This window comes from Sturnus vulgaris, chromosome 14 (genome assembly GCF_052056855.1).
Source record: "Sturnus vulgaris isolate bStuVul1 chromosome 14, bStuVul1.hap1, whole genome shotgun sequence".
NCBI classification, from domain to species: domain Eukaryota; kingdom Metazoa; phylum Chordata; class Aves; order Passeriformes; family Sturnidae; genus Sturnus; species Sturnus vulgaris.
Window position 1 is genome coordinate 9,546,457 of NC_142256.1, and position 142,956 is coordinate 9,689,412.

General features: G+C 44.1%; 2 protein-coding genes and 2 long non-coding RNA genes across 53 annotated transcripts; 2 read left to right on the forward strand and 2 right to left on the reverse strand.

The window, feature by feature from the left end:
• Positions 1-24,431: 24,431 nt before the first annotated feature.
• On the forward strand, positions 24,432-26,646 carry LOC148222141 (uncharacterized). Its single transcript, XR_015806696.1, has 2 exons — positions 24,432-24,505; positions 26,337-26,646. It is a non-coding gene; the product is annotated as an uncharacterized LOC148222141 (long non-coding RNA).
• Positions 26,647-27,452: 806 nt separating this feature from the next.
• On the reverse strand, positions 27,453-30,575 carry POU3F4 (POU class 3 homeobox 4). The gene has a single exon (XM_014886199.2). The coding sequence runs from the start codon at positions 30,558-30,560 to the stop codon at positions 29,445-29,447; it is 1,116 nt and encodes a 371-aa protein (XP_014741685.2). The 5' UTR covers positions 30,561-30,575; the 3' UTR covers positions 27,453-29,444.
• Positions 30,576-31,472: 897 nt separating this feature from the next.
• On the forward strand, positions 31,473-118,216 carry LOC148222142 (uncharacterized). 50 transcript variants are annotated; one of them, XR_015806716.1, is made up of 12 exons: positions 31,528-31,807; positions 57,006-57,127; positions 61,228-61,395; positions 81,785-81,885; positions 83,587-83,686; positions 99,304-99,440; positions 102,002-102,116; positions 106,527-106,581; positions 108,223-108,519; positions 110,168-110,480; positions 110,586-112,781; positions 116,336-118,216. XR_015806716.1 is itself a non-coding variant. In XM_088173099.1 (9 exons), exons 4-7 carry the CDS (start codon positions 75,435-75,437, stop codon positions 108,297-108,299), a joined length of 297 nt encoding a protein of 98 aa, XP_088029225.1. In that variant the 5' UTR covers positions 31,476-31,807; positions 57,006-57,127; positions 61,228-61,395; positions 75,272-75,434; the 3' UTR covers positions 108,300-110,480; positions 110,586-112,781; positions 116,336-118,216. The 50 variants fall into 50 exon arrangements, 23 of the variants coding, with proteins under 23 accessions (XP_088029217.1, XP_088029226.1, XP_088029225.1 ...); XR_015806721.1 differs by lacking the exon at positions 31,528-31,807 and adding an exon at positions 34,225-34,472; XR_015806718.1 differs by lacking the exon at positions 106,527-106,581 and having other exon boundaries at positions 31,530-31,807; positions 83,605-83,686.
• Positions 90,226-101,874, reverse strand: LOC148222143 (uncharacterized). The gene is made up of 3 exons (XR_015806724.1): positions 101,686-101,874; positions 90,795-91,995; positions 90,226-90,563 (listed from the first exon to the last, which is right to left on the reverse strand). It is a non-coding gene; the product is annotated as an uncharacterized LOC148222143 (long non-coding RNA).
• Positions 118,217-142,956: the final 24,740 nt, after the last annotated feature.

Genomic DNA, 142,956 nt, shown 5'->3' on the forward strand with positions numbered 1-142,956 from the left:
TCTTGGAGGAGGGACGTGAAGCTGAATCCATGAGTTCATTTTAGGGTGGAGGAGGAGCTGGAGAGGGCGATGGTCCAGACACACTCAGTTATGGAAGCAGGTTGGAAGGGCAGGACTGTGCCTGGATTTCGGGCAGCTGGGGGAAATTCTGGAGTCTGTTCACCGAGGATCAGCCAGGGATGCTGGCAGCAGTGCTTGTTTTAGGATCGATCTCTGCTGCTTCTCCTGCACCTTCCCAGCAGAGGGAAGGGAGCCAGGGGGATGGAGGAAGGCTCCCTGTGGGAGGGATGTCAGGAAAACCTGCTCCCTGCCCACTGCCAGCCTGTGCCCAGCAATTATTCATGCTGGAGACCCAATGCTAGGAGACATGGGCTCGGGCACAGGGAATGTCTAGCACTGGTAGGACGAGATCATTGTGCTGCAAGCTGAATGAAAGGCGTTTTTTTTTTCATAACAAAGATAAGACAGGCAGTGAAAGACACTTTTTTCCACGAAGGAAGAAGGCGTTATCCCGCTTAAATGACTTGGACAGACTTTATTTTCTTGGAAAGCCATGAGTCTCCTCATGGATCATTGTCTCCAAGCTGAGACCTTTCCTCTATGGAAAAGAGACCCAGAGGGACTGAAGGGAGCCCGTGACCTTCCACCACTGCAAGTCTGGAGCCATAGAAATGTTTGTCAGCTTTGAAAAGAAATGGTTGCACTTGAGATCCTTTCCTTGGAAAAATCCCTCAATCTGGAGCCACAATGAGGAGTGATTTTAGCACAGATCTGCCAGGACACATGGGTTCCTTTTTCTTTTCAAATAAAATATGGAAGTCAGCTGAAGTCTGAGCTTCTGGGATATTACAAGGAAAACATTCAATCTTCTTATTTTTAATTCAGGCGAGGTGAGCTTTGTGTGTAATTGGTTTTCTGGAAGCAAAACAAATATGCTTTTAATTCTGGGAGAAAAAGAGGGTGACAAATCCTCCATATGAGCACTTGGTGTGGGGTCCTCTCCTCTGGGAGCAATACTCAGGTCCCAGCTCAACCAAAACACGAGGCCACCAGCCCCAAGGGCACTTCTGCACTAATGGAGATGAAATCTGGGCTGATGTGCACCATCACTTGTTCTGGGTGAGATGAAACTCTGGGGTTGATGCAAACCTAAGCATCTCTTAGTTTACTTCTGATTGTTGTGATCCCAAACTGGTCAAACCCAAATTCTCCCTCCTTGAGCTGGGAATTTTCCTTTTCTGATTCTCTCCCCTTCCTTCCCTCCTCTTGACACATTAAAAAAAAACCTGGCATCACCCTAGACTGAACTGTGGACTGACATTGTGTGGAGTTCGTGTGTCCAGTAAATGAAATTCAATCAATAATTCCTGGTTTCTCAACAACACCAAAAAAGTTGTTTTGGTGTTTAAAAAATTTCTCTCAAGCAGGACAGCATCTCAAACCCACACACCCTGGTGACCCTGCCCACAGTGGGGAGTTGGAACTTGATGATGTTTTAGGTTTCTTCCAACCCTTCCCGATGGTGTTAAGATGACAGGATTGACCTGCAAAGTTCCCTTCTCCATATCACAGGAGTACAGATAACAAACAAGGTGAGAAAACAGAGAATTTAATGCCAATCTTTGTGTTTCTGCCCATTAATTTGCTGGTTTTTGATGGGATTGATGCAGAGGGGCATTGCTTGGGTTCATTCTCACCCTGCTGCTGTCAAGAAAAACCCAGCAGGGATCTGGGGCTCCCTGCATTTCCAGGCAAGGCTGCATCCAGGGAAAACCCTGAACAGTTTGCCCAAGGGATGCCTGAGAAAGGTATTTTTAAAGAAAATCTGTATGAAAATGGAGGGCATACACTGCCCTGTAGAGGAGGGTTTTTTCTGTGGGGAATAAAGGGATTTTTTTTTTTTCTATTTGGAAATTGTTATGCCAGGTTTGAAATTGCCTTCTTTGGTAAGAGCATCTTTTACTCATGTGAATAATCCATAATGTGAATTCCTCCTAAATCATCACTTCGATATTAATAAATTGGTTAATAATGACTCAAAACCTGTGTGGTGATTCTTGACCTCTGTGTAAGGGAAAATTTGGAGGAAATTTCTCAGCCATCACCATTTGTTTGGAATCAGGCTGTGGGCTGACCACAGTGGGGGCTCCACTCAGGGCAGTCAGAGCAGTCCGAGTGTCACAAGGCAATGGAAAATAAGTTGATTCTAAACTTTGTTATGTTCAGCATTTTTGTGTAAGAGGGCTCAGAATTTTGCAGAGAAAGCAGACACAGGCTTTTGTTGCAAACTATAAAATAATGACGTTCTTTTCACTGCTGAGTCTTATTTAAACAATATTTACCTACTTAAGATATTAAAATTAATCACTGCTGTTTACATTAGAAAATCATCTGTAATACCTTTGGTTTTTTTTCCTCACTTGTTTCTTTCCTGGAGTTTGTTTTTCAAAGGCTGCACAAAGAATTGAGGCTCCAAAGAGCTGGGGAGTTTTCCTTCCTTCCAAGCCTTGCTGCTGTTTTGGGTTCCCCTTCCAAAAATCCCCAGCCAGTGGGAAATTGGGATGTCCCTTCTGGGGGAATGGCTCCTGCACAGAGTTTTGTGTTTGGCTGAGGAGGCTCCTTCTTCCAAGCAGCAATTTCCTTCCTTGGCTCTTGTTTATGAGGAAAACATAAAATCCCTTCCTGCACTTAAACTCATTCTGGTGATGCTCTAAATTCTACGCTTAAGGATGCATTTAATTAAAGATTGACTATGGCATAAAGTGGAGGTTAATTAAATACCAATCAATCCCTGTATAAAATATATATAAAGGGGCTTTGGCTCAGGCAGTAAAGGGAGCTCCAGGAGGAGATTTCCCTCTTGCTCACTGTGCAGCTGGAGAGTGGCTTCCCACACTCTTTTCCTTGCTGTGTTTGCCATTCAGGATGTGGAAGCCCTGCAGAAAATCTGTTTTTATGGAAACAAAGCCATGGTCTGACCCACTCCTGCTGTTCAGAAGAGATTTCACAGGGACTTTTCCATCACCACTTTGTTATGGTGATGTTGGTTGTAATTAGACAAAACTCTCATTGATGAAAGAATAACTTGATTTTTGTTCTCCTAAAAATTTTTGAGGCGGTCCTTCATAGGGGCATCAAATGAATCCAAAGTATCCAGAGTTAATAAAACAAGATGACTTTTCATGGAACAAGTTGTTGAGCTGTAAGTGCTTTGTTGTAGGATATTTCAGTGCATGCTGAAATTTAGGGGAGCTCCAGGGAGGAGAGAAATTTTGGAGGGTCTGGAAGAGGAGTCCAGCACAGGAAAAGCCTCGTGTAATTTTTATATTCCTTCCCCCTGTTCTGTGTTCCCATGGGGGAACATTTTGGGAATCAGTGGGACATTTCAGAGAGAAATCTGGAGTTTGTGCTCCTGCTCTGGAGGTTTTCAAGGTGAGGTCAAATGGACAGACTTGGAAGTTTAATCTCTCTTCTAACTAGAGCTAGTTTTTTAGAGGACCCTAAAACAATGACTTTAACATGCTCCCCATCCTCCATGCTCTGAAGTGCTTCAGGAACACTGAATGGTGAAAAGCAAAGTTTTTCTGTTTCAGAATAGGGCTTTCTTTAAAATCAAGGATGTTAAAATTATTTAAAAGTTGTTTAGTACTTTCTTATTGGACATTTTTATGTTTAAACTACCAAAACAAAACATATCAGCTTTAGTCAGGAGAAAAATAATACAATTTGGAAATATTTTAATTTTTAAATGCTCAGTTCTGTTAAAAACATTGTTTTTCTTTTATTTCTCGTAAACCCCCTGGAATCTGAGCTTTTCTCACTGGGTCATTTAGAGATTTCCACCTCCTTTAGAAATCTGCTTTACATGGCTGCAGTGATGTCCTTCCAAGGAGCTCAGGGCACTTGCTCAGCATGGCAAGGGCCTCTCAAAAGTATTTTTCCAGCCCTTGCAGAAGGAGAAAAGTGAACTCAAAACCTGTGAAGAAGCAGCCTGGGATCCAGCAGGCCCTGCCATGGGAGGTGCAGGTTGCAGAAATGAAGTTGGAAGTTAATTGTTCCTGCTGCTGAAGGGCCCAGGTTAGTTGCTGTCTTTACACTAATTTTTGTACAGTCTCAGTGACCTTCATATCATATTAACAGTTTTATATTATGTTAGCAAATTGCTCTGCCAGAGCTGCGAGTCTGATTGCATTCTGAAGGTCATTAATATGATATGAAAATATTATTGTATTCTCTCCTTTCATATTTTATTAGTGATATGGAAAGCAATAAAGGAGCTGATTTTTGCTGGGAGGTTCCCCAGGGAAAGATGCTCTACAGCAGTGGTGTCCCACATTGGCTCCTAATCCAATCTCAACGGGAAGTTCAATTTCCTCATCATTAATTATTTAGCTGTATTTAACTGCTGTAAATTCTCAGATTAATTTTTTTAACTGTTGAGTTTGATGACCTCCAAAGACACTGGTATTAACCAGTGCAATATGAAATACAGTAGCTTCATGCACGTGAAACCCACTCTTCCACGAGGATTTGTGTGAATAATGGCAAATTTCATTTTTCTGCTACAGGGGGGGAAAGTTTATTTTATTTCTACCTTTGGTGCAGTTCAGAATTGCAGCATGGAGGAGGAAGGTGGTGGCAGCTGGGACATTCCTTCAGGGTGAGCCTGGCACTGGAGCTGTCCCCAGGACATTTCCAGTGGTCACCAGGCCAGGGACAGCTGCTCTGACCCCACAGCTCAGCTGGCACCCAAAAATTTCATTTATCCAACAATGTAGGGTGGAAAAGTCGTGACACAAGTGAGCAATGGGTGAAACTCATCAGAGTTTTCACCCAGAGCCAAGGGTGAAGGCAGGAACCCTTGGGCAGGCTTTGGTTATTTATGAACAACGTGGACCTGGAGAAAAGTGAGTTAGAAACTTTAAAAGGGATTTTAATAGAAAAGAAAGGTCATTGCTTGCAAAGACAAATGATTTTTGAGGTAACAGTGCTGGTTTAGAGTGACTTCAGCCAGAAAGGTGACTTTGGTAAGCAGAAAGTTGAATTCTTTAATGCTTTAACAGCCCTTAACTCACCCTTAGAATGAAATCTAACAGGAGTTCATCAAATGTTACCCACAGCAACACTGGATTATGATACCACAGCACCCAGATATCGGGGGTTTAACATGATTTTACCAAGCAGGATGTTTTAATGTTTGAATTTATGCCTTTTCCCTGCCACAGTGTGAGGCTGCCTCGTGTTCATCAGCCTCAGATCCTGGGAAAACGCTTCCAGAGTAGGTTTGTCACCGGATTATTGGTGGTCAGGGCTGGCAGGAAGGTGAGTCTGGAGGTTCCCCCGGCCTGGGGAACATCCCAGAGGGTTCCTGTGCAGCACAGGAGGGAAGGGTGGAGCACAGGGGGGAAGTACGGATTTATAATTATAATAATAATAATTATATATATATATATATTTTTTTTTTTTAATTTATCGCACGGAAAGCGGCGGTGCAGTTCTCGGCAGTGCCTGCAGATGGCGCTGCTGCACCGAGGCCAGGGCGGCGCTTCCAGACACGGCACGTGACACCCCCCAAAAACTGCCCTGACCCCAAAAAACTGCCCTGACCCCCCCAAAAACTGACCTGACCCCCCAAAAACTGCCCTGACCCCCAAAAACTGACCTGACCCCCCCAAAAACTGACCTGACCCCCCCAAAAACTGCCCTGAGCCTACAACTGACCTGCACCCCCAAAACTGCCCTGACCCCCCAAAAACTGCCCTGACCCCAAAAAACTGCCCTGACCCCCCCAAAAACTGCCCTGACCCCCCAAAACTGCCCTGAGCCTACAACTGACCTGCACCCCAAAACTGACGTGAACACAGCCCCCCAAAAACTGCTCTGAGCCCCCAAAAACGCCCCTGACCCCCAAACTGCCCTGCACCCCAAAACTAACCTGCACCCCAAAACTGCCCTGACCCCAAAACTGACCTGCACCCCCAAAACTGCCCTGAACACAGCCCTCCTAAACTGACCTGCACCTGAAAAATTGCCCTGGACACAGAACCCAAAACTGCCCTGCACCCCAAAACTACCCTGAACAAATCATTGGACTATGCCTGGCACCCAAAAACTGCTCTGAACACAGCCCCCCAAAAACTGCCCTGCCCCCCAAAACTGCCCTGAACACATCTCTGATCCTGCACCCCAAAACCTTCTTGTACCCAACACCAATCCTGCACCCCAAAACTCCCTGAGCCTCAGCTCTGATCCTGCAGCCAGCACTGGTCCTGAACAGCTGACCAGCCTGCACCCCCTGCACCCCAACACTCCCGACCCCAAAGCACCCCCTGCACCCCAACACTGCCAACCCCAAAGCACCCCCTGCACCCCAACACTGCCGACCCCAAAGCACCCCCTGCACCCCAACACTGCCAACCCCAAAGCACCCCCTGCACCCCAACACTGCCGACCCCAAAGCAGCCCCTGCCCCTCGCCCAGCTCGGCTCCTCCTGGCTGATCCAGACACAGCAGTGGCCGTGACCAACCGAACCCAGCCCTGCCCTCTGCCAGTGGGATCCATTCCCCGTGTCCTGTCCCTCCATCCCGTGTCCCCAGTCCCTCTCCAGCTCTCCTGGAGCCCCTTCAGGCTCTGGAAGGGGCTCTGAGGTTTCCCTGGAGCCTTTTCCTCTCCAGGTGAGCACCCCCAGCTCTCCCTGCCTGGCTCTAGAGCAGAGCAGTTCCATGGTCTCTGCTGGACTCCCTCCAGCAGCTCCACATCCTTACACTGGGATTTCCAATTTTACATTGGGATTTCCAATTTTACATTGGGATTTCCAATTTTACATTGGGATCCCTGCTCAGGATCTCCCCTGGGCAGGGCAGAATCCCCTCCCTGACCCTCTGGGGTGAGCCCAGGCTGTGGCTGGCACTCCATGCCCAGGGATTGTTGCTGTCAGGGCCACCCTGGTGCTGCTGCTCCCCTCCAGCTCGTGTCCCTTCCTCACCTGAGCAGGGCAGGAGCCACCACGGGGCATTCCCAGGTCATGTCCACCCCGTGTCCACGGCACTGCCTGGCCTTAACCATGGGCTGTAAAACTCCAGGAGAGCTGAGGACAAACGGGCCAAGCCACGCTGAGCCGCAGTAGGAATTTTATTGCCAATAATAAAGTTCTTTGGTGTCTCTTACAGGAGAGAGGAGCATGTCAAGTGTGATGCTGCTTAACGTCGTCTGAGACAACAGTGGGGGAGTACTGAAGGTAAGACCCTGTGGACTGAGCCATATTTCATCACAAACAGAGCCCTTTAACCAACAAACTTGTTCTGGGAAAGTTTCCAACTCCGACAATCTCTGGCGTTGTGGGGTGGTGGGATCTCTCATGCTAGGAGCATCAAAGGAGTCTCTGGAGATGCTTCAACACAGGACAGGAGCCTGGGAGGGAGACTTCAAAATCCTGGCAGGGGTACAAATAAAATACACTTTGGTCTTAAATTAATGTAAAATTTTATGAAACTGTCTCTCGGAGATTATTCCCAATGTGGAGTTAAAAAACAAACAAGCAAACAAAAAGCAACAACAACAAAAAAATCCCTGGCTGGTGTCCACAAAGAACAAGTGCTGTGGTTTCCAACCTCTGAACGACATTATCCTCCAGGAACTGCCTCTTTGGGAAGATTCCACATGGCCAGGCTTTATCTGCATCCTCTGCTTAAAAAAAAAGGAGATACTCCAGGTCTCTGAAAAAAAAAAAAAAAGAGAATTTGTCCTTTGGCCTAAATGCTGATTTATGCAAAGGCTTTCGTAGGTCCTGCACGTGTCCTGCCAGGGCTGTGTCCCCTCTCTGGACATTCTGGGGCTCTGTTGAGTCCAGGCTCATCCTGAGCAGCCAAGCTCCCCATCCAGGGCCTCCCTGTGGCTGGGGAGCTGGGATGGGACGTGTCCATCCTGGGAAGCAAACTAGAAATACAAAGGAAAAGGAGGAAAAAAACCCCCAAAACAAAATAGAAAAAAAACCTCCCAAGCTCGAAAAGAGAAAGAATTAAAATAAAAGATAATAATAATATTAATGACAAATTTTAATTAATAAGTGGCTAATTAATTTCCTAAGCACCATAAAATTGCCATAGCAGCCTAATTGCTTTGCTACTCTTGCCATCAGGCAGGGAGGAGATGGGGAGTTCTAATCCCCTGGATTTCGACGTGGGAGGTGCTGAAGGGACAGGCTGGGGTCTGCAGGGGCAGTGCCACCACCACCAGGTGCCACTGTCACCTGAGCAGCAGGGCTGGGCCAGTGGCTCTGACCCCAACAGGGATACAGGGACCACAAATGGCTTGCAAGTGGATTTCCAGTTTGCCATGATTCTGGAAAAGCATGAAGACACCATGGGATTACTGCAGCTGCTTTCATCCTCTCTGTCAAACCCTCTTACCCTTTTGAAAATATTTTTTTGACTTAATGCCAGCACAGATTATTGGCTTTATGCTTCTTGCTCTGTAACAACCACGTGCTTATAGGAAATTACTTTGTAGGAACTCACTTATAGGAACTGGGGATGTGGAGACAGCAGCTTCCAAAGCCACAGGAGCTCCTCTTGATGCCCTTCAGAGAGTCCACAGCTCCTCAGACTCCTGGGATTTGTTTCTCTGGGCACAACATTTGAGGTAGTCATTCAATGAGGTGGATTTTTTTCTCCTGGGCTGTTTTATTCATCAGTTCTGTGAGGAGCAATTTGGATTTATCTGCCCCTCTCGTGCTGGGTGTGTTTTTAGCAATGAGTCCTTTCTTTTCCTAAAAGCGTGGTATCATTGATTACCATCATCATTTGCCATAATCTTATTACTAAATGAGATTTCATCTCATCCCACAATTCCTGAAGAAAAAAAGCAATGTCTGGTTGGGAGCTCTGGGTTCTGTGGGGTACAGCACAAATTCTATTATTTCACATAATTCGTGCTGCTGACTCTTCTGTCTCTGCATATTTATCTTCCTTCCATTCCTAACAAACTTGTTTTTTCAGCACTTCTTTGTCATAAGGATGATGAGGATTAGCTAAATGCATGTAAACATAACCATAAAAAGGGGGAAAATTACACTGCATGAGCAAACCTGATACTCTTCCCAGTTCATTAGAATTTAATGAAGAAATACTCAGTGCCCAACAGGGGAATCCTAATTCATTATGTCTTTTGAATTCTCATTAAGCATATGCATGGTGACTACTGGAAACCTGCACCCTTTCAACTCTGTTGTCCATTACCCTGACTAATAAATAGTCATTATACTTAAATACTGATGAGGAGACTCGAGGAAGTTTTATTCCTGTAATTAATTTCCCCTGGTTAACTCCTCATGATTTTCCAGTGCTTCTGGTGGTGGCTGAATCAAAATCCTTGCACAGGTGAGGTCAGAGAGAAGCTGCTCTAAAAGTGGTTGGAAGGTGGAGAAGGGGATGGACCACACCAAAACCTCCCCACACCCACACAGGGCCCCTCTCTCCCCACCTCGGGGATGTTGCCTTAGGTTTGAGGGGCTCTGCTGCTTTTTTATAGAGGGAAAAGCTTTTTATCCATTTAAATCCATGGGAGTGTCCAAGGCCAGGTTGGATGGGGCTTGGAGCAGCCTGGGATAATGGGAGATGTCCCTGCCCATGGCAGGGGTGGCACTGGATGGGCTTTAAGGTCCTTCCAAGCCAAACCAACCTGGGATTTTAAGTGGTGTGAACTGGTTTGAGCCCAGTACCTGAATGATAATGGATGTTGGCTGAAGTTTTCCCAGAGCTGATGCTTTGCACAGTTTCCCACACTCTTGGGTGAAAGCTTTCAAACAAAGGCTGTGTCAGGGAACATGGAATTACTAAATCCTTCTGACTTCTTATGTAGCTTAAGGCAATGTTTAAAAACTTTAAAATGTTTAAAACGTTTAATGGCTTGGAGCTATGTTTTACTCCATAAGTGGCAAAGGGTTTGTTCATTCCTGTATCCCTTCCCAGTTATTAATACTTTTTGTCTTTTACCTTTATTACTAAAGCTGGCTGATTTCTGTGGAAGGAATCTCTGGGGTGCTGGAGCCAAGAAATGACTGCTCCTATCACAGCTGCTTTCTTCCACTGCTCCCTGCAGTTCAGCTTTGGGGCTGGGTGAGGAATGTTTAAGGGGCTCTGGGGTGTGCCAGACCCCAAAAAATCCCCACACAGGTCGTGATGGGAGAGGAGAGGAGAGGAGAGGAGAGGAGAGGAGAGGAGAGGAGAGGAGAGGAGAGGAGAGGAGAGGAGAGGAGAGGAGAGGAGAGGAGAGGAGAGGAGAGGAGAGGAGAGGAGAGGAGAGGAGAGGAGAGGAGAGGAGAGGAGAGGAGAGGAGAGGAGAGGAGAGGAGAGGAGAGGAGAGGAGAGGAGAGGAGAGGAGAGGAGAGGAGAGGAGAGGAGAGGAGAGGAGAGGAGAGGAGAGGAGAGGAGAGGAGAGGAGAGGAGAGGAGAGGAGAGGAGAGGAGAGGAGAGGAGAGGAGAGGAGAGGAGAGGAGAGGAACACTCGCGTTGTTGTTTACAGAGCTCGGGCTGCCTGTTTGCCATGGGTTGGTGGCTGGCGCTGGATCAAAGCAGCTCCTGAAAGGAGCCCAGCAGGAATGACAGCCCCGGCTGCTGCAGGGGAGGGCTCCAAGCAGGCGGGGACGGATCCGGGTCCAGCGAAGGGGGGGAGCTCAGGACAGGGATGGGGACAGGAGCATCCCAGCTCCCCCCAGAATGTTACAACCCCTGTGTTCATCCATGGAATTATACCTGAATCAGACCTTGGAGCCCTCCCAGTGCCTAGGGGGACTCCAGGAGAGCTGGGGAGGGACTCTGGACAAGGGGTGGACAGACAGGACACAGGGAATGGTTTCCCACTGCCAGAGGGCAGGGAGAGCTGGGATATTTGGGAAGGAATTTTGGTCTTGTCCTTTGCAGGATAACTTTGAATCATTCAGTGTTTTCACAGTGACGAAAGTTCTGTCAAACAAAGGGTTCTCAGTGCATGTAAAAATCATCAGTGTCTCCTGAAATCAATGGATTAATTAGGAAGCTGATCCAAAGCAAACTGGAGTTAATTGGGTGTGTTTTGACCAACCTCAGTGGCTTTCCCAAAGCTTCCCAGCAGCCCTGCAGAGGCTCAGGTGAGTTCCCTGGTGGAGATGGAGATGGAGCTCATGCCCACAGGTTCCTGTTGTCCAGATATTCTTCTTGGGAAGGGCTGGCCAGCCCTGGCACAGCTGCCCAGTACAGGGGTGGAGTCCCCATCCCTGGAGGGATTCAAAATCCACGTGCATGTGGCACTTGGGGACACGGCCAGTGGTGGCCCTGGCAGGGCTGGATTAATGATTTGACTGGGGGATCTCAGAGGGCTTTTCCAACCTGAACAATTCTGTCATTTCGTGTTGTCCTGGGCTGAGTTTCTTTCACAGCTCCAAATGATGGCCACTTTCCCAAGGCATGCGAATTCTTCTCAGATATTTATTGGTTTATATTAGATTTTATTTTGCTTATAAAGGTGCAAATGAAGGCAGTAAATCTGTATATAAAAATAAACCACATTTGTTGGTGTTTTCTAACCTATGGACTGCTCTTGTCATGCCCAAGGAGCCCAGGCTCCCTCTCTCCCAGGCTTTAGGAATCAGACATTATTTGTGTCACTCCAATGACAAATCACCACTATAATGAGGTTTTATCCTTTTAAAACAAAATAACTTTTATTAATTCCTTGATTTAATAATTGAAGCCTTGACTTTTAAAGGGGGGCAGGTGTTTGTTGTGATTAATAGGACACATTCCCTGCGTATCACAGAACTTTACTAAATCTTAGTAATGGTGTGGGGGTCAGTGTCACTGTTATTATAGAAATGATAATTATATCTTTGGGAAGCTGTCAGAAAAGTATCTTTTCTAGGAGTCAGAGCAGTGTAAACAGACTGTACAGGCAGGCACTACCCTTTCCATCAATAGGTAAACAATCTTTGTTAAGCTCATCTTGATAGTCTTATTTTGTTGCCACATTTTAATTACTCATCCTGTCTGTTTATATTCCGCTGCGTTTTGCTGAAGATACAAGCTTTAAAAATCATTGGTATTTAGGAAAATCCAAAGCTGGGGTGATGCATGCTCAGGTGCTAATTTATTTACATCAATTAATTTCAGGCCCCTGATGTAAACCAATTAGTATTCAACACTTAATGGAGTCATTATCTGTCAGATTAGCTTTTAGAAATGCTTGTCACTGCTACAGGACCAGGCAGCAGAACTTTGCTAATAAAACTAGCAGAATTAATGGAGTGAACAGCATAGATAATGACTTAATGTGGAACATACAGTATAGAAAAGAGACTGAACAACTGCCTTCAAGAAATTAAGATATCATTGAGCTGGCTACTTTATTCCAAAACTGAGCTCAGATGGGCTCTTTGGAAACATCAAAGGTGTCTGGCTAAGCCTTTGCAAAGTTTATTTCATAATAAATAACTTCCACCCTTTGTGCCCTCGCCTGCTCCAGCCCAGCTTGGTGTGGCACACAAAGAGAGGCTTCCTGTTGTCCCTCCCTGCTGTCACTCCAGGCTGCTCCTTCCCAATTCCTGGAATTCCTGGGAATTCCTGGGAGCATCCAGGCTATGGAGCTGCACCTGCAGGTGTCACCTGCAACTTCCCCAGGTGAGACCTCCTTTGGGGAGGCACTGATCACCTGCAGGGCTCTGTGGCACTGCAGAATGAGTTCTGTCTGGACAGCAATATTTGCCCATTGTTTTGTTCTTCCAGGTTAAATTTCCTTTTCTTGTGTGTGTGTGTATTTTGTAATTTTCTGTGTGCACTCTGAGGTCAGTCTGGTCATTCTGGTGCCTCGGGGAGAGATGACACCTGTGCTAAAGTCATCCCTGCATGGAGGAAAATCACAGAGCCTAATTCCTACTTAAGCTTTGAAAAAAAAAAATACAATTGCAACCTAAAAAATCATAATGGTGTATTTGTACAGCAATTCCTGTGATTTGTGCTTCACTGAGAACTGTCTGGTAAGGCTGATCTCACTGCAGGGACAATCCTGCACCTTCACCCTCTCTCGTGTCCTGATTCAGGGATTAGGGGCTGCTCTGGGGGCCATGGGGTCATCAATATATTCATAAGAGCATGAGAAATTCCTCTACATAATTATATCTGTGACTGCATTTGAAGAAAAGTCCCTAAAAGTGGCTAAACCACAGTGATGCTGCTCATGTTCAGGTGCTCTTTTCCTTGTCATGGCACCAAAACTTGAACTCTGCCACAAAATAAAGGAGAATGAAGCTATTGAAAAGCTGTGTTATTTACTGTTCTTAGAACACATTGTGATGTCCTGCCAGCTCTGTGCTGCTCACCTTGCAGCTGGGTAACCAGAGCAGTTAATACAGTTTTAGGTTATGCACCTTTTAGGAAACACTGTCTTCAACCTCAGGGATAATTTCAGATATTTTAAAACTCTTCCTTCTTTAAATATCTACCTTAACACCCTGTATATCTCCCCTATCCTTACAGAGATGATGTGCATTGATGGCCATTTATGCCTAGTTTACAATTATATTGGTTTTTGCATTGATTGTGGTTGTTCTCCTTGATATTTTTTCACCTTTCCAGAGGGAATCAGTTTATGGCACGAAATCAACACTTACATTTGATTTTCTGCATGGCAAGTGGCTGCTGAGAGTGACTGAGTGGGAAATGGGTGCCTGTGCACCTCCCTCCAGGAAAACCATCTTGTTTCAGCTTCACTGCCCAAGAAATTTCCACCTTCCCCAGCTCCTGAGGCTTCTTTCCAGGAGTATTCCAGAGGAGGAGGGAGACCAGATGTGACTCTCAGGATGTAGAGGAGGTGATGTTGCACTGCCCTGACTTCCAATATTGGAAAAAGCCCTTGATGACAGCTGGACATGAAGTGTCCTGTCCCTGTCATATCCATCCCTCATGGAACCACAAACAACTGCTGTCCCAACACCCCTGTGACAGAGGTTTTAGAAATACCAGTGACAGAGAGTATTTGCGGATTTGTTTTTCAGTAATTGCAGCAAAAAATCCTTGGCTGTGGGATTTTCTCCTCCAGCTGTTTGTCTGTGGGATCCCTGGAGTGGGAGAATTTGGACCATGAGGAAGGAGATGTTTGGAAGCAGCCTCAGGAAAGTCCAAGTGGTGACAGAGGGACACTTTCCATGTCTGGGTAAGCTGGGCATCACTTTGGAGGGGTGGAGAGCCAACAGCCAGAGCATCTCTGAGCAAGAGAAGCTGATTTCATGAACTTCTGGCTCAGCTGAACTTCATTTTAATATCTGTAAAGAAATTTCAACCTGGATTAACCTCCACTACACTCGGATTTCATTGTGAACATTTTTTACAGCTGTTCAGAGTTTTCTGCCGTTGCAAAGCAAAATTAATTTGGGGAACAATAATTTCTGGCTTCAAAGCCTCTATCCATATGGCTATCAAGGCAGTTTGTAATTCCATAATTGAAATCATAGATGACTGCTGCAGCATCCTCAAAGGGGCTGGGTTTTTTTGAATGTTTTTTTTTGTTTTCCTACCACTTACCCTTTCTCATCAACCCAAATATTTGCTGGTCTTACCTCAAAACTGGTGATGTGACCCCACTGTGTCCTTTGTAGGGCACAATGTGAGGTGTCATGATTCAGATGCTGCTTTGTGGTCCTACCTACTGGAGATGCCCCTTTGAAAGGAGAGGAAATTGCTGTTGGATAACATCACTCCCTCCATCACAGCTGGTGCTGGCTGGTGCAGATACATGTTTACATTGTGCTTGGAAAATGTAAACACTAATTAAGCATTAATGTTAATGGGGCCTGGGCCCCTGGCTCTGCTGCTGGCATTGCCCTGGCTGCTGTCCATCTCACCCCACTCACTATCTGTGTTTCCTGGCAGAAAATAAGGATAATTATTTATTCCTTTCCAAAGAGGGAGGGAAGGGACACCGGGAAGGGTCATGTAAGGACAAAATATTGTGTTACTGGGAATAAAACCAAATCCTATCAGCCTGAGAGAAAGGCAGGAGTGGTTGTTATCCCAGGTTCCACTGTGGATGTGATCACTCAATATCCTCTATATTTCCTGTTCTCACTTCCTGCATCCCCACTCAGGCAGTTTGCTGGGAAAAGCCTCTCCAGTTTGCCATAACACAGGGCTGGGATGGATCAGCAGTGAGTGCAGGGGATGGGAAGCAGCATCCAGCCCCTGTTGTGGTGCAGAAAATCTACCTTTCAGTTTTAATTCTCTGTAAAAAAGACTCTCCTGTTCCTGCTCCCCCTTTATGCACTGCTGTGGGATGAACTGGTCACTGAGGAGCCTCCACCACTGCCTGGTCCTGCCATGGTTGTGGCCGTGGCTGTTCCAGATCTTTGATGGCAGATTTTCCATTTTCCCTTTGCTCGGCCCCAGCGAGGCACTTCTAATTAGGGAGGGTAATTTCTCCCAAACGGGTCCTCTCCCTTTGTGAGCCCGTGGGTTTGCCAAGAGAATAAAAGCGCCCTGATTGTCCCCTCCTTTCAGCCCTTCCCCTGATGAGGAGTGTTGCTACACCTAATAAATTAAAGGACACAAAGTTAATGAATTTTTCATTTGAACTCACAGCTAGGTATGGATTAGCGAGGCTGACGTTGCTGAAGAGCTCAGAATTAGGAAGGGTCCTACAGGGACATTTTCCTCTTTGCTAAAATCTTTTCATTCACCTTTTCAAGCATTATCTTGCTGGGCAGAAAGAGTTCTTTTCACGCCATATAGCCCGTGGGGTCTGCTTTTTTTTCCACATAAATGTGATCATTCATTTTGTTTGTCTAATGGATAAAAATAAAGGGCAGTGTGAGTGACATTCAGACAGCTTTTCTCCTCAAAGAGAAGGGATTCATGCGATCCTGAGCAGCACTCTGGAGCACACTGAGCATTCAGAGTCCCAATTCCTTTAAATTCCAGTTGACACCAGCGGAAAGTTGGTTTTCCTCCCACTTGAGAGGGGCTGGGAGCTGCTGGCAGCTTGGCCTTGTAAATAAAACTACACTCAATTTACTTAAAAATTAATTGTAAGTTAATGTCAAAGGACCTGAACGATTCAGAATTATTTTCTGAATATGAATTTCAAAAGCTGCTTTTAGTGTGCAAAATGATTTCTGCTTCCTGGAGCCAAACCTGTACATGCTCCATTCCGAGAGAAACATTAATTTGTTATCCCTGTATTCCCTACCCAAATGAAACCTTTCCCTAAAAATTTCAGTTTGCCTTCACTTGCCTTTTGACATTCTGAAAGATTTATTAGAATAGATTCAGATTTTTGGTTAGAAGCAGAAGCTGTTTGAGTGCACAAGAGGCCGGGGAGGGTGGTGGGACTGGGCTCACTGCCCTCATGGAGTTCTTACTCTGGACCAACCTGAAACCCCATTCCCAGTGAGCTCTGGCTTTCCCACCCCCCAAATCCATGGCTAAATTAACTTAAGAGATCATTTCTAACCAGAACAGAACCAAGTGGGATCTCTTGTGATGCTTTGACAGGATGGGGAGGAGGGACAGAAATTACTGCAGAAATTAAAAGAAAAGAAAGAGAAAAACCCCACAATAAATCCCACCAGACTCTTGCAGAAGCCCTGGTGTGTGGCATGTAGATCCATGGGGAAAGGGGGAAATTGGAGCTGCTGGACAGCAGGATGGACAGCATGAGGATGCTCCCTGCAGCCCCTGGGTGTGGGAACTTTTCCCAGCAATCTGTTTCTGCCTCTGGGCTTTCACCACCCTTAACCATGAAACGTGGCAGTGGTTGTTTCCCATTGGAAGAGTGCTTGTCCAGATTCTCCTTTTGGGATCCCACTCAGTCTCAGTTTCACTGTTCAAACTGGAAGTGACGTTTTTATTCAATTTCTGCCCTAAATCTTTAAGTTTTATTGCTTACTGCTTTTGTAATAACTGTATGTTGCACCTATAAATGCATTTCAGCAGCAGATTATTTTATGCAGTAAAGGTGCAAAGGCCTTTGGGAAGAACCTATTGCCCATTTCCAGCAGAAACACCCCATGCAGGAGAGATTTCCCCACTTCATAAATAATTTGGGATCAAAGATCCAGGCACTGGGTTAAGCAAGGCTGAGCGTAAATCTGGCTTTAACTGAGATTCATGTTTCTATTAAAAAGTAATTGCAAGGAACAAATCCTGATTGTCTTAATAACTGATATTTATGTCCCTCAAGCAGCAGAACAGATACATCATTTTATACACAGCTCTGCAAAAAGGATTAGCATTGCTTGTATCCCTTTTTCCATCCTACCCCTATTCCCTTGTCTTGGAACTCCTAGAGCCCATACAAGTTACCTAGAATTCCCTTTCCTAACCTAGAAACTACTGCCACCTTCCAATTCAGGTAAGAAAGAGCTGGAAAATGATCCCAAGCAGGGAAAATTTCATTTCTGGTCTTGGTGACAAGTTTCAAAACCCCCAGCACGAGTGGTGATGAACAATTCCTGTTCCTGTGGACCTGCCTGTGTTTGCACCATCTGCCAGTGGGAGTATTTGGAAAACTTTTGGGGGTGGAGGAAGGTTGTTCTGGAGGGAAATGTTCCTCTAAGGATTGATTTTGTGCAAATCTCTCTGTCAAACACTCCAGAAGCTGATGCTTTGTTAATGGTGTCCTGACCAAGGTCTCTCCTGCTCTAATGGCCAAGGAGAAGGTTCCCCAACAGCTGCCAAGGGGATAATCAAAATTATTAGTGAAAACTAATTATAAATTATGTCTCAGGGATTCAGGTTTTTTGCTTATAGGTTTACTATATCCTTCTGACTTTTTTCCCCTAACATGAAAAGAAAATTATTGCAATCTGTTGATGGCATCAGCACAGAGTGGGAGCGACATTCCAATGATGGCTTCTCCAGTTAAAATATTTCCAACTGCTGCTCTTCCCTCTTTTTCAAGGATGGCTACTCTTGCTGAGCATCTCTGTGGGTTGTTTTCTGATTTATTTTTTTTTAAAGGAATGTAACTTCATGGATCAGAGAGACTTTCAGTGTATACATTTGCTTTGTGGCACTTCCTAATATGTCCAGGCTGATTTGCAACTCAAACACTAAAAAGATGTATTTCCAAAAGTACTTTTTAATGGAACCAAAAGATATTCCCGAGGAAATATTCAGAGACAGCCAACACTTCTGAATCTTAAGTGTGCTGTGTTCCTTCCTATTTCCTCCATTCATTATTACACTCACAAACAATTCATCGTTGATAATTAATATTAATTCCATCTGCCTAATTGACAGAATTACCAGGGGGTGACGAGATCAGCTTCCCAGTATTAAATAATTTTTACCAATTTGTAGTGCTCAGCTTGCTGCTCTGCTGATTTCCCAGTTGCTCCATCTCCTGCACCTCCGGGCAGACGCGGGGGGAATCGCAGGTTTGGAATCCACAGCTCGATGCCTTCTTTGGGAGAACACCTGATTATCCAGCCATGGGATCCTCCTGCTGCTGCTGGAACACCTGAGATCTCCACAATCTATTGCTTGGGTACATCCCATGATGTTCAGTGCTGTTAAAAAACCACAGTTTTTGTCTAAGCAGGAGCTTTCCTGCTCAGCTCCACAGCACTGCTGTGCACCCTTCATCAACGTCATCCACAGTGGTGCTTGCTGTGGGGACACATTAAATTAATATTTTCATGTTCAAACACAGCAAAAATTACATGGGCAGCCTGAGTTCCTCTGTGCAACAGCTCAGAGACCCCCTCAAAAAATTAAAAAAAAATTAATTTATGTTTTCTGTTCTAGAACGCGGACCAAATATTTAGCACATGGAACGGAGCATAAAAATCCTGCTTGAGGAATTTAGTTTATTTTTTTTTCAATTAATTGAATTTGTAAAGGCTGTTTTCTTTTGTGTAGTACAAGAATGGTGACTCCTAAAAGGACCTTCAGTGATGATTTTACTGCACAGGCAGTTCTGGAGCAAAGAGCTGTGTTAGCACCACAGATGTTCAGGAACTGCAGCACTCAGCCCCAAAAATTTGCTGTCTGAACCCAGCACTGCCCTTACACACCAAAGCTCCCCCCACGCTTCAGCCCACACCCCAATTAATGGTTTTTCTCTTTTTAAATGTTCTTTCTCATTTTTACCTCCCCAAAGCACACCCAGCTGGGCACAGGTGGGGCTGAAACCCTCCCATCTCCTGGCTGACCCTTTTTGGCTCCCCTGTTCCCATCCCTCTCATTCCCCTTCCCTCCTCCCTTGTTTTGCAGAACAGGAGGAATTTCCCTTGCCCAGGAGGACAAAGGGAACCCATCACTGCAAGGCTGGGATGTCACCCAAGGAGCTGCCCCAGGGACATCTGGCCCTATTTGGGAATTTCAGTGTATTTCAACACAGGAGGTAAATGATGGATAAAACCCAAGAATTCCTGTGACCAGGTTTAAAAGGCTGTGAAACCTGCTGGAACTTTCATTTTTTAATTTTCTTTCCTTTCTTTCTTTAAGTTTTTTGGTTTTCATAAAGCACTTGGGATGTAAAGTTTGGGATAACTGATTTAACCATGCACCTTTTCTCACCTATCAGCCCAGTTCTTCCTGTCCTTTCTCCTGTGTCCAGGTGCCTCAGCCCTTGCTGGGTACCACATATTAGTTAACATTAAATCGTGTATTTCTATTTATGTGATACTAATCCTGGCTTGGTGCCTACCCTGTGTTCTTAATTCTTTTCAACTGATAACATTTTATGTATGTATATTTATTTTTTAATACTCTATTACAAAACAAATAAAAAAGGGTGTTAGTGATATAGCAGAAGATAAAACAAATATCAATGACATCATTATATTTGATGTTTTGGCTTTACTTTTCATACACTTGTAATAACTGCCATTTTAATGACCTGTTATTTTCATTACCAACTATCAGATCAGATGTGATTTTGAAAAAACAGTGTAATTTTCCAGAGTAATTTGTTTGGGGTAATAGTAGGAAATAATATACTTTATGTTTTTGCATATTTTACTTTCACAGCTCTTTTTAAACAGGAGTTTACCTCAAGCTCAGTCTTTGAGTAGCTCTCAGTGGCCTAAGGCTGCTGGTGGTTTGGGAGGTTTTGTCTCCAGACTGAATTTCTTCATCCTTTAGAATTGACAGAAAGTTTCTTTGCCTGCCAGGAAAATTCAGTGTAAATCCAGCGATTTGTGGTGACAAGCAGAGGTTTTACAGGGGTGTGATGAGACCTTTGAGGCTGGCTGGATGTTTGTAAATTGTCCCTGTTCATGGACACTCATTGATGTACCACGGGCATCTTAGGACACACAGTGAAATTAGGATATTTAGAAGAGATAAAAAGCAAAAATAAGTTTATTTTTTTTTTTAATTGAGCTGTACAGATGTGAGATGTGGAAGCCAAGTAAGGAGCTGGCAGTGGCTGAGCAGCCCCTGGAACAAGAGTGGTGTCCCAGCAGCAGAGCTCTGTGCTGGCAGCCTCCAAAATGGGGCATTTTTTGCATTTCAACTTAAAACCTCTGATGATGGGCACATCTAATCTCTGTTTGGGCTTCCCAATTTCTGCAGCTGGTCAGTGTTGGGGATGGGAGGTCTTGGTGCCTCTGGTTGGGTGATCTGCTGGGATGTCATTCAGGCTTGTGATGTCACCTCTTTATTTTTGGCTGTTTCCCAGCAGGGAGTGAATACTGTGAATATTGTGCTGGTTTTGTGCCCTCCCTGCAACAATCCTAACATAAATTCTTCCCAAAGGAAGCAATTCAGCAGTGGGAATTCTGTCCACGTCAAGCTTTTGCAAGCTTGGAATCCTTCTGTACAATCCTGCTTTTCACTAGAGTGAAAAAGATCTACTACAGATCTCTGTAGGTGATGCTACACAAACCCAACACAGCGCCTTGAAAACACAAAATCCTGCCCTGCTCAGCCCAAACTTCTCCCAGCTGCAGCAGAGAGAGGATGCAACACATTCCCTCACTGCCCTCAGTGCAGCACCTCAAACCAGCCTCACACTCTGCCATTTTCCCTTCTCATTCCAGTGTTTGTTATGGGAACGAGCTATCATAATTTTAATGCCTGGTATGGCCTGTGAAAGACCATAAACATTTAATAGACCCATAAACACTGACTTTAACCTTTTCACTGTGCTGTAGCTGGACTGGCATCCCCCAGGTCACCACTGTGGACAGGAGGGATCAAGCAGCACCAATCCCAAAAAGGTCAGAGCAGCCCAGTTTATTATTATCCTCTCCCTTGGAATATATGAGGCGTCACAATTCCCACAGTGCATTTTCCTGGCTTAGGTTGGGGCAAGAGAAAGAAATGGCATGGAATAAATCCCTTGGGAAGACACTTGTGGTGATGGGGATTGAAACAGGCACCACCTAACTCATCCCTTTTACCACTCCTGTGCCCACAAGAATTAGCAACAACTCAGGATGAGAGGTGGATGTGTTTTCTGTAGGAAATAAGGAAAAAAACCTCGAGTCTTTTCTGCTAAAAGAATTCTGGTATTCTTTCATTTGATGTGCTTTATATTGGACAAACCAGCAAAAAAGTATTTTATGGACAAAGATGAAGAATGTTACAGATAGGGAATGTTCACAGCGAGTTTTATATTTGGAGATCATCTAAACTGGTGTGCAGCACAGGAAATGGGCATAAAGCTGGGTAGAGTTTAGTTTTTAACCTGGATTTAGGATGGAGGTCCTGTAAGGGGTGCTCTCTCTCACTGGACTGGGTTGGAATTTGTCCAGCACTGTTTCTGTCCAAGGAGTGGCATTCAGGGAGATTCCACAGGGTTTGTTCCCAAGAAGGAAAAGTCCTGCACAGAGGGTTGAGAGCCAACATGGATGTGAGATGTGCAGCTTGCTGTGCCCTAAAATCCAACCCCGTGGAGTCAGAGGCAGGAGAGATCACAGGGAGGGGAGCCCAGGGCCTTTCCCAGCATCTGTTCTGCTCATCTGCATCCCATCCTGGGATGCCTGGGAAGGGGCCACGATTTTCCCAGGTCCAGCTGAGACAGCTCCAAGTGATGCTTTACCACAAAGGTTCTCCACCACAGAGAACTGGGAACTCAAAAAAAAAAAAATCTGAGTTTGTCATTTTCTCGTGCACCATCCTGAAAAATCTTTGAACTTGAGCTTTGTACTTGAAATCTAATCCTGTTATAAATATCTTACTATGCAACTGCATATTTTTCTGAGCAAACCACTGCCAGCCACATCACCATGTATTCATTTCTGCAGAGATCTTGTTACAAAGGCAGATTTTCTGAGGCTCTACTACAGCTTTACTACACTACGAAGAACAAACGAGAATAAACCCCACACCATTACATTTTCTACTAAAAACTCCTCACGGCTGAATAACTGGGAGTGTGTTGCATCCTCTCTCTGCTGCAGCTGGGAGAAGTTTGGGCTGAGCAAGGCAGGATTTTGTGGTTTTAAGGTGCTCTGTTGGATTGGTATAGCATCACCTACAGAGATCTGCCCACTCTAGTGAAAAGCAGGATTGTACAGAAGGATTCCAAGCTTGCAAAAGCTTGACGTGGACAGAATTCCCACTGCTGAATTGTTTCCTTTGTGAAGAATTTATATCAAAGATAATAAAGTTTTAAGTCAATAGTCTGAACGTATGCAGAGCTGTAATCTTTGTAGATTTGGTAATCCCCCGTGACATTTACAGGACAGTTTCTGCAAACTCAGAATTCCAGAGCTGAATTTGCATTTCTGAGGTGTAGGAGATCCCCTGTGTCCGTGTGATGTGTGTGGAGCAGCAAAGAATCATAAACTCACATCTGACAGTGTTTGTATTTAAGCATTAACAACTCAATTTCAAGATTTAGGGTGGAAAAAAGAGGCTGTGGCAGATTCTCCCTGTCTGGGAGTGTTTTCTGGCAGGATTTTGATTTTTTTCCCTGTCTCCCCCAGCCGTGTGGAGCCTTGGGAAGCCCGGCACAAGGCCAGCCCTGCTTTGCCCCTGTAACTCACAGAATTTGTGCCACGGAGTCGGACCCCCAGCACCTGCTGGGCGCCTTTCAAGCTGCTTTAACTGGATCACAAGTTCCCAACTGTAGATAGATGTAACAGAGACTAATCCCATAATCTGGACAGAAGTACAAGCCCTGGATGGGGAGCAGCTCGTGTTACCTCCAGTTGCCCTTCAGTGATGGCAGGGGAGCTCAGACACTCTCATCTCCCCCAGCCATTTTTTGGTGAGTAAGATCTGTGGGCTGATTTGATTTGATTTAATTTGATTTTTCCTTCCCGAAGTCTGAAGATGAATATGCAAAACAAAACTTCATGCTTTGGCCAAAAAGGAAAACAACTTGGGTTCAGAAATGGCGCTTCTATGCTGGGTAAATATTATTTGTACTCGAGGTGCAGAAGTCAAGGACTGGCATCATTTAAAAAAAAATAAAATCTGGTGATGGAATAATGGGGCAGCATTTTGGGTGTCTAAATAACACCAGGGGTGAGGAGAGCTGCTGCCCAGCTTTTCAGAGTCCCTGTTTGAAATATGCCCATTTTAGCAGCCCCCAGCTCCTCAGTGTGGTGCTCTGTGCCAGCAGAGCATCGATCAGGAGCCGCTGAGCCCGGAGCCGCCGGTCGATGGCTCTGCAAACCCAGAGCTCCCAGAAATGAGATTTACCATTGGACTTTTTAACTTCTTGTTGACAGGCTCTGGCCAGTGACAGCTCTTCCTCGCTCTCCTCTTTCTCCCCCATCCCAAGATTTAATACTGTTTTACCACTCTAATTAGGGACGTGATTCTACAAATATTTGCAAGCCACCGAGGCGCTCGCTGGGAATCGGGAGCCACGGATCCACCTACAGATCCCATGTCAGGCATGTGCAAACCATCCCTACTCCCATCCCCACCACAAAAACTGGAGTTTTAAATCCTTCTGCTTGTCCTGCTTTCCCAAGTCTTTCAAACTCAACCCCCAAACCCACTTGGGGTGAGATTTCCTATACTGCTCTTCAGCATAGAAGTCTGGCTTTCTTTCCATGACATTAAACCAAAAGTTCTTTACTTTGGCTCTTTCCATCTCTTACAGTGTTAACAAAAATAGATGCTTATTGCTTTAATAAAGGTTTTGATTTGGAAATTATTTACCATTTAGACTTAGTACTCTCTAATTGCTTTTGATTCTTTGGAATATCTCTAATGCAAAGCAGCTGAAAGACTGAGGTTTAAAAATGGGCTCTTGCACATTTGAAGTAAATTTTATCCTGCAATCAGTCGTAAAGATCTTAACTGCAGCTATCACATATCCTAAATATGTAATTGCTGTGGAGCCTTTCCAGTCTATTGGTTACAGGATGCTGGAAAAAGGGGAAAGTGAGTATGAATGCAGGTCCTGATGTCTGTGGGTATTTTGGGGGGATATTGAGCAGGATTGGTCACCTGCCTGAAATATTGTATATTTTTTTTTTTCTAGGATGGAACCTTGGAATTCAGTTGTGCAAATACTAATTAATAACTCCATTTGCATGGTGAGCTCACTGATTACAGGGAAGCTGCTCTGGTGAGTAAACAGTGAATTTTGTCTGGGTTTTGGGATCAGGGCATCCACCCCCAGCCCCACAAGCTCCTGGGGGAAGGACTGAGGTTTTAAACGTGCCTCTATCCACATGTGGATGTGCTCTAAAATCAGTGGTGGTTTTGGTACATGGATGCAGCCCAAGAGAACCAGGTTTCTCTCATCTGTTCTGCCTGAACCTAGGGAATCGATACCTAAAAATACAGAAAGAAAAACTCGAAATACTAGATTTTGAGAGATTTTAAAAACATCTTGGTCAAATGTAGTCTAGGCATGGATTGACTAGTCCATATTTTGAATGATCTATAATGACCAGCCTAAAGTGAAATGGCACCTCTGCTTACTTCTAGTAATTTTCTGCTTTCAAGAGAACTCTCTCCCATGTCCTGGCCATCTTTAAAGAGCACAGCTTACAAATATTTAAAACTTAACCCAAAGGAAGCCCCTGGTTGGTTTTTTTTTTAGTATAATATGAAAAGCATGGACGATTCAGCCTCAAAAATTGCTAAAGATATTTAACACTCACCATTAAAATCACAAAAACAGCGCAATTTATTGTTATTGGAGAAACACTTGCTTTCAGCCCCTTCTTTAAAGGACTGTGTAAGATATTTACATACTAAATTCATGTGAATGGCTGCTAAGTACACACCAAAATTCTTCCAGCTGGGAGACACGGGTGTGCAAAGGCCAGGCCACTTGGGTTCTTGAGGAGAGTGGAAAGAGAAGCTCCCCCAAACCCAGAGGCTGCTGAGATGGAGCTTGGGGGTGGGCAGCTTATATAAACTCTGGATGTGCTCGTTCTGCAGCTACTTTTTTATAACAAAACCCAAATTTGGAGTCTTTCATTCTTATGATTCTACCCCGTGCTTCTCTCCACCCCCTCCTGAGTTCTTTTTTAAAACAAAAAACCCTAAATTCAGAAGGTAACTGCGAAGCTGAAGTTTCTCTCTCCCTGTCCTTGGTTTGGTGGGACTTTGGGGTGCTGGGCTCCACCCTGATGGGCTCAGCACCCCGAGGCCTCCCCAGCTCACCATGGATGATGGGCAGCCAAGAAGACAACAGTGATCTGTACTTAACATTAGGTGGCACAAAAGAGTTTCCTTTTGCTCGCAGGAACACTGAAACCGATGGGCAATAACCAGCAGAGATTATTTCTTTCAACGAAATTCTCCTCTTTTCTCCGGCTTTCCAGCAGCCTTTTGAAGTGCTTCTGTTTATAAACTTACTTGATTCCGTCTTTCATTGCATCTCTTTTGTCTCAAGCTAATTTGTTTTAAAATAAGACATAACCCAGCCCTCGCTGTGGTTGTATTTACAGAGCAGCCAAAGGGCTCTAAAACGGGCTAATTTCAGTGAAACGCCTTCCGTCCCTCCTCCAAACCAAGGCTGTCTTTAAGAGCTTTGCCTTTCTGTGCCCTGCATGCTCAGAGCCACCGTGAGCACTCGGGGCTGGTTTTAACCTGCAGCCGGTTTTAACCTGCAGCTTTTCCTCCGCGTCCTCAGCTGGGGCTGTTTACAAACCACGGCTGTTTACTCCTGCTTTGGTCCCCACGCCACATTCATCCTGCTCCTGGAGCTGACACAAACCGGGCTTTTGGGGCTTGTATTTCCTTCTGCCGCTGCTGTAATCCTTCAGGACAGAGCTGCAGGTCGTGGTCCCTCAGCGGAGCCACCCGGGGCCAGCGCAGGCCCCGCTGCCCTCAAGGCCGCGGTGCTGCAGCTCACAGAGATTTACCAATGAAATAAATCACTTTTATGGTTCAGAAACAATGCATCGCCCACTGTTCACATCCCAAATCCCTCTCGCTCCCAGGTACGGGAGGCTTGGTGTGCTGGCAGTGCAGTGGGAAGGCTCCTGTCCACTCAAGTGCTGCTTATTGAAGACGAGAGCTCGCTCCCTGCTCGGGCCGCTCCTCACGATTATTCCTAAAGGTAATTTCTCCCCCCGCTACACTGCTGGCAGAAGGGTTGGGCATTGTTTTCTCCGAGGTTCGGCTTCAGAAAGGAGGAGAAAAAATAATAACAATAATAATAATAAAAGGCCGTTTCGCTGGCGATCCCTTGAAGTTTTTACCGCTTCCCTGCCTCCCTCTGCACCCGGGCGGCCGCCGCGGCCGGAGCTCGCCCGTTTCACGGCGCTCGATGTGATTAAAGCGGTATTGTTCCTCCCCCCGGGGCGGGGACGGGGCTCGGAGCTGCGGCCCCTCCGCTCCCGGCGGCCGCGGCCCGGGCAGGGTGGGCGGGGGCACGGCAGGAACAAAAGAAACTTGCCCGGTGCCCCCCGCTCGTTGCCGCTCCCCGGCGCCGGGACCCGCATGGCCGGGACGCGCACAAATATTGATACACAAGGAACGCACCGACACGCGGCTCTATACGGACACACGCTGCCCCGGCCCCGCAAAAACCGCACAGACCTTCTTCCACCCCAAAAAGAGCTTTTTTTTTTTTTTTTCCACCCCGAAGCCGCGGCAGGTGTCAGCGGCACTGCCGGCACCGGCCCCTTCAGCCCCCCCGGCCGTGCCCGGGGCTGGGGGGGTCGGAGGAGCCCCCGCACCCCGGCTCGGCCAGCGCACAAACCACGCACCCGCACTTTTCCAGCTATTTTCTTTTTCTTTCGTAAAAATGTTTATTTAAACCTTTTTTTTTTTTTTTGGTGTTTTTTTTTTTTTTTTCCTTTTACAACAATAAAATATTGCGTCGATATAAACCCCTTGACTAAAACTGGTCGACAACCAAACGTTACAGCCACTCGTGTGTTTCGTTATTATTTTTATCCGACACCCATTTAGGCTTCATTTTTTTTGTTGTTTCTTTCTGAAACGTTTTCTTTCTTTTTTTTTTTTAAACATAATGCGGAATTTATTGAAAATAAATAATTGTTGGCAACTGCAATAGGCAATTTTGGATAAAATAGTTGAAAAAAGCAACCTTTAATGAAAATAGCGTTTATTATACATCAGTTACTAAATGAATAAACTAAATGATCTTTCTTTAAATTAATAACTTCCAAAAAACGTTTAATATACAAAACTGTACAGTTATAAAGTTGGCAGAAATAGGCAGGTCCTCAGTGTCGAGATTTTTTTTTTCTTTTTTCTCTTAATTTCTATTTTTTTTTTCCTTTTTTTTGCTTCATTTTTTTTTTTCTTTTTTTTTAGCGCTTACTGAAAAATACTTGAAAAATATAAATGTCGAAAGGAAAAAATCTGGAGGAGGGGAAGGGGAGAGGAGAAGAAGGGTGGGAGGAGGAGGAGGAGGAGGAGGAGGAGGGGGGGGGATGCTGTGCGGGATCTGCGCGGAGCGGGGACCGGCCCGGCCCTCGGGGGGCCGCGGGTGCAGCCCCGGGAGCGGAGGGGATGGGATGGGATGGGATGGGATGGGATGGGATGGGGGGAGCCCGGCCCTGCCCGGCGGCCCCGGGGGTGCGGGAGCAGCGCGGGGCTCGGGGGGGGGGAAGCGAGCACACACACGGACAGACAGACAGACAGACACACAGACCCCCCCCCCCCCCCCGCCCTTGGGGACAACACGGGCTGGGAGGGACAGAGGGACAGGGGGACCAAGGGGGCGGGTGCAGCTCGGCACTTCCCTGCGCCCGAAAAAAACGGCGTTGGTAGCGTTTTAGTGACTTTGTTTTGGTGGTTGAGGGTTTGTTGTTGTTTGGTTTTTTTTTTGTTTTTTCTCCATGTTTTGTCGGTGATTATTATGATTTTTTTTTCCTTCCCCGCCACCCCCTTCCCCTCCCCATAGAAAAGCTTTTCCACAAATCCAGCATCTCCCTGCGACGCGGAAAGAAGCTCAGCGTGAACCAAATGCGGGCGTTTTCTGTCCCCTTCCCTCCCTCCCTGCCTCCCTCCCCGCCGACACCTCATTCCTCTTCACTATCGAAACAAAATACAGAGAAACCGATTTCCGAAGCGAAAGCGCAGAAGGATAAAGGTGTTTTACTACAGACCTCTCAGTCTGGCGCTGATCAAAAAGCCCAACTCATCTTCGGAAAGAAAAAGACTGGCAAATGCCACGGGTTTGGTTGTGATGCTTAATTTCGGGTAAATCTCTTAGAAATAATTATTTTATATATAAATAATTTTTTTTTTTCCTTGGGAGAAGAAGTGGAGGAGGGGAGTGGGGGGAAGGTCAGGCTTGTGACCCGACCGTTTTACGGTGTTGGGAAGTTCTTGAAAAGGAAGGAAAAAAAGCTGCAACAAATAAGCCTGTTCTTCACATCGGTGCGGGGCTCCGAGCCCCATCTCCTCGGGGGTGGGGGTGAGGAAGGGCCGCGGCCGCCCTGCCCCGGCCCCGCTCGGTGACACTGCCGGCGCTCGGGGAAAGGGAGCAACGTTTGGACTGCTCAATTCGATACAAATTAGGTCACAAATATTGTGTACAGTTTGTAGTAAAACACCTCAGGACATTTAAAAACGCTATATAAGTCTTTAAAAATGCAAAACTAGTCTATTGTAAAACAGATTCACCTGAAATACAGCTGATATAACCAAGGCGCTGGAAGGTTATTCATAGGCACACATCTGTCTTTCCTTTTCAGTCGGGTTTTTCGTTCTTTTTTTTTTAATTTTCTATTTTTCCACGGGTTTTCCCTTTTTTTTCTGGTTTTTTTTTTCTTCCTTTTTATTTGAGTTTTGTTTCTCGATGGGTTGGTTTATTTTTTTTTTTTTTTGTGTCTTTTTTTTTTTTTTTCCTTCGTCCTAGCGGAGACCGAAAACAAACCTTGTCTGCGAGTAAACAACCGTGTGTGATCAGCGGAAAGGTCGGAGAGAGGAAAAAAAAAAAAAATATTGCCGAGGCGGCGGCGGGCGGGGACCCCTCGCCGCGTCTCCCGAAACCATAAGTTAAAGCCCGGCGGGCAGTCCCGCGGCCGGGCAGTCCCGGGGCCGGGCAGTCCCGTGGCCGCAGCCCGCGGTCAGAGGTCGTGGCAGGCCGTGTCCGTTTTCACGCCGTGCGAGTACACGTCGTGCTGCGGCTGCTCGCCCGGCGGGGTCATGCGCTTCTCCTTCTGCCGCCGGTTGCAGAACCAGACCCGCACCACCTCCTTCTCCAGCTGCAGGCTGTCCGCCAGCGAGGAGATCTCCTGGGCGGCCGGCTTGGGGCACTTGAGGAAGTGCGTCTCCAGCACGCCCTTGACACTCACCTCGATGGAGGTCCGCTTCTTCCTCTTCCTCCCCTGCGCCGCGATCTTGTCGATGCTCGTGGGGCTGCCGGTGGAGGAGTCGGCCTCCTCCAGCCACTTGTTCAGCAGCGGCTTCAGCTTGCACATGTTCTTGAAGCTCAGCTGCAGGGCCTCGAAGCGGCAGATGGTGGTCTGCGAGAAGACGTTCCCGTACAGGGTGCCCAGCGCCAGCCCCACGTCGGCCTGGGTGAAGCCCAGCTTGATGCGGCGCTGCTTGAACTGCTTGGCGAACTGCTCCAGCTCGTCCGAGGTCGGCGTCTCCTCGTCCGAGTGGTCCTGGCAGTGGTGGCCGCCCAGCTCGCCGTGCTCGCCGCCGGCCTCGCCGCGCAGCCCCGGGTGCAAGCCCTGGCCGGCGGCGGCGGCGGGCGGCGGGGTGAGCCCGCCGTGCTCCAGCATGCCGCCCACCGCGAACCCGCCCTGCGAGTACACGCTCAGGGGCTGCCCGGCGGCGGCGGCGGCGGCGGCGGGGGGGGCGGCCAGCGAGGCGCTGTGCGCCGGGCTGGCGCCCCAGGCGCTGGGGTGGTTGGCGTGGGGCGAGTGATGGGAGACGTGGGGCGAGCGGTGGTGGATGATGGCGCCCAGCTGCAGGTCCTCGCGGCCCGGCTTCACGTCGGGCTGCTCCAGCGGGCCGCCCGCCAGCGCCGCGGGCCAGGGCGCGCCGTCGCTCAGGCTGGTCACCCAGTGATGCCCCAGCGGGTGCCCATTGCCGGGGACGCCCTGCAGGTACTCGCTCTGCAGCAGCTTCTGCGGGCTGCGGAACGGGCTGCCCTGCTGCATGCCCGCGCCCTCGGCGTGGGCGAGCGCGCCGGCGCCCAGCAGGCCGTAGGGGTTGGAGGCGGCTGTGGCCATGGCCGCGGCAGCCCCACGAGTTATACTGTGCCGCCGCCGCCGCGCCAGCCTTTGACATCCACCGGCACGGCGGCCCGGCGGCGGCCGCGCCATGACTGGCACCCGCGCCGGCCAATGGGAGCGCGCCGCCGGCAGAGCTCACCAATGGACGCGGTGCGTGGGCGGGGCGAGCCCCCGTGGGGCGGGGCGTCGTGGCCGCGCGGGCGCGAGGCAGGAAGTGAATCACTCCGCCGGCACCGGGGGCCGGGCGCGAGGCGGCCCCGCCGCTTAACTCCTTCCTCGCCGGGCGGGGAGCGGCGGGGCCCGAGGAGGGGAGGGGGGGGTACGGCTTAAATGGGGAGCGCCTGGGAACGGGGGGGCGCGGGGGGCACGGCTTAAATGGGGAGCGATTAGCGGCGGGCAGAGGTTAAACGGCGGCGCCCCGGCGGCAGCCCCGCGGGACCACCCCGGTGCGGCGCTGCCCCCGCCCGCCGGCCCGGCCGCGCTCCGGGTGCGCGGCGCCCGCTCCGCTCTTCCCCCGGTGCGCCTGTCCCGAGCCGCGCGTCCTCGCCTGGCCCGGGCCGTGCGGCGCTCGGTCGGCAGGGAAAAACAGAAAAAATCGAGAAAAGCCCCAAATAATAAAAAACAGCCTCAAAAGAATGAGCTTCCCGGCCTCACCGCCGGTAAACCCCCGGTGGATGCTCCCCAAAGTTCGCCGGTGCGCGCCTGGCGGGCGGGCTGCAGGGCAAAACCGGGGAGAAAAAAAAAAGGGAAAAAGAGAGGGGGAAAAAAAAAAACCGTGTGAAAAAGGGAAAAGAATGAGAGAAAAGGAGCGTGCGGTCCCCGGGACCCCCCCGCGGGAGGAGCGGGGGGAGCGCGGAGCCCCCCGGCTCGGCCGGGCCCGGCGGGCAGAGCCCCGCACCCGCGGAGCCCCGGCGGGGCGGGCACAGGCGCAGCCCCGGGACCCCCGACCCGCTCCCGAGTTCCAAAATGACCTTTCCCTGCATCGTTTTGGAGGTAACCGAGCTGCGTAATTATATTTGCACTTCCAGAAGACTGCATCAGAGTCCCCTTATTGGTTTGAAATTCCATTAAATATATTGCAAGAGCTCCTAGGTTAAGCTTGATTTAAATTTGCATACATTTTCATATATTTAGCAGAAATAAAAGAAGGCTTGCAGCTACCAGAAAGTCATTAAGGCATTAGTTTCTCTGAGAAGACAGATCTGAAGAAAATTCAAGAAAATGAGAAAATAGATCTAAATAAGGTGAGCGCTCCTCTGGTTCCTTCCGAGCCGGGTCCCATCGCTTTCCTCATTATAATAATAATAATCACAATAATTTCTCGCCGGGGCAGCGTGTGAGAGGGGTAAAGGCAGGGCTGGGTGGTGAGGAGCAGAGCGGGCTGGGGCAAATCGCGATATATCGGGGACTCTGCGTGTCCCCGCCGGTGCAGCGCTGCGCTGCGCACCCGCGGGGGTGCGGGGAGGGGAAGGGGGGGTGTGGTGCGACTCGGAAAATAAATCAAAAATAAGGAAAAAGTAAATAGAAAAAAATGAAGTTTGCGGGTAGAGGGGCGGCGGTGGGAGGTGTGCGGCGGGGGGGTCAGCGGGAGGGTCGGGACATGGGGACGTCCCCGCTGGAGCCGCGGTCCCGGCGCGGGGCTGTGCGGGCGGTGCGGGGCGCGCAGCTCCGCGGCCGAGCCCGCCCGAGCGCGGGGAGGGCAGGGAAGGAGTTATAGCAGCAGCAGCTTCTTCCTCGTTGTTTTTTTTAGCCTTTCCTTTTTATTTTTTCCCCTTTCCTTTTTTTTTTTTTTTTTTCCCTCTCCCCCCCTTCTTTCCTTCCCCCCCCCCCCCCCACACTCTCCGCCTTCACAACTCCTCGAAATAAACATCACCGCAGCCCGCGGGGAAAAAAAAAAACAGAAAAAAAAAAAAAACCACCAACCCCCCACAACATCAAATCCGCACTGTATGAAAACGTAACTAAATTATTTAAAATTAATTTGCACTTTAACTTCCGAAACAATTTTTCAAATCCCATTGCCCGTGAAAATAGATGTTCAGATCCGCCGTTTAATTAAGGCAGAGTCTCTGGCAGGGAAATAAAACCCCGAACGTCCCATTTTAATCTTTGCTGCAAATGTAGCTAAGGCAGAGCCCGGCTCTGCTCCTGCCGAGGCGGCTCTCACCTCGCCTATAGCAGAGTATGGTGGATTTTATAGTGTTTTATCTGCATATAGTTAAATCTTCTTGCTGTTCTAACTAATCTGCTGGAGAGGGTTTCTTTAGCTCTTTCCTGTCAGTCTAACTTCCCAAGTGTAACAGATGCCGCTCTCAAGCGGTCCTTTCTGCTGCTTTTCTTTATTCAGCCTCGCATTTTTCTCCCCATGATCTGGGTTTCCATAGAGAGAGGAATAAAAGGGGGACCATGGCCACAAATCCCCTGCCCCATGCAGAATAAAAGAGCCTTATTCAATAGCCGACCCCGTCTGGACATGGGAGAAAAATAAGTACATGCAAAGCTACTGTTGCAAGAATTTGTAACTTATTTTTCATAGACCGAAACCCAATAAAGTTTTTTTTTATTAAAAAAAAAAATTTAAAAAAACTTTTTGGGTTCGGACTGTGCGCTGGAGCCCTTTGGCTCTGGGTGCCCTCACCCCGGAGGGACCCGCGTTTCCTCCGCAAATAACTCGCTTTAATATCTATTTTTTCTGCTAAATCTTTGGCGTGAAAAAGCTCGCACAATAGCTGGAGGCAGCCACCGTCCTGGGGCAGCGAGAAGTCGCTATGGAGAGCGCCCCGCTTTGAAGTGCGGGAGCCGGGATTGTGTGGAGTCCCCCTGGCACAGGCGGCTCCGGGGCTTTCTGGGGTCACCCGGCTGCGTGGCTCGGCCGTCGCCGTCCCCTCGGTGGCACCGGCGGTGTCACCCACGCGTGGGGCAGGGCTGGCCCTCCCCGCTGCAGCCCCACACATTCCCCTTTAAGAGCTCCTGTCGGGATGCGCTCGCCTTCCCCACCGGCTCCACGGGCTGGAGGTTGGGACCTGAACCCACCAACGCGTTTATTATCGTGACAGAGCTGATTTTATTATATTTAAGAGATTTTTTTTTTCTCCCTTCCCCCCCCCCCCTCCTCTCATTGTTCACCCGCGGGAGGGGAAGGAGAGAGAAAGGGAAAAAAAAAAAAAAAAGGTCTAAAAGGGGTTCGTTTTGATTGTGTTTAATACAGCATGAAGCTCGGAGCGGTAAGCTGTGCCTCGGTGTCGTGACCTCTATATTGAAAACTTCACCTTCAACACAAGTTCACTTTAGAGACAGGACGAGTTAGATTGCGCTTGGTGGGAACAAGTGCAAATTTAAAAACAGAGTCAATCATAACGGGGGTGGGGGCTGGGAAAGGGCAATTTAACCGTTTCTGGAGCCAGGAGTTAAGGTTTGCATTGTGTACATCCAGGCGCTGGGGCTCCTGCTGGAGCCCAGCCGCCCATCAGTGCTGAGAAAGCGGCTCCTGGAGCTCCGGAGAGGCTTTGGGAACACCTAACCAGCGTGGGGGAAGCTTAGGAAGCAAAAAGGAATTTACAGAGTATTAGCAGAAATTAGCCAATACCGACACAAGCTCAATTAGTTCCTTTTTTTTTTTTTTTTTTTTTTTTTTTGGTCTCTGTTGGCTGCTCTTGAACGTGAGTAAATGCTGTGCAGGGAGAGAGGAGGGAGAGAGCCACACTGCCATCTCCGAGCCACAGCCAGGAGATGGACTGACAGATTGCAAATTAAACTAGTCCTAATATAAGAATGAATGCAGCCCCCCCCCCAAATCTCTCCCAGCACCAGCCCGGCAGCAAAGAGCCCGGCACGGAGGGAGCGTGGCTGCGGCTGGGCTGGTCCAGGGAGGGACAATAAAGCCAATCCCGGGCAGGAAAAAATCACAAGGTAAATAGTATTTGTATTCTAACTGCTGCGATTTCCGAAGCGGTTTGGGCGACTCTTTGCTCCTCTGTTCGAATCGCCTGTTATTGTTATTATTACTATTATTGTTATTAATATCCTTTTCTTTCCACGTTGTTGATATTTGAAAAATGTACTTGCTGCGGGGAAAAAAATGTCGTTCATTTGTTCACTACACCGTCATGTTCAGGTCACTGTTATTTTTGAGCTGGGTCGATTTTAGGAGGTCTTGTCTCGAACATTTGGTTGACGGAGCAAAAAAAAAAAAAAAAATCGTAAATATTGCGGGAAGTCTCTCCAAAGTGCACATTTTTGCTCCGGGACCGGTCTCGCCGTCTGTGAAATCCACGAATTGGGGGTTGTTGTGTTTGGAGGAGAAGTGTGGATGGGGAGAGGCGGCGGGGAAGGGGCTGCGGCCCCGCTCCCGTCTCCTGCTCGGGCGGTGCGTGGCAGCTCCTGAGGTCACGGCAGGAGTTAATAGACCCCACAACAATGCCGATCCCTTCCCTTTTACGTAGGCACTTTCCTCACCGTGCCATTCAAACAGGCGTGATGACAAGAACGCGCTGGTTTCATCGCGGACCGAAATCCCGTGGTTTTTTGGTTGTTGGTTGTGTTTTGTTGTTTTGTTTTGGTTCTTTTTTTTTTTTTTTTTCCTGTGAACCTTCTCCCAGCAAACGGGGGCATGAGGTCAGAGATGGGCACCCCCAGCTCCTGCCACCCCAGAGGCCATCCCGCCTGTTCTTTAGAAATAATCCAAATACAATCCCCGAACGGACAGATTTCTGCTCAGACATATTTAAAGGAGAATGGGTTGGATTTGAGCACGCACTAACTGGCTCGCTAGTTAACCTCTGTTGACTAATGAGACATTGAAGACAAATCGCTCTGTTCCTTGGATGACAAATACCTGCGCTGCTGTTTGGTAGCTTACCGAGCAATTTCCATGTGGGGTTTGGGTTCATGTGTTGTGTTTTCCCTTTCATTTATTTATTTATTATTTATTTAACTATACGCTTTTCCAGCTGTAGCAGTCGGCGTGCAAAGCATCCAGCGATGCTCCTGATCTCGCAGAGGGATTGAAACGCCTCCTGCATTTTGAAGCGCCTCGTCATCCCTAGATTTACGTTTATAAATACGTAGATGCTGCTGCTGCTAATTCTTGGTTTTCTCACAGACTTTCTTGTGTTTACGGCTCGGTGGAAAGTTTCCTCCCCGCTTCCTTCAGATCGCGCCAACCAAAGCTGTTATAAAAATGAACTTTCAGGCCAGGCTGCGTTGCTAAAAGATGTTTCCTTCGTGAATCGAGCTTGGGCAGTGCAGGATGGTGATGGTGATGGTGAGGCAGGCTGGGTGTCGTTCGGTCACGCGTGGCCGAGACTGCGAGCCCTCCGTGGGCCCCCCCCCAAAAAAACCCCCCAACAACTCCTGCCAAAGCTCCATCCGCTCCATCCCCAGCGTGTGCGGTTCCCTGGCACCTCCTGGCAGCTTTTTTCTTTTCCCCCCGCCCAGCAGAGCCCCGGTGAAAGGCTCTGGAGGCTGCAGCATCCTTTCCCCTCCGTGGCCTGCCCGGGGCGGGGGGTCCCGGGGGCTGCGGGGGAGAAGTTCAGGGGGAGGCGGGCGAGCGATAAATCACCGCGGGGCGCGGGGGAGCGCACACGGGGGAGTCGCCATCAAAGCGGGGGAGACAGCCCTGGGCTGCGAGAAATAAATGGGAATAAATCAAAGTAGGGGCTGCCCGGGGCAGGGGGTGCCCGGGGCCCGCCCCGCTCCACCCGGGAGCGCCGGAGCGGAGACGGGGAAAGGCGCTCTGCAAACTTTTAATGAAATCACCGGCGGTATCGATTTTTTTTTTTTTTTTTTTTTTTTTTTTCCCGTGCTTCAGACGTTGGAAAGTGTCCCTTTGGGGATGGGGGAGGGGGCAGAAGGCAGCGGTGCAACGCGAGCTGTATTGGATATTGAGTTATTTCATATTTTAGAAAATCAACGGCGTCTCCGAGGGTCCTCCAGAGAGGAAAGGAGTGCGGGGGAGGCTTGAGCCAACCTACAGAACTGGGGTTTAGCCATGCAGGTATCAGTTTGCAGTCCCTTCGTGGAGCTCTAGGGGCCCGTGTTATCCCCGCGCTCCCTGATGGAGAACCCCGGGAGAGCCGGCTCCCCCCTCGGACAACACGGTCTTGAAGTGCCACGTCCAAGTATTTCCTATTTGCCTCTTCTCCAAACTGTTTAGAAATTACTAGTAGCGGATAAGTAAATTGCAAGTAAACCTACTGAATTAGGATGATTCTCTATCAGTTTAATTTATGTTTTATAGTTAGTTTAGCCTTCTGATTTGATTGCCTTAGTAATGTGAATTGCCTACAGCTGCTGATGATACAGCTTTAATTCTGTTTTAAAGGTCATGTAAACATGTGCCTGTAGCATAAGGAATGCAAATTCAATTCCCTTTTAATGCTTCCTCACATTCACTTCACAGCCTTCACCTAGAAAATTAGCAGGATTTAATAGGGAACCGTGTGGCTGTTGTGATTCCATTAAAAGCCCCTCTGCCCCCCAGGCGTGGCTCTCCCGGGCCACCCCACGCCCGTGATGTGGACACGGAGGCGCTTCCCACGCCCGTTTTGGTGGAAATCGAGGCATTTTCCGCCCTGGGACCGACTCATCCCCTTCACCTGGGAGTTGTAGCCGCAGGTAACTATCCCAGAGCTGGAGAAGCCGGCGGCACCGGGAATTACCCCTCAAAGGAGCCAGAGCATCACTCAGGTGTACACCTATGCGTAAGGCTGTAGTACAGCCGCGTGTTCCTTACGTCACGGTGAAAGACGGTGCTGGGAAAGAGAAAAATGGGTAAAAATTCTTGTTTTGGGCCGAGGTGGGCTCTCCACATCAGCAGGAGGAGAAGCTGCGCCGCGATTCCAAGGTGATAGGTGTAAACGCGAGACGCCTGCGCCTTGAAGACAGGCATTTGCGAATTAATTTTTAAACGCAGCCAGCCCTGAGTTCATCAGAGATTGCTTCACCCTACTGCAGGGAAAAAGAAAAAAAAAGGTAGAGCCAGAAAAAAAAATTATAATACCACTGTCATCCCCCTGGTTCAAAGGGTTTTAGTGAAGTTGCTGGGAAGTTTCGCCTTTGAACGGGCGGGCTCTAACGAGCGGGGAAGAGCGTCAAAAAAAGCGACTCTGGAGTCGCTTTGAAAAGGGATCGATCTGTCTCTGCAAAGCAAGAGGCGATTCCGCGGCCCCTCCGGCCGCAGCGACCCGGGCGGCTCCGGGCGAGCGGGGCCGGCAGCGCCCGGAGACCCGCACCGGGACCGGGGCACCGGGGGGACCGGAGGGACCGGCCCCGCGCACCCTGCGGGCTCCTTCGCTGGGACAGCGGTGTCACAAGGGGTACCCCACACCCCCTTTGGTCACAGGATGTTTTCCTGCGTTACCCCAAACACTTCCCGTCCGCCCGCGGGATGCGGGCAGCATCTTCAAGGCCATCACCCCTGCCTTCATCCCCACCTTCATCCCCGTCACCTGTGCGTCCCCACCAGCATTCCCAGCGCTGTCTTCATCCCCATCACCCCCGTGTCCCTCTATCTTCATCCCCATCACCCCCGCGTCCCTCTATCTTCATCCCCATCACCCCTGCCTCTCTCTATCTTCACCCCCATCACCCCTGCCTCTCTCTATCTTCATCCCCATCACCCCTGCCTCTCTCCGTCTTCATCCCCACCCCTCTGCCTCCCCACCTCTGTCTGTGCCAAGCCCTGCTGGGCCACCCCACTCCCCTCTTGCTGTGAAAATAGTTCAGTTGCCCTCAGGTGCCCCCCCGGAGGCCCAAGGAGCCGCGGTGCTGAGGGTACCTGCTCCCTTTTCCTTGCAGTGGCAGCGAGGAGCCCATCCTGTGCCCGTCTCTCTCCTTGGCAAGAATGAGCATTTTTTAGCAAAATCTGAATATTTGCAGTAACAGCTCATTGGTGATTCTGCTAATGTTGCACACCTCATTAAATAGCCCCAAACACAAGGAGGTTTAAATGACTTTATTGAATTAAAAATAGCATAGGAAATCACCTATGGTACTTTCATCAAATAATTACTGTAAACTCTATACATACAGTGAGAGATCCCTTTTAACAAATCTATTCCTAAAACACGGGGGGGTTCTGCTTAATGGCTGAAATAACTTAGAGCAGCACAACTCGCTTGAAACATCGAGCCACACTCGGGCACTTCCTAATATGTTCCTGTGTGTTTCCCTGAGTGTTTTTCTTCCTTATCTTTTTTATATCTGAAGTTCTATTCCCCTCCTCTACTCCATGTATTTGATCATTTTTTCAAGTCCCTTGGCTGAACCAATCTCTTTTCATGCAGAGGATAAAAAGAGAAAAACTTCAAAGTAGGTTCAGGTAATTAACAGCTGAGGGGAATATAATCTAAACCATAGGCCCTGCTTTGCACCCAGGTCTGCTTTCAGAGCCAGCCGGCAAGGGAGTGCCTATTCCCTATAGCATCCAAATCTGCTTCCTCTGAACAGCTTTGCCAGGCCTCCAGTTATCACATCTGCATTTCAAACACCATGTCTCTGGCATTAATTATTAATTAGCCTACAGTCACCCCAGAGGATTTAAGTTCCAGCCTGCACATACTTATTCATTGACCTCTATCTTAGTTTTTGTTGGAAAAAAACCCACTAGAATGCTTAATAATTTCCTTTCTCTCAGACCCTCTGTTCCAGTTTCATGGCAGGGAAACAGTATATTTTGAGATGGAAAATCACAGGGCTGTCTAGAAATTTGTTTAGAGCAAAACGCTATGTCAAGAGTTTGAACAAACCATTTCAAAAGATTTAGAAGGAGTTTTGCTGGAGTATTTTTACCTTTGACAAATGAATTTATGGATTTCCCAGAACTGAGAGATGGTGGAGACAAATGCAAGGCAGTTTGGCTCTGTGTGGAACAGTGCTCCATGTGCACTTTAAAAATACAAACTGGATTTAATTACTGGGTAGCACATTTAGAGGATCAAACCAAGGCAAACGTTTATGTGAAAGCTCTGGCGTTACCCTGCTATTGACACTGGTAAGAAGGAAAATAAAAATGCTGTTGCAAGGCACAGGAGTCCTTGGGCATTAAATCTGAGCTCTGTCCTCAGGAATATGGAACTGAAGGAGCAGATTTTTGTATCAGTCCCAAGGCAGTTTGGACTCAGACACTGGAATAAATATATATCTCACTGCTGCTTTCTTTGCCATTTTGTGGCTTGAGATTAAGGTTCCAGAAGTAAAAACATCAGAATAATCAGGTAGAAACTGAGTTATATGATTCTCTTTTTTCTCAAAACTCCATGAAAACCAAAGTGCCTGTTAGAGTTTGGATGAGCTGTTTATTGAATATTCCCTTTTGTTAATGGACTTTAATGCTACAATATCCCACCCCTCTGTTGAGGCTTCTTTTAATTCCTCATGCAATTATCCCTAGATAAACTTTTAAAAATGTCGCCACGGTTTCTTGTTTTTATTTGTGGTGCTGCTATCTGAAATAATCATTGAAACATGAAATATTGCTCCACTTTGCTTCCTAAGGAAGTGTTTAGTCTGTAATCACGAGGTCAGACTGGTTGACTTCTATGCCAGCCTAGAATTGATTTTTGAAAGCATTTAATCTGCACCTAAGACTCTTTGAATTCCTATTTAGTGGAGGATATGGAAAAGAGCTCTGAGACACAAACATTTGGACTTAAACTGCTGGGCTATCTCGGGAAACAAAAATGCATTTTCCCAAAATTGCAGCTAAACCAGCCCTTTTGGAAAATCATAAGCCTGTGCTGAAATGAGCACCTGAAAATAGATGTAGAGACCAAAACTGTTGCCTTCCATGAGGGATCTCTCTCCTCAACCTCCTTGAGAGTTTTGAGGAGTTGGTTTGTTGCTGCTCTTTTATTATTTTCACATTTTATGAGTAGATCTGGGGAGCATTCAGAATTCAGTAATAACTATTCTTTCCTCTGCTTCGAATATTTAGAATATTTCTTACATTCAATTTTAACAGCAAAAAGTGCATATATTTCACAAGGAAAAGAGGAACAGGCAATACTTCAAATTTAATTTCCAGGAAGATGGTTCCCATTTATAAAACAACAGATTGTATCTTGGTGCTGAAGAGGGAAGTAGATCCAGACTATTTTAATGAGACATCCAGGACCTTTTAATCACTTCTGCAGTGATACTAATACCAGTAATAACAGTGATAATGGAAAAAAAAACCCTGGTGTGAAACCAGGGCTGGAATCTGTTCTCGGTAAATGTCAGAATGTTTCTGAAATTAAAACTTCGTGTTAATGTAGCTCTGTTCCATATGAATATTAAAGAGGAATGAGGACTAAATTTCTTCCACAGCAGAGTGAGATGTTGTTTTAGAAAACAACCACATGGCAGCTCGATCTGCAGGGATGGATCTGGGTGATTTTAGGGGGTGGCTGGGGGTAAGGGCAGCTGGGCTGGGTTTGAGCCCTCTGCTGCTGTCTCCTCCTTCTGCCTTTTGTTTACATTTATTGCCATTTATTAACCAGGTCCTTGGGATAGAGGTTCCATGCCCCAAGATTGGAAAACTGTTACCAGTGCTGTTAAATTACATTTCTGTGTGGTAGTAGAGCCAGGAGTGAGGAAAGCATGAATGTACAGATACAGTGGGTTTGACATGTTGTGAAATATTTGTACTGTTCATGTTAGGAGAGATGAATTTCTATAAGAAGCCTACTTTATGCTTCATTTTATATATATTTGCATTTATAGCTTTCTGTTAAAGCTTAAATATTTTACTCTGTTGGTAAGATCTAACCCTTGCAAGTCTGGAAATGCTTTGACCTCCATTCTTATTACACCCTTCACTTTTTTTCATTTAAAATAACACCTGCAATAGTTTTCCAGCCGTGCCTGACATCCACCAAGGACTGAGCTAGAACTGCACTTTGTATTTTGAATGTTTCACACGAACATGTTTGGAATTCAGATTTGGAGGTTGCAGATCACTTTTTATGTAGAGAAGCCACATGGGTAATTCTAATTTTCAATTACTTGTAGAGTGATTATGGTAGAAGGCTGTTGATTCTTTGTGTGTTTGGGGTCCATGGGCATCTCTTGAGGAAACCCGGGATGCAGTTTGAGGGAGACTCTGCCACCTGTGCACCTGTAGGTGGGAACAAAGCTCTTGTAGAAGGGATGGGTGAAGGTGGAGATGTCTCTGTGTCAGCAGAAATGGGGTTTGATTAGATGAGGGGAGAACGTGGAGCTGGACCTTGAGCTGACATCACTGATGCTGAAATCTGGGGAGCGAGGCTGGGTTAGAGGAGCAGAGGATGTGTGCAGTGTCACCAAAGGCTGCACGAGTGACACCAGAATGATTTTGGGTAATGTCTGAAACAACCGAAGCCTCTGGAAGATCCTTGTCCTCCTTGGAGGATTTGCCTGGCCATGACCGTGCCCTGGATGTGCAGGATTGATGTGATGAGGCTGTGAACAGGGAGGGTCCGTGAGCACCAGCAGATTCCTGTGCCCAGGAGGTGCCACAGATCCTCAGCTGGGGACTTTGGTGTGGTGACCATCACCCAGGTATCTCTGTACTCAGCCTGAGCCCATCCTGAACCAGACCATGCCTGTCCTCCTAAACTTTCCCTTTCAGCCACATCAGCCCTAAAACCCCCAAAATGTAACATCCTCAGAGCCTTGCTGACCCAGCCTGTCTTCACGTGCAGAACTCCTGGTGTGTTTTAGCTCTTCCAAGGCAGGGAAGGGCTCAGGCTGAGCCTGCAGGTGGCCAGCCCACAGCCCCTGCTCGTGGCCACAGCCCCTGCTCGTGGCCACCTGCAGAAGGTTTTGGGATGGCTCCTGCCAGGCAGCCCCTGGCACATCCTGCTCCTGACCTTCCACTTGGAGCACCCACGCTGGGCTGGGCACTGAGCTCCTGTGGAAAGTTTGGAAGATTTTTTAGAGTTCCCCATCCTCCCACTTATGTATTTTCCTTTGTTTTCCCTAATTTAATTTCGTTTTTCTTTCCCCCTCCATGCAAAAATCTCCAGGGCTCCATTTACTGCCCTTGCAGGGAGTTTGCAGTGGAATAAGTTAATGGGGCCAGGTTCAAGGTGAATTGTCACAGTTTGGGTGACTTCAATCAGCTGGCAGTCCAGCCTATTTGGTTGCAAATAATGTGCTTTCTAAAATATAACCTTTCATCACCAAAATCATGGAATATTGGAATGGTTTGGGTTGGAAAAGACCTTAAAGATCATCTTGTTCCAACCCTGCTGTCATGGCCAGGGGAAAAAATATGAACAGCATTTAAAAAACCATTTATACACACAATCTAAAGAATAAGGATGACATTTGGGAATTTTTGGCTTTTATTATCATTGCTGTAAGTTTTGAAATCACAAACCAGAGTGTATGTGTGTGCCATGTAACTGCTACCACCAAATCACATGTAACACTCCATGGTAATTGTGTTCATAATTATGGAGTTAATTGAATTTCTGCAATAGTTAAAAACGGGCACATAAAAGTCTCTCAAGATTAAATGTTTTAGTTAGAGAAGAACACGCTCTTTTGGAATATTGAATAAAACGAAAGTAGTTCTCACATGCAAGTGAGCTTAAGAGTGATAAAATAATCTCCCTGATAAAATAACCTCCCAAAATGAACTTTGTCCATAAATGCTGTTCCAAACTGGGGGATCCCACAGAAGCCAGGGATTTTTGCAATGCCCTAAGAAGGAAAAGCAGTGTGTGCCGAGGTGTTTGTGAGCTGGAGAGCCACGGTAGAGGAACTGCAGCCTCTGCATCTGCCAGCCTTGGGAGGTAGAAGAGTGCTCTAAAAATGCTCTGCTGCCAAATTAGCCCTGCTATTAGCAGGCTAATATTGGAACAACGTGTTAGAAAGTCACATTTTGCGTTAGCATTTGGAAAAGAGAGGTAGCTCTTTCTTTTTTAAAATTTTTATTTTTATTTTGTGATCTCGTTGGTGTTTTTGTGACACTTTGGGTTAACTTAACTCTGATTCCACAGAGGAGTCACAAGATGTGAAACCACAGAGAATGTGAACCTGTGGGTCTGTTGTCTTTGTCCTATATGTTACCAACTGATTTATCTTTGGAAAGAAAATAATAAAGGCAAGAATTCCCAATGTGTTTGATATTAAACCTGGATATCTCACCATGGGCAGAGTCATGCTCCTGAAAATGAGAAAGGATTGATAAAAATGTATTGGACTTCTCTTCTCTTCTCTTCTCTTCTCTTCTCTTCTCTTCTCTTCTCTTCTCTTCTCTTCTCTTCTCTTCTCTTCTCTTCTCTTCTCTTCTCTTCTCTTCTCTTCTCTTCTCTCACATCACTAAGAAACATAATCACTCCTTTTTTTTCCCCCAGGAAAATAATTTTTCAAGTTTGCTTATTGCAAGAACAGACAAACATTTTCAACAATGAAATTTGTTTTTAACAAATTTGTTAAAAACGGCCCCAAATATCAGCTAACACAGCAATGACCCAGCCCTGTAGGAAATCCAGCTTTAATACCTCTTTTCCAAAGGATCATGTATGGAGTTTCATTATTTTCTAGTAAGATTCACAGGAGACTGTTTCTTTTAATATCCTGTTTTTCCTACTGATGAGATTGGCTTGAGTGGGTAAAATATAAAATATTGATAATTAGACCTCAGGTCCATCTTTGGCAGCTGAGAGTTTCCATTCACTGCTCTTTTTGTTAAAAGTTGCTCGTTCCTTTCGACGACCGGGCTTTATTTTAAATATTGCTTGGTATGAGCTGCTGGAGTAAAAAAAGATGAAGTCTCCCCAAAGTCCCCCAAAAGTGCAGGGGCTTTATTTGTGTGATTTCTGCCTCAGCAGCCCCGTTCCCCTCCCCCAGCAGCACACTACAAAGCGTGTTGTACAGGGACTCCATTAATCCTACATTTCCTAGATGGTATCTGAGGCACAGTGGGTTTCCACAGAAATTAATTTGTCCTGACAACAGGCCTAAAGATTGGAGTCCAGGGATCACTTGGCAAATTCCCTTTAAACTGAGCACAATAATAAACAGAAAGCTGATAACGACAGTTCTGAAAGACCACACAGAGGCCGGAGCCCGAGCCGAGGCGCTCGGCGCGGATCCGCGGATGCTCCGATAACGGAGCCGCGAGCTTTAACGCCTGAGAGGAAAATGAGCCCCCTGATTTATGCACACTTTAATATCCCAGCACTGGGCAGGGCTTGCTCCAGCTCCGACAGAGATGGGTTTTAACTCTTTTCTGGAATGAAAGCCAAAGTTCGAGGCTGATGCGGTTCAGCCCATTCTTATTTAATTTTCATTTTAACAGCTGAGGGGCTGGTTTTGTTTGTTTTTTTTTTTGTGTCTTATTTTAATACAGCCCCAATTTCCTTAGTGCATCTTCCACGTCAAAACATTAGCAAAAGTTGGAGAGCGAGCAAGATTATATTTCAAGGAATGAACCAAAAAAGTTCTCCATCTAAATCTATTTTCTTTGAGATGTGGTAGTTTAGGGTTCAGTCATCTCCTCTGCGGTAATTCCTTCTTAAATATAGTAAAAAGCATTTTAGACAGAGTTATTGCCTGTTTGCTTGGTTTTATTTATCTTTGCCTTTGCTTGTTTAAATGCTGTTGTTTTCCCAGAGTTAAGGTCTGGAAATATATACTGATATATAAAGTGAATAAACAAACATTCAGTGGATATTTTAGAACTTGTCAAGATAAGAGCGTTTCAAGCCCTGATATTCATTAACATAGAATTTAGAGTTTTGATGATAATTAGGATTTGTGGCGTGTCAGGAAAGCTCTGCCAGTTGCATCTCTGAAAAAAAGTAATCATAATATTAAGAGTTAGGACTGATAGGGTGATGTTGAGTAAGAGAGATGTTGTGTAACTTTTCACTGTTCAAGCACATGGTATATAACGATTTAAGCAATGAGTTAGAAAAAGGAGGACAAGCTAAAAAGATGCGTGGAAAAATTGATTTTATTGTGGAAAAATACCTTGAAATTAAGGGCTAATTTTGTTCTCAATGTCCAAAGTATGAAATAACAGCCTGTGATGCAGAGGGGACTGTGTGACTACAAAAGGATGATCCTAAAGGTTTTTCCCAACCTCAGCCCCTCTGTGATTCTCCAAGGCAGCCTGTTCCCTTGACAGGTATGGCTGTGCACCTGAACAGCAGGAGTCCTGTTTGATCACTTTTAATGGGGCAGGTATTTCTCTGGAGATGAAAACCCAGCAGTTGAGAAATTCAAACTCAGTGATCCTTAAACACCATGCCTCCTCCACAAGCTTTCCCACCTATGGAATCACTGCTGGAGGTGAGCAGGGATGAGTTGCTGTGGATGGGTCATGCCCAGGAGGGCAGGAGCAGGTGGGTGCTCCATGCCCATCCCTCCATCCATGCTCCCAGAGGATGCACGTTGGAAATGCACCAAATTTAATCACTTTTAGTACTAGAAATTATCTATTTCTACATCAGATAGAAGGGTGGGGGGGGGATGGCTGCATGGTTACAGGCTTGGAATGTCCCTGCCCTCTCCATTTGCCAGGAAGAGGGTTTATAAATAAAAAAGTTCTGTCTCACGTGCTTTTCCAGCACAGCCAATGCCCAAACCACCCCTGATTTGATAAGAGCAGCACAGGATTCGTTAGGTAAGAGCTTAATGAGCTGAGAGGTGGGACTGCGTCATCCCGGCAGAGCGGGGTGTTTGCACCCCACCTCCCTGCTGAGAAATAAACCCTTTCACTTTCAGTATTGGCTTCAAATTAGTTTGTACACTACAAATTAATCAATTACCGCCACCGCATTTTGGAGATGAAATTCAGGCCGAGCAGGGCAATTTGTATTTGTCACACTTAAGGGACTCTATTGTACCGAAAGGCAGAGGGTTTGAGAACAACTGGGTTTAAAGCTGTCGAGCTCCTCTTTCCAGAGCCTGCTGCAGGAGCACATTGACTGGCTGTGCCTCTCAGTTCTGCAGGAGAACAAACCCAAAAACTCCCCTCCACTTTTTATATCAAAACTGCTCTGTGCATTTCAGTGTACGAGCTATTAGTTTTTTTGAATTTGGATCAAATCAGGCATTTTCCCCCCAGCAAATAGTCCTCCAGTGTGCTTTATACATTTGATTCAAAGGCCTGTGTATTATTTGATGTTCTTAGGAGATAAACAATAAACTTTTGAATATGTTTTTTCCATTTGAATACAAGCCTAGGGATGCTTCACCCTGCATCCTAAAGCCTGATTTCCCCTGGGACTCATTATCATGCAGCTCACATGTTCAGTCACCTACACTGTTGAACTTACTATCAAATAACCTTCGAAATGTTACTAGTTATTACGTGTCAGAGGGCAGATTTATGATAAACTAACTTTGAAACAAAATAATGAATTCTCAGCGTTCTGTTTCCAGCAGCATTTCTGGTAATTTGGCCGGATTTAAATTTTAAAACAGTAAGTTGCCTTTTTCTCTTATTCTGTCATATAAAACAGCTCCCTCCCCTCATGAAATTTCTCCCTCCTTAAATATGGTTTACGAGGATTTGAGCAGTGCCTATAAAGAATAAAAATGAGAACATTTGTCTGGGAGCTACCAAACTGCCCACTGGAGTTCATTTGTGATTAAACTTTCAGAGCTTTCTAACTTGGTGAAAGTTAAATTAGCTTAACCCTTAGCACAGTCCACCTGTATCCAAAACACAGCTGGGCAGTAGATGTTTGCAGACAGAAATATTTTCTCCTTGTGCCTTTTACTGCCAGTGTTTTAAGGTTTTGAGTGGTGTTCTTGTATTAGGGTGGCAAAAATCAGTAGTGTTGTCTTCTCAGAGAGCTGGTTTATGGCAGACCAGAAAGGTTTTCCAAGAGCATATTCTGAATTTCAGCCCCCAAAGTCCATATTTAGGGAACTAAATAATTGGCCAATTTTCATGAAGGCTGAGCATGACTTCAGGGGATCTGTGGGCACTTGGCCTCTTTCAAATGGCAGCCAGAGCCACCGACTTTTAATGAGATTATATCAGAGGGAGGAAATGCAGGTAGATAAATGCCATGCACCCATTTTGGAGGTGATTAGAGGAGCAAACATCTGCAGATGAAATTTAAAAGCACTCACTATGTAAAAAAAAAAAAAAAATTATAAAAAATCTGGCTAATTTGGGGAAAAATCGTCGCTGCTCTTCTTGGCGTTGGCGGGGTTTTTTGTGGCTGCATTTTGGATGAGCAAGGGGCAGATTAATGTCTGCAGGATTTTCATCTCCTACCAGACAAAGTCGAGGCTTTGAGATGGTGCTGATCTGTGAGAGTGCAGGGAAAGTGCCTGACCCGGGCTGGCTCTGTGAAGCTGGGGATAGAACCTCCGTCTGCAGGGCTCCCTCTCATCTCCTTTGCTCCCCTCGCCGTGATTATGGTTCTCCAAGGGCACCACGGGCAAAAGTTCCCTAGCAGGCTGTCTATTAATATTTATGCAGCAATTCAGGAGGTAATGCATTGTTAAAATACAAGTTGGAAATGCACCAAATTTAATCACTTTTAGTACTAGAAATTATCTATTTCTACGTCAGATAGAAGGCGGGGGGGGGGGGGGAGGCATCGTTGTGATATTTTATTTTTTAACCAAGTTGTTTGCCAGTTGAATTAAAGGGCAGTAAATGATCTCGTGCACATAAAGTTTTTCCTGAGGAATGCAAGATATCTCTGTGAAATTTAATGTGAGGAGTTAAAAAATATTTAAAGTGAGCCCTCAGTGAGTCAGGACATGCAGGGATCAGCCGTGCCACGTCAGCCAGGCCCTGTGTTCATGTGCTGGGTCTGGTGTGCACGGAGGCCACTGGGATTTGCCCTTTGCTTCCATGCAATTCCTCCTGCCTGCATGGAGAAAGAATATTTTTATCACTGATATCACTTCATTTTTGCAGCTGTCTGCTGGCATCAGGTTAGTAATATAAACTCTGTCAGAGAGCAATCTCTGCCTTCCACAGGCTGCAAAATCCACAATTATTATTTAGAGTTAACCTCCTCAGAAAGTGCTCCTTGCTGAAACTGTTCAACCCCAAAAAGAATTGTTAGTTATTGTTATCTGAGGACCTCCTACAGCCTTCCCTTGGTCAAATAAGGCTCTTTTTGTTTTCAATAGGACTTTTTTCTGAGACCAAGCTCCGAGCTTTCATGCAAGTAAGATAAATCCAGTGAAAGTAAAACATTAATTAAAATGTATTAAAAAAATAAAGAAAGAAAACGTTTGAGAAGAGCCTGGTGCTCAAATAGAGCACTTTTTTTTCAGGTCACTTGGCTTTCTGATGTCATTTCTGGCAGCTTCGTTAGCCTGGCTCCATCACGTTCTGCTCTGAACGATAACGTGATGGGAGATGATCAAAGTGAGAATGCAAAAGGCTCAGGACATTTAAAAAAATGTTCTATTCTGGAAATTGTTCTAAAACTATAAACAGATTACATTAAAAATCTGTCTTACCCAACATGGTTGCTCATCATCCATTTTTAGAAGGAGCTATTGAGAAGTTTGGGTAAACAGCCTTGAAGTCTTTATGATGGCAGGCTGGAAATTTCTCTGGAATTTTAGGCAACCCGAGCCTCTCTGAAATGGAATGTAACCCATTTCTGCTGCTAGGTGCCTTGTTTTAATCTTTATACTTAAAAGTGGCAAAGCATATGGGTCAGATCACCCACTCCTGCTAATGGACACAGTTCCCTTGGACTTGGGTGTCCAATTATGCCAGCTAAAGATCTGTCTGTTGCTGGGCTTTATTTCCTTATTTTTCTTCTCTTCCTGATCTCTGACCCTTTATCAAAGGAATGCCGTCTATAATATGATAATAATATGAAATTCTGAGCTCACTTTCTAACAATATACCCCCAAGAATTGTCAGGATGCTCACCTTTATGGGAAGAGCAGCTGATGAGCAGTTTCAGCCTCACAATTGTCTTTTCCTGGCACAGGGAGAAAGTTTGGTACCTGTTCCTGGCCTTGTGGTGGGATATTATCCATTTCTGCATTTCCAAGGGGCAATTGCTCTGTGGGCTGAGTGGGTAAATAAACTCCATGGCAAGTCAACAAAACGACAGGAGGCTCAATCCTGATTTTAGCTGCATTGTAGTGCTTGGGAAAGTGAGAAATTAGTGAGGTTTTCATGGGCTTCATCCTCTGGTGCTCTCAATCAGTGTGAGGATGTGGCTGAAGCAGGAGGCAGAAATCCACAGGCACTGTGACACCTTGGGTATGGAACAGAGCTACACGGGGGGATTTTGATCTCCAGGCAGGATTTGACTTTCTGTTTTGATTTATGGGCTGAATATAAATGTGTATTTTAAGGAGTCATTAGAGTTTGTGGTTTGAAATGTGCAGGTTTGTGTAGGAAAGGGTGACCAGGCTCCTTGTACAGCCCCACTCACTTCTTTATAGTAGAAAAAACTGGCAGAGAATTGTGTGTAGGAAGAAAACCCTTCACCTCAGGCTCTTTACACCAAATAAGTGATGGGATGGTCAGGAATGGCATGATCCGTGAGAAAGTAGGGAAGGAAAATAAATAGGGAATACCTGTGCTGTGCTTTATTGTGGAACATCTATTCCAGGTGTATTTTTATCTAAATCAGTTTTGGTGGTGCTGATAGGGAAGTGCTTGAGATGTATTGGGGCTTGTAGGTGCAAATAAAGAAAGGCAGAGCAGGAAGGAGCTCAGCCAGCTGGAACACCCTAAATGTTGGGAAAGACACATCAGGACAATCCCTTAATATCCACAGTGAGGGGTTCTGGTACCTGCCAGGCTCTCCTGTCCCCACCCTGCTGCAGACTGGAGCTCCTCTCCTTGGGTGGCAGCAGCACCTGCAGCTGGTGGCCCTCGTTTGGTGGCCTTTGGCTCTGTCTTTGCTCCAGCTCTCATCATTTGGGTAAATGCTGCTCTTGTTTACAGTCATGGCAATCTGCAGCAGCCCCTCTGCCGTTTCTGCAGTGCAAATATTGCACTCGGGGTAATTCCCATCTCCTGCTTGGTGCAGATGGAGCCTGGGAGGCGAGGGAGGCTCCTGCCCAACATCCCCACGTCCTCCTCCTGGTCTGTGAGCCCCAGGTGACTGCACCAGCCACACAATTAATCTGTGAGGATGGGGGAGCTGCCCTTGGTCTTTTCCCCTCTCTCATCTGACAGCACTTCCCTTCTCAGCTCCAAACCCAGCTGTGGCTCAGGACCCGTGGATGCAGCCCCCAGTTGTTTCCCTGCACCTCATGGCTGTGGATTCAGCTCTGGAAAAGGCTGCCTGGCCATGACAAACTGTGCATTGGCTCCGTGATTTGTGTAAGCTCGAATTTTCCACTAATTCACTTATATATCCTAGATGGAAAACACAGCCCCAGGGCTGCTATAAACCACAGTGCTGCTGGAGCCACAAAGGGCTGGGAATCGCTGGAGCATGCAGAGCGTGGGGGGCCAGGGCAGGATCAAATCCAGGGGATGCACTTGGCAGAGGGGCAGTGGTGCAGGAGCAGGTCCAGCCCTTCCCTGGGCTGGTTCAGCCCTGGCTCAGCCTGGTCGGTGCAGGGACAGAGCTGTGTCCTGGCCACCACCCCAGCTCTGGTCAGTGCCCACTGCCTAAAACCAGCCCCTGGTTGGGGCTGTTTGGTGGCAAACATCCTGCCTTGCTGTGCTTTGCTCTCCTGCAGCCTGTGTGCATCCCAGGGCTTTGTTTTGTGCCGTGGTGCAATTCCCCAGCATTAATTTTCTGTATAAGCCACCCATAGATAATTTGAGAGCGTTTTCTTTTAAGCACAGCAAGAGTGGCACATCGGCTGATTCCCCAAATGATTGCTTGTCTTGTGACAGAGAGCTGTTGACCTGCTCCTTTAATGTTACAAGTCTGCATCTAACTGCTCTCTTAATCCAACCTACTTCCTTCTTTTTAATGAAATTGTCCCTTTAGCCTTTTTCCTGGGCTGGCTTTTCAACACTAACATTAGAAACAGGCTGCTCAGTTCTTTCCTCTGCTAACATCTTGCCCAGAGCTAACTTGCAGCTTCACTCTGTCAGCTGTAAGATATAGATATACTGTTGTCTTAATTACTCATATTTCTCCTGCTGCTCATAATTCTGCTTGTTCCACCAAAGAGCTCTTCAGAGAGCTTTACCGCTTCCCTCTCCCTTTCTTTGGGGGTTTAAAGGTTGTCAGATATATAAACGATCCTTGCTGCAGAGCTTTGGTGGTGACAGTGTCCTTTGTGGAGAAGATTTAGGGGGATGGGAGGACTAAATACGGATGCTTTTAGGCTCCCTCTCTGAGGAAGGAGAGAACACACATCGTACTACCTTGCATAACAGAGCACCAGGGAGGGTGTTTGGCAAATCCCCTCTCTAATGAACAGCCAGGCAGCTGTTTCTTCTGCAGCTTAAAGTGCAGATGCTGATTGTCAGGAGAAGGGTTTTCTTTATCCACCACTGATTATCCGTGGCTGTATCTGGCTGACTGCTATTCCTCTAAAAATGCTGTTGAAAAGGGACTGGACACTTAAAAAAAAATCACTGCTGTGCCATAGGGAAGATGTAGTCCTTTGTGGTTTCAGCTCTCTCTTTTATGATTATATACTACTGTTTCTGTTATCTCTATTAATTAATCTGTCTGCCACAGCAAGTATTGCATGTTGAGTGATGTAGAGCAGACTGACAATGTGACATCCATGTTTTTTTGGCACAGGCTGGAACAAGTTTTGTCACCTCTGTGAGCTCTCTAGCGAGTTAAACCTTTGGCCAAAGTCCTTCTCTCGTGGCTACCTTGGGTCCACTCTCCATTTTAGCAGCCCTCAGCTCCAAGGTAGTTCAGTGGCAGAATAGATTTTAGTATTCAGCTGCTTGTCTCAGTTCAGCTGGCTGACAGGTTCAGGACGCAGTACTGTGAGTTTATTGTTAATTGAATAAATTAGGAGCCTGTCAAACTGCTGGGGTTGAGCCTGTTTCCCTCATAGAGCTTGTGCTGGTGGAGTGGCTGGAGGTGGGACTGTGCTTTCCATGAGTGGGGCTTAATCCCCTCACTCCAGGGATTGGAGTGGTTCCAGGTTTTGTTGTGGTTCTTTTCTATATTATTTTCTATATTTATATAAATTTTTCAAATAACTGTCTGGTTGAAAATGCTGTGCAAGAAATATTTGAACATTGGAGCGGTGAGAGGTGGTGACACCAAAGATAACACACAGGTTTCATCTGATCTAAAAGCAGCAACAGGCAAATAAACACCAGGCTGCAATAAGTCATGGCCAAACTCTTCCAGTAGCACAGACATGGCTGAAGAATCTGTTACAGGAAGCAAAAGGAAACAGATGAGAGAAACTGGTGAGAGAAATGAGAAAAAAAGAGTAATTCGGGTCTGTGCAGAGGAATAGCAGGGAAAATAGATCTTCAAGTCAGATAGATCTTCGAGTCAGTGCTCTGCTCCTGAAGAGCTGAAAGGGATCAGAGGAGCTGTCTCAGGCAAGCCAAGTTCCAGGCAAGGTCACAGGAGTGAGGACACGAGGGAAATCCTGGCAAGTTGTCTCAGTCCTGACCATTGCCTGTAGGAAACTCAGAGTCAGGGAGCACCACGTGGAAAACACACGGTGCAACCCCAGGTGAGGGTGGCCCTGTTAAAATCCAGGCTCCCTGGGGTTTGCCACAGGAGTGTGTTTGGTGCAGAGAAACCAGAGGCACAGTGTAGCTGTTGGTTAGGAATTTAACCCTTTGGAGTGAGGTAAATAAGACACAACAGCTACATGGTGATCCCTCAGGATAGGAAGGAGACATTTTATTGAGAGCACGATTGGTACTTACAGGGCCTTCCACAGAGCTAAGACAAGACAGTGGCTCATTGGATAATTGAGAAAACTCTTCTGGGACAGTACTTCAGAATGAGTTCTACAGTCAGTACCAGGTGTTAATCGAATGTTATTAATTCCATTCTATTTTGACCAAATTACCATCCTGGGAGAAAGTTTCCCTACTGGAGCTGAACAAGCTATCAGCTTGGGAACGGAGCTGAGAGAGTCAGGAGAAGCTCCAGCCTGGGAAGGATTTTCCTGGCTGTAATTCTCCTAGATCTCTAACAGTGTGTCCACAGCACAGGCTGTGATGCTCAGCGTGGGCATCCCCCTCTCTGTGTGCACGGTGAGCTCTGCCTGGGGCCAGGCTGCCCCAGCACCTCCCTGCTGGGCAGGGCAGGGCACCAGGGCTCCTCCACAGGGCTCTGGGGCCACCACTGAGCCTGGCACTGCTCTGAGGGCTGCTGGAGGCTGCAGGGTGCGTGTGCTGAGCTGGGGTTTGGCTCTGTTTACTCAAGGTCCCCTCTTGGAACCCCGGAGCTGCCTCCTGGGGCAGCCCTGAGGGCACAGGGTGAGCTGGTGGCCATGCAGCTGCTTTGGCACCCTGGCCACTCTGGGGCTGGGCGAAGGCACTGACCTGGTGCCTCAGCTCTCCAAATGTAGGGATGTTTCCCCATGAACTCCTCTCTGCAAACCCAAGGGCTGTTAAAAGAAGAAGGTCTCGTGACTGTGTGGTACTTGGATGCCATGGCAATGTAATTAGCTGCAGAGCAATCTTACTAAAAATGTCCTTGGTGGAGGAGAGGACGGGGTGGGAGAGGATGGATGTTAAAGGGGAGGAAGTTTCCAGACCTGTGGCTTCACCACAGCTTGGCTGCTTAAGCCAAGTCCTTCAGCTCAAATGTGAATCCAGAGGTTGAGAGCATAATGTTTACTACAGTGTCCATGTGGGAGACAAAGCAGCACAAACTCTTGGAGGTGTTAAGGGATTTATATAACAGCTTCCCACCCCCAAGCCTTTCCAAGCCTTTGGAAAATTTTATAAAGTATCTTAGGCTAAAAACCTTTTTGAGCTGCTGGATAACTTGAAGCAAACTTCAGAAAAGTATTCCCATTACTTTTCCCTTGTTCTCCTTTTTTTCTCTTCAATGTTATCTATGGATCCAGGAACTCCCAGGCTGCTTAATCCAAAGGAGGCAGACACGGGGTTCTGCATGGAACTGGGAAAGCCTCGGTGCAGGAAAGCTGTGCTGCTGATTGCTTTATCTCTGTTACTCTGCCAAACCCTCAGAATTTGGCAACCTGGCTCTTTTTATATCCGTTAGGCCTTTTTTCCTCCCTCCCTCATGACCCCCGTGACTGCTTTTGCCAAAAGTTCCCTGTGTTAGATACGAGGCTGTGTATCAGCATCCACAGGGCAGATGCTCCCAAGCTGCTGAAGTATCAAAGAATTCCAGAATGCTGGAATTGTGTGAAGCATTTGGAGTTCAACTTTAGCTCTGGTGAGCTGGAAGTCACAGTAGAAAATCATTTCACCAAGGTCTGTTCTCAGCTGTGTCCTCTAGAGAGGAGGAAATAAGTTTCTATTGTTTGTGGTTAATCCTACTGCACATTTATATAAACAATTATAGATTTTAGTTTGGGGTTAAATATGAAGACTAACCATAGTAATAAAAGTAAGGTTTCATAGGGATATTTTTTAAAACTTAAGTGAGTTAGTGCAGTGATCCAGTGCAGGGTGAGCCAGGATTTGGTGGCATTTTGGTGAATTTCTGTATTCAGACATTGTTCTCCTTTATTTGAATTTTCCTGCGTGTTAGGACAAGGCACAGGCAGCCGTGTTTTCCATCCTGATGAACGACACAGAGCTCAAGGAGTTGAGCTGGGATTGGCTTCCCCTGCAAGAAAAATTTCTCTCTGTCACCCAAATCATAATTTTAAAGCATGGCAACTTTTCATCAGGACAGCAGCATTTTAACTCCTTACATTTTGCAACCTGGTCTTTGCAGAGCTAAAAAAATAAAATAAAAAAATTCCTTGTTCACTGAAGTTGTTCAGAGTTTGCTCTGGATTGTAAAAGTCTGTAAGGTCACCTTGGTTGCTGCACATCAGTGTGGTCCCAACAGGGTGTTCCCGAGGAGAAAACCATTGCTGTGATTTAATCCAAATCTGTTTAATCACATATAATCCACAGAACTCAAATATGCTCGCCCAGGATCCAGTTTCAGAGCTGTAGGCAGGGAAATCTTGTGTTGTCACAAGTCCTGCTGACATCAGTGGGGTTTCTTATTGATGCAGGACTTAGTGCTGGCACATGCAATTACAGCAAAATTTGGGGTTTGGCATATTTGTAATTTACTGTATTTTTAGGAAGCTGTTGCTTGGAGGTGAGTGAGTAAATGAACTCTGAGCCACGTCCAGCAAAATCTTGGACTGAAGAGTTGTGCCAAGTGCCAGGGAAAATCATACAATAATCTGAAATAATTTGTGGTGTGATTAAAAAAGCTATAGAGGTTTGGTTTATATTTTTGTCTTAGAAATTTTGCTTGCTGTGAATGAAAAAAGTTCCTGTGCTTCCCTCAAGGTGTTCTGTATTGGGTCAGAAATGTTTCAGCAACAAAAACCATAGAATTTGTCAGCATAAATAGCACCCAGGTGTTATTGCAGTGTTCCTGGTTATGATTTTCATCTCCAAGATCCCAAAATCTATTCAGCCCCCATTAATGGGATGTGCAAACATCTCTGTGGCCTTGGAGCTCTGCATCCCAAACCTGCATCCCAAACCCTGCAGCCCAAAACCTTTATCAAAAAAACCTGCATCCCAAACCCTGGATCCCAAACCCTGCATCCCAAACCTGCATCCTAAAACCTGCATCCCAAACCCTGCATCCCAAACCTGCATCCCAAACCCTGCATCCCAAACCCTGCATCCCAAAACCTTTATCAAAAAAACCTGCATCCTAAAATCTGCATCCCAAAACCTGCATCTTAAAATCTGCATTCCAAACCCTGCATCCCAAACCCTGCATCCCCAAACCTTTTCAGAGCCTGGGGAGCTGTAAACAGCTGAGCAATCCTGGTGAGCAGAGCCCACACAACTGTGCAAAGTAATCCCTAAAAAAAATGATGGAAAAGGGCAAAAAGAAAACACCACAATTTCCAAACCACTGAGACCCCAGCCAGGCTTCAAGGTAAATAGTGGAGTAAATAAATTGTGCATGATCTGAGAGGCTGAACCCGTACCCATAACCACAGTTTGTTGTTCATCCAGTGAAATAATAAATACAAGGTGAACTTTTTTCAGCTTGCAAACTGTGTCACCTCTGGTGCATTTCTGACGTGACTATTTTTTCTTTCTTCGTGGCCATTTTGCAATTTTCTCTGGGTTTGTTTTGATTGTAAATAGGCACACACATTAGCTAAAGCCAGATAATTTTCTCCTGGCCAGCTTTGCCAGTAAATCACTGAGCTATGTAATTGGGTTTGTATAAAATTATGCACTGCAAACTTGGGAATAAGTAAAACAGAAACAAAAAGTTGATTTTTGTAAATAGTACCAATTTTTTTTTTTTTTTTACATTCGAAACTTCTGTTTGACTCCGTTTTTCTATTCCCTATCATGATCATTCTTTAAATGCTGAATGAAAATCCAGCTACAGGATAAATTCAAGCAGAACTGGTAATAATTTCTGGTTTGGCTTGTAGGTGGAGTTGAATACAGTGGTTAACTACAAGCAATATGTTCTGAAGATGATGGTGTTCAGACAAATACCCAATTTGATTCTGATAAATTGGATGCAAGACTTTGACCAGCATGAGAAGAACAGGTGAGAACCCTTGAGACTGATGCAGAAATAATCAGTATTTTGATGGTCAGGAAAAATATTGCTCCAGCAGCACAATAGATCTTCTATTAGAAACTCAAAATACTAATTACAATCTGCCTAAAGACTTATTATAAATGAAGTGGAGATAGAAACATGTTTATATTATGGGGAGGCTTATTTGCAGATAAGCAGGAAACCAGTCACACATCTTCACAAACATAATTTTAGCTGTTTTAATTAGCAGGTTTGCTTTGATTTAATTTAATTCAGCGATTCCTTCTATCTTTACTGACACATGTGCAAATAAAATGGGCTGACCTGACTCCTGACACGCCGTTTCCTTTCTCCTTTCTGGATTTGTTGTTGTTGATTCCGGCGGTGTTTACGGTGGAATGATGGGGTCAGCCCTTCCTCCCAGCACGGCCACAGATGGAGGGTGAGGATGACAACTCTGCATCTGAGGGGGCTTTTTTTTCCCCCAGCACTGCAGATTCCCGAGGTGCTGGATGTCAAAGGCCACCAGGAGTCCCAATAACCTCCAGTTCCAATTCTATTTAGGGTCGGAATGACAGAAAATATACTTTTTTTTTTTTTTTTTTTTTTTTTTTTTTTTTTTTTTTTTTTTTGTGTGTGTAGTAAAAGTGAAGCGACCTTTTCTTTGCTGTAGAGCCCCCGTGTGCATCAGCTTTGGGTGGAAAAACAAGCTTTAAAGCTGTCAGAATTCATATATTTAATGTTTGGAGATTTGGTGGGTTTATTTAACAGTGAAAGTTGTTATTGACAGAATAAGAACACGTAGTCCAGGATAAAATCACAACATTAATGCACTGACAAAACCCCAAACTGTGTTGACTTTGTTGAGCTTTTTGTTGGTCTGAGGGCTTGGAAAGTATTTTTTCTTCTTTATGTCAGAAAAAACGTTTGTTAATACGCCAGGTGTTGTTCTCCCTTCCCTCTGCACCCCTCCCTCTGCAGTCTCACAGCTCTATGATAGGTAATTAAAACAATCACTGAAATGTTTCAAAGCTACTGCAGCCTTTACTTGACTTTTAAAATTCCTATTTGAAGAAGAATGTTAAAATTAATTTGTATCTGGCTCAGTAAAGTGCTCTTTACTTGAGCAATGGACTTTACAACATTGCCAACAAAAAGAATGGAATTAATATTATATTTGCCTTTATCTAGGGTTATTCTGTTAACTGTTTTATACTGGAAATTAATTTCAATATCATACAGATGCCTAAAGTCTTGAATGCAGCAGTTTTAGCATGCAGCCACAGCTCTCCTAGTTCATAATCGTGGTAAAAATAAGAATTCAAAAAGAATAAACTTGCCAGGACAATTAAATGATTCTGCCCCCAGATAATGGAAGGACGAAGTTTATATTCTTGGACTGTAAAATCTGTAAGAGGGAAAAGTGTTATTAAAGAAGTATTGTGTGGTTATTTTGAAAAGAATGGTAATTTCACAAGTTTGTCTTTCTACTGAGGAAAAATACTTTGGAGACATTAGGATAGGAGCATTTTTGATGTGGAAAAGCTCCTCTGTTTTTCTTCCCTCTCTCTATTTTTCGTATTTCAGTTCCTTCTGCTTCTGTAGGGCTTTGGAAGCCTTGTAATTCATCCTTTGTGGAATTCCTGGTCTATGGGATTTTATTAGTAAAATAATCTTTCTTGTAATGCATTCTTTTTGATCCTTAAAAACCCCTTAATCTTTACAAATGAGTGTTTTATGTCCTTGTAAAGCAGATCCTTCTCCCCTCCTTTCCTGACTTGTCCCTCTTTGGGATTGGCACTTCCCTGGCATGGGCAGGAGTGGTGGCAACCACTGCAAGCAGAAAAGACAAGCTGAGGAATTTTTGGGGTGAATGGAATTGGTTCATGCTTTGAAATTAGTGATTAATAAAAGGAAAAAGCCAGGTAGGATGGGAGGTTTTGCATCTCCCTCACTGGTGTGTGGGGAATTCTTGCCTGGTGTGGAAGTCAATATGTGAATAAAACAAATGTTTTTACATGTTTACTTATGGAAATCTGAGAGATACCAGGGAACAGGGTGCAAACCCAAAATATCAATACTGACAAATTCAAATAAGGACTTCTCCCCATTTCCTTTCAAATACACGACTATTTGTGCAAACATTTCCCATTTATGAAAGAGAGCATAACCTCATCCTCTGTTTTTGCTCCTTTGTGGTCTTTTTTAACTCCTTCATGAATGTCTCTAAATCCTTTTCTTCTAACCACACACAGGTATGGCAAACAAATTCACAAATGTGGATAAAAATACAACTTTTTTTTAAATCCTCATCTGCGTCGTTGCGTCAACACAACTCAATCTGACTGTGTTCTTGCCAGGTGGAACAAAGAGCAATAAATTAGTTCTGAACATTTATGATCTTGCATTATAAAGACTCCAACAGACTGTGTTCAAAATCAATTGTCAGAGTGATGGGGATTAATAACTCTGGTTCTGTAACCTTTTCCATATCTGCAGCCTGGCTAAGGGCACGTTTCAAGATCTGCTGCCATATTTCATTATTGCAACCTCCATTTGAAAGACCTTTTTGATGCTTAAAAAAAAGAAACAGATTAGTTTTTAGTAGGGCTGGATGAATAACTCAGAATTAATAATTCACTCAGTGAATTTTGCTTCTCGTTCTGTAGGAAGAATGGAGAAAAAATAGTTGTCAAAATTTTTCTAGTGACTCTTTTTTTTTTTTTTATTAATCAAAAGTAGAAATCAGAATTCAGGCTGTGTTATGTATTTGTGACTGATCAGTCAGGTGGTATTGGTTTAATTCCCCAATTAATTGAGGACAAATACTAGAATAAATTTCATGATTAAATATTTGAGGAGACAGTATTTAAAAATCCCTTTCTACCTGCACACGAGCTTAAAATCAGGTTTGGAAAGAACTCTTGAAAGTAAAAATCTGAGTGCACAAAAATTGTTGGAAAGGAAACATAAATAAGGCAGGAATGTGGCCAAGCCAAGTTTATTACAAGACACAAATAAATTTGAGGCTTCCACAAAGTTTCCCTTCTTAACTCCAGCACCTGTTTTGGGAGAAGAGTAATAAATATTGGGATAAATATGGGAGCAAGGTAAATGAGAGGTTTATTGAATTTCCCTGCCTCCCAGCCACTGTGCTGTGTTTTTTGGGGGTGAAATGTTTGCTGGAAGTGAAACCACCAGCAGAACTGGCATCTTTTGCCTCTCTCTGCCTCCCAGCTGGAATCTGCATCCCACCCGTGCCAGGCTAAGAGGCATCTGTGTCCTCTCCTGTGTTTCCATGCGCTTTACTTTCCCCCTAAATAGAGATAAAACAGTTAAATATTTCCCAAGGAAGTGCCCACATGTGATCTCCAGGGCCGTGCATACCATCAAATTGTCATTTCCTTCGATTAACCTCCCCCTGACCTCCCTGCCCCGGGCGCTCCCCATGCCCTTGCTCCCCCTGAACCACAGCCTGCTGCTCTCCCAGGTGAGTGCCTCTGTCACCCAGGGGCTGGACACGTTCCTGAGAACCCGGTGGGGATGTTGGGATGGAAAACTGGGAGGAATTTGTCCCAGATTACACAACCCAGAGCTGGCCGTGTCCACAAGTGCAAAGGAAACGCAGCTGGGAGAAGAGCAGGTGAAGAAAATTGAATTTTTAAGAGAGTCTATTAAGTGTTTTGTGAATATTGTGACATATTTCAGATCATGAAAGGTTCGTGACTGAGATCTACAGGACTTTCCTGTTGTAAGTCCTTCGTGCTCTCAGGAAGGGCCAGTTTGTGGAGAATAAAATCACGAGCAGGAGAGGATCAGAGTTAATGAGTCACCCCCTTACAACAGCAGTTTGGATATTGCCAGGGACGTCCATTTTATCATTTTGAAACCAAACAGGTCTGTGTTTAATCTCAATTTGTATCTACAGGTAGCAAGAAAATGAAAATTAGTAAGGCCAGAAAAATTATGCATCCCTACAAACATTTCAGTTACTCCAAACTGAGCTTTTTTTTGCCTGGTGGTTTGCAAGAAATGCTGATGTTTGTGTCAGCTTGGGACAATTTTATTTTATTTTATTTTATTTTTTTGTCCTGAAATTCCTCTAGAGAGAACAACATGTTACTGAGATATTATGAATCCAGTCAGATCACCCTTTGGGCTGACAGCAGAGAACAGCAAAGCCTACATTGAATCCATAACTTCTGCTTATGGAATAAAATATATTTGGGATGATAACAAAGGCCATGTGTGGTGAGGAATCTCTTCATCCCAAGGTAAGCTGGTACAGTAGCACAAGCTGAAATTAAGCACTTTGGTTCTAGGCTTAATTTGAATGTTAAATCTCATATTTTTGCCAAGAAGCCTCAGCATCACATCAATTCCTATGGGTGAGGAGGTTATCCCTTAAATCAGTTTGTGACGTAGTAAATAGAAATAGAATCAGAAAAATCCTCAACATTTCATCACCAGGCATAATTTACAGATCTTACAGAATTTTTGTACATAGACAGTCCTGGAAACGTTCAGTTGGAAAAGACCTTTAAGACCATCAAGTCTTGGTTTTTTGCTGAATCCCAATTAGTCCTTTTTTTTATTATTCCATTAACACTTAAAGAACAGTCTAAGTATGCAGCATTCCATGATTTCCACTCAACCCCTGAGATCATGAAACTTGTTGGAAAATAGTTTTAAAGCGAGAAAAAAATTGCAGTGTAAGATTCCTGTTCAAACACTGAATGCATTCCTTCTGCCAAGAGTTGATAATCTATTTTTAAAAAGATTTTATTAATGCTGGCTTTTGTTTTTCCCCCATTCCAGTGGGAATGTTACATTTATAAATCAGGTGGAAGCAGAAATTGCAGATTTACACTGGGGATGTTGGTGACAATTTCCAGCATGACGTGGTTGGTGGGCCAGTAGCACCAAGTTCCTGCACTGGTGGGAACTGGTGTGACTGGTTCAACCCTGTTTTAATTAATACCTAAAAAATCATTTTATAATTCCCCAAGGAATTATAGAATTTAAAAAATCCCACTTTTGAAGTAAATGTGACCCGTTATTGTCCCTGTTAAGGTTTTTGCAAATGATTCTCCAGAAAAAAAAAAAAAACCAAAAACCCAATATTTTCTGTGCAATCCTCCCCCAAACCAATCTGCAGTGACGGGGCTGTACTCACCTGCTGGAGTGGGGAATTTAAATGGAAGAACAAAAAGAAACTGAAATTGCCTCAGGGATTGAGGTCAGGTGAAGGTTAATCAAAGGAAATGACAGTAAAATGGCATTCAGGGCTCTTGGTACATTTTTAATCATTCCTCTCTCTGTCGCTCATAAAAAGACACAAAAGATGTCCAACTTTTTTGCCATTGTGTTTAGTTAAGGATGACTTTTATTTTTGTCTTGATTGTTTTAAAATAGCCTTTCTTTTTGCTTTCTCTCGTAGATTTAGCTCCTGCAAACTTGCATTGCAGTGCCTTAAAGATGTGTGTGGGAAATTGGGAATGTGTGTGTGGGGGGAAAAAGAATGTTAAGAAAAGGGAGTAATTTTCCCCAGAATATCTCTCATTTTAGCTTCTCTTTCTCAACTGATAGATTTTGAAGGATTTCTAGAAGTCATGAGTTTAAGGAATAAATACTCAGAAAAGCTAAATATTCACATTATTACACAAGTGTCAGGCTAAGTGAAGTTCATGATTGCAACTACTGGAAACAAGAATAGTTTCTTTGACACTCTGCTATCTGCAAGTTATTGCTCTGGTTTTAAATCCAAGTATTTTTTTATATTTTTTGTTTAAAAAAATCAGAATAATTTCCACGATTGCTATGAAATTGTGAATTCGTGTCAGAATTTCCAGGCTGTTGGTTATATTCTGATTTTGTGTAAGTGAAAAGGCCCCGTTTGGGAATTTTTCTTTCCCAAGTTTGGAGTTGTCACTTTGTGCCCGTCACCTCAGATAACTTTGGCACAACTACAACAGGAACAGGAGCAACTTTATGTAACTTATAACTGCCCAAGGCGACTTTTAAAAAATGTGAGCAATGCATTTTTTTTTTCCAACTCTGTTTGTATAGAGTCCCTTCCCCCTGTAACACAAAGGGTCCTAAATGGGATGGATTAAACCCAAACAGCTTTTAACTGAGGTAACTTGGTGTAGCAAATGTGTTTTCCCTGCTCTTTTCATCAGTGTTGTGCACTGAGCCCCTTGAATGATGCAGCTGGAGCTGAGCTTAGGCAGGACCTTGAGCCAAGTTTAGGCAAGACCTTAAGCCTTTGGAGAGGTTTAAAAACACATCCCTGAAGCTCCATGCAAAGAGTGTCCCCACTGTGAGTTGCAGGAAAATGAGATTTTATGCATATGCTCCACACTTTGGGGGAAAAAAAAAAAAAATGAAATAGTCTGGAAGTGATTTCCTTGTGTGTCCTTGTGCTGGTGTGGCCGGGATTGCCACTGGGAATGTGGCACTTTTCCTCCAGATCCCACTTAGCAAGAGCTGCCACATGGATGCCAGATGGGCTCTTTGCCAGGGAGGAGGAGGAGGAGGGAAAGCCCTGCCCACCCTGCAAATGCTGCCGAGAAAAAGCCTGTCAGGGAATTAGTGTAAAAATCGGAGAAAATGGGAAATCTGTGTCAGAAGTGGTTGAGCAAAGGTTGAGTTGAGCTGAGCTTCCAGGGAAGGGGAGAGGGGCACGGTGGGCAAGGCTGGGCTCTGGTGCTCCCAGCAACAAGTGCCTGGTTTTGCACAGAGAGAGGAGGAACCGGGGAGTTCTGTGTTCGCAGGGTCTGACTGGGATTTTCTGGTGCTGTGACAATGCCAGTGTCAGGTTTGTGGAGGGCATTTTTCAACACAGCCTCAGCCTGAGCAGCCAGTTCTGCCCCTGTGACTCCCTGTCTGGTCAAACCTCTGTCCTGCTAACAGAAATCCAAATGATCTTTGGCAAAACAGGGATATCTGTTAAGGAAAAAAGAACAAAATGTGAGAGAGGTAATTTAAAGTGAAAATTGAGTACTTGAGTTGAAGGCAGCATTAGCCTCTGGCAGCTGGAAACCTCTTGGACTGAAGGAATGTGATTTTTCCACCTGGTCTAGTGGAAGATGCCCCTGCCCATGGCAGGAGAGCTGAAACTGGATGAGCTTTAATGTCCCTTCCAAACCAAACCTTTCTATGATTTCCAATTTAACAAACAACATGACCTCACAATTTTCCTGAAATAAATACTAACCAATCATGGCCAGATCATATCTCGATTTTTAAAACATCCAATAAAAATATTTAGTCTGTTATACCTCTGCATGCCCAGATTATTCAAGTATGGCAAAGATCAAGTTGTTTTGAGCATTGTTATTGCAATTACTGGGATCATCACTCCCTCTCCTGCCCATGGAGCTGATCCTGGACCACGGCTTCTTGTGAGGACAAGAAGTTATGGTCTGAAAGTAGCTGGATTAATGGGTTTGGGGGTTTGCCATGTTGCAAAATGACTGTAGGATAAAATAGGAGCATTTAGAGTTTCCCCATGGGTGGAAAGTGGGGTTTGTGGGCGGAAAGGGGGATCTTGTGTTCAGTCTCTGCTGAAGCTGAGGTGAGGGCAGTGAAGCAGCTGAGCTGAGGAGAAGCTCTGCTCAGTGTCTCACAGTTTTTCAGGCTGGTTTTAACATCTTGTACCGAATTACCAGCCTGAGAGGGGGTTCAGGGTGAAGAACCTCACTGGAGCATCAAAGGAATATGATGAAATATGATGGAGGAGCAGCAACAACTGATGGCTTCACATTTCCTTTCACTCCCTGTTTTTGGAGAGAAACCTTCCATGCGAGTATTCTCAGGTGATGCCTTGGTTTCTGTTGGAATAAATTGCTTGTCTCAGTTTGATCCCCGAGCCTTTTGATAAAAATAACGTGGTTTTGTGCCTTATTAGAAGCATGGTTGAGTGCAAACCCTGACAGGGCTGTGCTGGGTGCGAGGGATCAGGGAAGGTCAGGGATGTGCTGAGTACAGAGGCTCTGGTGGCTGCTGCCAAACACAGGGTTTGTCTCTGCTGCTCTCAGCTTGCCACCTTCATTTTCCACCCCTCCACCACCAAGATGCAGAGATGTTCATGAGAAAATTCCCTCTGTCTAATTTAAGATGTCCAATTTAGGTGGCTGCTGGCTGTAACAAAGCACCAGCTCTGCTTGCTGCAAGTCTCTGCAGTTGCAGAGGCAGATTCCCATTTGAGCCCAGCTCTGGGTGAGCAGAAAGCACAGTGGGAGCAGCTCCACATCTCAGCCAGGGCTGTTCCCCTGCCAGAGCTGTCACCAGGCCCCTGGGCTCTCACTGAGCACCCAAATCAGATCTCCTGTGGGGGCAGAACCTGTTATTGTACCACAATTTTATTGTGAAGGTTTCTGTGATAAACCCTCAATGTAAGCAAGGTTTGAAAAAGAGTCAAAGCCTTTGAAAACATTTCTAAGTGGGAAAGCTTCACAAGGAGCTTGGGGTGAAGCCCAGTTTTCAGCAGATTTCCAGTCAGGTGGGAAAAATCTCCATGATATTCATGGTCATCACTTCTGGTGCTTTGTCCCATTGGCTCTTGCAGCTGTGGAATCAGTGAGAAGCAGAAGGCAGCCAGCTCTATTTCCAGATTAGGGGAGGTAGACTCCCTTCCTGAGTTTATTTGTTGCACCATCTGAAGTGAATTTAATGCTTAAAATAGAGACAGACCAGCTCTGAGGGATGTAAACCTGAAGATGCCCTGGGAGCAGTCACTCCCTGCACTCTGTGCTGCAGCAGGATGGGATTCCAGAACCACCTGGACACCACCCTGTGCTCCAGGGAGATCTTGCCTGAGCAGCAGTGGTGCCTCCAACCTTTCCCATTATTCTGTGATGATCTGGAGGAGGACATTAACAACCAGGACATTTCTCTGTGGGGTTGGTTTGGAAACAGGAGCTGCCTGGAAGAAGATCTTTGCAATCAGGGAGGTTGTCCCTACTGAAATCATCAGAAATTTGGGAAGGTTGTGGCTGCCTGGGCAGCCCTGAGAAGATTTGGACCATTTGCTGAGACCACCTGTGGTTATGGGTTTAGAGAATGTGTCACTATTTTATTCTGGCATCCGTTCAAAGTCCTAATTCTGTGCATCAGTGTCTTTCAGATGAAGAAAGTGAAATCCTTTCTTGCCCCTGGTGTCTGAGTAAATTGATATCAAATTCTCTAATGAAAAGACAACTGTTGTCAGCAGAGGCAAGCAACAAGAAAATCTGGGACAGGAGGTAACTTCATGATGGATTCCACATCCTCAGGGGCTTTCTAAGCTCTGAGGATTAATTTTCTATTATATCTACGTGTGGGGCTTCCCTTAAATACACTTCCACTAACAACTTAATACTTTTTTCAATTACAGTATCATAAAATGCTACAACTTTTTTTGATATTCTGCCACTTGGAGGCCAAGGCTTTCATCATTGTGAGTGTTGTTGCCTCCTTTTGCTTTTCTTAAATGAAGCAGTTTTTTTGCTGCCCCGCTGAAGCCATGGTTTTGTGGAGAAAAAGGAAAAAAAACAGGAAAAAAACCTCTGGGGAACTGAACTTCTGCAGGGGTTTGCACTCCATGAGCTTGATCTGCTCTGATCATCTGATGGACTTGCAAAGTCTTCACAAGTGTTTGTTCTCAATATTTTAGCTCAGTTGCCTCAGTTTACTTTATTGCCTTTAATTTTTTCAGATTTATTTATATATACTTTATTTTACCATCTCTAGTTCCTGTACAGTAACTCTAAGAATTCTTTCAGACAAAAAAGGGGCATTTTTGCTTGTCCACATTCTTGACTGTGTGAGATGAAGCCAGAGCCCCAGAGATCCAGAAAAGTCCTGCAGTGCATCAGAATTTCATAGTGCATCTAAAAATGAATTGCTCAGGGGATGAGCCAATGGTTTATCAGGAAGTGGCCAGTAGCTCAAATAGTTTGGAGTTCTCCACATGGAAGTGTGGGGAGTTGGAGAAGGAAAAATAGTGTGAGGTGTCTGAAAATGCCCTGAGTGAGAGCCCTAAGGAGAAGCTCTAGTGCTGGTGGGGCTTTGCTCCCCTTTGGAACACTGATGGAGCAGTGCTGTGGTGTCAGTTCTGGTAGAACAAGGCTTGGGAGGACTTCTTCACCTGGGAACTCACAGGACCCTTTTGATTTTGTTGGCACTGAGGAGAAAGGATGCCTTGATTTCACAGGACAGCTCAGAGCTCTGTAATTTTAGGAATACTACCCCAGTTGCCCCCATGTAAATCAGTATTTTTTATGATTTTCTTACCGAAAATAGATATCTTTAATGTAGATATGTAATTTTATGTTACTAAACCAGGACAAGATGAATCGAGAAGTTGGAGGTGACTGTAGAAGGAGCTTGGGCAGATATGGAGATTCCCATGGGAGAGCAGAGCTCCTTGTGCAGGCACAGGGCAGGCACCAGGAGCTCTGTCTGTCCCCCAACCAGGATGGAATTATGGAATGCTTTGGGTTTGAAGGACCTAAAAGTTCATCCAGTGCCACCCCTGCCATGGCAGGGACACTTTCCATTGTCCCAGGTTACTCCAAGCCCTGTCCAACCTGGCCTGGGACACTGCCAGGGATGGGGAGTCCAGAGCCCCAAGGCTGGGTCAATAGAAATGTTGGAAAACAAGGCTGCCCAGCTGCTTTCCACGTTTTCTATCTCCTTCAGTGAGGAAAAGAGGCAAAAGCCTTCCTGACACAACGTTCACAAGGGACACGTCACCGAGTGTCAGTGCAGGGAACATGAACTGATCCCAGTTAATCTTCCCTGCTTCCTTCCACACCTCCATTTTATAAACTGAAATTGGCAGGGAATTATGGCCACAAAACCTGATTTCTGCCTCAGTTCTGCTCCTCGGCACAGAACTACCTGACAATTAATATTTGTGTATACCTTTTGAAATCTGTGACCTTTGGGGAGTTGACAGAGCTATAATATTGGTCTTTGTGTGCTCGCCTGGCTTTTAAAGTCCCTGCCTGGTGGATGTAAGTTCAGTGGATACAGATCTGAAACTTGATTTCCTCAGTATAGCTGCATTAGCATTCAGCTGTGGGTATGTAAGATAATAGTATTAAAAGCAACCTTCCATCCTGTTGTCATGGATGCAGCACAGCCCAATCCTGGGAGCACTACACCACCAGTCTTTGTACAATCTCATTTTTATCTACAAATTTTGATTTAATTATACCAGAAATTCTGCAGCCGTCTATAATATATGATTTTATTTTCCATTTCAAGCATAAAAATGTAAGAATTGAGCAGCTCGAGTTCTTTGTCCAGCGCTCTTTTTTTTTTTTTTTTTTTTTTGCATTCCAAGTATCTGTCAGTATTAGTTATGAGACTGTGTGAAATAAGTAGCCATGAAAGATGCCTGCTTTTATGACAGAATGAGTGGTTTCATGAATTTTAAAGGAGCACATTTGTATTTTCTGTTCTTGAACTACATGGGCTACTCGCAAATATGACAGAAGATAATTGTTTGAGGAATTATGATGCCTTTCAAGATTTTGCGGGATATTACTATTTTCATAATCTTTCATTTATCAGCTTCTGGGGCTTGATTTATTTATGGGTGTAATTTGGAAATTAAAGTACTCCCACTCTGGCAGCAAAGGTACATGTTTGCTTCGAGTGGCTCGTGCTCCCTCCCCTTGGCAGAAATAATGAATGTGCTAATTTTTGTGCCAGACACTGCAGGAAGGTGTCAGGGCTGGGGGCACTCAGGTGAGATCCTGGCCCACGTGAGCCACGAGGGAAGAGCCCAAAGCCTTGGGATGAGCGGGGATTTCAATCTCCAGCAGCACCCATGGCAGCAGGCAGAGCGTGTGCTCAGTTTGTTAGGATTTAAATGAGGGCATTGTTAGCAGGGATTTTGTGTGAGCGAGTAAAGGCTTCAAGCCTTTAATTGACTCGGGAAATCTTTTTAGTTGTGATTAGAGGGACAGATTCTCAGCTGGTGAGGACTGATGGTGCTCCATTGAATCAATTTTCATACCCTGTCTGGAGTCAATGGAGCAGGGCTCATTTATAACCCTGTACCTGGCCTGTTATTATAAAAAAAACATTCCAAGCCTGGTATCTGAGTGGTACAGTAACCTTTTATCAAGGAGCTGCTTGGCTCAATTTAAAAAAACTCATCAAAATCAGGGGCAAAATCCTTGGGCTAATAAATTCAGTGGCATGAGCTATTTCCATTTGGTTGGGAATTTAAGTGTGGAAACCTATGGCTGTGTCCTATTTGCTTGAAAGCTCGGTGATGGATCTGCCATACTTTCATATTTAGCATAAGGTTGTCTTCTTAAAAACTAAAATGAAGCATCTCTATATCTATATGAAGCATCTCTATATCTGAATGAAGCATCTCCATATGAAGCATCTTTTAAACACTAAATGAAGCATCTCTATAGTCTTTTCTGGTTTAGCCTTGAAGTATTTTTATTTTTTTCCCTTGGTAATATTATCTCACTTTCCATCCCTTGATAACTGCATAGAAGGATTTTATTTTATGGTTAAAAATAAAAAAAATCTGGCTATCTTTCTGTATTAAACTTGTCCCTAATATCTGAATATTATCACTGAAAATCCCCTCTCGAAATTCTGTGCACGCCCATAATTAAACTGCTCTGAAAGGTGCAGTCAGGAGAACCAGGCACCAACATTATGGAGTGAAAATTAAAGAGGCAAAACATCAGAGTGTCTACTGTATGTGCCTGCTGTTAGACACTCAAGCATGGAGAACAGGATACACCTCTATGGATGGATGGCTTTCCTTATTAAAAAAACACAGTAGGACTCACAGTAGGGGAACACACTAAAACAAGGCTTTGTAGTAATTTCCTTGAAAGAAATTTCCCAAGATAGCAACTTAAAAAAGCTTTTAATCTCACGACTCGCTCTACAGTGAGTTTTGCTGGGGCTGGGATAAAAAAGGCCGATAGATTGCAGCCGATCTGGTAGAGTTGGTCTGAAGCCTCTTCCCTCCCAAGAAAAGGATTAAACTTTCCTTGCACCAGAACAAGGGCTGAATAGATTGATGTGATTCTGGCATATTTAAGAACCTTAAATACATATCTCTCAAGTCTGAAATGATGTGGGAAAACAGAAACCTCCTTTCCCAGCTGGAGTCCCTGGCCAGCCACGCTGCCGTGCGACACCGAGCCGATGCGTTAGATCAAGGTTCCTTCTGCATGTCTAAATTTGAAACCACTGTCCCTCGTGATTTTGAGCTGATATTTTATTTTGGGTCTCTGAGCAGTGTCCTTTCCCACTTGGGAGGAGCAGAAAGTGTTTCTCATGAATTCCTGGAGAAGGATCTAACAGGACCCTGTCCTGCAGCAGCTCGTTGTGCTACGCTGGGCCAGTAACTCCCTCACTGGGATTTGCCTGACCTGTTGTCTATTCTACATGACTATTAAACACCAAAGTAAAGGAAAAAAAAACAACCCAAATCCGGCTAAATCCCCATGCAAGCCTGCTGGAATGGCCTGTGTGTTATAGTTAGCTGATAACCCTGAAAGTGCTGTGGCTGCAGCTTCGTGCTGCTCTTGGTGCCCATGCACATGTCCAGGGCGACTCTCTGAAATCCTGTGGCTTCTCCTCAACCTTCTCCTGGCCCGTTTTGGTGCTGTGGCTGTGGGGAGGTGGCCCCAGGGGTTTGGTAGAAGGGGCTGGAGGTGCAGCAGGAGCTGCCCACCAGGAGTGCCCAGCACTGTGTGTGAGCATCGGCGGAGGAGAGGGAACATCTTGTACCTATCTTGTGTCAGCGAGCTGAGAACAGGCAAGGAACATGTCTGATAATGTGTTTCACATTGAAATAATTAAAGAGAATTGTTGCTGGAGGGAAATGTGCCTTTAAAAATTAACCCTGACATCTCTCCGACAATTTGGCGTGTTACAAGAGATCTTTTTTTCCCCTCTTTTTTTTTTTTCCTTCTTTGGTTTTACTAAACTTGATATGCATTTTTCAGCACTTTGGAAAATGCAGAGCCTTTGAAAACTTCCCTCTACGAATAGTCTATACTTACAAGAGCAGCCCCATCTATTTTCCACTGAACTACTCGTAGGACTGATGTTTAAAGGAACGGGGCTGAAGTAAATGACACATTCTGCAATGCCCTGGAGCCTCTGCTAGTTATTATTGTTTGAATCTCTGTCTTGATTGCATATATTGCAGTCTTCTATCACACAGGGAGCCAGTTTTGAAATCTGAATGCTGTTCCTCAAATAAGCATCGAGCAGCTCGCTTTATTATTTCTTCTTATGCCGAAAAAAAAAATCCTTGGAAATTGAAAGTAGTCATTTCCATAAAGCACTCAAAGTTTAAAAATGTTCTTTTTGAAGGAGCTGGAGTATTTGAAAACAAATGTTAATGTCTATAAACGCAGCACTACTTATTTTTTTAAAATTCGAGCTGTGGCAACACCAATTACGTTCACATTTTTGTCATCCGTAGGAAGTTAAATATACAACCAGGTATCAAAGATAGGGAAGTTTGGCGTCACTTTATCATGGCTATTAAAGTTATTTACTAGTTGAAGAATTGTGCAACTTTTTATTGGGGTGAGTTTCTGTATTTTCTGTTCTCCATTCAATCATAATTTATTAGTCCAGGGGTAGGAAAGTTTGGGTTTCTGTCTCTTTGTTTATTTACTAATTTGAAGCTGCATTTCCAGCCTGGAAAAGAGCACAGAAGGTGGCAGGGTTGGTGAGGATGCTCAGGCTGCTTTTTCTCTCCAGTGTGGTCAGAGCTGCCTTGGACCATGTGAGTTTTCCAGGCTCTTTCCCTGTGCTGGTCACCAGGAGGAACCTGAGCTGTTATTCCAGACCTGCATGGAAATTGTCCTTCAGATGCTGCAAAGTCTTTTTGTTTTAAATACTTTTTTCTTTATTTTTTTTTTGCTTTTGAATAATATGTGGCCTGATGGAAGGCAAGCACAGTGCAATGTACAGGAGCAGAATCACATTTTTAATTTCTATCTGCAGCTCCCAGGCTGCAGGGCAGATTCCTGGGTGACACTGTCTGTCCTGGAGCACCTCAGTCTGGGGTTTACACTGACAGAATGACCTTGCAGCACACAAACCCTCCTGCATTCCTTAGTCAAGGAGAAGAGGTTCAGCCTCATCTTTCCTCTTCCCTTGAACTTTTGACAATTTGGTGATCTTGAGCACAATCCTCCAGGATGCTGAGTGCCCCCTTGGGCATTTAACCAGGACAGCTGATGGTTTGTGATGCTTCCTATGACTGAGTGCTTCCTTAGAAAAATTTAAAACCCAAAGTACTTTAAAAACACTCCTTAAAAACATTTTTCTTGGCTTGGGAAGGATTTTTTGCCCTTTTTATAAAACCAGCAGCTGAAGAAGTATCTGTGAGCTGCTGGGATATGTCCTATAAGCCTGGCTGTACACAATATTGCTGGGATGTACTTTTTGGCTATTAAAGGCTCATTAAAAAAATTAAAGTCCCCACAATTTACAATATTTTCCATTGAAATAGCGTGTTAACACATTTCTTTAATCAGTGTGTAACTGTCAGGGGAAAGAACAATTCATCTAGTATATGCATACATTAGGAAAAAAAATTATCAGATTTAATTTTATTTGTTTTATATTCAGGGCTTTTTTTGAAGGAATTCCTGCAGGGAAATGGTTAATCTATTTTTAACTAAAGCTTACTTTTGTAATCTATCCAGTGCTTAGAGTTCTGTCATTGATCTATGATTTATGTGATTTAAACCACCTCTTGGCTGTAACATTGGTTTCTATCCAAGATGCTGAGCTGAATACTAATTACGAGATCAAATTTATGCTGTTGGGCTAAGCAGCTGAAGGAGCTTTCCATGCAGGACTCCCTTAAACCACGCCACCGTTGAGCATTAGTGGAATATTTGGTGAGGGGGATGGGAAAAAAGCTGGAAAAGGGGGAAAAAAAATACAGCAGGAAAGCTGAAGTGTCCTTTGAAAGCTTTATTTTTAGTTCTCTTGAATGAGTGCACAGTGCTGGATGCAGAAATTCAGTGTGTGAATATGCACATGGGGCTGTTTTTCCAGCAGAATCTCACTAATTCCCCCTAACGACTGGGAAACCCACTGAGAAAAGCCAAATGGCACCAGCGAGCAAACAAATAAATATGATTGAGGAGATTTTATTCCAAGATGTATTTTATGCCTTTATTTTGACAAGTATCACGTTGTCAGAATGATTTATGGTATTTCAGAGCCTACCAGTAAATGCACTGTAGGATGGGTCCTTACAGGAAGAAAGTCTGGGTAACAATAGCTTTGCTTTACCTCTCCTTTAAAGCATTTTTGCTGAGAAATCAGCCAAGAGCACCAATTTTCTAGAAAACATAGGTTTCCCTCAGTAAGAATGAGTAACAATTCCATTCTCCTGCATCACCTTTGCTCAGGAGGTCGGGATGGCAGCAATTCTCTTTGGGGAAAAAGGAGTCAAAGCCTGTTCCAACAGCTCAGAATCCAAACCCCAGTCTGAAAAGAAATGAAATTTCCTATTGGAATTTTATTGACTGTAATGATTTTTGAGAGGAAACATGTTCCAGTGCACCATTTGTCTTCCATTTCTGTTGGTATAATGTTGAGGTGTTTCGTTTTGATGATGCTGAAATATTTCAGTTTGTTCAGCCTTCTTGTATTTTTTGTTTGTTTATGTATTTATTTATAGTGTAGTTTTCCTGTTTCTGAACACTTTGTTTGTTGGGCAACTGGAACATTTTCAGCTTCCCACTGCACCTCATTAAAGCGGAACATTTCCATAAAACGCTTTTCCAAATTCAACTTTGCCGGAATTTTTAAGGAACATTTTCAGGGATCTTTTAAGAAAATTTAACCTCCCGCACTGGGGGAAATACTGGGATTTCTCACAGAATTCCAGGCTGTGACCATTTCCTTTTTAACTGGGGAGTGCCGTGTTCTGCCCTCGGATTTTGGGAGACGCGGTCTTGGCCGATGGATCAGTGTGCAGGGAATGTCCTCAGACACGGAGCAGGAGAAGGATTTGGATCCTCTGCTGTTTTCCCATGGTGCCACCAGTGTGGATCATTGTCTGGAGCCCCATTTTGGGGGGCTGTGTCCCCTCCCCTGGCAGAGGTGATGCCTGGAGAGGCTCCCTGGGACAGAGGCTGGGCAGAGTTAAAGGAATAAAGCAGGGATTTATTAAAATCCTTCAAAGGATTCACCTTGGGCAGCACAAGAGCCCAGCCCTGGCTGCACCCACGATGGACCCAGAGTCAGGAGTTCTCACACTTTTATCAGTTTTGGTCCATTTCCATCTTGGGTTCATTATCCAATCCCAGCTCCAGGTTCTGCAGTCCCATCCTCCCAGATTCTCTCCTCCATTCTCTGCTGTTTGCACTTTTTGGGGCTGGAGCTGCAGCTGTCCTTGGTTGTGGGGCTGGAAAAGGATTGTTTGGTGTGCCTGAGCTGGGAGGAGAGCTTGGAACACTTTGTAGGGAGTTCAGAGTTATACTCTAATTTCTAGAATCTGGAAAATATGAAAGCTAAAACTTAAGGCATCAGAGGTTCCTGGAGCCAGCAGGTCTTCCCGCTCTGGCCGTAGGAGGCCCTTTAGTGGGGAATTAGTTTCCTTTTATCCTTATTCTTGCTCGCTTTAAAAACAAAACCCAAAGCAAATAAAAAGCCAGAAACAGAAATAAAGCAAACAGAAAACCTTGAAGAAGTTTCTTCCAAGGGTAGTTTTAGACTAATGACCTCTGGTTGTGTATCTGTTGCTCATGATCTTCCTCGTTTATTATTTCTCCCATTTCTAATGTGGAGAAATTTATATTTCAGTTAGATCCTTTTTCCTGTTCAAAATTATACTATTTATAGTCCACTTGATGTTATATTTGCTTTTAATGTGCATTGTTATAAGCAATTTGCAATGTGGAAATAATCCACGTTGTGCACATTTGGGGAAAAGCTTTTGAATATCCATATGCACATGTGATGCTGAAGTGGAATGTGCTTGGGGACAGTTTTATTAAGAAGTGCCACAGTTCATGATCCCATTTGTGTATTTTGTTGTCCTGTGATGCCATCCTTACCTACCCTCTCTATACCTACAGCAGATTCATCCCTAAATGCATCCATTCTTAAGCAGAATGAATTTCCTTACAGGCTTCAGTCTGCAGAAGGGAGATTATTAAAAATCCTGGAATAGCCCAGGGACACTGGAGGAGCCCCACGTTGTGGCTGTGATTGCAGTCAGGTCACTTTGGAACTGCTGGATGTGAGACATTCCCTCACTGCTTCTGCAGGGAAATAATTTGCACCCTCGGTGATGTTGATCTTGAATGATCTGAGGTAAAACAACAGAAATGAGGATGGGTCTGGAGTTAATTGCTGTCGTGGTCTGAGGGACTTCAAAGGGATGATTTTAGCAGAAGCCTCATTAACTGGGTTGGGTATTTTACTGTGCTGAGCAGGTGGCTGGAGTGCTCCAAAGGGAGGTGTTTGAAGATGGGAAGCACCTCTGGGACTCTGTGCCCCTGGAGCTGCCAGGGCAGGGATGAGCTCCAGCAGAGACTCCCAGGGTGGAACATGTGTCAGGGGAGGCTGAGGGGTCACACACCCCAGGAAACCCCAGTGGGGTCCCCATCCTGAGCAGGAGCTGTTTCTTTGGAGCCTTGGCTCGTGGGACTGATGCTGTGGAAGCCACACAGGACCTGTGTGGCCTCGGGACAGTGGCTGTGCCCATGGCCAGGACTCTGGGTGCCATGGCAGCCTTCCCTCCCTGCATCCTGCACCTGGCCTTGTCCTGGTCTACACCTGCCTGTTACTGAGCAAAATCTCACTGAGGAGCAGAGAAATCCTCTATAAAACAGAATAAATAAACATTCTGGAGGAAAGATATACAATATTCTGAATATATATATATATATATACACACACACACACCAAATATTTGTTCTATTTTCCTTTTCTTTCTCTGCAGCAGAACTGTTAAATCAACAATTATGGGTTTGGCAGTGAACTGAGGAGATTTCAACTGAAAGTACAGAAACTAGAATTGTAGCAACGTAACACATCGTCTAAAATGTGATTTATGCCTGATAGATAAGCAGTATTTTGTATATCTTCACATATATATCAATAGTACACAAAGAAATTTCTTTCCTCAGTCATAGAACCATAATAGAGTGGTTTGTGTTGAATGGGACCTCAAAGATCATCTTGTTCCATCCCCTGCCATGGGCAGGGACACCTTCCACTGTCCCAGGCTGCTCCAAACCCCAATGTCCAGCCTGGCCTTGGACACTTCCAGGGATCCAGGGGCAGCCACAGCTTCTCTGGGCAAGGTAGTCATGCCAGGGGAAATCCAGATTTTCTCTGCTTCCATAGGGATGCTCCCTAATCCCACAGATGCAAAATTGACAAGTAAAGTGTTTGAGCTCAACTCAGGCTGCTGAATATTCAAGATGAGGAAAACCCACCACACAAATCAGGTCTTTGCCCTTGGGAATCCATTTTTCAGCAGCACCCAAAAATTGCTTCTCCTTAAGTTTAAATTCCAGCAAACAAACAGCAGAGAAATCCAAACCACATCAGGCATTTGGGATGCCCTTCTTAAGGAAGTAGCAGCCCTGGAAGAGCTGAAGTTCCTTTAAAGCACTGCTGGGTTTTCATGGAAAATGATTACAAGTTCAGAGATAATTTATAAAAGAGTGTAGGAGCTCTGTAGTTTCTGCAAACCAGTGGAAATTAATAAAACCCAAGGCTGGCTATTAGATAAACCCGAGCAGACAAAGTGTGTGTAACTACCCGTAGAGGGGCTGACATGATGAATGATGATGGATCCAAACCCATCTGAAGTTCTTTAGGAATAATAGCAGCATAAAGTCATTTCTATAGGGTACCTAAACGTGCCTGAAACAACAGTGTATTGAAGGTTGCATATTATGCTAAGAAGGACAAGTATTTATGATTGGAAGGTGTCTGGGCTGGGATTATCAGTTTTTGTAAATCTTTTATCACTTCTTTAAACTTTGATTTAAAGACCTACCCAGAGATGAAAAAAAAAAAAAAAAAGGGCTGATTCCTAGAACTGTCCCACAGAGATAGTAAATACCCTCTCACCTCAGTGCCTGGCACTACACAGGTGTTTTCTTTCTGGAGAAATGAATGTTTTCCTTGGGGCACCTGAGTAGCAGGAAGCAGGGTGGGCAATAGCTCAGCTCAGTTAAATTAAGCTCTGCTCAACTAAACTCCTTCCTAGGATTGGGAAAGAAAAATCCTCCTGCATGGTGCCAGTTGTGTCTGGTGAGTTTTATATTAATGCAATTGTAATTATTGTTGAGTTTGCTGTTTGAGGGGGGGTCTCTGAAGTGTTTGTTTGTTTGTTTTAATTTATGGTCACAGCACTTGTTAAATGTAGCAGCTGAAGGAAAATAATGGGTGCAAGTGTAGAGAATGGAGAGAAATGTGTGTAATCACGAGGGGCACACAGTGGAGTTTCAGGAGTAAAATGTCCCTTCTGCAGAACTGCTGCCTTCCAGTTGTCTTTGTGCCCCTGGAGTGGTGCTGTCCTGTTCAAATGAGAACGAGAGATTTTGATGACAGAGATTTTTCTGAGAGTATGACAAACACAACCTGCGTTTGTCTCAGGTTCAGAAGGAGAGAAACTTTCGTGCCATGCACAGATTATTTTCCAAAACCTGGGGGTCTCCAGCTTTCCCAAACCTTTGCTGACACACTGCAGCAATGTGTTCTTGTTGATTCTCTTAGGTCTGTAAGAGCCTTTGAGACAGAGCTGATTTTTTCAGCGTTGACTGTGGAGATTTGTGACTTCAGATGTGAATGTCCCTTTCTCAACCCCGCTGCCAGTGACCCACTGCACAGCAAGTGTCTCACATTATAAAGTGCTTATTCACAGAGGGCTCTGACCAAGGCTATCTGGAGGGTGGGAGATGCTTTCCTGGCAATGGGATGTGAACATCGTGGGGCAGATCTTCAGCTGGGATAAAAATCCTGCTCGGTCTCTGTGGCTCAAAGGACGTCTGTTAATTCATGTGGAAAATTCGTGACCCCGGAGAGATCACAAAGTTCAGTGTCCTTGAGCAAGTGCCACACTTTGCAGCCAAGATCAAAATGTCTTTCTCCCTCGAATTCCCTTGAATTTTGGTTTTTCTAAAAGTCCTTTAAATTGTTTTATACTGAAACCTACGGTATTATCCAAGAAAACTTTGAGGAATGCTCTGTGTGTTCTCCCTTTCTCTTTTACTGAGTTATTGAATTTCCACACTGGTAGGAATATGGAGCCCTGAAAGCTCACCTGGCTCCTCTGCTCATGGGCTGTGCTCATCCTGTGCAGAGGTTGAGTCTGGCTTGGCCATTATCACCAAAGGACTTTATCTGGTTATCCTTGAAAGAACCTCAGTCTTTGATTTCCAATTTAGTTACATCAAGTATTCGAGGAAAGTCTCTTAGCTGGAGGATTTTGGAGGGCAGACTGGGAGCTGGTTTGCCTGCCAGGGGTGTGCTCTGGGCACTTTTCTCTTGTGTTTTGGTGGTGAATTGAGAGGTGGGATTGCCTTGTGCTGGAGCAAATCCCCTGAGCAGAGGATTTGCAGACTCCTTGGCATCGGTGCAGTGCAGCCAAGCAGCCTCCAGGCAGTGCAGCTTTCCTCCTCTCCTTTGGAGAGCAGCAAGGCACTTGGGAAAATGAATCATCTCCTGGCACAAAATCTTTCCTCCCTTGCTGCAGGAGCATTTTTTCTTCTTCTTAGGGCATGAGACTATTGATGTTGTGCTTGTTCACCTCTCAAGGCACAGGTTATTTGGCTGGAATTCAAACCAACAATCCACGAGGGTGAGGTGCTGTGAGGGGAGCAGTGACCTGGGGACAGGAGGGACCATCAGCATCACTTCCCACACTTGGTTACATAGGAGCTGGGGACAATAGCTTTTGCTTTTGCCCCAAAATGCCTGTTTGCAACCAGGGAATGAGCCCTTTGCCCATCATTCAGATGTGTCAGAGGATCTTTATCTTCATTTTTAATCCGTGCTGGAGCTGGTGACAGGTGTGGAGTGCAGTTCCTTGGGGCTCTCCCCTCATTAAAACCTGGGTTGCTTCCCCCTTAATCCAGGACCCGAGTACAACTGAGTTCCACAGCCCTGCCACGTTTGATGGAGTCTGTTATTTCTGTGTGAGCCTTTCTTAATTTATTTCTTTATTTTTGATATGTTACACAAATGCACACAAACATCTCAGAGACCTCCCCCCCTTCCCATCAGCTTCTCATCATGGCTTCTACTGGAAGTCAGGCAAAGTTCTCTTTACTACTGTGAATTTTATCAACTTGAAATACAAACAATTAAAAAGAAGTGGTTTCAGGCAGCAAGGTGGTCCTTGAGTGCCTCAGTCAAGTATTGCATTTATGCACTGAACTTTTAATTATTTTTTTTTTACATTATTCTCTTGCACTTGCTGCCTTGTGAGTCCATGGGGCAGATGAAATGAACCATTTTGAGGAAATGTGCTGTTGGTGTACAAAATGCTGTCAAGTGGGCAGAGGTTTAGAGTTTCTGTGCCCATCCCTTCCAAACTTTTTGGTTCGTAATGACTTGCCTTATTACATAAAGTAACTGCAGACCTAAAAAATGGTGCAAAAGCTTAAGTTTGAAAATCTGAGTGCTCAGTGTGGGAGAAAACTTTCCTCTTGAGAAGGTCTCTCACCTTTCCTTTGACTTACAAAGGGTTTCTCTAAAGAGATCAGTGTTGGGATGGTGCTGGGAGCATGGCTCTGTCCTGAGCATTACAGATAATTCCAAGTTTTTGGATAAAAAGATCTGTGAGTGGTTGTTCATAAACCACCTACTGCTCTCTGCTTTTCACAGCTGGGAGGTTGTGGCTGGGGTGAGACCCAGTCTCTGGTGTGCTCCTCACTGGGGCTGTGGTGCTTCCCCCATGGTCCTGGGGGGACAGGGGACCCCTGTGCTGCCCCTGCCTCCCCACAAAAGTCCCTGCTCTGGACTGGGTCAAGAACCTGAAAGCCAAGACCTGTTCCTAGCAGCAAATCCATCAAATATAAACCCTCTACTTTATTTGAGAGCCATTGTGTCACTAACAGATGGACTTAATGGTCTTAGAGGCCTTTTCCAGCCTAACTGGTTCTGTGATTAGCAGGACTCTTGGAGCCAGCAGTTTTAGCTGTAGGCACATAAACACCCAAAGGTGATCCCCATGGCAATGCTCTCCAGGCCTTTCTCCTTTTCCCAGCAAGAAGCTTTGTTTCCAAGCTGATGCCAACCCTGCTGTCTCTGCCAGTTCACTTTGTGTGATGCATTTCCTAATTTGTGCTATTTTGGCCTTCTCCAGCAGAAGGTGTGGTAGTCCTTCAGTGAAGGGCTGTGCAAGTGCCCTCGTGTCCTTCCTCCTCTACCAGGCAGTGCCCTGCATGAAATGTGTCTTTTCCTGTTGTCTGAAAATCAGGATTGCTTGGCTCTGTGCTGTCCCATCCCCTGGCCAGCCAGCAGGCTCTTCTGGAGACTCAGCCTTCCTGGATTCCATTAACATTTTGTTAATGAAATACTGCTTTGTCAAAGAGTCTTGAAAACTTAAAAGGGTATTTAAGCTTCTTCCCGTGAGTCAATACCATGTAATGTCAACATTACCACGAAGGGATAATTCAGAGATGTCACACAAAGCTTGTGTTATGCCATTTGCAGTCTGGCAAAACAGCTCAGCATTTATGTTGTTTAATCCATCTTCAGAAATCTTTTGTTCTGAAAAAGTTTGAGATCAATCTTGTCAGTATTTACTGACAGAAAGCTGCTGTAAGTCACTGTGCTGCTATTGACTTCATCTGAGTTGTAACGATTTACCCCAGGCTCGAATTAAGCCCAAATTAGGCATATGAAAAACTCAATAGAAAACTTTTAAGGAAGATGGAGCTGAATGGCACAGATCTTGGAAATGAGAGTGTGGATGGAAGTAGGCTGGAGGAAACAGTTTGCAATGACCTGGGACAGTACAGACACAATTTGAAGAGAGTTAAGGAGAAAATAACCTTCTCTAAAGCTTTGTATTGAGGAAATAATGTACTTCCTTGGCTAGAAGAAAAGAGGAAATCCAGAACTGGAGCTCAGATCTGAGCACTGGCAGTGAGGTTGGGAGCACTGGGACTGAATTCCACAATGCATGTGCTGCAGTGTCCTGGGCTTGTCCTGTCACAGCAATTCTGGTCAAGGTACACAAAACCTTTTTTCCATTTCTCCTCCCTTTATTTATTTTTTTTTTTTTTTTAGCAATTCTGTAATCATACCCACCACAGAAGGAAGCTGTTTCATCCTCCTGGACACTGCAGTGATGCTGTTTGTTTTACCTTTGTACTTTTTAATCCTTTTCCATTAAAGCTCTCTGTAATTGATGTATTTGAATGTAGTGAGCAGTGGCCTCAGCTTGCTTTGAAGAAAATAGACTGCCTTACTTCATCCTTGGCTGAATCCAAAATGCTTTCCCTTGATTATTTCTTGGCTGTGTTAAATCTATTTCCCTTTCAGACTGCACAGATAGATGGGGTCAACTCCACAGTATCTGAAGTGATGTGAAGTTCTTTAAAAATTACTCACATATTTTGGTGGCAAAGGTTTTGTGTTTCATTCACATGCAGGATTTTTGTTTCCAACCAGGCACTGTGGAAGCAGGCAGCATCCCAGACCTGTGGAGGAGCTCAGCAGGAGGACAAGTGGGGGAAAATATTCCCAATTTCGTGTTGCTGCTGGTGGCTCAGGTATGCTGAGGTAATTTGCAGGTTCTTTGTGAGTAAAGGAGACTTTCTGGCTCAATTGCACACAGCAGGAAGAAAAATAGTGTGAGGCTCTTCATTTGTACTTTTTTTGCTGTTTTACAACCTGAGAAACACTCAGGGCACAAATCAATTGTTCTTTCAGCAAAGAGCACCGAGGTCTTGCAGCCTCCTTGCTCCAGGTGAGGTCAGTGCAAAAGCAATGGGAGTGAGGATAAAACATGGACAAAAGGAAACACGGTGCAAAAGCAGGGTAGGAAACCCTTTGAGAGCAGCTTTGAGCACAGAGTGTGCTCCTTACAGTGTGAAACGGCCTCAAAATGCTCAGCTCTTCTGGGGAGGTGCCTTGTCCAAACTGGGCTGTGCTTGGGTGTGTGCAGCACAAGAATAATTCGGCAATTAAATTAAATTTTAGCTTTATCTCACAGATCCCAGTGCACTTGAACAGGTGCTTTAAAGAAATAATGCATTTGCTAGGTAGAAAAAAGTGAAAAAAATCCCACAAATGTTACGTAAGAAGTGGAACCAGACATAAAGTTTATGATCCATCTTGGCCTGCTGTTACAACCCAAACGTGGAGGGGGAACAGTGAACCTGAAACACTGCAGTCAGCACTGCAGCAAAATGAAGCATGGCAATGGAGGGGATGTTTAAATTGAGGTTAAAAGGAAAACAAACCCAGGGACTTCTAATAAAAAAGAAAAACTTGATATGGGGAGTAATGCAAGTGTATCTAAGTGCCATTCAGGCACAAGCTGTCCCAAAGGCTTTGCAGCTTTTAATAAAAATACAGTGTGAATGAGAGGAGGCTGAGAAAGCAGTGCAGGATGATGTGCATTTTAACCTAGTATATATTAAAAAAAAAAGTCCTTTGAAACAACAAAGACTGAGGAACTGTTACAGGTGGGAGAAACTGTGCAGAGATGGGATTTGTGGCTGTGGATGTTGGAAGAGGAGGGATGTGGCCACAGCAGGTTGTGATGGCAGTAGGAGCAGGGAGAGAGACCCTGCTAGCTCAGGACAGTGGGGTTAAACCCCAGAGATGGCCCTGCCCTGTCCCTGTAGTAAATAGGAGATTCCCTTGCAGATGCAGAGCTACAACATCTCATAAAATCAAGTGCTACTGTGATGTAATTTAAAGTGTTTTTAAAAATACCAAGTGCCTGATAAAAAGACTCTGCAGGTAATCCATAAAACCATTATGCTTCTCTTAATCCTTTTCTGATTTTTTTCTTACTCTTATCAATGATATTAAACATCTCTACCTGAACCTGCATCTCCCCTTTTCTCAACTCTCCATGTGTAAATTTCAGACAACAATATTTTCTTCTTTTCTGTATTTCCTGTGAAATGATAAATTCTGGGGCCAGCAGCTCAGAGTTAGCCTGTGTTTAGACAGTGTCCATCCAGCCTTCAGAGGGAGAGTCTTCTACTTCCATATTCTGGCATCTGAAGTGAGGAGGGAGACTCCCATCAATTTAGAGAGAGGTAAAGATTTCATCTCCCTCTAGAAATCATGGCCATAATGGGAAATTCAGACATTTATATTATCCAGGGGCTTCCAGCTCTGATAATAGTAATTTCTGAACCAAGCAAAATATTTCCTCTCCATTTCATTAAAATGGGCAATTGAAAGAAATCGGTGTTTTTGCTGTTCCATCCTGTATTGAACAATGTTTATTGTAGATTCCTTGTCTCAGGCAGTTTGAACAGAAGTCTGTGGTGGTCCAGCTCCGTGGAAACTTTTGTGCTCAAACCAGGAGGATGCTACAGCTGGAGATAACCTGTAAGTAAGTTTTCTGGAGGCCATTATGTCTCCCAGAGTTTTGAGGTTTTTCTCTAAAGGAGATGTTGCTCAGTGTGTGAGGGAGAGAGAAAGAGCATCGCCTCGAGGGTTTCTGTTATCACACTGCCTAAATACCCCTTATTTTTAGTCAGGGTCTTCTGAATATGAGATCCCACTACAGGTAGGTGAAGTGACCTCTTTGGGTTTGAATCTGCTCCTCTCTGGCAGATGCAAAGCTGGGGCTTTGAACAGGAGCCCCCTCCTGCTCTGTGCAAAGCTCTTTGAATTGCCCCTGATAGGCTTCTAAGGCTCCCTGGTTGTGTGCGAGGCACTTTGAAGATGAATGCCCAGAATGAGGGAAACATGAAACAAAACTGACTCCCTTATGTCAGAGTGAGCAGCAGATTCCTCAAAGACCTGCAGCACAATGGTGCTCTTTGGTGGGTGAGAGGAAATGGGATGTGGTTCACCAGCTTGTCAGAGCAGAGCAAAACTGCAGAGCAGGGTTGTGCTTTGGGTGGCAGAGCAGCAAAAGGAAGGTTTTGGGGGGCTCCACGATATTCAAGTCTGGCAAAGCTTGGCTCTGTTGGGTCTTGCTTGATGAAGAGAAATTTGTTATTATTAATTTTGCTTCCCCCAGAAGTTTGCTGTGTGTTGATGGTGCTGTGTCTTCTTGAGGGGGAATATTTTTCTTTGTCTCCATGAAAATCCTCACCCCAGCTCCTTAAACTCTCTGTATCCACCATAATTTTTTGGTGGTGACCACCCGTAGTGCTGGGAGCTGAAGGGCCCTTGGGGGAGATGCACAGCTCTAGGAAGTTTTTTATTTGTCTTATTCCAAATCTTTCAGTGACAATTGAAATGAAAATATCTATGACTGTCTTTTTTAAACCCATTGGATCAGTTCTTCTGGGCCCCCATGTGTGATCCAAAAGTTTTCATTAGCATCAGATGGATGAACCCATTTCTTTGAGGGGTTAATGGGCTTGTAATGCAAAAAAAATTGAACTGATATCTCAGGAGAGACCGGGTGTGGGAGCAGAAGGGAAGAGAAGAGGAAAACAGATTAAAAAACACCAAGAGAGATTTGTTAATAGTGCTTGGAGATATTCTTCTCACCTGTCCTGGGTGACTGTTCAAATGCAGATGTGTGAACTCCTCTAAAGCAAACGAGGAAAAGCAGAACCCTTTGGGCCATAATTCTTTTCCATATGTGATAGATCCCTCTTCCTTCCAATCAATTAATTGCATCCTAAAAACATCTATTTCTCACCATTGACTTTAAAGGGATTTTAGATGAGTGGCTCAGATATAGCTGTCTACACAGTAAGTGATTAAAGTTGGGTTAGATGAGCTGGCAGACTACACGGGGGTTTTTTTTCTTCCTTCATGCCAACCCTAAATCAAAAGGCATCTCATCAGAGTATTATAAAATACAGCCTTCAGAGGGAGAGTCTTCTACTTCCATATTCTGGCATCTGAAGGGAGGAGGGAGACTCCCATCAATTTAGAGAGAGGTAAAGATTTCATCTCCCTCTAGAAATCATGGCCATAATGGGAAATTCAGACATTTATGAGATTTGCTTAGCCAAGGCAGAGCTGAGCAAGTGGATGTTTGTAGTGTTGCAGCAAAAGCAGAATAAGAGAGTATTTTAGGGGGTTATTTTAATTCCTTTCCCCCCCTCTTTGATTAAGTTAATAGCCCAACTTGTGCCTGGGGAGGGGCAGACACAGTGTGTGTGAACTCACAAAATAAAACCCCCTAGGAGCCCTCTGTGACCCCAAAATGGGGGCAAATTGGGAAAAAAGCTGATTGCAGGTGTTTATTAATGGGGAACCTTCCAAAGAAGCATTTACCAATTCACTAGAGAGGAATTCTCACAAAAAAACCCCTTTTCAACTTGTGCTTGGTTTATGTTTGAATTTTAAAACCAGGTAAGGTTGGAAGAGAGATGAGCAAATTACTGGCAATTGGTGAATATTTCCCTTGGATTTCAAAAGTTGGCAAACCTTGAATATACTATAAATACCTTTTACATACCATAAATATCCACGTATTTTAAGACAATGTGACTTCCAAGGACAGGAGAAAGCAGAGCAAGAACTGACTTAGTTTTAAATCAGAAAGGGACATGCATTTGTTTCCTCTAAATGTTAATTCCTCAGCATAATGGGTAAAGTATCAAATTATTATTTAAACCCACAAATAAAGTGCAGGTCCCTTTTTCCCTTCTCTAAGTAATGTTCTCCTGCCAAAGGATAGGCATGGCTGTATTTTTTCCTAATGGAATCTGCATAGCTTTGCCCTGATAGTCCACTGCTGAATATTGATGGTGCAATAATTGGCTCTTTATTGGTATATTGTGTTTTCTTGGAGATTTTTCGACTTCCTGCAGTAAATCCTTTTCAAGTTTTGCTCCTTTTGTGGTTTGGTGCTTACAAAAGTTGATAATTCTGGTGGAACTGCAGGAATGTGAATAAGGCTCAGGATTTTGATTTGTTGTATGTCATGTATTGGTAGCTGGTATCTCTGCTTTTATCTTTTTTAGTAGAAATCTCTCAGTTGTTGCTGTCTATATTTAGCAGGAGAACTCAATCTCTCTCCTCTATCTGTTTTCTCCTATTTGTCCCTGGCTTGAAGGGTTGGTGGCACTCAGTGGTGGATAAATGCAGGGAAATCCAATAATGCCTTTCTAATATACCCATTTATCTGCTATCATATTTTATTTTAACTCTTCATGCAACTGTGCAATCATTGCTCCATTGCTGTAATTGGATTTCAAAGTATATTTGTGCCATTTAATTACATCTATAGCTTCTCTATAAGTGCATTCAGAGTAATTAGTAATCTTCTACTTTTTAGTGGAATTATATTTTATATCAACTGTGCTCATTTTTCTCTTCAAATTCTTCAACACATTTGCACTAGTTTTGCTTTTTGCACTGGAATTTCTGGCATAAATAATCATTAAGGGTTTTCTTTTTTTTTTTTCTTCCCCACTGTGAATGTGAACAGAGTCTAATCCAGCTTTCACTGGAGTCAATGGTAATCTTTTCATTTCCTTCAGTGAAAACTGGATCAAGTTAATAGATTGCAAATTGCATTCAAGGCAAAGTCACATTTTACTATAGAAATAGTTGTGTAGCAACTCCTGGGGTATTGATGGAATGTTCGAAATTGATTGTTTCCATTTTTCCTTACTGGGTATTTTATAGATTCTCTTATCCTACTTTATTAATTTTTTAGCCCGTAAGTTATGGCATTGCAATAACATTTAAAAAATTCATTTTAAAACTGATTTTCATGACAATTTAAGAACTTTTCCACTTGAAGATTTTTGAGTGGGTCTAGAACTTTGCTTTCCAGACCCCAAGTTTATCTGTTCATCTCCATTAGGCTGCTTGGGAAAGGGCATTTTTAAGTTTTAAAAATGTTTTGTCTTAATTTTTGATTGCAAATCAAATATTTGACAATTTTTTTTGGCCAGCTCTCTGTGTCACTTCAGAGCTGTGTCAGTTCATGGACAGATTTAGTCCTCTTGCTGCTGAATATGAAAACCTGCAAGCACTTCCCTCTAAAACTGTAATTCCAGCAAATTACATTCCCAAGTAGGCAGAAATTTATGATGTTCACTTTTTCCAACGTGTCAATTTTGCCACTGTGGGGTGGTAACTATATGTACCAAGTAAGATCTTTATTTTTTTTAAAAAAAATTTTGCAACTGGCTCGTTAAGGAGTTATTTTTCTCTCCTGCACTGCTCCCACTCTGTTGATTAGAGGTTTGTTGCTTTGGTAATGTGCTTCTCCTCCAGGCTGTTAATGATTACAGACACCTCTCTAACCTGTAATTTTGGGGGAAGGTTATTGACAAGGTGAGATGACAACAATTGTAATTGTTTCTATGGCTTGGAAATGTCCTTCATCTTTGCTGGCCACGTGTCAGGACTCGGGATTTAGAGTGAAAGTGGAGATGATGCCCAGGATTAGAGACACTTTCTCGTGCTATTTATTCCCAAATGGTGCCAGTTCATAAGGTTAGAAAGATCACTGTGAAAGATGGTAAATTGTTATTTAATTCTTAATGAAACATGGATGCAAATGGTGCCTATTCCACCCCCAGCTGACTTTGGTAGGTTGAGGATGGAGCCCCTTGGATCTCCAAAGTGTGATGTCCATGCTGGTGTGATTTTAGAGCCTCAGGAACTTTTGTGAGCTGGAGCATCTTCAGTTTCAGAAGGCAGGATAAAAATCTATTTATTCATCCAGCCCTTTGATTGAAAAGAGAGACAGTGAACCATTTGTATTGGAGACTTGGTTGTGTTTCCAGCATAGGGAAATTGTTTATGAGCCTTAAATGGAAAAAAAACCCCTTAACCATGATAATAGTTACAGTTATAACTCTAGAATAGCCATATAGTTACTGTGTAACAGTAATGAATAGTAATTTCATTATTAATCATTTGAATGGAGCAGCATGAGCACCCATGCACCTGAAATTCAAACCTGGAATCCTTAAATGCAGGTATTTGCATGTCATGAGAGGTGCCTCACCACTAATGGGAGCCACATTCCCACATCACAGGGACACTCCTCAGCAGAGTGGATTTTTCCAGTGGTTGCCTTTGAGCACTTTGCACTGAAATTTTGTCAAAGAATGACTGGTGTTTTGCCACTTTAAAACCATGGAAACATCACAATGTTCTTTTAGAAATGACTCCAGGAATTAATTGCAAATGACTTATTAATGAAACAAATATTCAGCTGTCACTGGAACCAAACTCCACGATACGCTTAATGATTATTTTTTGAGAAAACACTTTTGTGTTTGTTTGATCTGCCTCGTGTTAACAGCAGTAGGAAAAGAGGGAAGCATTTGGTGTCAGAATGGAAACTTGAAACTGGTAAAAAAGAGAGGAAAAACATCAGCCAATGATTGGGAAATAGGTGAGAAGCCCAAAGAAAGAGCAGATCCTTAACAATTGTATTGGAAAGCTGCTCCCCCAGGCAGGTCTGGGTGGTTAATAAGGATTAAATCTGGGGACAAGGGTTAAATCTGGAAGGGAAGGGTTTCACTGTAACATTAATTTTGCCACATTCCGTGTCTGGGAAATGAGCATGAAAGAATTCGCCTGGTATGGGGTGGGCAAATGTTTGCAAACTGCAGAGAGGCTCTCAAATGAATGTGAAATATCAGCTGTAGCTCTGCAAATGACAATAAAAATAAATGCTGCTAATTAGGGAATGTGTATTCCTCGTGGCTCTGGCATTGGGATGCGCCACCAAACTTCCCTGCCCAGAACTCTGTGCTGGACCCACGGACCTTCCTGGATGTCCATGAGCCACCCAAGGGACATTTTTCCACAGGCAGCTGGCTGAAGCCATGCCTTTTACCAAGAGTTCTCTCTGTGAGGGGCAGATATAAATAGGCAATCGAGCTTTTCCACGGCTGCTGTTTACAAGAGCAGGAACACGGGGCAGGACACGAGCGAGGCGGATCCGCCCGCCTTGGGAACACATCTCAGGTGTCCTTCTGCTGGTGCTGCTGAATTATTTACCACTCAGCAAGCGTGTGCCTGTGTGAGATATTGAAAGGAGGGAATCTGAGGTGAAACCCCATCCATTTACCCAGAGCTGACGCTGGAATATTCATTATCACATTAAATCCAACCGCAGTGAAAATGAAGGCTTCCGTTGATTATGTGCTTGCATAAAAGGCTTCTTTGGTGGCAGGCCCGTGTGCCAGAGATCTGAATATGAAATCAAGTAAGTGGAAACCATTTTTTTTTTTTATGGTAAATTTTGCCTTCTTGGAAGTTATGAGACTTGGCAGGTTTAAATTATGTTTTAAACCTGTGGTGGATTATGTGATTTTTCTAACTGACCGCAAGCAATACGAGATGAGCACATCCCACCCCAAACCCAGCCACACGCCTGAGCCAGGATTTCCAATACAAATAAAAAAGAAATGCTGATTTTATATGCAGGGAATGGTGCATATTCATCCCAGTGCAATGCTGGTTTGGCAGGGTTGGTGAGGAGGTCTCCTCTTCCCAAGTGCTGAGTCTGCACTCACCTGCCTTTCCTTGTCTCCCCTCATCCTGAGTTTGTGCTGGAGCAGAGCAAGAGCACAGCTCACAGAGGGGATTGAAAGAGCCCATTGGATTTATGATGCTGGGAAAGTACAGGAAAATGCATAGGATTGGCCAAAAAAAAAAGCATGAGGTTTTTTATCCATCCATCTATCCGCCCATTCTGTGCTTGCTTCTTCCCTGTCGTCCCCCTCCACCAGGGATCCTGTTGAATTTGAATTAAATCTTCTTCTCTGGGAGGCAGAAGAAAACTTAGAAATGCTGAGCTGAAGCAGCACCTTGTGATGAAAGGCCACCTCTGGAGCAGGTTGTCCCAGCAGGAAGGAGGAGGGCTGGAGGCTCTGGGTCACCTGTGGCTCTAAATGAGCTCCCAGGAAAATTATCACTGCAAGGGCTGGGTTTGGTGGTCGTGGGCATGTACAGGGATGTGAGAACAAAACTTATTTCTGTTGGTGCTGAGAACGAGGATTCGCCCACGATTAGTAATTTATTGAAAGGTGTGACTGATTGCATCAGCACAAATAATTTAAAAATAGATTAAAAAAAAAAAAATCAGTGTTCTCCATCCCATTATACTTACAGAAGACTTTGTAATTTGGCAAACAACAGGTAAGAAACAAGATGATCAGAAAACAGATTTGCCTGGTCAAAGATGGAAATGGATAAATCTTGATTTGGAGCATGACTGAAGTGAAACCATCATCTTCCAATAAATCATGGACTTATTTTCTGGGAATGCTGGAGATGCTTTTTGGCACATTCTTCTCTTTCTGCATCCTGTTTTCATCTGTAATTGGAAATGTATTTTGTGAGAGAGAATAAAACAAACATCCAGAAGATACAAAAGCACCAAGAACCTTCAGCTTTGGCTAATCCCTGCAGACAGAACAGAGAGAAACAAAATGATCTGTAGCTGTAAATGAGAAGCAAGAAAAAAAATCTGTTTAATAAACATTTAAAGGTGTAGAAATACATGTGCCACAAATCCCCGTTTATATTACACTTAAAATCTCCTTACCTGCCCTTTAGTTTTCATGGTTTTCCTTATCTTCAGTGTCACTTAATCATATTTCAACAGGATTTGCTTCCTCGCTGCCCATCTGCTCTTCCTTTCTAGTGCAGCATTAATGCCACAACACCATCCCAGTAGCTCCTTCTATGCCACTTTGATGTCAGACACTTGGGGATTCAGGATTTTTTTTCATTCAGGTTCAGACAGAAAAGAAAAAATACCTGGTTTAGGGGAGTGACAGATTTCAAATGGAAATGTCCAGAGCAGGGCAGGGGAGGAAGGGTTGGTGAGCAAAGCTTGGACTCCTGTGGAATGTTGGGATCCAGTGGTGATCTGTCCTGCTGCTGGCCATGGGGAGCTTCTCCTGGCCCTGGGACTGCTCTGCTTCAAGTCTGTGCTAAAGCAGGGTCATCCTCTGAGGATATTAACAAAATTAATTAATGAGTGCAGAGCACAAGGCTGGGTTCATCCCTGGACACCCACCTGGTGCTCTGTGTTTATGGAGTTAGAGGCATCGTTTGGAGAGTCTTCACGTGGTTTATTAATCCTAAAAGCACTGGATTAATAATCTTTGTATTTATACCTGTCTTGTTTTCAGGGTTAAGGAAGACTTTGTGTGTTGTGCCTCACCAGTTTAGGAGCACAATGGTGTGGGAAGGTCTCCTGCAAAGAGGAGAATGTTTTTTTTTCTTTACTGTTGACAGGAGCTCTTCCAAAAAAAGTCATGTGCTGCTTTTTGCACCAAAAAAATGCGAAAAAAAAATAGAGAAATCCATTTTAATGCCTCATGTAATTGTAAATTAGTCCTTAGGTCATTGATGGGAACAGGTCTGTGGTACAGCTGGGGATATAATTCTCTCTCACACCAGTGCCTTTGCTGGACATGAAGCTCTTATGATAATTCATAAAACCCCCTTTTTAATAGCAATCTGATGCCTGCAGTGATCAATACCTGAACCTCTATTCTTGAAACATTTTTAAATTAAATATCAAGTTGGTGTTTTTTTCTTATAAGAAAGTGCCCCAAAGTGCAGTTAATCCAAATTCTGAGGCATTGGTGCCAGCAGAAGTCACTCTTGATATTTCCAAATAACATTTTTCTGAGATCTCAGGAGGCAGAGCAGGGCTTGGTTGGCTGCAGGATTCCAGGAATTCCTCTGTATCTGAGCGAGGATCAGGCACAAATGATGCTCATTCATGCTCAGTGCTGTAAAGACAAAATGCAGCAGAAATTGGGTGTGCTAAAGCAATGCCAGAGGCTCTGTCCTTCCCCTCCTGGAACGACTCTGGACTTGCTCCTTGCTCAGGCTGGGGTTGCCTGAGCTGGTTTTGGTGGGAACAAACCAAAATGAGGTGGGGCCACCTGAGTCCTGTCAAGGAATGGTGACAGGGGACAGAGGGACACCTGGGACAGACAAAACTTAAAGGGCAAATTCAGGAAGGAATGGTGGCTGGAGGAAGATGAAAGTGCTTTTCTTCAGGACACAGAGGTGACAGTGACAGAGAAGGCAGAAGCAGGTGAGGAAGCTGAAGCAGAGGCTGAAACCTGGAACAGTGAGAGGAAGGAGTTTGTTCCACTTTGGTTTGGTCAATTAAAATGTGCAGAAGCCAAATGAGCACAGATTGATTATCTGGGGGAAGAGGTTTTAAGAGAAAACACGGGGCAGATGTCCGAGGCAGAGGAGAAACCACCACAGGGTTGGTCATGGGACTGGCACAAATGAAAGGTTAGAAAAGGAGGGGTGGCTTTAGCAGTGGAAACAGGAATTAGCAAGAAAATGGAAAATCAAAACCACTCTGAGCCACGTGAAAAGCATTGTTTATTATTATTATTATTAACAATTGTTATTATAATTATGACTATTATTGTATTAACTAAAAGCTGACTTGAATCTTACAAACAGCTTCTGTCAGAAAAGGAGAAAACAAGTTTTAAATGTTGACTTTTAATTCTACCCTGTTTATTAAGGACTGTTAGTTCTGTTTTGCTCGTAAGTAAACAGAGTGAGAAAATTGAGTGGGATAAAAATGATGCACCACTGAAATTTGGTTCCACACTGGGCACATAAGGGAGAAAAGGATGCCAATTAATGCATTACTAAAAGAGAAATGCTACTAGAAGTAATAATAATGATTCTCCATTATTTATGGTTGATTTTAGAAAAGAGAGAGTTCATGTTTATCCCAGAGCAGTCGACATGAGCGCTGAAGGAAGAAAAAAAAAAACCCTTTAACCAAGCAGAAATTTCAGTTGTGAGCTGTTAAGGAAGTTGAACTGAATATTGAGGAAAATTCAAAAAGATAAAAACGACTTCAATTTGGTAGTTCTTCACTGGTTCTGCAGTTTGGCAGCTGTCAACATCTCAAAATATCATCTCACCCAAACTGTTGAAAGAAAGAAACCCTTTGATTTTCCCCTTGAGACTCCCAAGCTGAAAATGGACTCTTTGTAGTCTCAGCCTCATTTCAGACAGTTTTTTTTTTTAAAAACATTCTTGCTGGCAGAAACAACTAATTCATAAATAGACTCTCTGTTAATTAAATAAGTTTTATCGTTTTAACTTGCCTTTTAAAATGAAAAAGAAAGTAAATCTCTAACATTTCCTGCTTTATTATGAATCTTAAGGGACTAAGCATCACATTTCTTGCATCATTAATAATGCAAATTAGTTTTTGTTTGTGTCTCCTATAAGTTTATAGTTAGGAGTAAATATTTAATGCACAGATCTGGGAAATCAAATCATGGCTAGTGGAAATTTTCCCTTAGATATTGAAAGGTAATGTAAGAAGGATGGGAGGCAGTGTGGTTTCTGTTTATTTAACCTTTCTTGCTCTTGCTTTCCTTTCAGTAGAACTCTTTGTGACTTGTCATTAAACACTTCTCTATTCCTGCAGTATCTGTTTTTATTATCTTTACAGTAGCCACAGAATTCAGCTTTTAATACCATTTAAAGGAGAGGTTAAACACATCCATAGCCTATTTAGGGCTATAAGGATTGTAGTTTTGGTCCTGATTATTGGCAGGAAAAGCAGCTGATTATTTAAATAATACTTAAAAACTTGTTGATTTTGTAGCAATTTTTCTTCGTTTGCTTAATGAAGCAATGGTCAAATCAGATTAAACTTTGCTCAGGGCCTCTGCATCGTGCACAGAAATGCCTTGGGAGGGTAAAATACTCTGAGCTGTTTATTTGTTAGCACGGGGAAGAGTGAATTTAGTGTAAATATCCCTAACTGGGCTTTCCCCCCTTTTTTCACGCAGTATTCTTGTAAATATTGTACCACCCTCCATGTGAGATGTCTGTAGGAATGAGATTATTGCAGACAAATTACAGCTGTTTCCCCACCACATCTGGGCTTTCTGCAGTGACTCTTCTTGTGTGTGTGTGGTGGATAACAAAAAATAATAAGTATCCTGTTATTTTGGGCGTGAAATCTGATAGTGAAAAACACACCAGGGAGAATTCTTCGGTGATAAAAATTTAAATAGACCCATTTATCAATATGACAGAGATTTGACCTGAAAGTTAAAGTGTTTGGAAGTTAAGTGGGGTTGTGTAAAGAAAGTTGAGGCTGCACTACAGATAGACCGTGGGGTTTGTAAGTTATTAAATCAAAAGAAAAGGTATTGACAAAACAATAAATTGCCTGGATCACCCCATCTAATAGGTTCTGGGAGCACTAAATACATTCTCCATGCTAAAGATGTGTGAAGCCTTTTCCTTTCTCATACTTTTGTTCTTCTCCTTGAAAACATTTGCACTGTGATTGGTTTTATAAGAGACTTGGCACCAAAGTGGGCCTGGGGATGCTCTGCCAGGGAACTGGCTCAGAGCAGGAGCAATCCTCATAAACCAACAGGATTATTGGACTTTGCAGGTGGGCTACAGATCACTCTCTGGGGGATTAAAATAATAATAACAAACCCGGTATCTTTACTGGGAGAGGTATTTTACTACTATCTTCTGGGAAGAGAGCACTGCAGTGCTCTTTGCTCTCCTCAGCACCATTTCCATGCTGGAAATCCTTGGGATTCAGAGGGGGAGCAGCATCTGGCAGTCGCTCCCAGCAGGGGTGTTTTGGGGAGCAGTTAATGCCACCTCCTCATGTCACCCCCTCAACCTCTCACAGTGACCATTGCCTTCCTGCGAGAGGGGCTGGGTTTGCTCAGGGAGGAGAAGGAAAATTGGGATGGAAGGGTTGGGAGTGGGTGATGGGGCAGCTCTTCACTCTCAGAGTCGCCAGCTGGGCCCTGCTTTCCCCATCTCCACAGGGCTGGGGGTGAGTACCCCCTACCTCCAGCTTCCCTGCCGAGGAGGGAATGAGGCTGGCTCTGCTTGCCTTGAAAATGACACAGATTTGAGACTATTTCCCCTCCTGCAGATTTCTCCGTTGAGAGGAGCATGGAAGACATTACTATTTATAGTGCACAGTACGTGTGCCCAGCGGGACATCCCCCAGCAAACATCCTACCAGTTTGGAGGTGGGATGCTTTCCAGATCCGTGGCCCCCAGATGCCCTGTCCCCTCTCGCAGGGAGGTGGGAAATCACACAGGGGCACCACCCATCTCCCCTCATCTCTGCCTTTCTCTCTCTTCTGCTCAGATGAGATGAGATGAGATGAGATGCTCACCCCCTGCCGCGGAGCCGAGCGTGATGCTCGGAGGCAAAGCAAGTTTTCAGCACAAATAATGCAAGTTTTAAAGGAGGGGAAGGGAGGCCCCCCCCAAAAAATGAAGGCGTAAGGGGGCTGCAGAGCATCTGAATAGTCTGCTCGTGTGGGAAAGGAAGATGGAAACTTGGTTTAACTAAAAGGGTTTGGGAGTTTCAAGGGGATGAGGACCGGCAGTGGGACCTGGGATGTGTCACTGCCACTCCCTGCCTGACCACCTGGGTGTTCCTGTGTGGGTCTGGGATATCAGAACCTCTTCATCTAAACTTAATCCTGATATGGAAAAGATAGCTGACAATGGCAATAAAAATAACAGTAAGCAGTTGGAAAGGCCCAGCTCAAATCATGCTCTGTCAACAGCTTTGCAATCTGTATAAATATGAGAGGAAAGACAAACAGCTGTGATTTCTCTTTAAGGATGTGAGTATCCATTGTCATAGATTTAAATTAGGATGTTTTACTTGTACTGTATGTAAATTCCTCCTTGGCAAATAACCCATGTCCACTAATGTATGTGTATTTTGGGTCTGTATAGTTTGGGTCTCTGTGAAATACAATGAAATTTGATAGCACACAGAAATACTTGCATGGAATGTCAAATTTTTTGCGTGTGCTTCTCACATATCCATAAATGAGTTTACACATTTCTAATTACTCATTCAAAAAGAGACTTTACAGCACTTTTAAAAGAGAGCCAATTTTTTCCCTACTGTGTTCTGTTTTTACAGCTTGTGGAAAGCTTATTTAACGAAAGTTTAAGTAATCAGCGAAAGTCATTTCTGAGCAAAGACTGACAGATATGAAGCCTCTTTTCACACTTCATAAGAGGTGGAGAGGGTAGCCATAAAATTTACAGCTGAATAGTACTCTGTTCAGCTTAAGTTATAGAATTATTAGTGTTCCAGGCATGTGAGAGGTTTTAGGGGGATGAAGTGTTTAAAGTGATTCTCTGTGTTTTGTGTAGCTGAGCTCTGAGTGCAATACTAATAACAACCCACCCCTCCAAAGGCAGCGACCTGCACGTCCCGTGGGGCTGATGTTGTGCTAAAAATATGTGTTTGCAGCTAACTGAGCTTCATGATATATTAATAAAACCCCAGCAACGTGCTCCCTTTGCAGAGACTCACCTCTGGCTATGAAAGTACGAATTCCCAGGATATGGATATGAGCACGTGGGGTGTGGGGGTGAGGAAGGAGTGGGGAGGGAGGTGGCACTGCCATCATCTCTGTCCCAGCCCCTGCAGCACAGGGACAAGGTTTTGCTGTAGGAGAGACCTGGATACAGAGTGGTGGACAATCACTGCAGGTCGTGACCAGTTGTGTTTAAAAGGGCTGAATAAAAGAGGAGGAGCTGTGTTATGAGACTGAGAAATGGGAGATCTCTGTTCCAGCTGATAAAAATGAGCATGGCTCTTAGAGGTATTTGTAGGCATTTGGGTGTGGATTGTTCTAAATATCATGAGGTGGCCACATGTTGTAATAATGGTATTACATACAAATATTTCTCATTGAATCAGAGAATGGTATGGGGTGGAAGGGACCCCTAAATGCCATCCTGTCTAAATCTCTGTCATGAGCAGGGACATCCTCAGCTAGACCAGGCTGCTTAGAGCCCTGTCCAAGAAAACCTTGATTGTTTCCAGGGATGGGGCACCTTCCACCTCTCTGAGCATCCTGTGCCAGTGTTCTGCCACCTTGGTAAAAAAATTCTTCCTTATGACAACATTAAGCAAACAAAAGCAATTACTAAAGGATCTTCAATATTATGCTTGGTTTTCCATCCTTTCGACCTGTTGGGGTTTTTGTTGGTTATTCTGTTATGATTTAGCTGTACCTGCTTACCCAGGAACAAACAACAGAAAATCTTTAGTAATTCTTTAAAACAAATTGTGTGAGATGGAATCAAGTGTCACTGCAGCCAACTTTGAGGCTGGCCAAAAACTGAACTGGGGAGGCATCTTCCACCCTCCCTGCTCAGCCCTGGAGAACACAAGGAGGTGACCCAGTGTACAGCTGCCATCAATACATGGTTTAAATACACATAGTGTAAGGTTCCTACTTTTAAAATTCACATAAAAATGTGAGCCAAATACAAGCAGCCTCATAAAGCTCACTCTTGCACTAGATTAAAGCAGTGTCTTGGTAGCATTTATTGATGGCTCATAAATCATGGTGGCACTTTGTTACTGTCCACAAGCTGGTTCTGCTGTTAAAGGTTTCAATCATGAAGATGTACAGTATTATTCCAGGCATAGTTGTAGTCCTACAGAAATTATGCTGAGGTGCTTTTGGAGGCCTGAAATTTGTGGAAAACTTGTGTTTATGGAGTGATGTTGGAAAGCTGAGACACGGGGTAACTTTAGTTGCTGTGTTAAGAAGCACTTTAACTAAATACATGGAATATTGCCCTGTGTCTTCCTGCAATTCAGGAAAATCCCTCACCATGCCAGTGTGCAAATTCTCAGGGTTTCCCTCCAACATCTACTTCAACTCAATTTAAGGTTTTCTGGGTGCTGAACACTTTGATTTCAGGTAAAAATCCCAGTTCCAGGGGCAGTGCTGGGATTTTTCAGGCCCTCCAGGTTTCCAGTTTGGGTTGTTAATGCCAACAATTCCCAGTGCTATTCCCTTGACTCCAAACTGCATTTGGGAGGCGTTTGGTGCTCCTGCATTCAAACAGTTAATTTTCACTATGTTCTGTTAAAGAAAAGGAAAACTGTCACCCTGTCATTTTAGAGTCTGACACTAAGCTTGTCAAAAGAGACAGCTGTTAAACTGAATTACTGTTGACACGCAGAGAAACGGCCCTTGCCAGATGTAAAGGACATCTGCGGCAATGAAGTGGCACAGGGTGGCTTTTAAAATGTGGTCATACTGGTATTTGAATGGAGCTCTATGGCATTAAAACGTGGCCTTGACTCAGACAGTTTAAGGCAGCGAGGCAGAGCCAGTGCCAAGCACAAAGAAGTGCTGATCTGTTGCTGTATCCATAACTTAGGCATGAATATGAAAACAGTGCAGTGTCAAAGCTATTAAGCTCTTATCGTGTATCCAGGAGGATGTGGGTTTAAAACACAGTAGGAAATATTTTGTGTTTCTGGCTCCTTGGCTGTGCGGGTAGGTGAAGTGGAAATTCATAAGGTGGATTATGCAGGGAATGAATGGAAATAAGTCGTCTTGTCTTCAGCTAACAACTGCTCAGACAAGAATTGCAAAGGGCATTAGGCTTAGGAAGGGAGGCTGGATGTGCCTCACTGGTGTTCCTGATAAAGCTCCAGGGATGTGGAGCACGTGGTGGGTGCTGGGGAGGTTCCTCTCTGGAGAAGGGAACCAACAAAAATGCAAATCGTTGAACAGAGAGACCTGTACAATTCTGCTTGTGTAACTTCATGTGCTTTTCCTTAAAAAAAAAAAAAAAAGAAAGAATCAGGATACCAAATTAATATTGTAAAAAAAAATAGTTATTATGAATATTTTAGAATTTAGCAATTGAACCAACAGTAGGGAATTCTGCACATTTATATAAGAGTGCAAGTTTTTGATTTGCATGTCTTTAGTGTAGGAATAAAGCTGTTTGGAAAAAAAAAGTATCAGTTAAGCAATTTTGCTAAATGTATGAAAAAATGAAATGTTATGAGATGAAGCATGTATTCATTATGAAATTAAATTGATGTTTGAAGCTAAAAAAATATTCAGGCCAAACATCATCTTGAATATGTTAGCAGATCATATCTTGATTTAGTTGTGCGTTCAGTGACAGCAGAAATCAAAGAGTTTCCATCTGGAGGGAAGAAGGCAAATGGTATTTCCAAGTGACCCAGGTTAACCTGCTTCTTTCTGCAGGAAAACTACACCACCAGACACAACAGTTTGCTCTAGAAAGGAAAAATGATGGAAGAGGTGGGGCTAAGAGGGGTTTTCTTCTTCAAAAGAAGAAATGTTGCTCTCCAGGCACCTGTGTGCTGAAATGCTGGTGTCAGGTGAGGTGGACTCATTGCTCTGCAGGGTGGTGGAAAGACCAGGGTTTGTTCAGGTCTTGGGGTGATTTGGGCTGGTGCTCTGGATTGCTCTGAGGGCATCCCATTCCATGGAGAACACCCCATTCCCAAGGAGAGCACCCCATTCCAATGGAGGACACCCCATTCCCATGGAGAATACCCCATTCCCATGGAGAACACCACGTTCCCATGGAGTACATCCCATTCCCAAGGAGAGCACCCCATTCCAATGGAGGACATCCCATTCCCATGGAGAATACCCCATTCCCATAGGGAACATCCCATTCCAATGGAGAACACCACGTTCCCACAGAGAACACCCCATTCCTCTGGAGAACATCCCATTCCCATGGGGAACATTCCATTCCCATGGAGAACATCCTACTCCCATAGGGAACACCCCATTCCCATGGAGAACATTCCATTCCCATAGGGAACACCCCATTCCCATAGGGAACATCCCCTTCCCATGGAGAACATTCAGCATCCCGTGCTGCCCGTGCCCACCACCGCAGTGCCAAGAGGAGTAAATCCATGCTGGTGGTCCCATTCCCATCTGGGCTGGCAGCCTCCAGATGGCTGGAGCACGAGTTCAGTGTGTGATTGATGGAGGGGCTGTGGGCAGGGCTGCTGCTGCCCAAGGCCACCAGCACGTGTGGCCAGCGGTGCTCCCACCACTCCATATGGCTGTGCTTGGCTGGGCCACAGCAGGAGAGGGTGTAACGAGTCCAAATATCCGTGATTGAACACGGCCCATCCTGAAATCTCATTTATCAGCAGCTGGCAGAGCTCTGCCATGTACTCAGGAGTGTCAGGGTTTAACCCCTGTGGCACAGGCAGCAGGCACAGAGTGTTTGAGCAGCCCCCAGGAGTCAGAGCATCCTGCTTTGTCCCTGCTGGCAAGCACTGGAGAGGAGCAGCCAGGATGCTCCCCTGGGATCAGAGAACATGGGTATGTTTTGGGGTTCAGGATGTTGGGAGAGCTGGTTCCTCAAGAATAACTTTGATGAATAAATTTTGCATGCATTTTAGTCTGTGGAAGGCAAGGGAGCAGGTGGCTGCCCAGCAGGACCATCCCTGGGAGCCACTGGAGCTTCCAGCCTGATGGAGTAAGGGCAAGACAAATTTAGGAGGAAATTCCTTTACAAAACACTGGAACAGGCTGCCCAGGGAGGTGTAGATGCCTCATCCCTGGAAACATTCAAGATCAGGTTGCACAGGGCTGTGCTAGGACAGGGATAATCCTCACCCTGCCCAGTATAGGAGTTTTTTGGGCAAAAATTCCTGTTCATCTCCAGAAGGAGGTTTTATTCTGCAATAAAAAGGGCTGAAATCTCCAACCCCCTTTTCACTGCTCGGTGCTGCAGGTTTTACCCAAAGCAGCCTTACCTATTCCCACAGGTTGAACTTTGCTGTAATGATTAACTTTTTACAAACAAGCACAAAGTGGAACATTTAAATAAACAGGAACAAGCTGCTTATTAGATGGCAGGTTTTTATTTGATAGCTCTTATAATGTCATCGTTAGTTTATTAAAGCTTACCACGAAAAATCTCTTTCTCCTAATCTAAGCTCTTTCATACAGCTTCCCACTTTGATTGACACCAAAATAAAATAACTAACCTATAAATTATAATGTACGGTTTAAATGATGGATAAATGCATTATTTGTAAGGCATTGTGAGGATCAACATATGCAATTTCTAGAAAATAAAAAATATTTTACCAAGATAATAATAGGGCAGAACTCAGCTCTTTTTGTGAACATTCTCACTGCATACTGGTATTAGGTGATCCTTAAGGTCCCCTCCAACCCAAACTATTGCATGATTCTATGTTATTTTTAGTAATCAAACAGATCTGGGGAAAAAAGCTTGATGTTAACAGCCATTTCAACACCAGCATCATCAGTCCCAGGTGAAAAATCTCAATCATAGGATCACAAAAGGGTTTGGGTTAAAAAGGACCTCAAAGATCACCTCACTCCAACCCTCCTGCTGTGGACAGGATCCTTCCACCAGGTCAGGCTGTTCCAAACCCCATCCACGTGGGGTTTGAACATTTCCAGGGATGGGGCATCCACAATTTCTCTGGGCAGCCTGTGCCAGGGCACTCCCCACCTCTCTGCATTCTTCTGAGACACCCCAGCTTCATGAGTTCCCAGTAAGAAAATTTCTCTCATCGATGTCACCCCAAAATCCACATCTGGAAATGCATTCCTACTCACCTGTTTGCTGATGTTGGAAAAGCACCTTTCCCATCTTTTTCATGCCAAGGAATGGAGCTCCCTGAGCTCCCTGAGTTTCCTGGGAGAGGCTCTGTGCTGGACAGGGCTGGGTCAGTCCAGCTGGAGATCTGTCCCCAAGCTGGAGTGTCCCCTGCAGTGCTGCAGACACGGGAACTAAGTCATTTACCAGCAGAAAATAATGCACAATGCCCCTTTATAATCTGCCTGCTTGTCGGGAAAACAGGGATCCCCAGGGAGGGAAGGGCTCCTGGCTACTTTTTACACACCTTATTTTAAATTGAGGTTTTTAATTCAGCTTTTATGTAGCCTGATAACTGTTCCTTACTGGAAGAAGAACCTTGGATAAATGGAATTTGCTCTGTCAGGACTCTGCCTTGCTCAGTGAGGCCACCTCAGAGCGCTGCTGCTTGGTGAGTACCATTAATGGGTTTAAATTTGACTCTGCAAGTCCCAACATGGAAAATGTGGCTCTTGTCCCCAGAGTTTTGCAGCTTAAAATGAGTTAATAGCACATCTCAGACTAGATCTGAGTGCATATTATAAATGACTAATTTACTTCTCGAATTTAGCATTTCCCCTACTTAGATTGTGATTTCTATGAATAATTTCCTGTATAAAGGTATTTTTTTCCTCTCTTTCTTCACTGTGCGAATTGAAACATTTGGAAACTGAAGTGGTTGTTGCCTTTCTGTGCTTGGTTTTTCATGGAGTGTTTCTGACCAACACCTAAAATTCAGTCTCCAAGTCTGGAGGCAGCAAAAGGCAAATTTTGTAAAGACAAAAGGAGACCAATGGAAAGAAATTTCCTCCCAGCATATTGGGAACCCCTCTTAGCAATAAAAATCACCAAAGGATGTTGTAGCTCTGTGTTCAGTCCAAATACGAGGCAACATTTCCCCAGGATTTATGGAGTTTAGCACTGCAGGGAGTTTGGGATCTTCACAAACTATAACCCATATTTTAGTGGTGCCAAATCTTTTGTGATCCTGGCTCGTTCATGGTGGGAATGGGCTCGAGGTAAGTCATGAGGAATTATATTGTTTTTTTATTTCCCCTGTGTGGAACTCTCAAAAGTTGCTGACTGGGTTGGTAAATCCTGCATAAACATATTGATAAATACCAATTTATCTTCAGCTAAGAAGAATCAGGGATGTCCCAAGGAGGAAAATTCCTCCTTTTCCATCTTTGTTTGCATTGAAGAGGTTTCTTGTTTCAATGGCTTTTTCCCCAGAATATCTTTTTGGAAGCCCTGTGAAAAGCCAGGTAATGCATCCTTAGATATCCTTAGTCCTGTCCCATGCCCGTGTTTTAAGATTAATGTCACAGGTACAACCAGTTCTTCCAGTCTTCACCTTTTTCTCTTTTTGACCTTAATTCTTAATGTACTCTTTCTGCTTTATTTTCTTCCCGGAAATTCTGTATTTTACTCGAAATGAACATACAGCAAATGGAAGTTTTCTCTAAATTAAGTGGGAACTTAATTTTTTGCATGTATTTTCTCATGTAATTAGCTATCAGGTTGGGAAAGAGAGTCTGATTTTCAGCAGAGGAACAGATTTTTCTTTATTTTTGCTTTATCTATAGGGATTTTTCATATTTGATAAAAGCTGTAGGTATAGGCAAAGAGAAGGAAAGAGGAGGGCAGGTATTGGTGTGCTCACTGAGTAGCTGATTTAGAGAAATGGGGGTCCCCTGGGCCTGACTTGCAACTAAATGACCAAAACACTTTGCCTTTTATTTATTTATCCAGCTACTTAACACTTCTTACTGTTTCTCTTAAATGAATTAATTTACCCTACAAAGCACTCCTTGCAATAATCAATGACTCATTACACTGAAAGCCCGCAGGAAATACTAATTAAATGAAAAATGTGCAAGAGGAATGTGCAACTTTTGTATTTCTAACGACCCAGATATTCAGCGCTTTCTTTTTTTTTTTTCTGAGTTCTCATAAGTTGCAGGAGAGGTTTTTGCCTTCAGCCACAGGGAGCTGAGGTGGCTTGGAGGGTGGTGATATTTCCCAGACATACCAAATCCAGTTCATTTATCATCAATATCCACAGGAAATAATAATCTGTTTATACATCACATTTCTCTGAGCTCTGCGAGGTTCTAGTTATGAATTCCTTCCAGCTGCTTTTCTCATTCCCACAGCAGAATTGCTTGGGAAGGGTTATCCCTTATCCATCACTGACTCCAACAATTATTGACTGATAGCCACTGGTAATTCCAGCTCTCTGACAATCTTTGATCAAGATTTTGTGTTGTTATTATGCTCTAAAATGTCTCCTCACCCATAAAGGCCTTGAACTCCAGGCTGGGTGGTTGACACAGCCACTTTTTTGGGATCTTGGAGTAGGAAGAGCTTAATAATATGGAAGATAAAGGTTTTGTAAGGATAGAAATGCTGAAAACGAGAGGGGGCTCAAACCTCCAGCTTCCTGCCCCATGAGAGGAGTTTGTCCCTTTGGTGGAGGGACAATTGTCCCTTTGGTCTGGAGGAATTGAGGTTTCTTTTCTCCTGGCCAATGATTTTTTGGAGAAAGTATGTTAAGCCAAGCCATGAAATAAAGCAATCAGAACAAGGTAAAGAAACCCCCTCCAAAACCACCACCAAAAAAACCCCAATAAAGACAAAAAGTACAAAGCAGTGGCCAAGCTCCTTTCCTTCAGATCCTTTGCACTGCTGGTTTTGTAGGATAGCAACTTTCTGTTCTGGTTTGTTCCCCACCAAATCACCCCTCAGATTTGTTCCTCCCTCTAAATTTGTTGATATTTTTTGCAGATTTATATTTTCTTGACCATCAGTCCATACCTGCATTCAGCTGCATTCAGGTATTGCTGCTCCCATTTAGTTCAGCCTGGGGCACTCCCCATCCTGGAAAAGCTTAAGCCACAAACACCAGAAATAATTATTTTGCTTTTTAAGTAACATGGGAGAAGAGGGAGAATAAGAGAGAAATTAATTCCCTACTCAGTTTTAAGGCAGAAAGAATTTAAGTCAATTTAGCTCCCTGTGCTAATTAATACTCCCAAAGAGTTGTAAAATCTAACAGAGAGGATGAATTATTTAAAGTGGAGGTGACCAAGAGAAATCTGGATGAACACGACCCTGCCTCTACTTTTGGTTTTCAGGCAATAAATTGCATTAAAAATGGTGGCAACGTATTGAAGATTTTGGTAAAACTTTATTCTCAGCTGTAAGGAGTTGTGTTTTTGTAGAAATATCCTGTGCTGCAGGATGGGGAGGGCAAGGCTGGAAGGGTAAATAAGGGAGAAAAGAAGATTTTAATTCCAAAAGGACAAAACTTGAGAGAGAAATACCTGTTTTAGCCCCTAACTCTAGATTTTTAGAGAGAAAACAAATGGTGGTAGTAGTAGTAGTGGTGCACTGAATTTATTTATTCTGTAAATCAAGAGGTGGATATTTTCCTTGCTCCTTTGTAATTTTATTGAAGGAAAATTATAGAAATCTTTTCAGTGCTTCAGGGGATTGATACAGGTTACATTCCTGGCTTTCAGTCTAGTTTCTCCCTCACCAGCCTTTGGAATTCAGTGGGACTGATGGATTACATCATTTCAGGAATTAGACCCTAAAATCTGATGTCTACAAAACATAAAAGAGCTTGAATTGTGTATATTTTGCCCTTAACCTGCAATATATTCCTTGAAGACAATAGAAAAAAAATTCATGTAAAATTGTCTCTTTATTTGGAGGCACTTTAATATCAGAGGAGATTTGCTTCCAGCTAAGAAAACATTTGTTACAGAACTAAAAATGTTTGATATGCTGCTGTATTAGATAAAGTTTGTTAGTGCACAGTGGCACAGTGCTGGTAATTGAAGAACTCGCAGGATTTTCGGCAGTAAAAGATCCCCAGTGAGTGCTAAGCTCAGTGGGAAAATGTGATGTATAAATCTGCAGTGAGAGCAGAGGAACAGGAGGGGAGCAGCTCTGCACTCAACCCTGGGAACCCCAAACCACCACTGAAGGACGTTAAAGAGAAATAAAAGGGAAGAGATGATATCTTGGGGCATAAAAGCTGTTTTCAAAGAATTTTCTTGTTAAATATAATGTTGGACAAGAGCCCATGGAAATTCTCGACTCACTGGAGACTCCTGCTGTCGCTTGGCATGGTCTGGTCTAGTGGAGGAATCAGCCTCTAGCCCTGCCTCGTCCTGGAATTTCTAATTCCGTGAGGAAAAGTGGTCACTGGAGATACTGGGAGAGAAGGGAAAAGTCCAGGCAAGACGACCATGGCCAAGGCTGATGGATAAATTGGTTTTGTGTGATGGGATGAGGAACATCAGCTCGTGAAGAACCGATGGCCACCAGGAAGGTTTGTTATACCCTGAGTCTGCCAGCCCTGGATGATCCCAGAGGGAATGAGCAAGGTGAGCCTGGAAAGAGCCAGAGAGGGAAGAGCAAAGCCACCAGAGGAATGTGACAACAAACTCCAGAGAGCAAAGGCAGTGCCACGGAGGGGGAGGCTGCTGGGGCACCTGTTGTGACAGCTGTGACTAAGCATACAATGACCAGATCAGGGTGAATAATGAGACAATCTGCTCATTTAAGAGTGGATATACAAACCCAGCAGGGACATGAAACTGTTTTGCTTTGTTTTACTGATAATGTGTTATTGGAGTCATGTCTCTGGCTGTGTCCTAGAGTGGGTTCAAAACAATTACTTACATAACACAGGATATATTTAAGTCAGGGAAAAGCAGGGAGGGTGAAATGTGTGTACCTCAATTTCTGGTTAAGAAGGAAAATGAAATTATGTTTTTCCGAATAGATTTATTGATTCCTGTTTTTCCAGCACATGGATCTCCATCTCATGGGCTGGATCCTCCTTGCAAAACTTGAACTGGAAGGTAATCAATGAAGGAGACTAAACCCTGTATCCACCAGCTGCTGGTTCCTACCCTAATAATCACTAATTATTCTAATAGCAAACTCCTTAAAAATAACTCCATCAATGCATTCTCCAAAAGTTGGAGCCCATCTCTGGATGCCTCCAGCCTGGTCCATGGTGGCCAGGCAATATTTGGTGCAGGCCCTGAAATGCTTTTCTCTTGTAGCGCTTTAGGAGTGGTCAGGTGTCTTCTGGATCAACCTTGGGCTTCATTTTGAGGTGGAAAATGCTCTGCTTTCACAAAATTTCATCCATAGGCGAAAGAAAATCGTGTTTGCTGCTCACAGAGCAGAGTGACGTGCAGGACAACACCAGGAAAACAAAAGGAAAAATTTAACTCCCAAAGCCAAGAAATAGCAAAGTCCAGGGCACCTGCCCATGCTGCAAACCTGATTCACAAGTAATGGCATTCCATGAAAAAGTGACCACCCCTGCTTTAATTTCAAACGAAAACCATATTGAGAAACTCGGAATACAGAGACAAGATTCGTGGAATGTAAATACCTGGTGGGTGCAGCCATGCAGCACAAAATATCCTTGGAGGGAGCTGGAGCTCAGTCCCTGCTGGAGCTCCCTGTGCCTCCAGATCACCGTGTACAGGGAGTAATTACAGCAGGGTTTGTCAACTAATTTGGTGGAGGGATGAATTCTTTATCTATTAATCAATGTAGAGAAGCATGAAGCACCTATAAACCATTCATCTCACTTTAGCTTCTTGTTTACCTTTAATTAGAGTTGTTCTGATTTGATTGGGGAAAATGGAGGTACCTTGGAATAGAGAGGGGTCAGCTCTGGAGCATCTTGGACAGCACTTCCTGCTGTGGGATCCTCAGGGAAATGGGTCCACTAGTTTGGATTTTTATTTCCAAAATGAGCACCCATAAATTGCTCACAGGGTAAGACCCCTAAATCAGAGGTAAATAAAAGGAGGGTTACAGTGCCAGCCCCTCACCAATGAGATGGAAGTTTGTAGCAGTGTGAATTAATTAATTTTTCATTTACACCTGCTGTGGGTCACCCCTCTTTTCTCACTTTTCCTATTCCTTTATTGTTATATGTATGCACAAGGAGGATATTTATTACTAAAATTTCATTTCTTCACCTATTTCTTTATCTATAGTTGAAACAGAGTGAGACCAATATTTTTACTATTATTATTTTATTTTATTTTTTCCCTTTTAAAATTTCTTACCTTTTCTTCCCAGAATTTCTACGAGGATTATAGGTTAGACTGTAACACCTATACAGAGTTATGGGATGTTTTAAAACTGATGTGTTGTGCGTGATACAAATAAACTGCAAGCATAGGAAGTCCCAGTGGGTCATTTGCATTTCATTTCATTTTAGCTTGTCTTTAAATCAGTGATATTTAATTTATTTTTATAAGAGAATTCTTTAAAATGCTTTTATAAAATGAAAAGTCCTGGTTAAGCCTTGGAGTCCTACACGCAAGTGTGGAAAACTGCAGCTTCACTAAAAACCGTGCAGTAAATGTGCCATTCCTTGGTGCATGCTTATTATGGGTAAATATTGTTCTCTGGGTAGTGCCTAGAAATTGTAATTAATTTCAAATACGCCCTCTTTTTGTCCACGTATGCAGATTTCAAATCTGTGCCTCTGCTGGTTTTGACACCGTGCAATGAAGCATCCGAGCTCTCAGATGTCTGGCTCTTCTGAGTTGTGAAATGAGAAAACAAACAAACCCAACCATTCCAGCCCTGTCAATCTCCTTCTCACTGGACAGATGCCCTGGTGCCAGAAAAGCTTCATCCCATGATCCCACACCTCTTGGAAGTGCCAAAAAAAAAAAAAAAATCCAGAGATCTACTGGACGCAAAAGCACGACAGTTCCTCGCCTCAAAAAAATTGGTGTTTGTGGCCACACTGGAGCTCCTGGGTGAGGCTGTGTGGGGAAATGTGTGCAGCCTCTTGTTCTTGCATTCCTGGGCTCCCAGATATTCCATCTGATCTGTTCCTGGAGCAAGGTGCCTCTGGACAGTGATGGATTAACTGGTGAGGGTCCAGGTTTGTGCCAGGTATGTTGGTGGAGTCTGTGGATTGCACTGCGAATTAATTAAATGGTATCGTTAATTATGGTTTTAAATATTTTATTGGGTGTTTATCTGGTGGGAATTGGCTGAACTTTGTAAGGAAAATGAAGAGTTTGGGTTTTAACACAGACAGGTGTCTCAGGTGTTTATGGCCATGTCCCCTTGAGGCCACCACTGGAGCTCCCAGGTCAGATGTCCTGTCAGGCACAGGATTTTTTGGAGGGGGATGAGGCTTCACTTTGGTCTGTCCAAGCAGCCCAGGGGACACCTTGGTGTGCACAGTTCCAACAAAGCTCAGCCTGGTGCTGCCAAACCCCCCAAGATGCACAAAACCACCCTGGAGGTCTTGCAAGGTGAGTTTAAAACCCTGCAGGTCCCACTGAATTTATTGCACAGCAAACGGGCACTGACTGAGCCAATGACCTGCTTTGGTACTGACAAGGTTTTCTTTTTGGCTAACAAATTGTTTTTAGTGTCACATGTGGCATCCCAAGAAGCTGCAGCATTCAGGCCTTTTTAATGAATTCCTGTCCCTTACATATTAGTGGGAATATTTCCACTGCAGCAAACACCATAAACAGTTTCCACACTGGGGTGTGTTATACTGCCACCAGAATTGGTTCTTCTGATGGTTCATTTCTTTTATGCTGAGAATTCAGGACCAATTCAGCTCGGTTTTATGCATCATTAGAGATTTACAATTACTTTGCTATAGTTTCTTTCTGGAAGCCTATCTCTCATGGTTAATGCTATGGGAGTCCTGTTGTGTAGAGGCTGCTATGAGCCACCTTATAGCAATAAAGCATTTGAGAGGGATTTGGAATTATGAGTGGCTAAATTCTCCATGCAGTGCCTGTAATGCTGTTATCCCTTGCTGAGCTTGGGTTGAAACCCTTTTTTTTTTTTTTCCTTCTCCCCAAATTAGAAAAAAAAGAGTGCTGTTTCTTTGAGAGGTTTTGAATCATTTACATGTAATTTTTTTGTTGAACTGCTGCAGTCGGAAATGAGGAATTGTGCAAATTTCCATTTGGATTTCATGATCCTTAAAATACATTTAGGTTGTATTAGTATATAATGAAATAAGGCCTACTCATATTTTTTTAAATCTCACTTTTAAAATGTCTAATCATTATTTGGGACTTTATTTTGGTTTTTTGTATTTTATGTGTGTTGCTAAAGCCAGTAAATTTCACAAGCTTTGCCCTTTCACAATAAGCAGTGCATCTGCACGTGCTATAATCCACATAACTCACATTTTACATAAATACACTTTTGCACTGAAACAAACATGATATGTAGTGAATAATATGGGCCTGATCTAAAGGCCATTAAAATCAATGAAAAGATTTCAAATTAACTTTTATAGCCTTTAGATCAGGCTCTAAATGGGCAAATTACAGTTATGGAGTTACCCATTTACATACCTGTGTGCTGCATTTAATGTATTTTATGGAATTGAAATTACTTGGTCCTCTTTTTCATGCTTTTTTTTAGGCTAAGAATTTGCCAAGGGCATCAACAGCAGTTTTTCCCAGGCTCCAGCACAAGGATTATGTAGTCAATCCACAAATGACTCAAATCTTTGAAGAAAAGGACATGGTTATCAGAGAGGCTTTGACGACAGCAAGGACGGGAGTGCTATCTGCCTTTTTCCATCAGAGATTCCCGTTCCCTCTCATTAACATACTCAGGACATCAGCACAGCCATCGAGCCCGAGGGAATCCCATCCAACTTTTAAGGGAACATGCACAAGACCTCGCCCCTGCGTTGTTTCAGACAGATCAAACCAGATTTGCCTCGTGTAAGGTGAGAAGAAAGGCTGGGGCACAGCGGCGTTAGGGGAGGGATTCAAAGGTTGCAGGGAATTTTCAAATCCATTGTTATATCTCGGTAATCTTTCTTCCTTTACAGGGTTCTTCAGCCCCACTGAGGATGTGATGTGAAAGCTGCTGTAAGTGGGAAAAGGAGATTCCTCTACCTGCTCTCTCCCAGTGCCCTGTAATGAAAAATGCTTTTGGAGCAACACTGGAAATAAGCCATCAAAATATCTGATTAAACCTCTTAGGAAACTCTCACTAATCACCTTCTCTGCTCTTGATGGAATGTATTTATGCATTATAAATATACTTACTATGTGTGTGTGCTCCATAAATCACACCCAGCACTTGTATATGATGTATAAGCACATTCTATAGAACACACACAAATACAGATGCCAAGCTCCCACAGAGTTCATCACTGGAAAATGTTTGAAGGATCTGATCCTTAATATTTAATGAGCAAGATGCTATTTCCTTCCTCAGCTTTTATCTCTGGTTTGGCATAGTCATTAAATTTGTTGTTTCCTTTCAAGATTATATAATTTATGACCTAATTTTAGACTTTTGTGTAACCGCGCTGAAACACTCGTGGCGTATCCCGATTTCTTCCAGCATTAGACACCAGCTCCAACACGACTCCTGAGAGCTGCCCATCAGCAAGGAGTTACAGGCATGAAAGGAAAACAGCCCAAAAATATTCAGGCAGCATTAGAAGATTAGTTTTTGGGGGGTTTTGCCTTGCAAAAATAAGATTTTGCAGCATTTCCAAAGCTGTCTGCGGTGCTGGCAGGAATCCCCAGGTAAGACAGGCAGCACCCAGCAATTCCTGTTACTGGAAATATTTTCGTGGAGCTGCTTCTGACTTTCAGATTGCTCTGGGACAGCAGCCTGCAGTGCAGGGAGGGGTGTCTGGAGGTGGGGAAGGATGACACTCAGTGCTTTAAAGACACTGCCAGCCCTTCACCCTCTGGAATTTTCTCCCAGCACCAGCCTGGCTGCTGGGCTGATTTTTTTGCTGCACAAGATGTTGCTGGATAACTCCAAAATGAATTATTCTGAAGCTGCAGACACTTTTTTATTTGTGTGTGTGTTTTCTGTGTGTCCAGAGTAATTCAGAGATGCTGTAAATAGTGCCATGAGCTTCATGTATTCTGTCAATTTAAACCATATTGTTGGGACCAGTCTTTCATCAAATTTAATATATTGGCTGTTGCATTAATGCACTTTGAGAGCATTTTATCCTGGTGTTCCATAGGGAAGTGGCTTGTGGTTGAGGAAGGATTTGATGTTTCCTTTGTGCCTGCAGTGCTGCTTGGAGGAGTTTTCCTCCTTTTCCACCTTATCCTGAATATCCAACAGGGATGGCAGAGTTGGGGTGCTGCATCCTCAGATCAGCAGCAGGAACACAAGGGACACCCCTCGAACACAGCACCTTCATGTACAGGGTGAGGGGGGTGCCTACATGAAAGATAAAGCATGCTCATGAAAAGGAGACATTAATTCTTGGATTCAATACAATTGGAGAGTTTGTCTCCTTGGCTTTAATGGAGCAGTTCCAGGAAAGCAGCAGAGAACAAAGTGTTTTCAGTATCACATAATTCAGGAGTAAAATCATAATTCCAATTACCATTGCAGGCACTTCTGGCCTTGGGAAACCTATGCTAATATTTATTATTATATGATTGACCTCTGATTTCTTCATCATTTACATTAGCAACCCTGATATTCTTAGTAACATCCTTTAAATCATAGAAGCAGGTGTCAACAGTGCATGATGAAGTCACATCCTGCAGATTTTTTATTTACTTAGTCCATTTTTCCCTGGTTAAATAACATAGTGAGATGCAGAATCTCACCTCCACAGGGTCTCTAGGGGTGTATGTAATCATGGAATGCATTTTCTATAATCTCACAAAATGAGTCAATCCTATCAGAGGTACAAACAGTTTTACAAAGTCAGTATTTCACTCCCATCACTGCCTGACATCATCTTCCACACAGCACAAGAAAATATTTACTTGGCTCTTTGACATGAATTGCTGCAAAGCCTTTGGAACAAAAACCAGAAAGTGAGAATTAAAATGGAATAACTTGACTTCATGAATTCAGCCTCTTTTCTGTGTGCTGGATTTAGATGTCAGATGATTTCTTATAGTGCTTGGGATGGACATGGACACCTCCAATCCCTGCTCTTCAGTGAGGTGCCTACACATGGATCACAGAGTTGCCCAGAATATCCAAAGCTGGAAGCTGATCCTCTTCTCCATCATCTAAATATTTTCTTTGCGTAAGTGAGCACTTCTCTGGATTAATTAGGACCCTTCATTAATTTTCCAGGTGCAGGTGAGGTGCCAAGGGCAGCCTGGGGCTTCTCACTGCCTTCAGCAGAGTTGATAAAATTGTATTTTTCCACAAAGAGACTGAATATTTCTTCAGATTGTTCTGGGGATGAGTCAAGAAGTTTAAATTCTCTGTCTACCATATCCACTGCTCATCTTCCTGCCTTGGTGCAGCTCCTGCTGCTGTTCACTTCCAGAGAGCACAGCCAGGGGCTTTTCAGCATCTCCTCGGGAAATGTTCCCCATCTGGAGCTGGGGAAAGTGGCATCCACCCGGAGAGGGCTGTCCTTGATCATCCTTGCCTCTCATCCATCTTTTTTATTTTTTTTTTTTTTTTTACTGAAATTAGATTCTTCTGAACTTACATTGCCTTAAAGGGTTTACCTGGGCTCAGCAGGTGATGGGGGCATTTGGGATGCTTCAGATAGATTTTGGTATTTTTAAGGTTTGTGAGCCTTATCCAGTTATCGGGCAGGTGGGTCCTCTCTCCCTCTGTGGTCATGTAGCCCTAAAAACACCCTCTGATTTCTGGGTGCCAGGGGTCAGAGCAGTCCCAGAGCCCGTTCCTGAATGCTGCCAGTGTGCAGTAATTTCTGTAATGACACAAGTCACAGCCAGGGCCCCAAACACCTGCAGGGAAGCTCCTCGGGCGAAATTCCCCCCGGCTCCAATCAGGATTTTTCCGGAGCTGGGAGCGCTCAGGGCGATCCTCCTGCTCCTGGCTGAAGAGGCTCTTCTAATCCACTGCTAAGAGACTTATTAGCAATGTAAAAACGAATGGGAAGCAAGGAAAGCGTTCTTCCTGGCAGAAATGTGCTTGGTAAAATTAGTTTTGCTGACAGGAGTAATTGGGTTAAACTCCTCCTGACTGTGGGTGCTGTTTGTTGCCCCTTATCTTACCCAAGCAAAGGGTGCCAAACACTTTGAACTCTGTAAATAATTGTTTCCAAAGTGTTGGATTTTTCTTTTCTCTCTATAAATTCTTTCGAGAAAAGCTGGTTTCTAATCCTTTCTCTGCCTATGCTTTTACAGCCTCTTCCCACTCTTAGATTTATTTTCTTTCCTCTCTTTAGATTTTAATATTTCTTAGATATTACAAAGATCTCTCTTAAGGGGGAGAGCTGAGCTTTTGCTCAGATTGGGAAAATCATTCCTAGAGCTTTAAGAAACTGAAGAGAGAGAAAAAAAATATCAAATAGAAGAACTTTATTGTGCACTGTGGAAGATGCTGGGCTGTGCTGTGATGTGTGTCCAGTGTCCAGTGCAGACTCCTGGACTTCAGTCTGGCTTTTTCCCACTCCAGATTCCTGGAGAGTGAAGGGTTGGACCTTTCATTTATTCTGGGATTTGCTCCTCCCTTCCCAACCCCATCCTGCCATTGCTCTCTCCCTTTTATGCTGAGGAGAGGGGCATCTTTTTCTTACAAGCCCAGTTTTTTCTCAGTTTTATTTAACTTTTGCATCCACAGTAACAAATATTAATGCAGAAATAGGACAGAAACTGTCCCAAAGCATGCACAGAGTGTGCAGTGCCAGAGCCTGTAGGAAGCCCATAAACCTGAATAAACCCAGGCCAACCCAGGGATGTGGGAAAATTGAAATGCTGGAAAAGCAAGACATTGTTTTCTCCACCATCCTGGAAAGTTGTATGTGAATTCTTTTCGTTATCTGCTATTTATTTCTTTACTTATTTTGGCAAAAGACACAAATAATGAGAAATACCTCACTGGAGCCTGGCTTCTCCAGCATGGGGGAAGTAATCCCTGAGGAGCCCAGCTGGGACATTTCCTTCTTGTCCTCAAGTGGTGACTCAGGTCTTCCTTGATGTCAGGAGGCTCCCACGAAGATTGATCTTCCCTCCTCCTCCTTCAAAGCCAGGGCTTTCAGGTCTTGGATGCCACCAGCAGATCTCCAGGTGCCTGGATGATGGTCTGCTCCCTGCTCCAGGAAGGAATTTAAAATTTAGCATCGTGGAATCATTAAAAAGGGAAAAAACTTTAAGGTCGTTGAGTTCAATTGTCAACCCATCACCACCCCCGTGTTCACCACTAAGCCATGTCCCCAAGTGCCACATCCACAGGGTTTTTGAGCACTTGCAGGGATGGTGACTCCATCGTTGCCTTGGGTAGCCCGTTCCAATGCTTTACAACCCTTTCCATGAAGAAAAATTCTCTAAAATCCAATCTAAGCCTCCCCTGGTGCAACTCGAGGCCGTTCCCTCTCCTCCAGTCCCTGTTCCCTGGGAGCAGAGCCCGAATCTCCCGTGGCTGTCCCCTCCTGTCAGGGAGTTGTGCAGAGCCAGAAATTCCTCCTGATCCCCCTTTTCTCCAGGCTGAGCCCCTTTCCCAGCTCCCTCAGCCCCTCCTGGTGCTCCAGCCCCTTCCCAGCTCCATTCCCAGCTCCATCCCCAGCTCTGGACTTGCTCCAGCTCCTTCAATTCTCTCTTGCAGCGAGCAGCCCAACACCTGACACAGCATTCGAGGAGGGCTGATATATTTTTTTCCCCTGAAAAAAAAACCCAAAAAAAACCCAAAACAAAAAAAAAAAAAAATCCCCACCAAAACTAAACTAAACTAAACAAACAAACAAACAAAAACCACCCAGCAGCAACAACAACAAAAAACAACCAAAAATCCCCCCCAAAAAAGACAAAAAAAAACCCCACTCCAAAACGAAATAAACCTGTGATTTTTGAGGAGGCACCTTCCAGCAGAGCCCGGGTGGGAATGTTTGCTCTCCATGCCATCCATCAGGGCAGGAGCAGCTCCCGGGGCTGTGCTGGTGGCCAGAAGGAGCTGTCAGGGCCAGCACTGCTCCCTCTGCACGGGGGATTTCTGCTCTGACAATTTCTGGCTCCTTTAGGTTCCTCCAGAGCTCCATGGAATATGTAATGCCCTGCACTGTGCTGACAGGGAACTTCAGTGCAGATTGAAGGAGAAATCCTCTCCCTGCATCACTTTTGTGCTGCTCTAAAATCATTTTCCTTGTGCCTGCAGCTCCTGTAAAGCCACAAGAGCTCTCTCTATATTTGTTTCCCGAATGCCTTTTTCTCCTCTGCTTACAGCTATAAAAACAGCTTTTCATGCTCCAAATCAGAGATAAATGGAAATCTCTGCTGAAGAAATAAAACACAAGGCTAATCAAATTGTGGCACAGGAAGCAGCCTTCAGCCAGTGCATTTTTGAGAGCTATTTTTAGACTACATTTTTATTTTGTCACTCCATATGGGAAGTTAAACCCATATGGTTTGGGAGAATGGAAGGTTGTGCTTTTATAGTGATCTCACAAACTATCCCAGCTCAGCTTTGTCCTTAAACTCGTGCTTAAATCCAATTGTCCGAGGTGGGGATTGCAGCACATCAGCTGCTCCTGAGGTTGTACCAGCACAATTCCCTCCTGAGGTGTAAAACTTCTCTACATTTGTTAAACCAGTCTCCAGTTAACTCAGCTCTTCTTAGTTACAACTTTTCTCGTTCTTACACTTTCCTTTTATCCTTTTTAAGTTCTTCATCTCTTCTCCAGTGTTCTGATGCCCTGCTGGATGTGTTTGGTCCAGCACCAGTCAGGATTCAAAGCTGAGCATCCACAGCCATCACCCTCCTGCCCTTCAGGTAGACATTGCTGTCTCCAAATATCCAGATTATTGTCATTTTGAGGAATGGGACTTTATCCTGCCCACAAAGCCTTGGCAAATTCTGAGCACCTTGATGAAGCAATAATTGTCTAGAAAAGATATTTTCCTTCTGTCACCCTAAATGTATAAAATTGGAAATGTAACCTCAGTGTTTTCACCCACCAGAATATCCAGTTCATTTGTGTTAAAAGTTTTTCCTTATACTGAACCAAAAATTATGTGTCTTTTAAGGAATTTTGTGGTGTGGTTTAAAACACTGACAGGAAGTTTCTAACGTGGTAAATTTCAGAGGATCATTTAATGAGTTTTTCAATTGTAATCCTGGAGTTTCTTCCCTGTGCAGTTTTTCAAAAGGTGGAATTAAACAAGCCCAAAGGATGGGAAGATTCAGCTGGGTGCTTTTATAGGGAAAATAGTGAGAAGAGGCTCAGAAATGTGGGTGATTTGGTTTAGTGGATATGGTGGAATTGGGGTGGAGTTTGGAATGGATGATCTTGGAGGTCTTTTCCAGACTTGATGATTTTGTGATTCTGTGTGAATTACAAGTGCTCAGGATAGCAAAGACCCCGTGGAGCTGCTCTGACTTAGGGAAAAGTAATTTTCTATGTTAGTTTGGATTCCAGAGCTGAATTTAACCTCAGTGCAGAAGCCGAGCTAAGGAAAGAGCAGGGCATTTGCAGTTAATATTTTTATGCCTTTTTTTTTCTTTAGGAAACAATTCTCCCCTTTTTGAGAGGATTAAGTGCAATGGGAATAGAACTGCTCAGTGGAGAATTCCTTGTGGCAGAAGGATGGGCAGCTTGGAGATTTCTGAGATGGTTTGGATGTCACTTCCATCAAGTAGAAGGAATGTTATGCTAAAACTGCTCATCAAAACTGAGACCTCGCGGATTGTTTTGTTGGAAAGTCAAGAAAACAACCACTGAGTTTTTCCCCAGGGCAGAGATTTTGTGTTAGAGGAGAAAATGAGAAAACAACCAGGCCCCAAAAGAGGAGAAAAGGGAAAACCTGAGGTTAGAGCAGAGAAAAGGTATCAAAATTTGTAAAGGAAATTTGATCCAAATTTGATCCAATTTGTATCCAAAATCCATGATTGTTTTGAAATCCAAAGAACTACTGTCACATTATTTGTTTGGAGGGGCTCTATAGTCAGAATATCCTCATCACTTGTATCCCACCTTCAAAAGTACAGTCTGTTCCATTCTGAAATCCCAAAAACCAGGGAAAACACCTGGATTTATGATGCTTGGGAGTATTGGAATTAGATGCAAGCAGCTGGGTTTTCCCAGGAATGTTATTCTGGAATGTTTGGGTAACACAAGTCCTGGCACAGGTGCTGGGGGTGTGATGTGGGTACAGGAGCACTTGACTCGTGATGTCCCTGCTCTTCCTGGATGTCCCTTGGCCCATGGTTGGGGTAAATCCAGCCAGGAATCTGCCAGAGACTTCAGCAGAGCTGGAATTCCTGTGTGACACAGGCTGGTGACATGGAGTGATGTCAGGTCACTGGTGTAGAACTGGAAAGATTCCTTGTCACATAACTGATCCCATCAGCTTCCCAAATTTCACTTGGGATTTTTTACCAAGTTTCCATTCCCATTGCAAATATATGGATAACATGTTTTGGCATTATCCTTAAAAAGTAAAGAAATAATTTCTTTAAGAGATGGATGATCTGTAGAAGACATTTGTGTAATTTTGCATTCTAAATGTGATTTATATTTTAAAATAAATTTGCATAAAATCTCCAGCTCTCGATGTCATAGTTCTATTCTATCTTTAATTCAGATGCTCAAAAAATGTAAATTATTTTTGCAGCTAAATAAAAGCCATACAAAGCTGCCAGGAGAGAATAATGAGATACACATTGTGCCATGCAGCCATGATAAATCCAGCAGCACCATGGTTACAGCCAAAATGGGAGGCCATCAGAAACCAGGGAATATCAGCAGATTCCTTTGATTTTGCAGACTAATCTGAACTGGGAGAAACTCATGACACAGGTTGGTAAGGGAAAATATTTACCTGCAAGATAAACAGGCCCCTAAAATGAGGAGGAACAGTTGGTGTAGTTGGCAGGGGTTTATTATAGTTTTTATATTATTTATACAATACATTTATCAGCCATATTTGGACCAGGCTCTGTATATATGCAAAATAAAGAAACCAGAATTCTTGTAACACGGGGGGAGTTTGCAAATAATTCAGGGGGGTTTGCCAATGATGTACAGGCTTATAAAATATGGTTTGGCTATGAGGATGGCACCAGAGGGGAGGGATATTGGGATCCCTCAGTCATTGGGATCCTTAGTGAGTAAAAGGCTCCAAATGCCACAGATCTGGCTTCACCAACAGATTAAAAAACTGAGTCCCCATCATCAGCAATGAACTCGAACATGAGGAGATAATTATCCCAAATGAGGGTGTGAAAAACCTTGGCTGATGGTAGTCACAGAAGGGTAAATAAAAGATGCAGAGAAGGCTCAGGCTCCTTTCCTGATGAAGAGGGTTAAGGAATAAGTGACCTGGATTTTCAAGAGGACAAACCTTGCATTCTGTGACGTGCTGTGGCTGATGCAGGTAGGTCTCATCATTCTCTGGTTTTATCTCATCTCTGATTATGTCTCCCAGTAAAACTGGGATTTTTTTGCTGTTTGTTTGCTGCTGGAAACATCTAAATCCACCCTGCTCTCCAAATCTTGTCTAAAATGCACTAAAGGTGATTTTCACATCACTGCTGATCTGTTTGCTGAGTTATGGTGGTCGTGCTTTAATTAAGCTCAATATTAAGGTCAGACAGGGGCAGTATTAAGCTTGGTATTAAGGTCAAACGCTCCGGGAGTCACTTGATGATTTTGGAGGTCTTTTCCAACCCTAATGATTCCAGGTTTCTAGGAGTGGCTGCTCCAAGGCCCTTTAAAGGAGAAAGTGTGCAGAAGAGCAGGAGGGATGGAGGGATGTGTCCAGTGTTTCTGGAAGAATGATCACAAGGAATTCTCGGAGGAAGCAGCTGTGGCAGGCTGTCCTGCAGAGCCTACATTTTGCAGAATGTTTGTTCTAGAGCTGCCACTTTCCAATTTCATTTTACGGCCAAGTGTGTAGAGCAAACTTGTGGGTTTGGGATCTGCTGCTTTTCCCTTTGGGTTTCCTCTTCCACACAAAACAAAGAAGCACTGGTTTTGTGCTGAATTTTAAACTGGCACCTGCCAGGCCCCTGTGTGATTCTGAGCATCTCTTTGAGAAGGGGCTGAGCTGTTTCAGCCCCTGAGGGAGGGATCCCTGTGGTGCTTGGTGCTCCCAGGCTGTGGACAGCGGTGGCAGTGAATGGGGACAGCCCAAAACTCCCATCCAAAGCTGAGCTTTGTGCTGCTGAATTGGGCACTGAGTGGTTTGGGTGTCCCAGAGAGCCTGGCCAGCCCTGCTGACTCCTAAGGAGCACTCTGTGTTTTAACTGAGGCAGTGCCTGAATGCTTTAACTGGGTGGGATCAGCACAAACATCCCTGAGTGTCAAAATCTCTTCTGTTTTCTAAAGCCAATGACCACCAGGCATTAAAAACCCAGTTCTGGGCTTTGGAGATGCTGAGGCATTTTGTTTCCTACTTGTAAAGGTGAATGCCTTCAACTTAAAATAAAATGTATTTTCTTCCAAGATGTTGGAGCATAGGAAAACAGAGTGCTGTGAACTTAATGCCCATGGAAGTTTGAAGCTGTATTAAAATGTCCATAGCTTTAAGAAAAAAGAATAAGATAATGCTGCTTAGAAATATTTTAAAACAAAAAAATCATGCTCAGCAGACAGCTCTTATGACAAGGCTCTGCCCAGAGTGAATTTTTATGCTTGAGTTATAAACCCTTGAAAAATGGGGATCCTAATACAAAAGCTGACACAGCTTTAACTAAAGCAGCTCTAGTAAGTGCTGCTATAATTATTTGCTCATTAATTACAAATTTTGCAAGACATGAGAGTAACACAAATTGGAAAATAGGAATAATTATCAGTAATAACGCCACAGAAGCTGGACACATTGAAAGTATCTTCCTCTTTAAATTTAATAATAGCAAGACAGCTAGAAAACTAATAAGAAATACATAATTGAAAATTAACCTTGCAAATCTGCTGTTAATAAACCATGGTACTCTTGCACTACAATAATTTTACACAGCCCTTAATTTGCATTTGAAGTGTTATTTCAGGTAATACTTTGTGCCTTCACAACAATTAATGTGTCTTTGAATTAAAACAAAGTCACCAAGGCTGGATTTGGGATAGCTGGGGAGGAGGGAATGGTGCATCCTGTAGTTTTTAGCAGCTCGGAGCTGGGATGGCTGGAAATCAAATGGACAATGGGGATTTTTGTGCTGTGACGCCTCAATGCTGTTTTGTTGTTGTTGAATTCGGGCATTGTGGTGTTCCATCCTCCCCTTGTGTAATCCACCAGTTGGGCTCTGGGATCACTTGCACTTTCTCATCCTCCGAGGTGTGAGGCTGGATGTCTTGGGGGTGATTTAAACACCCAGGGCACAGGGAAAGGGGGATGTGTGCTCCTTGAGCTCCCCTGCTGCAGGCACAGCTTTTCCCAGCCAGTTCGAGTGCTCTTCATGGATCTAATGCTGGAGGCACTGGGATTTGCTGGGCAGGGAAAGTCAGTGCAGCCTCTGCCTTAATGAAAGGAGCTGCTGGCACCTCGTGCCTGAGGTTTTTTTCCCCACTCAAAGGGAAGTGGCACTTCCTTATGAATGTTTTATATCTGTTAGCAATTGACAAAAGCTTCCAAAAATCTTAAATCAATCAATTTGCATGTAAAGATGAAGAGAATTGTTTACTCAAAACGCAGACTGAGTCAACTGCTCTTGCTAAGTATCTCCCACTCACAAAATAAACCTGATATATATCTATGCCTGCACACAAAACTCGGAGCCAAGAAGTGTTTAATAATTTTGGAGCTCATATCTAGCGAGCTCTGAGTGCTCAGCTGAAAGATAGGATAGATTCTATGACAAAAATCATGCCTGACAGCAGACTTGTATTATACTGCAATACTAATGGCAGTGGAGGTATATCCAGGCACTCAAAGCTGTGCATGACCAAGCAGCTTTAAAAAAAATAAAATAAAAATAGAAAAAAAAATAACCCAGAGACCTCCAGTGTTTGGCATCAGAGCGGATGAACATTGTACACAAACAATTGGGTTAAGAGTGTGCACTCCAAACAGGGTTCCTGCACAATTCCAAACTCCATCAAGGGCTGCATGTAAAATGTTGGCTTCTTTGTGCAAACCCACAAATCCTGGGGAAAAGGCCATGCAGGGTCAGCAATTCAGCTGTTTGCCTGCTCACTTTATGTAAGAGGTTAGCAGCAGTGTGCTTTTTGTCCCAAGCCAGCAATAGCAGGAACAGCTTGTTTCTGAAAGGGCTGGGGCTCCCCTCGTAGTGCTGGAGAAGGGGTCCCGAAATAAACCTTGGATGGGGATAGTCTTTGATTTGACCTCTTCTCCATTTATTTGGCTCTGTGTGTTTGACTCCTGTTGCTCCCCTCAGCCTGTAAAGCTCAGACACCACCAGCACAGGTATTTTCCCTTTGGTTCAATGCATTTCAGAGAATTTCAAGAACGTGGTAATGTGGGAAAATAAAAAATTTTGGGTGCCCAAGGTCTTCCTCAGGAGGAGCTTGAGGGCTTGGATGGAAAACAAACCTTCCATCTGCTCCCAGCCTCTGGGTGAAGTCCCAACAGCATTCCAGGTCTCTGTGGCTTCAGCCCAGGGAGGGAAAGGATTTCTCCTTCCCAATACCTTTGGAATTGGGTACATAGTGAAAAATAGAAAAATGAAAAATTTCATGACAATCTCTTCTGCTTTGGGCCAAAGCTCTTTGAGCAGTGGAATAGAGCTTATTTTAGGGGTGTGAGGCCTGGCACAGGGTGCCCAGAGAAGCTGTGGCTGCCCCTGGATCCCTGGAAGTGTCCAAGGCCAGGCTGGACAGGGCTTGGAGCAGCCTGGGACAGTGGAAGGTGTCCCTGCCCATGGCAGGGGTGGATTAGTTGCTATTTAAGATCCCTTCCAACCCAAACCATCTCGTGATTCTGTGATTTGTGTGAACTCAGTGTGACCAAGCTTAAACTTGCTGATGAGAAGGAGATTTCCCTTGATCCATCAGGATCTGGAAACGGAAGAGAGCAAGGATGGGAGTCCCCAGCTTAACCCCGGTCAGGGTTTAACCACTCCCTTTGTGAATGTAAGAACTGATGACAAGGGCTGTGGAAGGCTGGGTGGATAACCCTGCACTTCCACGTGTGTCTGTAGGTCCTTCTGAGAGTTCCATGCAAGCCCAGAGGGAGTTTTGGGGCTGTGCTGGATTTGGTGTGGGAGCTCAGAATCTCAGCCAGCTCATGGCACTTCTTTGGCAGAGACAGCCTTGAGAGCTACGTGGATGAAGAGGAGCAGGGAATGGGCAGCCACAGAGCCAACCTTGGGAAAAAGGAGATGGAAAATACCCTCTCCTTCTGCAAACCAGCAGGGTGGAGGAGAAATGTGCCTCTAATGCAGCTCCTGAGGCTGCCTCTGCCAGTGAATCCCAATCAGTATTCTGTTCATCCCTGATTTCTCAAGGAAAGACATAAAGGAGCAGCGTAGCCAAAAGGAAGCTATTTTTAGAAGATGGAGAGATGATTTCTCCCCCCCCCCAAACCATTCTGCTGTTATTTATGTTGCGTGGTTCTTGAGTTATTTATTTCAGTGGGAGTTGATGCAAAGTGGGATGGGGTTTAATGTGTGGAGGGATGGTGAAATCCATCCTACAGCTGTCCTTGCTATTTCAGGGCTGGCTTGGAAAGTCTTTCCAACCTGCAAATTGGGAGGTGGCTTTTTGGATGTTATCAAGGTGTTGCTGATGGCCAGGGGTGTTTGTTGTCCTCAGTCCCTGCAACTTCCAGTGCACTGACCACTCTCCTGTGGCTGGCACTGCAATATATTCAAACCTGACACTTAAGCCACCCATGCGCATTTTTAAAACACTAAAAAGGATCATTCCGAGTGTGCTCCAAGGTAAAACTAAAAGATGTTAACACTTTTCATCGATCAAAGCTAATTTATGCAAACTGGGCTCTGCTGGCAACTGCAGCAAGGTAAAAATGGTGACATCATGGAGCGTGAGCTCTGCCAACCTGGGTTAGTGCTGGAATGACAATGGAGTGATTTAGCTATTATGAGCTCACTTAATATTTCATACTTAAAGTGGAGCCTAACCTGCAGCTCAGGGTTATGTGAAGTGCACGTTGTGGAGTTGTTTCAGAACAGATTTTGACACAAACTTTGCAGTTAAGGGAAATGTTTGAGTGACACACATATTGCACATGCTGTTACTCTGCAAGGCTGGTGAAAATCCTTTCAGAAAGGAAAACTTACTGGGGAATGTTTTCTATTTTCTATCTATGTGTGCATGTACATAGACACATGCACACCAAAGGGTGGAAAATCTGGAATGTTGTCTTAAGCTTTCTGCTATGAAATCATCACAGGAGAAGAAAATCACTTGGATCATACAAATATAGCTGCAGTTTTAAAATCCCAAATCCTGTCACTCTCCCAACAATGACAACAAAATACTGTAGATGTGATGGGTCATGAGTTTGAACTTTTAACATCAATTTGAGATTCCAGCCTCTTTTACAGAAACAGTGCTGAAGTGACCTCCCATTCAGTGAGGGAAGCACTGCAGCTGCTCTGAAAAAACATCAAGTAAAGCACCAGGAAAAGAAAAGCTTGTTGTAGTTGGTGCTTTGGCTCCCCAGGTTTTCAGCTGATGAGAGAGGATGTTCTTCTCTCCAAGCCTCAGGGGCAGCCCCTGCACTGAGCCTGGGAGCTTTCTGTTGCTTTGCCCATCTTGCTTTTTAAAAATTTTATTATCATCAGTCAGAGAATTGGAATTACATTTGGAATAACTCGTTTTCCTGCTTAGTGCATGATGAGAAGAGGCAGAATTTAAGCTGAGTGTGCTGGTGAGGAACAATATCCAAGATAATTGTGTCCAGGCTGTAGGACAGTGACAAAAGAGAAGGTGGGAACTGGTATTCTTCCAGCCAAAACCATAGGCAGGATGCTTTTATATACTTGTGATAAAACACAGGGGTTGTAGGAGTAACCTTGGTAACCTTGGACACTGCAGCAGGAGGTTGGGACAACTGAACCATGAGAAGGTTTTCATATTTAGGTGGGTTTAGCCACTTTTCAGACCCTTTAAAGGACAGGAAGGAATCCTTTGGGATTATCCTAGGAAAAAGGTGATGTTTGCACCAGCAGTTTAAGTCTAAGAGTGGCAAAGTTTCATCCTTGATGACCCTAAGGCCCAGGTTGCTGCTGTCTTTTGGAGAGAACAAGGACAATGAGGATCCCAGAAGAGATGTGGCCAAGCCCTGAGCCTGCAGAGTGCCTCATTGTCTGGAAAAATGACTTTTTTACCCTCTAAGTCTGTCATGTTTGTCAGATTCTGTGTCACAAGGCCAGGTCTGGTTGCACATTGTTGCAGCCTGTGTTTGAAAGCACATTTTGGGGGTTACTGTGCATGTCTGAGGCATTTCATATTTAAGGAAGGTGCTAATGGTTTTTGTACCCACATTTGGGGCTATTTTGCAATATCTTCCATAGCAGTGAAATGACCATGCCACTGCTATCAACACTTACCCAAAGCAATCATTATCAGGTCAAATATTTAAAATATAGTGACACAAGAAATATTAATCAGTATGATTCTTTAACTTGAATTAGAACAAGACAGAGAAGTGCCAATCCAGAACTGTAGGATTTTTAGTTTGATTAAATGCTACTTTAGGATCTTTTCCTGCCCACAATGAATTTCCACTATTCCTTACAGCAAATTGAAAATTTTATGGTTTTTCAATCAGAATTAGTTCAAGCCACTAGAAAACATCCTTTGTTCCTATACTGATAGGAACGCAGTATTCTCCTTTCTTCCTGTTTGGCCTCCTCTGCCCTGGATGCAATGGGAGTAAACACAGTGGAAGGATTTGTATTCCAACAAAGAAGAACAATTGCAGCAGTGTTTAAATTCACAAGGTTTGAGGATTGTAATTGGAGTTTATTTAAGAGTGGGGGGAGGAAATGTTTATCCCACTTCATTTTAGAGGCTCTCCCTTTGCCTTATCCCTGCTTATCACAGAGGGACAAACATCTTTCCCTGTAATGGAAATAATTCTGATTCTATTCCAAAAACCAGCCGGGAAGCCATAGGATCCCAGGAATAGGTTTCTCCCTCTAGTGGCAGCAGAAAGGGAGATGCAGAACTCTTGGACCAGGTAGTTTCTTCTATTTTTTTTCCTCCTTTGGGAAATCATGAGAGTTGCTGTTTATTTACAGCTTCAAAGAAATATGAATATGGCACAAAATATCTGCAGCTGCTTCCTGGTTCTCTTTAGTCATTTAAATACTTTAAGGCCAGCACACTGAATGGTGTTTCTCTAATTTTTAAGAAGACCTTAAGGCTCAAAGTACAACAGGGACAACTTGAGAAACAAACTCTGGTTAGTTTGGTGTCCTGCTAATTCCTGGTGGTAGAACCATGGAGCAGATGCTGTACTTGGCAATAAGTGCTGGGATTAGTTCAGCATTCCTCCCTGCAATGCCTGGCACTGGACAGTCTGCAGAGAGGGAGGGATGGGGACATTCAGAGAACTGCCTTGGGGAGTGTTTGAATCACATCTGGGGCTACTGTGTTTATTTGACACATAAAATACAAACCCATGTGCTCTCAAGCACTTGTGCCCCTGTAGGAAAAATGAATTTGCATCAATAAGGAGGAGAGGCTGAACACCACCTGAAAGTCAAATAATAAGCACAGTGAACACAGAGAAGCTGTGGCTTCCCCTGGCTCCCTGGCAGCGTCCAAGGCCAGGCTGGATGGAGCTTGGAACAACCTGGGACAGTGGAAGGTGTCCCTGCCCATGGCAGGGGTTGGGATGAGATGATCCCCAAGGTCCCTTCCCACCCAAACCACCCTGGGATTCTATAAAAGCTCTCCTGTCCTATTTCTGCTGTCCATGTCCTGATGGTGCTTTAACTACCCAAGAAGAGCATAAACCCACTAAAACTTGTTTTAGAAAGGTTGATCTGTGGAGGGAGCCTGGGTGAAACATCTGTCCTTGGCTGGCTTCTGAATCTGTCATTGGTGTTTTAGTCCCCATGACTCAGCCCCTGCTTCTGGTGAGGATTTCAGTGTAAACTCTCACTTCAATAGACTACACGAATGAAAGGTGGAAACAGCATCTTAAATTCAGGGAGAATGTGTCCTTCAGGCTCTGGTGCTGAAAATAGAGCCAAAGGATGTTCTGTTATCAGCAGAACACACAAGACACCCTCATCCCCAGTGAGATTGGGGTGCAGCTCAGGTCCCCTTTGATGTGGGGCTGCAGAAGAGGTGCCCTTGGCTGATTTGGGGATAGAACTTGTGTAACCCCCCCCCCTGTGTCCTTGGGAAGCTCCCCCTGGCTCTGGGGGTGGAGAGCTCTGCCCTGGGATGGCCTGAGGAGGAAAATAAGGCCAGAATCTGTAGTGACATTATTACATCCTTGGGACACAGGAAAGGGCTGCCTGGCCTGGGAGGTCACATGAAATATTCCAGGAGCTGGGAAGTTTCCCATGAGGGAGGAACTTGGTGACTTCAGAGTGAAATGCAAACTCTGCTCCTTCCAGCTGCGACTGACCATTGTCAAGGCAGCCAAACTCCAGCTTCTTTCTTCAAAAATCAGTGATATTTGTGTCCCTTCTGAGGGTGTTTCCCTGGGACCTGTCCGTGTCAGGGCTCCCTGGGAGCGGACATGGCACAGGAATTCTGGCAGGGCTCGGAGGGGTGGTGGTGGCTGCCTGGGCTCACCCAGGTTGGCAGACCTTGTCCCCAATCCTCAGGACCAGCTCAGCTCGTTCTGGTGTTTGCCCAGGAGCCCTCCCCAGGCTGCCTGGGGGGTTCCTGAGTTCAGAAAACTCTTTGGGATTCATTTCTTCCATGCTGCCTTCTCTGAGATGGTTTCAATCTTAGTTACTTTCCAAATCACAGAGCAATATTTTAGACTTTTAGCACTGTCACTTCTTTGGGTAACACCTTGTCCTGACTCTGGCAGATACCTGGGCTGCTTTTCCAGCCTCTTGTTTCCTCCATGGACCTGAAAACTCTTCTAATTTTATTTTACCTCCCTGTAAAGTTTCTTTTCATTCGCTGCCTTTGCTTTCCTTATCGCTTTTTATGCTCTCAACTTCATTATGCAATTGTTCCAACCCTGCTCTGTATTTGATGTTTTATAACTCGTGTCTGCCTTTTCTTCCACTGTTGATTACTTTTACATTTTGATGTTCCTTCACACTGGCTTTACAGGAAAAAAAAAATAGAAAAAAACAACTTGAACATTCCCTGTGCAATTACTGGGAGGTGGCACACACAACCCCCGGGCATACATTAATTTATCTTTGAACACTTTCTATTTCCTCTGTGTCCTTTCTCTCCCCAGCTTTATCATGTTGAATTTCACCCTGCACTTACTCTCCCAACTTAGCTCTGCTAAAATCTAATCTACTTGTTTTCTAACTTCTGGTTGAACATTAATCCTGGTGAAATCCTTAAGGGCTGAGCCCAGAGTCTCCCCCACACTCACATCCACTCCTAACTGCTGGTGCAGGAGCCTTGCTCAGGAATGATTCCTTACAAAAAGCCACTTTCTTCCCAGACATACTTCAGATGGTGGAAAAAAATATGTGGTGGGACCCCCTGCCCAGCAAAGAAATAATTTTTCCCCAGATCCTCAGGTGTTGCTCACATCCTCTCCCCCTCTCCAGATTTGTCTTTCCCCTTGCCCTGGGCTCAGCTGAGCATTTCAGCATCTGCCTGATTTTGACTGGAACATGAGTCTCAAGTGCTGCAGTTCTGATACTTCCATAAATTTCTCTCAGAAAGAACCAACTTTGGATTGCTAATCAAAAAGCCTTCATGTTAATCAGCAGAAGGCTTGAAACACTCTGGATGAGCCTGGACTTTTCTAGACTTTTTCTGTAAAATTGTTTTCAGGATCTCCTGAAAGTTATTCCCATTAAAAGCACTTCTTTATACTCACATAAATTCCCAATGCATATAAAATCCTATCAGGATGGAAACTTTGAGTGTGTTTGTCTTGTTCTTCCATATCTTTATCTAGTTCTTATATTGTATGTAATTAACACATTTAATACTGACTTTAATTGACCTCATCAATGTCATGGCTTATTAAGCTTTTTATCATGTAATGTTCTTTCTTTTCTCTCTATTGAATGATCGCATACATTTGTTTATCAAAAATTGAGTGCATGTATTTTGGAAAATAAAATTGAAATGCCAAGTGCTTTTCAGAAATTCTTTCAAGCTCAGTAAAAGAGATACCTGAGTGTAGTTAAATTTTTATAAAGTGCAACGTGAAAACATGTCTTTACCTTCATTGCTTTTTCTGTTTTCCACCTACTGCTTTTTTTCCCAGAAAGGCAGCTGACAAAAAATAAAAAGGAATATTTCTTCTGTTAAATGAAAACAACTTAAATCTCTTTTTATTTAGTTGGTATTTAATCTCAAGTGGAAACTTGCAATCAGAACCTGTGCTTTCTTGTTCAAACTGGGAAAGTATTCTTCACAAATAAGTGTTTGTTTGGAGGGGGAGAAAGCCCTAATTGTAACGGCTGGGTCTCACAATAAATATTTCTGTAGTGAATTTGAATTGATTAATCTGTCACTTTTTTCAGTAAAGTGCAAAATCAGATCAGCTCCCATCTTGCTTATTTACACAGTCAGCTTTAATTTGTCATTAGTTCTATTGAGTAGCAAAGCTTTTAGTGCAGAAGATACCTCTTCCACTTAATGGATAATCATTTAGTGGAATATAATTTAAAAGGATTTATCTGGTCTCTCTGCCATGGCTGTAACCTAACCCCAGCATGATAAACTTTCTCCAGGAGAAGGATTAGCACTTTCCTGGTGGCTTTTGCTTGGGAATTTGTTCAGTCATTAGTTCAACACCCAGCTTGGCCAAAGTGCCCTGAGAGCTGCACTTGGGGACTTGGCACAGTAAAATTATTTCTGGGTTTGGCTGAACTTTGCATTAGACCACTTCGTGTCAGGTGATTCAATAGGATTTCAATCCACAACCCTGCCTTGTTTTGTTTGGAAGATAAGAGCAAGAAATTCAAGGCAGAGGCCAAGAGAGTCAGAAGGGTTTTGTGTGAGGCAAGGGGCCAGGAGCTCTACCTGGAAAAAAGAGGGAATAGTAAATGAAAACAAATTCTTGAGCAAGTTATGGAAGACATTGGACAGGGCACGATAAGAATTTTGACTTGCAGTGAAGGGCCATGAGGGGAGGAGCTGTTTTTTTCTCAGGAGCTGCTTTTCTGGGCACCAGAGCTGTCTCCCCCCAGCCAGAGGGGTGGGAATGTCAGCCCTCCCAGAGAAACACCCTTAATTAGGGGTGCAAGTCGCTGTAACTTCTTGCACTCCTGGAATCTCAAATGATGAAGAATCCTGACTTCAATCCATTTTCTTTCTTCCCCATTGCTGAGCTCTGGCACTCCCAGAAGGTGACAATGGTGGCACTGCAGTGTTACAAGCTCCAAAATCAGGGCAATCCATCTTTGTGCCTCTCCAGCACAGGGCAGCTGCTGTGACAGGGGCAGTTTGCAGTAAGGAGTGAAGGTTTTTCACAGGAAAATCTGCAGCAGGAGCAGAGGAGCACTGCATAGGTCCAAGTATGACTTTTTTTTTTTTTTTTCAGGGAGTGTGTGAGGATATTTTCAATGGTGTTTGGACTGGGGTGCTGGGACAGTGACAGCTAAAAGCTGGACCTGGCATCACCAAACCAAAGCTTTAGGGCAAAAACTTTGAATTAATACATCATTAATAACTGAGCAAGTGCAGCACTCCTCATCAGCATGGATTGACCTTGCTGTTAATGCTGGGTGTGGAAAAAACCAGGCTTCCCAGGGCTTTAATTTGGTTTTGCTTCATTTAGCCTGGGTCTGCCTGTGTTCCAGAGCTGTCACCACTGTGGAATTGGATCACTCCAGCTCCTGCAGGAGCTCTGGCAGTAGGGCATGGCCAGGGTTGATGGCAGATGTGACAAGTTTTGGTTTTGATTTGGTTTCCTCGAACACTTCTATTCCTCTTATTGCTAAAAGAGAAGTTTTAAACTCCCAAATAGCAAAAAACAAACACCCACAACACCCTCTCCAAAACTCCATGTTGCGTTTTTAATGATCTCTTATGTCTGTGTAATAATCCAAGGCAACATTTTGAAGCTTCATTTTTGGAAGGGATTAACAGGGACTGTTTTAATCTTTTCTGCAGTGTATAAACTGCTGGAAAGCAATCCAGCAATCCAGAGGCAGTTATGTTTTCACTGATGCCTGGAATTGAAATACTCGTTGATTTTTACTTTTTTTTTTTTTTTTTTTTTGGCAACATTTCTACTTGAGGAAATAACTTGAGTGCAATCAATTAAAGAAAGGATCTGATTTGCTTTGTAATTGTTTTTCTGTCTCTATGAATGATGTAAGGGCATTTTGGAAGAATTTACTTCACTACTCTGTCTTTTCTAAAATAACAGGTTTACTGGTTGATTTATGGGTTGTTTGTTTTGTTTTTGTTGTTCTGTCTGTAGGTGAGAAAAAGGTTAATTTGCTTGAGAAATCATGTCTATGCCAGAGAAGGTCAACTTGTTCCATCATCGTGTTCTGCCATTGGAGCTGACCTCAACCTGAGCACGGTGTTTTAAGGCAGGAATTAGGAATCCTGTTTTTCTCCATGCTTTTCCCAGCATTTGTTTTCTCATGTTGTCGTAGTTTCTCAGAAAAGGCAGGAGGGTGTGACTCCCAGCAATGAATTCTGTTCCCTCTAGAGTGGTGTTTTTGACGTTGTGCTTCAAAAAACTTCACTGTCTGCTGTGGCTGTGCCAGGTGTGACTGCCCACGAGCCAAAACACCAACAAATCTACTTGGGAATTGTGTCAAAGGCAGGAAAAAAACTGTGGAAGCATAAACATTGAGAAAGACTGGGAATATTAACTTTGTCAAAGTTAATGTCCATGGATATCAAAGCATCCCCTGTGGCTCCTGGGGATGTCCCAGCTCCTCTTCCTGTGCTATTTCCATGACTTTTAGGATACTGACCACAAATGATGGACCAAGGCATCCAAATTCTGCTTCTTGGAGCTTGGATTCAACTCCTATCAAGGGGAAATGTTTAGGAAGTGATTAAGAAAGATGAGCCAAACTCTCAATAATGTTTATCTGCAGAGTTTAGGAGAGGTGGTGGAGGAAATTTTTAATCAAAATGTTTAATCAGTCTGTAGGATTCACTCTGGATGTGTCAGAATTCATGTTGGCATCTCCTTATTTCCATTTCTTGTTCACAAGTCACCAGAAGTTTGGAAATTGGCTTGGAGGTTGCACCTCTCGTGTTAAATCTGGCTTGGGGAGGTTGTGCAGCTCCCAGCCCGTGGTGCAGGAACCTGGTTTGGTTTTGGGGAGAGAGGAAAGGGGCAGCAGAGGGAATAAGAGCTGGATTTAATTGGGAAGAGAACAGGACAGGGCACTGCCAGAGGAGAGGCTCTGGCTGGAGACTCATCTCCACCCAGACCCAACTTCCACAGCAGTTTTGGGAAACTAATGTGAATGAATTTTGTGACAATTTAGTGATAAAGTGGTGGTTAAGAGGGTAATGTCACATTTGAGATGCAAGTCAGCAAGAATCTCTGTGTGTGTGCAGTTTTGCTGTGTTCTGTGTTGTTTCCTGGAAGATCCATGTGGATAAAGAAGCAATTCAATAAATTAGGATTTTTTTTCTAGTTAGCCCATGCTTGGGGTGATACTTCACTTTTGTGGATCTGCAATTGCTATTAAGTTACAAGGGATGCTGCAGTGGGGACTGGAAAGAAAAGAAGCTTTTCCCCCCCTTTATCTTACTGGATAAGAGTGTAAAATGTGATTGGAGTTTGTCAGCATGGAAACAAATGCCTGAATTTACTTGTGAGTCTTTGATATCTCCAACCTTTTCAGGTGTAAAACCCCCTGCAGTAAAAGGCACGTGCAAAGTATTTTACATAATTTATTAGTTTTGATGAAAAATCAAACCAAAGTGACACCTGAGGCACCACATCCACTGCCCTTTGCTAAGAGATGGAAGCTGGTCACTCCTGTTCTTGACATTTATTAGTGCTGATTCCCAGGGCCAAGGAATGGCAGGAAGAGTTGGTTATACAGTAACTTCTGAACTGGAGTGGCAGAGCTGGTATTAAAGATTTGGCTTTGCTTTAGGCTTCCTGTACATCAATTTAAAGCTGAGGTGGGTTCTTTATGCACTTGCAGGTCAAAACACTTGGGTTTGGGTTTTCTGTGTTTTTTTTTGGTCTGTCAACTTTAAAAAAAATTAATTTCTCTTGCGGTAGTTGTTAAAAGGTTTGCAGAATAAGTGCTGAATTAAAAAAAAAAAAATAAAAAAAATCTGTGCATCCATTTAAAATTTCAGCAATGCACAATAGTTCCCATTGTAGGTTTTACCAACCTGCAGACTTGCTCTTGGCTTTCCCCTGCTCAGGGCAGATCATGTATCACGCCCTGTTTAACTCCTTCAGCAGACACACGAAAAAATGTCATTTCTACAGAGCAATCAGACCTCCCCCTGCCCTTGAGCCTTCAGGGGAAGGATGTATGAGTTGGGATTTTCAAGTACATATTAAGAAGTTTATTGCCACTGGAGTATGCATAGATCAATATTCAATATAGCTGTAAACACCTGTCCTTCACACAGATGCCCTTCCCTGGGCCTGCAGCTCCCTGAAACACCACTTACAGCAGGCCACAAATAATAAAACATCATCTCTCTGCTTGCTCAGCCCAGGGTTTGCTCAAGCACATGCTGAGAGGGGAGATTTTTACACTTTTGACCCATTGGTTGCACCTCCTATTTGATTTTTTTTTAATGTGGAATATTCAGGCAAGGAAATGTCTTTTTCCCAGTGTTTTACAGTATTTTTTTAGCATTTATTAGCAGCTGGTGTTTCCTGTTTGTTGGAGCAAAAAGCAGAGGAAGTGTCACATGTAGGTCTTTGTGCTTTGCTGAGGGAGGGAGCCCTTGGAAAACTCAAGGTCAGCACTGATCTGTTAATTAGCATCTTCCAAGAAAATTATCAAAAGCTGGACCATTCCCATACAATAAACTACAATAATTGCCAATCTTTGGGAGAAGGGTTCTCCCAACCCAAAAAAGGCTCTTTGTGTTGTCCCTAAAGTGAGAGTTACAAATCCTTCTGTGTTAATCTGAGGAGGGGGAAGTTGTGGTTGGTTATAAAATTAAAATGCTGTGTAAGGAATTCCTGCTTATTTTGCTGTGTCTTGTTCAGTTTGAGATTGTTTTGAGCTGGACAGGGAGTTTGTAGGGATCTGAGGGCTGTCATAGCTGAGAATTGGGCTTTTTATAATGCAGAAGAGTCTTTATTCAATTGTTTATCCTGTGTCAGAAGAGCTGTGCATGAGAAGTGATTGCCAGGGAATAAAACTCCTGGCAGCTCCCACTGAACCCACGGCACATGCTTGAAGTGCCATCCAAGCCTAAACAACACTCAAAATAAAACAGGGATTTGTTCCCTTCTGTGTGGATTTCCTGGTTCGAGATGTCTTGTCAGGCTGGCAGCAATAATTATTTCTGGGAGAAGATGGGAATTCTTCCCTCCAAGATTCCTCATTCATCCATTCGCCAGGAGAACAATTAATGACAACTCACTAATGGCTGCAACACTTTATTTTCTCTTTGCAGTGGCATGTGCAGTCCCAGGTTTCTGAGTGCTGGGTACTCCCTGCCTGGCCCCAATTACTTTGGCAGGGAGGATGGGATGCTGCAGAGCTTCCCCTGGCAAAGCAATTCCCAGCCAAGAATAGGTTGGAGCTGCTGGCACTGAAGTGGTGTCTGGGAGCAGCACTGGGTAGTGGGAATCACTGCCTGGCTCCAGCAAAGGAAGAGCAGTTGAGGCTTTAACTGTGTAATTAATTACCACAGATTTGGATGGGGAGAGGGGAGAGAATTTGGGCTTCAGGGCTGAGTGAAAATATGGGAGACTTCCCAACTGACCAAGTATTTCCTGTAAGATGAAACCAAGGAGACTGAGAGAGAAAGATCTTAAAAACAAATATGATGTAAAATTAAAATAAACTCAAATTTGCCCCATCAGTTTCCTTGGCAAGGCTTTTGCCCTGAGTCTGCAGGTAGAGCATGGGCTGGTGTCAGTCTGTCACTTAAGGCTGGGAGTCACCAACATTCCTTGGTCTGTTTTATTGACCTGGTGGCCCAAAAAGCTGCAGAGCTGAGCTGGAAAATTCCCCTTTGGTCAATCTGGAGCCTTTTGTCCTGGGGCATCCACCAAGCCCATCACCAGGGCAGGGGGAATCAAGCAGCACGACCCCAAAGCCTCTCCTGTACACCTGACATGGTGCAGAAATGAGAAAACAACTGACTTGGCTGGGGCAGCACTAAATGTTTCCAAAATCCTGGTGGATAAATTCAGTTTCTTAATATCAGAGGCGTCAGTGGAGGCCAGGAGCTTGTCTTTCATGTCCACTGAAAATGTTATTTTTAGTGCATTACATCTTCAGATTTGAAAGGAGAAAAGCCCAACACTAGCTAATAATTAAGTGATTAACTGTAATAATATGCTGCACATTTTGAAGTGAGCAGTATAAGTTCAGATGAATCAGGAGTGAATTTATACATTAATACATATTCAAAAGTGTGTTTTATGATTTAATTACAATTCTAAAGGAACCAACCCAGAGAAGGAACATAATGCCCTGATGTTTGCATTACTCTTGCACAATAAAACATCCGAAGTTTGCCTGTTAATTAATGGATTCTGTGTAATTTATTTGTATCTGCACTGCCTTTCCCATTATGCTGCAATGGCTGATCTTGGGAAGCAGAGAGGGGAGACTGAGTTCAGGAAGGGATCACTCCTCATCCCAAAAGTGCTGCTGTAGCAGAAACAGCCTTTGATCCCAGAGAGATGGTTGTGAGATTTAGGACTCACAGCGTTCCCATTGCTGAATATGTAATTTAGGTCACTGAACTATGTTTTGGTGGAAGATACTTATCTATTCCACTTCTTGCTGATGTCATGTGCTGGGAAATCAGATGTTAGAGTGCAAAAATACATGAGAGGCCAGGCTTAAAATGGCATAAAATATAAATGTCTCTGTGAGTGGCTGCAGTTGCTGGTGGTGGTTGTTGGGGGTGAGGGTCACATCCCTTTTTTTCTGCTTCCTTGTCCTGCTCCATCCAAATTCTGATAAAAATAAAAAAAATCTGGTTTATCTCTCCTTTGATTTTTAGTGCAGAAGGGGAGCAGAGAAGCCCCAGAGGAAACACTGTCTCCTACTTTCTGTGCTCTAACACCTCTGTTCAATTTGGAAAAGCTGAGTGGGTTGTTAAACTCAGGTGTTTGCCCTGCATCTCCAACAGAGATGTTCTCTACCGACAAGAAAGGTTAATTCAACCCAAAATGCCCCTCCTAAAGAGAAAGAGGGATTTAAAAGCTGTATGAATACCTCGTTTTGAGAAGAATTACTTAAATCATGTCCTGGTTTAATGCAGTCATGGCAGGCAGTGATGGTCTGTAGGTAAATTCTCCTCTCAAGGTTTGCTGTGTGCACTGTCAGTTACTTCTGTAGTTTTCCAAACTATTTTTTCCCTTCTCCTCCCTTCCCCTTTGAAATCCCCCATATTTTTACTTTAGGGAAATTGTTAACAGGGAGCAGACTCGGAGGAAGATATGCAGGGGCTTATCTCAGTTGTAAAATTACTCAGAAGTTCAACTGATAACAGCAATGCAAATTTAAATAAGTAATAAGAACCCTCCAAACCTCACCCTTGGGTAAAAAAAGAAAATATGGCTCTGAGATAAATCATCAGGCAGTGCTCAGCAAACACAAAGAGAAAAATGCACTTTTTTCCCTCTAATTCTTTCAGGGTAGAAGAAAAAAATCAGGAAGTTTTCCTCCTCTGTCTGTGAAGTTTTAGCAAATAGTGTTCAGTAAAGCAGTTGTGAGAAATATCAGCTACTCTTGCTAGCTAGTATTTGAAAATGTCTAATTTATAGCAGCAGCCAATGCCGAGATAGCAATCTGGATTTTACAGATCAATCTCCTGTAGCTGCTGAGATCTGAGTTATCAGAACTACCAAGTTCACATTTTCAGTATTTTTCTTTATCAGATTCCAACCCATCTGTGAAAGTCCCCAGCTTTCTGACACTGTGCCTATTGAACAATAAAATCCAGGATATCTACAAATCGTTAATGGTTCACCTTTGCAGTGAAACCTGAAGATTTTGGAGCAAGATTTTCCTTACTTATGATCTTCGCCCTGATCCCCAAAGATGAACATGCTGCAAGAATGTTTATATAAATCATGTTTATATAAGCATAATGTACAAATACACATATTTATTATTAGTTGGCTGTACTTATTTGTTCTCGCTAATGGCCAATTAATTTGGGAAAAACTTACTAAGCTAATGATGTATATAGTTCTAAATTCCATGCTAAATTAAAGATATCAGCCTAGAATTTACTGTCAGGTGGTAATTGCTGAGGTTATCAAGAAGAAGGTATCTGCAGTTTGGCACAATTTGTCATTTATAACAACTCTTACTAAAAGTTCCAGGATTTACAGATCAGTTGATCCAGATCACCTTTGTACAGCAGTTAATTATTAGCTCCTGAACTACCAGCTTTCACTTCTAAATTACCTCCTTGCTCCTTCAGTCTTGCTTTTAAAAACAGTTTAAGATTATATTTGCCACGAGGCTGAATTTATCTTGGGCACTGGTGACTCAAATTCCACGCTGAACTCTCTCAACTCACCTCGTAGTGAAGCTGCTGCTCGGAATTTGTCTCCAGAATTATTTAAAGGGATAATTTTTTAGGAGTTTCTGGCATAAATACTGATGATCTCCCTGACAGACAAAATTCACTAATAACTGCTGATCTCAGATAAATTCCTTGAGTTTCCTCTTTCTTCTGTAGCTCGCCATTGTGAAATTTAAAAAAAAAAAAATCATGTCCAAAATAATTAGGAAGTGTCAGGGAGATTTCCCGCACCAGCAGGGACGCTGCAGAATTTAAACTGCAATTGCAAATGTTCCTGAGCCTCTTCAAACCCTCCCTGATTGCACAAACAGCTACAGTGTGGTAGAAAATAAACACAGGGATTATTCACCAAACAGAAATTTAAACTCATAGTCCATGAGACGAGGGTGAGATTTCGCTGCTGGGGTGGGAGGAGGTGGGAAAGGGAAACAGGCACATCCAGGGATTTTCTGTTTAGCGCTGCAACTCTATTTCTAAGTTGAGTACATGTTATGGTGCAAAGAAAAAGTCTTTTGGCAATTCCTTATCTGAATATTCTTTTGTTGTTTTTCCTGGATTATAGTAACTTTTTGTTTGCTGGTAGTTGGTTCCTTTAGCAAGTGAGATATATTGAGACATAATTCAAAATGACAGGACAGGAGTAACCAATACACGGTGCACAAATGACTCCCTGTTAACATGTCACATATTACATCCTTTATTAAAACCAGCCCCTGCTCCGTGTTGGCAAACAGCATTCCCAGCCATTCCCCAGCACAGATTTATGATGGATTGTCCTGGAGCTCGGTTGTATGTGGAGTAAAATATTAGCATCCATATAAACACACAATGTTGTTATAATGGAGGGTTTTCTCCTTCATATTGTCTTTTCAGGGATTTCCATTCAAACAATCTTTTTAATCACAGCTTTTAGTTTTAAATAGGCTTCCCAAGGCAGCCTGGATGGCAAAGCTTGGAGGTATTTCAGCATCCCTCTTCTGCACAATCAATTAATCTGAGGGTTAAGGCATTACCTGACCAGCTGTCTGCCTCAGGTCTGCAGCTTCCTTGAATTTTTCCCAGTATCAGAAGTTTTTGTACCGTTTCCCTTGTACCTGGCAGAGTGACTTTTCAAATAATATTTTTCCTTTTATCATATTTGTTTCTTTTTTATCATTTATCACTTGAATTCCATTTAAAAAACAAATAGAGCTGTGCATGAATCCCAAATTGCTCTATAAAGGATTCTGAATTCCCACACGCTCTGCTCAGCTTTACCCTCTGTGCCTGGCTCTGTTTTCTTTTGTGCTGAAGCTGGAAAATCCTGACTCGTTATTCCAGTGTCAGTGCAACAGATGTCTGAGTCCCATCCTCGGTGTTTCTGGAGCAGACAGTGAGTAGAGATGTTGTTACTGCAGGATAAGAGAGGACTAAGAAATGACAGAGATTTTCAAACCCTGTGTATTTGTTCACAGGGTGGCAGGCATTATTTTAAAGCTGAGCCTATGAACAAGAATACGTGCTAATATTTATTATTTATTGAGAACCTCCCTTATACAACGTGAAAGCTTTTATCAGAAAAAAAATACTGTAGGGCATGATCTTTATAAATAGCCAAAAAGGCTCAAACCCTGAGGGGTGTGAGTGAGAGGAAGAGGATGGAGGGGAAGCAGAGCCAGCGGGTCCAGCTGCCACAGGAATCCCACCCTGGGGTCCATCCCTGGCAGCTCTCCATCCCAAGGCAAGCCCAGCACTGGAAAAATGCCCCATTCCCATGGTGAGAAAGGTGATGGTATGTTTATCACGCAGCCAAGAAATAAATGGGAGCCATTACAAAGGTGTATAATTCAGCAATTACAGTTATTTGTTTTTTCTGACACCCCCTGCAAACAGTTATCGCTTCAGTCAAACATAATCAAATTATCTTTTTTTTCCTCTTTCCTGGTACTGTACATTAACAGGGCAAATAAAAGGGAAAATAGTGCAGTCCCTTGTAATAAAGAAAACAGCAGCAAACTATTAATGCTCTTTGAAAAGAGTAGTTTTAACAAAGTAAGCAAGAATCATTTTCTTTGGTTGAGTGTTGATTCCCCAGTGTGCTCTCAGTAAGTAATTAGAATGGCCCAGTGAATGTCAGCATCAGCTTGTTTATTCTCATTATTTTATCATTTTAAAAACCCTCTAGGTGATGAGACATGCAGTATAGAACATAATTACCATTATTAGCATACTAATTGGACACAAAAATAGGCCAACTACAAGGTAGCCAACTGAATAATTTCACATTAATCAAACACCATAGTGAATAAGCCTATTGTTAAATTGACAGCTACAATAATTGGCAATATTTCGCTGCGCAATATAAGAAATTCCTTGTAATATCTCTGCCACGTTATATAATTTAGTAATTTCCCACATTTCCAGCCTTAACTTTGTACACCTAGTTCAAGTTCAAGAAAACATCATGATAAGATTATTAGTCTATTATCAAGTGGACAAAGTATATAAAGACCTGCTTGTTAGCATTCAGGAATAGATTTGCTCGATAAGGAAACAAAAAGGCTCCCAATTTAGTTACTTGTTGCTTCAGCATTGAAAATATATAAAGGTTCTTGATAAGAATTTTTTAACTGTATATTAAAGTCCAACTCGCCTGTTAAGGAAACAGAGAAAATGGTAAAGAAATTTTTTAAAGTAAGTGGTAAAATGAAATAAAATAAAACCCCAGTGGGAACTGTGACTTCCAGGCTCCAGGATAATTTTCTGGTTGGGATTTGTCTGGTGCCGTCCCCATCTCGTTGAAGGGCGGACTGGAAAGTTGCAAAGCCGCCACCAGAAGTGGGAATTCATAAACTGCTCAATTAGCAGCAGGCAGGAAGGGAAAGCTGGCCCTGGCTGGGCTTCCCTTTGAAAACCTTGGGGGAAATAAGACAGGAAAGGAGTGAGTGGAAAGGAGAGAAGAAACAAGGATGGGGAAAACGCGGGGTTGTGGCAGAGGGAAGGAGAGCGATAAGGAGAACAGAACCAGATGGTGAAACCAGAGCAGCAGAGGCAGGAGAGGACGAGAGGAAAGAAAAACAGTGAGGAAGAAAGAAAATAGTCATCAAGAAGAGGGAGGAAGAGAAGGTAAGGTGAGAGTCGGGAAAGGCAGAGCAGATTTGGAAGAGTATGAAACAATATTCTTCTTTTAAGAATTCAAAGGCGAGGGGAAACAAGCATCTCGCTGAAAGAAACGTTTCCTTCCCACTCCCCGGGCTTTGGGAGGTGTGGAGGCTGGGAAGAAAGGCAGAAAGGAGTCACTGAAGTCTCTGTTTATTTCAATGAGGAAAATAGTTTTGGAAAATCGTTATAAAAATGATGTTTCGAGTAGTTGCTCACACCAGTACTGGGCGCCTGTTAAAGGTGGGGGCACGTGGAATAGGACAGCTCTGGAACCCCCCAAATATTTCTGAGTGACTTCTTGGTTAGAAACGGCTTGATGAAATTCTGAACTGTGTGGTTAAACTTGATGGTGTGTTATTTGAGAGAAATGAGAAGAGGGGTTACAATAAGAAATAAGAATGGCATAGCCTGTACAAAGTGCCAGTTTTCACAGAACCAGACGTGGCCTCTGGCAGCACGTGGAGAAGGGAGAGACTGCCTTGAGCATGGGCCAGCAACTGCCTGAAATACCCTTATTTCAGTTAATGGAATTATTTCAATTTCAGTCACCAAAGAGGCAATTTTTGCCCATGATTGGTTCTGGTAGGGGTTTCTTTTGAAAATCTGCTGATGTAATTGAAGGCAGAAGAAGTTTTCTGGAAGAAAGGATCTCTAAGTTTGTTGAAATTTGGCTGCTTTTTTTGAATTAAGCTGTAGGGGGGAAAAAATTCCCTGCCTCATGAGCAATAACATATTTTTTCCAGCTGTTCTTTGCTTATTAATCTGTTAATGGGTAATTCTCTGCTAATGGTTGGGGATGCCTGTTAATATATCACAATCCCAGAGTATTGATTAGCTGCTTTATTTCCCTTTGTATGGCCAGGCTCTTCAGTAGCAAAGTCACAGGAAGAAAACAAGTGAGCCTGTACTTCAAATATCTCAGGGTACAGAGAGGAGCCACCATGGGACATATCAGAGGGTACTAAAATCAGCTAAAATATGCAATATGTGCTGAGACTTTTCTGAAGCAGGAATGTACATGCTCCAGCTTTGATTTACTCCCTGAACTCGGGAAATACATCTCTGGGCACTCATTGCTGGGAAGTCTCTCCTTGAGCCAGCTCTGTACCTATAAATGACTGTAATACCTGGGTCAAGGGGTCTTGGAAGAGCTCTCAGAAAGTGATATAATCCACCTTTTATGGAGCAAAACTTGCAGCAGGAAAAGGGAAGAGTCCTGTGCCAGGTTTACAGCAGAGTTAAGGATAACAGCCAAGGCCATACTTCTGCTAATACATTAGGATGGCTCCGAAACGTGCCAACTCCAGAGCTTGGGATAAAGCAAACGACAAAACTGAAAATATCCTTGACAAGATGTCTCTCTTAACACATTAAGAGGCTGTCCAAACTGAGAAAAAAATCCTCGGCAGTTCCTCTCCTTCTGTCACAGAGTCTGTGCTCGGGTGGTTGGAGTTGCTGGGCTCTGCTGTGTGTCAGGTGCCGGGAGAGGAGCAGCGCGTTGGACACACGTCCTGTCTCACCTGCTCCTTTATGTGCCAGACACAGAGGGCACTGCAAAAACCCCCCCAAAAACCTGGTGAATTCTCCAGGGAGGTCTGGGCAGGTGTTGCACAGCCATCATATGTTGTTGTTATATCAGGACATTGCAAACCAGATGTTTTCGCATCCCTGAAATCCACCTGGGTGATCAATGAAAGCAATCCCCCACAGTCTGCTCCCCAAAATCCCCACACAAACCCCACAGCCGAAAGCAGAAGGAAAGAAGGATATTAAGCACATTCAGGCATGATAAACACAGAAGAAAAACACTGCAAAGGATAGTTGTGGAATACATTTGAATAGCAAATACATTTGAGGAAATCCCAGTCTGCTTGGGGACAGAGAAAAGGAAAATAAATTCATCACATTATTCATTGGAAATTATTTGTTCAGCTCTGCTCCTTAATGTGTCAGCTAAAGATGATTTCCAAGAGTGAAGATTTTCCTTTCTTGCTTGAAATGACTCAAAAAGAAATGAATATTCCAGCCACCAAGTGAGGTTAATATATGAGTTTCATAGGCATTTACTCACCACTGCTGTTCCCTGCAGAGTAATGGCACTGGAGGTGCATTCTGGGAGTGCCAGGGGTGAAACCAAAGTAGATGTTCCTGAATAATTTAGTGGTGTATGAAAGCTTATTTCATCATCATCAACATAGTAATACCTTGCACCAATGGAGTGCTTTACATCTCTGGGCTCCAAAGCTGTGCAAGTATCAGCATTTTCATTTTTCAGCTGGAGAAACTTGAGATTAGAGGGGGGAAAAAAGCATTTTCCAAAGGGAGTGAAGGCTGTGGCAGAACTGGGATAAGAATTCAGGTTCCTAGGAGGAGTCACCTGTAATGTCTGAGTTGAGTGTGGGTGAAGATGCTGCATTTTAGA

What these genes read in the sequence shown, in the direction of transcription:
- LOC148222142 (XM_088173085.1), top strand. Translation starts at nt 57,051, where the DNA reads ATGATGGTGTTCAGACAAATACCCAATTTGATTCTGATAAATTGGATG. An exon ending in GGTGGCTCAGGTATGCTGAG is followed by an intron (nt 81,896 to 83,604) that starts GTAATTTGCAGG and finishes TGTCTCAGGCAG; the next exon opens with TTTGAACAGAAGTCTGTGGT. An exon ending in GCTACAGCTGGAGATAACCT is followed by an intron (nt 83,687 to 108,222) that starts GTAAGTAAGTTT and finishes CCACGTATGCAG; the next exon opens with ATTTCAAATCTGTGCCTCTG.
- POU3F4 (XM_014886199.2), bottom strand. Translation starts at nt 30,560, where the DNA reads ATGGCCACAGCCGCCTCCAACCCCTACGGCCTGCTGGGCGCCGGCGCG.